Below are 144179 nucleotides of genomic sequence, written 5' to 3'. Positions count from 1 at the left end.
TGCGCCCCCAACAGGTGGGTGTGGGCCAGCTGAAGAACTGTTCCTACGTACTGTCGGGGCAGCAACAATACCTCTCGAAGTTCCCCCTGTTGGCGCGACACCTGATACAAAAGGTTATTCTTAATTTGGAAATGGGGGTATCGCCAGTCACTCACTCCCGGAAGTAGCTGTCCATCCACTGCTATCACTTGGGCTGCGGCAGATTTCAAATTCGGATCCTCCCACTGGGCCGTTCCGAATTGTCCCCTCAGTTGGCCCCCAACCGGGGTCTCGACTGGCCCCTCGATATCGAGAAGGGGGAGGCTGGGCTCCTCCTCCAGTGGTTCCCCAGGGGGTTCAGGTTCCGGCTCCCCCTCCGACTCCGACTCCGGACCGGTGGAGTCAGGTTGGTTAACCGGTGGCATCCTGGCCGCACAGGCGAGGGGTCGTCCCCGCTCTCTTCCTCGGCCGGCTTGTATCTTTTTTTCAACTCGTGCCCCCATAGGGCCGCAAACAGCGGACAATCCCGTCCCACTAGGATAGGTACCGGCAGCTCTGGTACTGCACCCACCATCATCTGGCAGCTCCCTTGTGGTGTCACGATGTTGGTCCATACGGCGGGATACCGCTTTGTGTCACTGTGAACACAGGAAATGGAATCTCCCTACCCTGTTTGGTCTCCTGGTTCAGCAGGCTTGTGGTTACGAGCGTAACCATGCTTCCGGAGTCTAATAGCGCTTCTGTGTCGTGTCCGTCAACCTTCACCGGGACCATGGGTGCAGTTGATTCACGGTGCGCCCAACAGGAGGTGACATAGTTCACGGCGTGACCCACCTGGCCTCCGGTGCTAGCTGATGGCATCGACTCCTCTCGAGCAAGGCAATTCCAGGCAATGTGCCCCCGGTCGCCACACTCAAAACACCTCTGTTGGTCTCCATCTACCTGGGGTCGTCGGTGGAGGGTCGGCCCTTCCCCAGCTGTCTCTCCACGGGTTTGCGGTCCCTTGGCCCTGCCGACTGTCTGTTCAGGGTACACCGCGGTGGGGTTGTCCTTCCGTCCCCTCGTACAGGTCGCCGACTCGTCCCGGCTCCCCCTCAGTAGGGCCTGAGTGTTCTGATGCGTCTCCACGGCTTCCAGGAGGCCCTCCAAGGTCTGGGGCGTGCATAAGTTCGCTGCCCTCTTCATATCATGGGGTAGCACCCGTATGAAGCGATCCAGGACCACTTTGTCGAGGAGGGAGAGGGTGGATACGTCGGTTAGGAGCCATGCCCTGGTGACGCGCAGAAGGTCGCTCATCTGGGCTCGGGAGGATGTGCCGAGTATGAACTTCTAGTCGTGTAACCGTTGAGCCCGATGGGCCAGGCTGTACCCGTAGCGGCTGAGTATCTCCCGTTTGAGTCCGTCGTAGTTAGCCGCCTGTTCGTCGTTCAGATCCCAATACGCCTTTTGGGCATTCCCAGAGAGGAACGGGGCAAGCAGACTTGCCCACTTCGGCCTTGGCCATCCTTCCCGTAGCGCTGTCCATTCAAACTTAGAGAGGTATGTTTCAATGTCATCATCTTCCGTTAGTTTGATTAAAAACTGGTTGGGATGGGATTCAGGAGACGCTCCTCCTTGCAGCTTCCTGACTTCCTCCACGAGGCGGACGTTTTGTAGTCGCTGTTCCTCCAGCGTTCGTTCCTGAACCGCCTGTTGTGCTTGTTGGGCCCGGACAAACTGAGCTATCAACTCGTCCAGGCTGATGCTGTTTAAACGTCAACCCTGATCTGACCACGTTATCAAGATGCCCGTATTCTCCACCACTTGTGGCAGATCAGGGTGTTGGTTCAAGACGTTTACACAGATCAGACACGGACAGAGTATGATTAGCTCGGTTTCAAGGGTGTTTATTAATAAAATAATCAAAAGAAAAGGATTGGTTGCGCCCATGAGACCCTCTCCAGGATACTGTCTCCAACTACTCAGAAGTTTACCTTACTTCCCCCAGTCCTCCCTCGTGTGCTGCCCTTCTGGCAGCTTTATGGGCCTTGCACAGCTGGTGAGCAATCCGCCCTTAATTTGGTTGGTCAGTTAGTGAATGAAGATGGATAACTACTCTCATATGGGGATTTTCTTGATAAATTAAGAATTCCAATAATCCCGAAAGAATATGCAATTGCTTTTGATGCGATTCCAAGGGAGTTTTTATTCTTTTTTTTTATTCCTCTGTGGTTGATGTAAGTACCATAGATTTACATGAAAATATATTAATTGGCAATATTAACATCCTCAAAGATAAACGTAGCAATAAACAGATTAGGAATATTGTTTGTGATACTACATTTCCCTCATCAAGATTATGTTGGTCGAATATCTATGGTGTTGTACAATGGGGGAAAGCATGGAAAATTCCTAACAAATATTGTACTTTAACTAAAATGAAAAACTAAAAGGCAAATCAAACTCTATTAATGAATATGATTTGTTTGTTTAGGATTCCTGGCAATGTAAATAGTTTGTATGTATGCTTGTTTGCATGTGACTATTCCTCTTTTGTTTGTTGATATTTGTTTGTTAATAATAATATAAATAACATGTTTTAAAAAATAAAAATGTAAAGGACAAAAACAAACAAATAAGTAGCTGCATTTGTTTAATCTGTTTTCTAGTGACATTTATTTAGATACATCCATAACGATGAGCTAATGAGGTGCGATTCCGCCTGGCATAGAAAATGTGCTCTCTCGTCAGGACACTGTTGTTCAGAGGAGCTAACCAACAGCACAGGTAACACAATCACTTCAAACTGAAGCTGGAAAGACTGCAAAGTAGCTGCACAAAAAAAGGACAAAAACAAACAAATAAGTAGCTGCATTTGAATTTGTTCTACCTGTTTTCTATTGATAGTTCTTTGTATATATGCATAAACATTATGCTGATTCATGATTTCAACTGGCTGAGAAAAGCCATCCCGACTCCCGACACGTGCATTACTATGGGACAGCTGGACATCGAATTTGAATATTGAAACAATGTTGCAAATATCAGAGAGACAGACAGCAAGGTTTATACAAATCTCCGCTGTTGAAAACTAAATGTTAGTCTAAAATAAATGTGAGATAATGTCTAGATGCTTTTTACAGTGGAGATCAAGTTTATAAATTGCCTGGCTGGGCTGATGAGACAGTGGATTGTGCAGTCAGATGGAACAGAGTAAATAAGCATTTTAACATCATAGATTTATCCAGTGGTAACTTGTGGAATAGACACCAGCTGGAATGTGGTTTTAACCAATCAGCATTCAGGATTAGACCCACCCGTTGTATAAATAATCATGCCACATCAATAGTAATGCCTTGGCTGGCCCGAGAATTTTGCAACAGAATCTGCGTAAGCTTGGACGTGCGAGGTTCGACTTCAAACAAGGAAGCAAAATAGAATCTATCGTTCTATATTGTGGTAGGCGGTTTTGGCAACAGCCGCGCTGGACTGTGGTCGACATGGATGATAGTTCTGATGGTATGGGTGGGGATGATGAAAGTCATGGACCTGGATCGTCTGTGGTGAAAAGGAAAATAAAAAATAATGGGCCTGCTCTAAGCGCTGCTGACAGCAGTGGCCCTTCTAGTGTTGAGAATCTGAAAAACTAAAGTAATGATGTGTCTGAGTGGAACGTTTTAATCGTGTTTGAATGCGACCACGGGGTCTCATCTACACCCTATTCGATTAACTAATGCCGTTAAGAAAGAGATAGCTGAAGTCGTATTAGCCCGGTTCATTGGTAATGGTAAGAAGATTCTTAAAATGAAAACTCTCATGGGGAAGAAAATCACAAGTCATGTCCCTGGAGCTTCGGCTAAGCTGAGGGGGGTCATTTCTGGGGTTCCACTATCTATGTCCATAGATGATATAAAAGCTTCCTGGCTTTCACTGTTAGAGAGTTTGTCCCACCTCCATTAAGGTGTTTTAAATGCCAAAGAATGGGATATGTAGCGGCTCTGTGCAAAGGAAAGAAAAGATGTGCCAAGTGTAGAGGGGAACATGATTATGGTGAATGTGGGAACAATTGAATTAGAGATCAAACCTGATGTGATATGTGTTCAATAAACATGGCTTAGACCACATCTTGATTGTATTATTCCTGGTTATTGTTCAATGAGATCTGATAGATCAATTGGACAGAGTGGTGGTTGTGCTACGTTCATAAGAGAAGGTCTTGTATATCGTAATATAACTGTCCCATCTGAATATGAATGTGTGATGGTGGAAATCTACAGTGCAGGTAGTAATATTAAGTTACACAATTTTTACAACCCTTGTCGTCAACTATCTGTAGCGATGTTTGATTAAATATTAGGAGAATTGGGCTCTAGAGAGATATGGTGCAGCGACTTTAATGCACATAATAGTTTATGGGGAAGCACACATACAGATGCTAATGGTACTATTGTGGAAGATATGATGGAAACAAGAGCATTAGTATGTCTTAACGATGGATGTGGTACAAGAGTTTATGTTGTTAGAGGCGTAACATCCTGTCTGGACCTCACACTGACTTCTAACTCTATTGCATCTATGTGTAAATGGAATGGAATGAATGATTCTACTGTTGGAAGTGCTCATGTCCCGATTTGGTGTACCATGAACTTTGATGTTACTATTCCAAATAGGGTACCATTCAGAAGATTGTGCTTTCATAAAGCAGACTGGGAAAAGTTTGATGATCATTGCTTAAAGTCTGTTGGACAGTTGTCTTTAGAGAGGCCAGTTAATGTATGTGCTGCCTCTGACCTCTCAGATTTTGGGTGCTGCGAATGTAATTTATATGTACCAATGAGTAAAGTGGGTGAGAAAAGGAAGGTGATTCCTTGGTGGACTGAAGAGTGCACTGCGGCTATTCGAGAAAGAAATAGGGCTTACAGAGTGTTGCGTAGGAATATGACTCCTGGGAATCTAGTTGATTTCCAAAGGAAGAGAGCTTTAGTACGTAGGGTCAGTCTGTCAAGAGAAATGCATGGAGACAGTTCTGCTCTACAATAGGCAGGGGCACTGAGCTGAACTTTTAATATGGTCATGTTGAAGAAGATGACTGGAAGAAGCAAGTCCAATCGAATTCCAGTTTTGGTTGTGGGTCAAAAAATGGCCATAACTGATAAAGAAAAAGCTGACTTGTTGGCGAAGACATTTGCTAGGGTACATAGTGAGGTTACTTTGGATGAAGTATACAGTGCTATGAAAAAGTATTTGCCCCCTTTCTAATTTAAAGCAAAGCATCCCCAAACCATCACACCACCACCATCGCCAGGCATAATGGGACCCATCTCGTCCAAAAGGTTGGCTCAAGTTTGCCAAAAAGCACCTGGATGATCATCAAGACTCTTGGAAGAACGTTCTATGGACAGATTATTCAAAAGTATAACTTTTTGGACAACATGGTTCCAGTAATGTCTGGCGAAAACCAAACTCTGCATTCCACAGTAAGAACATCATACCAAAGGTCAAGCATGGTGGTGGTGGTGTGATGGTTTGGGGATGCTTTGCTGCCTCAGGACCTGGACGACTTGCCTTAATAGAAGGAACCATGAATTCTGCTCTGTATCAGAGAATTCTAAGGGAGAATGTCAGACCATCCGTCTGTGAGCTGAATCTGAAGCGCAGCTGGGTCATGCAGCAAGACAATGATCCAAAACACACAATCAAGTCTACATGGAAATTGCTAAAAAGCAACAAATTGGAAGTTTTGGAATGGCCTAGTCAAAGTCCAGACCTAATCCCAATGAAGATGTTGTGGCAGGACTTGAAACGAGCAGTTCATGCTTGAAAACCCACACGTCACTGAGTTAAAGCAGTTCTGCATGGAAGAGTGAGCCAAAATTCCTCCATAGCGACGTGAGAGACTGATCAACAACTACAGGAAGCATTTGGTTGGAGTCATTGCAGCTAAAGGTGGCACAACCAGTTATTGAGTGTAAGGGGGCAATTACTTTTTCACACAGGGGAATTGGGTGTTGCATAACTTTGTTTATGAAATAAATGAAATAAATATGTAATTGTTGTGTTATTTGTTCACTTATGTTCCCTTTATCTAATATTAGGTTTTGGTTGAAGATCTGATAACATTCAGTATCACAAATATGCAAAAGTAGAGAAAATTAGAAAGGGGGCAAATACTTTTTCATAGCACTGTATAAGCAAGACCACATGACCTTCTCCCATTCCTCCTCTGGATCATCCAGATGGTCATTGGCAAACTTCAGATGGGCCTGGACATGCGCTGGCTTGAGCAGGGGGACCTTGCGTTCGCTGCAGGATTTTAATCCATGACGGCGTAGTGTGTTACTAATGGTTTTCTTTGAGACTGTGGTCCCAGCTCTCTTCAGGTCATTGACCAGGTCCTGCCATGTAGTTCTGGGCTGATCCCTCACCTTCCTCATGATCATTGATGCCCCACGAGGTGAGATCTTGCATGGTGCCCCAGACCGAGGGTGATTGACCGTCATCTTGAACTTCTTCCATTTTCTAATAATTGCGGCAACAGTTGTTGCCTTCTCACCAAGCTGCTTGCCTATTGTCCTGTAGCCCATCCCAGCCTTGTGCAGGTCTACAATTTTATCCCTGATGTCCTTACACAGCTCTCTGGTCTTTGCCATTGTGTAGAGGTTGGAGTCTGTTTGATTGAGTGTGTGGACAGGTGTCTTTTATACAGGTAACGAGTTCAAGCAGGTGCAGTTATTACAGGTAATGAGTGGAGAACAGGAGGGCTTCTTAAAGAAAATCTAACAGGTCTGTGAGAGCCGGAATTCTTACTGGTTGGTAGGTGATCAAATACTTATGTCATGCAATAAAATGCAAATGAATTACTTAAAAATCATACAATGTGATTTTCTGGATTTTTGTTTTAGATTCCATCTCTTACAGTTGAAGTGTACCTATGATAAAAATTACAGACCTCTAAATGCTTTGTAAGTAGGAAAACCTGCAAAATCAGCAGTGTATCAAATACTTGTTCTCCCCACTGTAAATATGATCATGAGAACGGTGAGGAATCAGCCCAGAACTACACGGGAGGATCTTGTCAATGATCTCAAGGCAGCTGGGACCATAGTCACCAAGAAGGACTGAAATCCTGCAGCGCCCGCATGTCCCCCTGCTCAAGAAAGCACATATACAGGGCCGTCTGAAGTTTGCCAATGAACATCTGAATGATTCAGAGGAGAACTGGGTGAAAGTGTTGTGGTCAGATGAGACCAAAATCGAGCTCTTTGGCATCAACTCAACTCGCCGTGTTTGGAGGAGGAGGAATGCTGCCTATGACCCCAAGAACACCATACCAACCTTCAAACATGGAGGTGGAAACATTATGTTTTGGGGGTGTTTTTCTGCTAAGGGGACAGGACAACTTCACCGCATCAAAGGGACGATGGACAGGGCCATGTACCGTCAAATCTTGGGTGAGAACCTCCTTCCCTCAGCCAGGGCATTGAACATGGGTTGTGGATGGGTATTCCAGCATGGCAATTACCCAAAACACACGGCCAAGGCAACAGAGGAGTGGCTCAAGAAGAAGCACATTAAAGTCCTGGAGTGGCCTAGCCAGTCTCCAGACCTTAATCCCATAGAAAATCTGTGGAGGGAGCTGAAGGTTCGTGTTGCCAAACGTCAGCCTCGAAACCTTAATGACTTGGAGAAGATCTGCAAAGAGGAGTGGAACAAAATCCCTCCTGAGATGTGTGCAAACCTGGTGGCCAACTACAAGAAACCTCTGACCTCTGTGATTGCCAACAAGAGTTTTGCCACCAAGTACTAAGTCATGTTTTGCAGATCAATTTATAACATTTTTGACATGCGTTTTTCTGGATTATTTTTTTGTTATTCTGTCTCTCACTGTTCAAATAAACCTACCATTAAAATTATAGACTGATCATGTCTTTGTCAGTGGGCAAACGTACAAAATCAGCAGGGGATCAAGTACTTTTTTCACTCAATGTATATCGGGTTTTTAGTCATAACTATTATAGAACATGAGCTTTTAAACATGTGCTTTTAAACCCTCCCCTCAGCTACTCTCAGTCCATCCCACCTATTTCCGTAAACTGCCCTCTTATGATTTCCTTGTGCCATATATTTTTCAACTGTGCTGTGATGTTTCACATAAATTCTGAACCTTTCTAATCGCATAGTATCTACAGATTGTAAGTTAAAGATTCATATTTTTACTAAAAGTATGATTATGTTGTTGATAGATTTACTATTGCTTTCCAAATATCCCAACAGTGCTATTTGTAGGGTTCATTTTAGTTAAATGTTGTGATTTTTCTGCCATTCTGCCATTTTTCTGCCTGACCAGAAACAAGCTACACGGGGGCAATACCAGAATAAGTGATCTAATGATTCTGTCTCTTCGCAGCAAAATCTGCAGAGCTGAGATGGTTGTATGTTCCATAGACATAACATTCTGTTGGTGGCAAGAATTTTGTATATTAATTTAAATTGAAAACCTTTTTAATGAAGCGTTGTTTTTTATATCCGTTTATAAACCATGTGCCATGGAACATTGAAAATCTCTTCTCAACTATTTTGCAACATGTATGGGGCTGCTGTCAACATTTTGGTCCTCAAATGAAACTGGAATATTTTTCTATTCATGACGATTGTTTTGGCCAATTTTGGTCTTTAATAAATAAAGGGCAGTCGCTGTCGTGCTTTCTTCATTACGTTGTCTGTGTGGTTCGACCATTTCAGCTTCTCTGAGATGTGTACGCCGAGGAATTTGAAGTTATTGACCATCTACATGGCGGCCCTGTTGATGGGGATGGGGGAGTGTCCAGCCTGGTTCGTCCTGAAGTCCACAATCAGCTCCTTTGCTTTGCTAACGTTGAGAGAGATGTTGTTTACCTGGCACCACGCTGTCAGAGTACCTACCTCCTCCCTGTAGGCTGTCTCATCGTTGTTGGTGATCAGGCCTATTAGTGTCATGTTGTCAGTGAACTTGATGATGGAGTTGGAACTGTGTGAGGCCACGCAGTCGTGGGTATACAGAGAATACAGGAGGGGACTGAGGACGCACCCTTGTGGGGCCCCCGTGTTGAGGATCAGTGTCGAGGAGGTAATGTTGCCTACCTTCACCACCTGGGGACGGCCCGTCAGGAAGTCCAGGACCCAGTTGCATAGGGAGTTCGGAACCAGGGCTGTGAGCTTTGTAATGAGCTTATAGGGTACTATGGTATTGAAGGCCGAGCTGTAGTCGATGAACAGCATCCTCACATATGCATTCCTTTTGTCCAGGTGGGTAAGGGCAGTGTGCAGTGCAATGGCGATTGCGTCGTCCGTGGATCTGTCAGGGCGGTAGGCGAATTGGAGAGGGTTGAGTGTGTCTGAGAGGGAGGAGGTGATATGGTCTTTGACCAGCCTGTCAAAGCACTTCATGATGACAGAAGTGAGTGCTACTGGTCGGTAGTCATTCAGTTCAGTTACTTTCCCTTTCTTGGGCATAGGGATGATAGTGGACATCTTGAAGTAGGTGGGTATAGAGGCCTCAGCTAGGGAGAGAATACAACAGCCAGCTAGTCAGCACATGCTCTGAGGGCACGGCTAGAGATGCCATCTGGGCTGGCAGCCTTGTGAGTGTTAACACGTTTGAATGACTTACATATGTCCTCAGTGAAGACTGAGTGTGTAGCCCACATTGTCATCGGGGGGCTCTCCTCGGCAGCTCAGGGTCATTGTGCTCCATTTTCAATTAACTGAAAGTGAGAGGTTGTAATCTGGATACAGGGAAAAAGGCCCTTTTTGAGGAAGGGGTGAGATATTCTTACTAATCTACTGGAGAACCAGTTCAGGTTTAAGTATAACTTTTGTATGACTGATGCTTTTAGTCAGAGGTTTAATGCTTTAATATTTAATCATTTTTGCCCCCCAAACTCATATTCATTATATAAATAAGCATGTAAAATGTTGTCTGGCTTGCCGTTCCAAATTAAGTGAAATATGTTTTGCTCATATCATTTCAAAAACAAATAGTTTGGCGTAGGCAGGGCCATAAGTAAATAGGTAAACTGGGATATGACTAAAGAATTAATCTGGGTGATTTTTCCACAAATAGTCAGGCATTTAACTTTCCATGGTAGAAGATCTTATCTATTTTTGCTAACTTTCTTTTTACATTTGTTGTAGTGAGTTCACATGCAGCAGCTACTCTTCCTGGTGTTGAAAGCGTTCCACAGGGATGGAGGGGATGTGAGGGGGGGGGGGGGAAGTTGCATATTGCAACTTTTCAATACAAGAGGGCTAATTTTATTTGTTGATTCATACTTGAATATAGAACCAGTGGTGTAAAGTACTTGTGTAAAAATACTTTAAAGTACTACTTAAGTCGTTTTTTTACTTCACTACATTCCTAAAGAAAATAATGTACTTTTTACTCCATACATTTTCCCTGACACGCAAACGTACTCGTTACATTTTGACAGGAAAATGGTCCAATTCACACACTTATCAAGAGAACATCCCTGCTCATCCCTACTGCCTCTGATCTGGCAGACTCACTAAACACAAATGCTTCATTTGTAAATTATGTGTTGGAGTGTGCCCCTGGCTATCCGTCAATAAAAAATAAAAATAAAAATTGTGTCATCTGGTTTGCTTAATCTATGTTAGTTAAAATGATTTATACTTTTACTTTTACTTTTGATACTTAAGTACATTTTCGTAATTCCATTTCCTTTTGATACTTAAGTATATTTAAAACCAAATACTTTTAGACTTTTACTCAAGTAGTATTTTGTCTACATTACTATTTGCATTGTCCCCCTTACACCGCACCCGGTGTCACAGGAAGGCCAAAAGGGTCATCAAGGACCTCAGCCACCCGAGCCACAGCCTGTTCATCCCGCTACCATCCAGAAGGCAAGGTCAGTACAGGTGCATCAAAGCTGGGACCGAGAGACTGAAAAACAGCTTCTATCTCAAGGCCATCAGACTGTTAAATAGTCACCACTAGCCGGCCTCCGCAAGTTCCCTGCCCTGAACTTTAGTCACTGTCACTATACTATTTTATTGGACAAAAAAATGATTTTCTTTTGAAAACAAGGACATTTCAAAGTGACCCCAAACTTTTGAACGGCAGTGCCTTCGGAAAGTATTCAGACCATTGACTTTTTCCACATTTTGTTACGTTACAGCCTTATTCTAAAATGGATTAAATAAAAACAATTCCTCATCAATCTACACACAATACCCCATAATGACAAAGCGAAAACAAGATTCTCTGGTCTGATGAAACCAAGATTGAACTCTTTGGCCTGAATGCCAAGCATCACGTCTGGAGGAAACCTGGCACCATCCCTACGGTGAAGCATGGTGGTGGCAGCATCATGCTGTGGGGATGTTTTTCAGCGGCAGGGACTGGGAGACTAGTCAGGATCGAGGGAAAGATGAACGGAGCAAAGTACAGAGAGATCCTTGATGAAAACCTGCTCCAGAGCGCTCAGGACCTCAGACTGGGATGAAGGTTCACCTTCCAACAGGACAACGACCCTAACCACACAGCCAAGACAACGCAGGAGTGGCTTCGGGACAAGTCTCTGAATGTCCTTGAGTGACCCAGCCAGAGCCTGGACTTGAACCCGATCGAACATATCTGGAGAGACCTGAAAATAGCTGTGCAGCGATGCTCCCCATCTGACCTGACAGAGCTTGAGAGGATCTGCAGAGAAGAATGGGAGAAACTCCCCAAATACAGGGGTGCCATGCTTGTAGCGTCATACCCAAGAAGACTCGAGGCTGTAATCGATGCCAAAGGTGCTTCAAGAAAGTACTGAGTAAAGGGTCTGAATACTTATGTAAATGTTACATTTCAGTTTATTTATTTTTATAAATGTGCATACATTTCTAAAAACCAGTTTTTGCTTTGTCATTATGGGGTATTGTGTGTAGATTGATGAGGGGGGAAAATCCTTTAATACATTTTTGAATAAGGCTGTAACCTAACAAAATGTGGAAAAAGTCAAGGGGTCTGAATACCTTCTGAATTTACTGTGTATATATACAGTATATTTATACTCTGGACTCCATTCCATTCTTTTACTTTTTTCCATTATTTTACTTTTTTCGTGTGTATTGTTAGATATTATGTCTCTCCTGTCTCTCCTGAGTGGCGCAGTGGTCGAAGGCACTGCATCGCAGTGCTAACTGTGCCACTAGAGATCCTGGTTCGAATCCAGGCTCTGTCGCAGCCGGCCGTGACCGGGAGACTCATGGGCGGTGCACAATTGGCCCAGCGTCGTCCAGGTTAGGGGAGGGAATGGCCGGCAGGGATGTAGCTCAGTTGATAGAGCATGGCGTTTGCAACGCCAGGGTTGTGGGTTCGATTCCCACGGGGGGCCAGTATAAAAAAATAAAAATTTTTTTACAAAAAATCAAAATCAAATATGTATTCACTAACTGTAAGTCGCTCTGGATAAGAGCGTTTGCTAAATGACTAAAATGTAAATGTAATATTACTGCACTGTTGGAGATAGGAACACAAGCATTTCACTACACCCGCAATAACGTCTGCCAAATATGTGTATACGACCAATAAAATTAGATAAGATTTGATTCTTATGTATTATTTTTTGCACTGACTCTCTTGCACAGGCTCGATGTACACTCACTGGACTCTAACCACACACTCACACACACACACACACAGACACTCACACAAAACACACACATGCATATTGATTGACACACACACACAGCTGTGTTTTCATGACATGTCTGGACTTTTTGGAGTGTAGAAATGTTTCACCGTTACAAATCCTATTTTCCTTATTTTGCAATTTTGTCATGTAAAAACTGGCGCACTGGCATTTATTTTCCAACCCTAATGTCAGGTTCTGCAATTTACCTATATGACATTAGCTCGCTTGCGCTGTGGTGGGAGGTGTGGCAATATGTGTCCTTAAAAACAAGCCTGTCACAAGCGTAGTTAGGAGTAGGCAGGAGGCAGTCGCAGGTTTAGAACTACTGAATTTATTTAAGCACCATAGCTTAAACTGTTATGTGGGCAGCTTGTCTCTCCCTTTTCTGTTTCCATTCCTCCTTGTTTTGTCCCCTCTTTGTCTGTTGTATCTGTATGTGTGTTTGTCCCCATTATGTTGGTGCGTCTGCCGGTGTGTGTCTGGAGTGGATCGGGGGGCGTGCTCAGGATCTGCCTCTCCTGTGCAGCTGCGGGTTGTTTCCAGTGATTCCTGCCTACGCAGCTGCATCCTATTCTCTCATCAACCTGCACTACTAATTCCTGGGCATGGCTCTCCACCGGCGCCAGATCGTTGTTCTTACTAGAGCGGTAACTTGGCTCACCAGTAGAGTTAAATTGTCTTTGTCTTCAGCCTGGCTCTTTACTCTCCTTAACCTGTCGTTTGTTTTGTCTTCAGTTCAGACATACCTCCCAACTTGCCTGCCTGCCTGCCTGCCTGCCTGCCTGCCTCAGCCTCTCCTTCCTCCGGAGCCAACTAGCCCACTCTGTTCCTTTTCTTCAGTTGTTTTTGGACTAAGACAAATTGAACTTTTATTAAAATAATTTTTGTTTCTTCCACTCCCTTAGTCGTGTTTTGTTTCTCTGAGTGCTGGGTTTAACCATAGCTTAACAGAACGATCTGGCCATGGACCCAACAGAGAAACAGCACGGGGCAAACAAAGACAGCTTCCAACAAGCTATCCAGGCTCAAGGAACGTTGCTAGGACAGCATGATCAATTGATTCGGACTCTTTTGGAAAATAATCATCAACTGCTGAACCAGGTGACTCAGTTAACAACACAAGTCTCTAAATTGTCTGTTATCAGTTCTCCATCTCTCTCTGACCCCCAGTTTGATGCACCCCAAGTTGTTTCCTCGGACATTATGCAGGCTTCGTTCCATCGGGAACCCCCTGTCACGTCGCCTGACCCGTTCAATGGAGAATTGGACAAGTGCCGGGGATTTTTGCTTCAGTGTGATTTGATTTTTCGGCAGAGACCACTGTCGTTTTCTACTGATTCCTCTAAGGTACATTATGTTCTGGGGCTGTTAAGAGGGAGAGCTCTGGTTTGGGCTGAGGCTGTGTGCTCAAATCAAACTTTGACTGGATTGACTTTTGCTGATTTTCTGCTAGATTGAACACTGTTTTTGACCATCCTGACCATGTGGGTAATTCCTCCAAGAGACTTTTTAATTTGAGGCAGGGTTCTAACAGTGTGGCTGAGTACTCTATTGAGTTCTGGACTTTGGCAGCGGACTCCAAGTGGAACAATGTGGCACTTCAAGGAGCATTTCTAAACGGTTTGAATGAAGCCATTAAGGATGAACTGGCTGCTCGTGACGAGCCACATGATTTACATTCTCTCGTTTCCCTGTCCATTAAGCTAGACAACCGGTTCCGGGAGAGGCGTCGGGAGAGAGGTGGTCGGCCACATCTAGGAGGACGAGTTCCCCAGCCTTCAACCACTCGAGTCTCGCCTCCCCGGAGCCGGCAGCTTCTTGTTCCTGATCCCATCCCGAGCACAGAGGAGGAACCAATGCAAGTGGGTCGAGCTCGACTACCTCCAGCAGAGCGGCAACAGCGCCTCCAGGCGGGTGAGTGCCTGTACTGTGGAGACGCCACACACATTCTGGATACATGCCCTAAGCGACCAAAAGACAAGGCTCGCTCGTAACGGTGGGTCTACTTGCGAGCCCAGAGTTAGATCCTGAACCCATCATTCCCCGATTACAAGTACCTGTAACCTTACGTTTCCAGAGTCATTCCCTGCCACTCTCAGCTCTCATAGACTCAGGTGCAGAAGACAACTTTATTAGCCACCAGTTCGTTACACAAGCTCGTATCCCCGTGGAGCCACTACCTACCCCCATTCGAGTCACAGCCCTTGATGGGCGCCTCCTCGCGGAGATAACTCATCAAACCACCCCCGTTTCCCTAGTGATTTCTGGCAATCATTGTGAAAGCATTCAGTTAAGAGTTATGTCTGGCTCAGCTACCCCCCTAATCCTTGGCTTCCCCTGGTTGGCTCTTCACAACCCACAAATTGATTGGACACGTCACACCATTCTCAGTTGGAGCACTAACTGCCATTCAGAGTGCCTTAGGTCAGCGGTTCCCCCCACTAAGTGTAACCCAACTCATCCCTCAGCTCCTCCCGATCTGTCATCTGTCCCCAAAGAATACCATGACTTAGCTGAGGTTTTCAGTAAGGACAAGGCTCTGTCACTACCACCACATAGGCCTTATGATTGCCCTATTGAACTGCTTCCTGGTGCTCCCTTGCCCTCTAGTCGCTTATACAATCTGTCCCGACCGGAAAGAGAGGCAATGGAACAGTATATTGGTGATTCTCTGGCCTCGGGCATAATCCGTCCCTCGTCGTCTCCTTTGGGTGCAGGTTTCTTTTTCGTTGAAAAGAAAGACAAGTCGTTACGCCCCTGTATCGATTTCAGGGGTTTAAACAACATAACTGTTAAAAACAAGTATCCCCTTCCACTCATCAACTCAGCTTTTGAACCTCTGCATGGCGCCACAGTTTTCTCCAAGCTCGACCTCAGGAACGCTTATCACCTTGTCAGAATCCGAAAGGGAGATGAGTGGAAAACCGCTTTCAACACTCCACTGGGGCATTTTGAGTATTTGGTCATGCCCTTTGGGCTCTCAAACGCCCCTGCTGTATTCCAAGCCATGGTGAACGATGTTCTTAGGGATTTTTTTAACCGTTTTGTCTTTGTATACCTGGATGATATTCTTGTTTTTTCCAAGTCACCCGAGGAGCATGAGTCACATGTCCGTCAAGTCCTTCAACGGCTCTTGGAGAATAAGCTGTACGTCAAAGCAGAAAAGTGTGAGTTCCACAAACAGTCTACATCGTTCCTTGGTTTCATCATTGAGAGCGGGCAGGTGAAGGCGGACCCCGAGAAGATCCGGGCAATGACGGAATGGCCCACACCCACCACCCGTAAGCAACTTCAACGATTTTTGGGCTTTGCTAACTTCTACCGGAGATTCATTAAGGGTTTTAGTAAAGTGGTGGCACCCCTTACTAGACTCACATCCCCAAAAGTCCCTTTTCTGTGGTCCGCTGAGGCGGAGCAGGCGGTAGGGGTTTTGAAGGAACTGTTTTCCACCTCCCGTGTTGATACACCCCAATACCTCTCTGCAGTTTATTGTGGAGGTGGACGCGTCTGACTCAGGTGTGGGAGCAGTCCTCTCCCAGCGCTCCCCCACTGACCAAAAGCTTCACCCCTGTGCTTTTTTCTCCAAGAAATTGTCACCCACAGAACGGAATTACGACGTTGGAAACCGGGAACTGCTGGCGGTCAAGCTAGCACTGGAAGAATGGCGGCACTGGCTGGATGGAGCTGAACTGCCGTTTGTGGTCTGGAAAGACCACAAAAACTTGGCTTACATCCAAGCCACTAAGAGACTCAACTCACGCCAAGCCAGATGGGCCCTGTTTTTTAGTAGGTTTAACTTTATTCTAACATACAGACCGGGGTCAAGAAATGTTAAACCAGATGCTTTGTCCCGCCAGTTTGCTGACCCTTCGGAGACCAGCGAGCCTGAGGCAGTCCTACCTTCCTCATGCGTCGTGGCGGCAGTACAGTGGGAGATCGAGTCTCTTGTGAAGACTGCACTTGCCACGGACCCGGGACCGGGTGATGGACCTCCCAACCTACTCTTTGTTCCCGAGACGGTCCGGTCTCAGGTGTTGCAGTGGATTCACACCTCCCGTTTTGCTGGTCACCCTGGGATGAGACGCACGTTGACGCTGCTTAAGAGACATTTTTGGTGGCCTTCAATGGAAACTGACGTTCGGGCTTTTGTGGCAGCCTGTTCAACCTGTGCTCGGGGCATAGCCTCCCATCAGTCCCCTTCGGGGCTGCTGCTACCCCTCCCAGTTCCCAGCCGTCCCTGGTCCCACATAGCCATGCATTTTGTCACCGGCCTACCCAAGTCTGAAGGTAATGATACAATACTTACCATTGTGGACAGATTCTCTAAATCTGTTCACTATATAGCATTACCAAAATTACCGTCTGCCAGTGAGACAGCGGACCTCCTAGTCCAACATGTATTCCGTCCCCATGGAATACCTGTGGACATCGTATCTGATAGAGGCCCACAGTTTACTTCCCGTGTTTGGAAGGTTTTCTGTTCTGCTTTGGGTGCTTCCGTTAGTCTGTCCTCAGGGTTTCATCCCCAGACCAACGGTCAAACAGAAAGAGCCAATCAAGACCTCGAAGCAACCCTTCGTTGTGTGGCTGCTCAACATCCATCATCCTGGGCCAAACATCTGCCTTGGATAGAGTACGCCCACAACTCCCTCACCACCTCTGCCACCGGCCTTTCACCCTTCGAAGTAACCATGGGTTATCAACCCCCTCTGTTTCCTGCTCAGGAGAAGGAATTGGCTGTTCCTTCGGTTCAGGAGAACCTCCGCCGCTGCCAGAGAGTGTGGAGCGACGCTCGGGAAGCGTTGCTTCGGACCACCGACAGGAACAAGACGACAGCGGATAGGAGCAGGACTCCCGCACCTGTGTTTCATCCTGGTCAAGAAGTTTGGCTGTCATCAAAGAACGTACCTCTTCGTACCAAATCACGCAAGCTGTCTCCTCGGTACCTGGGTCCGTTTGTGGTGGAGTCCATCGTTAACCCCGCTGCGGTTCGTTTGAAGTTGCCTTCAGCAATGAAGATACACCCTACTTTCCACGTCTCCCAACTGAAACCTGTGTCCTCCAGCCTTTTGTGTCCGCCGGCAGATCCACCTCCACCTGTTCGCCTCATTGACGACCATCCGGCCTACACCGTCAGTAGGCTCCAGGACTCTCGGAGGCGGGGTAGGGGTCTCCAATACCTAGTCGATTGGGAAGGTTATGGACCAGAGGAGAGGTCTTGGGTCCCTAAGCGTTTTGTGTTGGATCCTCAGCTGATCACGGACTTCCATCACGACAACCCTGACAGGCCTGGTGGGTCGCCAGGTGGCGACCATTGAGGGAGGGGTACTGTTATGTGGGCAGCTTGTCTCTCCCTTTTCTGTTTCCCTTCCTCCTTGTTTTGTCCCCTCTTTGTCTGTTGTATCTGTATGTGTGTTTGTCCCCATTATGTTGGTGCGTCTGCCGGTGTGTGTCTGGAGTGGATCGGGGGGCGTGCTCAGGATCTGCCTCTTCTGTGCAGCTGCGGGTTGTTTCCAGTGATTCCTGCCTACGCAGCTGCATCCTATTCTCTCATCAACCTGCACTACTAATTCCTGGGCATGGCTCTCCACCGGCGCCAGATCGTTGTTCTTACTAGAGCGGTAACTTGGCTCACCAGTAGAGTTAAATTGTCTTTGTCTTCAGCCTGGCTCTTTACTCTCCTTAACCTGTCGTTTGTTTTGTCTTCAGTTCAGACATACCTCCCAACTTGCCTGCCTGCCTGCCTGCCTGCCTGCCTGCCTCAGCCTCTCCTTCCTCCGGAGCCGACTAGCCCACTCTGTTCCTTTTCTTCAGTTGTTTTTGGACTAAGACAAATTGAACTTTTATTAAAATAATTTTTGTTTCTTCCACTCCCTTAGTCGTGTTTTGTTTCTCTGAGTGCTGGGTTTAACCATAGCTTAACATAAACGGGACGAAACCCACAGTGCAAAATATAAAGTACTCAGGAGAGAGATTCCTCTCAGGAAACAAGCAACATATACAATGACCGACAAAGACAAATGACAGAGGGAGTATATATACAGTGATAGAGTGGGGATTGGAACCAGGTGTGTGTAATGATGATGAGAGACATGTCCAGGGTTGATGAGTGAAGGGTGTTTGACAGCAGCAGGTTCGGCTGCAGCTAGAAGGCCGGCGACGGCGAACGCCTGAGCTGGACAGGAGGGTGAGCCAAAGCGAAGGCTGGTGTGACAGAGCCCATCCTCCTATAGCTCCTTCCACCAGCCTCCTCTGATTCATCCCCATTTTCAAAGAGCGCCCCTCGTCCGATTACCAAAGACATAATCCTCCAAACTATTGTCCTCTTATAATGCCATATTAATGGCCAATTTTTTGAGAATCTGCCTCATACGCAATGATACAATTAATATGAGCCTAGTATTTTGTAAAGATGTGCAAATGTTATGCGTAAAGACATTTAGGCATAAGTGTGCACACAGTGCCATGGAATGAGAGAAGCGATTTATGATATCATGCTTCTGACCTGATCCTATTTAGAAATATTGTTGTTGGTTTAAAAAGCAGATTAATTGTTTTTCGTTTTAAATAGAATAAAAACCAAACTTATTAGAAAGATTCACCGTCCATGGATTTATGGTAAGAACATACAGTCGTGGTCAAAAGTTTTCAGAATGACACAATTATTGGTCTTCACAAAGTTTGCTGCTTCAGTGTTTTCAGATATTTTTGTCAGATGTTACTATGGTATACTGAAGTATAATTACAAGCAAAGGCTTTTATTGACAATTACATTAAGTTTATGCAAAGAGTCAATATTTGCAGTGTTGACCCTTCTTTTTCAAGACCTCTGCAATCCGCCCTGGCATGCTGTCAATTAACTTCTGGGCCACATCCTGACTGATGGCAGCCCATTCTTGCATAATCAATGCTTGGAGTTTGTCAGAATTTGTGGGTTTTTGTTTGTCCACCCGCCTCTTGAGGATTGACCACAAGTTCTCAATGTATTAAGGTCTGGGGAGTTTCCTGGCCATGGACCCAAAATGTCGATGTTTGTTCCCCGAGCCATTTAGTTATCTCTTTTGCCTTATGGCAAGGTGCTCCATCATGCTGGAAAAGGCATTGTTCGTCACCAAACTGTTCTTGGATGGTTGGGAGAAGTTGCTCTCGGAGGATGTGTTGGTACCATTCTTTATTCATGGCTGTGTTCTTAGGCAAAATTGTGAGTGAGCCCACTCCCTTGGCTGAGAAGCAACCCCACACATGAATGGTCTCAGGATGCTTTACTGTTGGCATGACACAGGACTGATGGTAGCGCTCACCTTGTCTTCTCCGGACAAGCTTTTTTCTGGATGCCCCAAACAATCGGAAAGGGGATTCATCAGAGAAAATGACTTTACCCCAGTCCTCAGCAGTCCAATCCCTGTACCTTTTGCAGAATATCAGTCTGTCCCTGATGTTTTTCCTGGAGAGAAGTGGCTTCCTCGCTGCCCTTTTGACACCAGGCCATCCTCCAAAAGTCTTCGCCTCACTGTGTGTGCATATGCACTCACACCTGCCTGCTGCCATTCCTGAGCAAGCTCTGCACTGGTGGTGCCCCGATCCCGCAGCTGAATCAACTTTAGGAGACGGTCCTGGCGCTTGCTGGACTTTCTTGGGTGCCCTGAAGCCTTCTTCAAAACAATTGAACCTCTCTCCTTGAAGTTCTTGATGATCCGATAAATGGTTGATTTAGGCGCAATCTTACTAGCAGCAATATCCTTGCCTGTGAAGCCCTTTTTGTGCAAACCAATGATGATGGCACATGTTTCCTTGCAGGTAACCATGGTTAACAGAGGAAGAACAATGATTTCAAGCACCACCCTCCTTTTAAAGCTTCCAGTCTGTTATTCTAACTCAATCAGCATGACAGAGTGATCTCCAGCCTTGTCCTCGTCAATACTCTCACCTGTGTTAACGAGATAATCACTGACATTATATCAGCTGGTCCTTTTGTGGCAGGGCTGAAATGCAGTGGACATTTTTTTGGGGGATTAAGTTCATTTTCATGGCAAAGAGGGACTTTGCAATTAATTGCAATTAATCTGATCACTCTTCATAACATTCTGGAGTATATGCAAATTGCCATCATAAAAACTGAGGCAGCAGACTTTGTGAAAATTAATATTTGTGTCATTCTCAAAACTTTTGACCACGACTGTACTAAGTACATGGCTTGAATGTAATGCAAATCTATAAGATGGTTCCATGATGTTTATAAAACATTACATTCATGAGCAGTATGAGTTGACAATCCCCCTTTCTCTTTATATTGGATGTTTATCCAGCTCCTGTGAAACGTTTGGATGTGCGTAAAACCCTCCATAGTCTAAGTTGCCTTGTCTGTATTACACATCCACAGGGAGCAATTATGGTGCCTGGAACTGTATTTAGACATAGCCTATTTAAAACAAGTTGTTTCATTTTTATTCTAATTTGATTAGCAATATACACTGTCTTTTTAGGCCTTATCAATAGCCTAGGGAATGTAATCTTTCTTATTGATTACGTTTGGCATGTCCGAGCCCCTATATCAGTGTGAATGCTATAGCCTATGTTTAACAATGTATTTCCGTATTGAAGCAATGCATTTACAACAATGTAGACTGAAAACATGTTCAACATATTTAGCAAATATGGGGCAGGCTATTTAACAAAGTAGGCTATAACGGACTAACATTCCGTAAAGACCGTAAATACACAACTTGAAGCAACCACATATTTAGCCATGGAGCACATTCTGATTGGCCAGTGAGGGGCCAAGCCTCGACACATCAACAACTTGTTTATTCATCAAAACCCAGCCCTTTCGCACCATTGCCAGCTACTGCGTCCATAATTCCGGTTGTGAAAAGAGCAAAGATATTTCTGACACACTCTCGAACCTATAACACTACCACCAGCGCTGAGATTTGACATTGTGTTAGGTTTCTTAAATTAGAGCCCCTAATATGGATGCAAAGTGTTCAGCTGTCTGGCAAACTCTTTGAGATGGGTATTCTGCTGTTTTAAAGTGAAGATCTCTTCTTGTTTTCTGCTCAGTGTGGCATGGCATGTAGCTGTGGAGATTCATAGTCTGTCATTCACAAATAAACCATATGGTTGTTTTAAATGCAAAGAAAGCAATGTCCATATTTGGGCCTTTGTGGTCTGAGCGAGCCTCAGCCACAGAAATACAGAAGTGAGTGAGGCCTGAGAAAACACAGTGGTAGAATCAGCAGAAATGGGAAATCACACAAAATAATGTCTCAACACTCTACTGTCCAAAACGGCAACTGGTGGTTAAAACGTCATATCAATTATTTCTTAACAATGATGTGTGTGAGTTTTGTCACACAGGGGAGGAGAAGGTCATGATGGAGTCATCTCCATGTATTTTAATTTGTCATTTATTTAACCTGGTGATCACATTGAGATTAAATATTATTTTCAAGTGAGACCAGTCACTGTGTGAGGTCAGTCGGTGTTCATAAATATTGGTATGTTCTGTTGTCATGGAGGGGTCAGAGAGGGACTGAGAGGGACTGCACTTTATTAAAGCAGAGGTATCTTACCTGGGTTGTGTTAGCGCACACAAGGGAAAATGTTTCAAAACGTTTGAACTGAGCCTTTTATATTGTAGAAGTCAAGGTAATCCCCCCCTGTTTCAGTCCGTTTTCTCCCATTTGGTGCCTAATGAACATGGCCTTGAAGACCGTTATTATATATTCAGGAAATCAAGGTGTAAATTATACCACACTGCCAGAACACACACAGGCATGTGTACACAGTACACTTAGAAAAAAAGGAGTAAAAACAAAAGAGATTTGTTTACCCTCCGGGTGCATGGCCACTTCTTTTCTGTGGTTTCTAAATGTCAAGTCAAGGAAATTACATCATAATACATGAAGCTAGCTAGGGGGATAGATCCCTTGATAGTCATTAAAGCAATATTGTTTGTTTGTGTCACAGACAGAGAAAGTATTGGGTTACAGCACTAGGCACAGCTGTTCTCGTTCGTTATTGTTTGGAGATGTTCTATTCTATTCTCATAGACATAATGTTTGGGCATCACCAGTGGCATAATTGCAGGATTATTTCAAGGATGTTTACTAGAATCAAACACAAATCTATTACACTTTTGTTTCTGTCTTTTGGAAAACAGAAACAGTAAACAATTACCAAAGGACGACTGTTACATTCCGAGGGAGGGAGCCATGAATATTAGTTTTTTCCTAAAACGTATATTCAACATATATCAACACCAAAGACAGTTTTATTTTATGTTTGGCAACAGTCATCATTGGAAAAGAAATATGCTATTTTGTTTCATGATTTACATTTCATTATACAATCACCACCACCCTCTTATCTTAAGGTCATCCATCTGTCCCATCTATCCACCCATCTTGTCTCAGGGACATCTCTATAACTGAGGTCTCCAATGAGAAGTCAGAGTTCACAGTGGTCAGAAGATGTTCTCCATCTTGATCAGTTCTATTATCAACTGGATGGTCTTCTCATCTACAGTTGAGAGACAAAGATAATCAATAATACCATTAGCCACTACACAGTGAAACAACACACAGCAAAATGTTTTTATATCATGAACACACAAAAACAAAATTACAGAATTTGAAATGATGAGAGATCAAAAGGAGGGGGAAAGACAGAGAAAGGGTAGAATATTTGGGTCCAACCTCACCATGTCACAATAAGATGAGAAAAACATGCACAAGTTTGTGTGAGAGAATATAGTAGAGTAGACCTGCTGTTCGATCGGCCTCTTTCTTACCGTTTCCCCGGGCCGGGTACGGATGTGGTGTTCAATGAGGGTCGTGCGGCCCAGCTTCTCGGAGAACACCGCCGTGTTCCGATCGACAAGCTCCCGGAGCTCTTGCTTCTGGGCCGGGTCGAGGTCCTCACTGCTCGGGACCACCACTGGTACCGTTGGCGTCCTGACCATAACACGGCCAAGGCTGTCCTCTCGTGCCACTTCTTCAACAGGTTCACGTGGTACATCTGTTGAGGTTTCCGTCTCCCTGGTTGCCGTACGCGGTAGTTGACAGGTCCCAGTTTCTCGACCACCTCGTATGGTCCGTGCCATGTTGCCAGGAACTTACTTTCGGCTGTGGGGATCAACACCAACACCCTGTCTCCCACCTGGAATTCTCGGGGCTGGGCTCCCCGATTGTAGACCTGGGCTTGGGCGCGTTGGGCCTTCTCCATATGTTCCCTCACGACTGGCCATATGGCTGTCATCCGCTCCCGCATCGTCTCCAGGTGCTCTACCACGCTGCGTAAGGGGGTCGGTTGGGCTTCCCACACCTCCTTGGCGAGGTCCAGTAGGCCATGTGTCTCCTCCCGTAGAGGAGTTCAAACAGGGAAAACCCAGTGGAGGACTGGGGTACTTCTCGGATTGAGAACATTAGGTGGGGTAGTAGCTGGTCCCAGTTCTTCCCGTCCTGCTCGATGACCTTCCGCAGCATCTGTTTGAGCGTTTGATTAAAGCGGAGGTCCGGATCTGCTTGATCTGCAGGAGGGCACACAACTCTTTCATGAGGCGGGACATAAACTCTGTACCTTGGTCTGTCAGGATCTCATTCGGGATGCCCACCCGGCTAAAGAGGTGGAACAGCTCCCAAGCGATTCCCTTGGATACCTCCGCCCGTAGGGGAATGGCCTCGGGATACCGGGTGGCATAGTCTACTATTACCAAGATGTACCTGTGTCCTCATGCAGTCTTTACCAGGGGTCCCACTATGTCCATGGTGATGCGTTCAAAGGGCACCCCGATGATCGGCAGGGGGACCAGAGGGTTTCGGAAGTGTGCTTTCGGGGTCTTCTCCATTCCCAGGTGCGCCCCCAACAGGTGGGTGTGGGCCAGCTGAAGAACTGTTCCTACGTACTGTCGGGGCAGCAACAATACCTCTCGAAGTTCCCCCTGTTGGCGCGACACCTGATACAAAAGGTTATTCTTAATTTGGAAATGGGGGTATCGCCAGTCACTCACTCCCGGAAGAAGCTGTCCATCCACTGCTATCACTTGGGCTGCGGCAGCTTTCAAATTCGGATCCTCCCACTGGGCCGTTCCAAATTATCCCCTCAGTTGGCCCCCAACCGGGGTCTCGACTGGCCCCTCGATATCGAGAAGGGGGAGGCTGGGCTCCTCCTCCAGTGGTTCCCCAGGGGGTTCAGGTTCCGGCTCCCCCTCCGACTCCGACTCCGGACCGGTGGAGTCAGGTTGGTTAACCGGTGGCATCCTGGCCGCACAGGCGAGGGGTCGTCCCCGCTCTCTTCCTCGGCCGGCTTGTATCTTTTTTTCAACTCGTGCCCCCATAGGGCCGCGAACAGCGGACAATCCCGTCCCACTAGGATAGGTACCGCCATCCTTCCCGTAGCGCTGTCCATTCAAACTTAGAGAGGTATGTTTCAATGTCATCATCTTCCGTTAGTTTGATTAAAAACTGGTTGGGATGGGATTCAGGAGACGCTCCTCCTTGCAGCTTCCTGACTTCCTCCACGAGGCGGACGTTTTGTAGTCGCTGTTCCTCCAGCGTTCGTTCCTGAACCGCCTGTTGTGCTTGTTGGGCCCGGACAAACTGAGCTATCAACTCGTCCAGGCTGATGCTGTGTAAACGTCAACCCTGATCTGACCACGTTATCAAGATGCCCGTATTCTCCACCACTTGTGGCAGATCAGGGTGTTGGTTCAAGACGTTTACACAGATCAGACACGGACAGAGTATGATTAGCTCGGTTTCAAGGGTGTTTATTAATAAAATAATCAAAAGAAAAGGATTGGTTGCGCCCATGAGACCCTCTCCAGGATACTGTCTCCAACTACTCAGAAGTTTACCTTACTTCCCCCAGTCCTCCCTCGTGTGCTGCCCTTCTGGCAGCTTTATGGGCCTTGCACAGCTGGTGAGCAATCCGCCCTTAATTTGGTTGGTCAGTTAGTGAATGAAGATGGATAACTACTCTCATATGGGGATTTTCTTGATAAATTAAGAATTCCAATAATCCCGAAAGAATATGCAATTGCTTTTGATGCGATTCCAAGGGAGTTTTTATTCTTTTTTTTTATTCCTCTGTGGTTGATGTAAGTACCATAGATTTACATGAAAATATATTAATTGGCAATATTAACATCCTCAAAGATAAACGTAGCAATAAACAGATTAGGAATATTGTTTGTGATACTACATTTCCCTCATCAAGATTATGTTGGTCGAATATCTATGGTGTTGTACAATGGGGGAAAGCATGGAAAATTCCTAACAAATATTGTACTTTAACTAAAATGAAAAACTAAAAGGCAAATCAAACTTTATTAATGAATATGATTTGTTTGTTTAGGATTCCTGGCAATGTAAATAGTTTGTATGTATGCTTGTTTGCATGTGACTATTCCTCTTTTGTTTGTTGATATTTGTTTGTTAATAATAATATAAATAACATGTTTTAAAAAATAAAAATGTAAAGGACAAAAACAAACAAATAAGTAGCTGCATTTGTTTAATCTGTTTTCTTGTGACATTTATTTAGATACATCCATAACGATGAGCTAATGAGGTGCGATTCCGCCTGGCATAGAAAATGTGCTCTCTCGTCAGGACACTGTTGTTCAGAGGAGCTAACCAACAGCACAGGTAACACAATCACTTCAAACTGAAGCTGGAAAGACTGCAAAGTAGCTGCACAAAAAAAGGACAAAAACAAACAAATAAGTAGCTGCATTTGAATTTGTTCTACCTGTTTTCTATTGATAGTTCTTTGTATATATGCATAAACATTATGCTGATTCATGATTTCAACTGGCTGAGAAAAGCCATCCCGACTCCCGACACGTGCATTACTATGGGACAGCTGGACATCGAATTTGAATATTGAAACAATGTTGCAAATATCAGAGAGACAGACAGCAAGGTTTATACAAATCTCCGCTGTTGAAAACTAAATGTTAGTCTAAAATAAATGTGAGATAATGTCTAGATGCTTTTTACAGTGGAGATCAAGTTTATAAATTGCCTGGCTGGGCTGATGAGACAGTGGATTGTGCAGTCAGATGGAACAGAGTAAATAAGCATTTTAACATCATAGATTTATCCAGTGGTAACTTGTGGAATAGACACCAGCTGGAATGTGGTTTTAACCAATCAGCATTCAGGATTAGACCCACCCGTTGTATAAATAATCATGCCACATCAATAGTAATGCCTTGGCTGGCCCGAGAATTTTGCAACAGAATCTGCGTAAGCTTGGACGTGCGAGGTTCGACTTCAAACAAGGAAGCAAAATAGAATCTATCGTTCTATATTGTGGTAGGCGGTTTTGGCAACAGCCGCGCTGGACTGTGGTCGACATGGATGATAGTTCTGATGGTATGGGTGGGGATGATGAAAGTCATGGACCTGGATCGTCTGTGGTGAAAAGGAAAATAAAAAATAATGGGCCTGCTCTAAGCGCTGCTGACAGCAGTGGCCCTTCTAGTGTTGAGAATCTGAAAAACTAAAGTAATGATGTGTCTGAGTGGAACGTTTTAATCGTGTTTGAATGCGACCACGGGGTCTCATCTACACCCTATTCGATTAACTAATGCCATTAAGAAAGAGATAGCTGAAGTCGTATTAGCCCGGTTCATTGGTAATGGTAAGAAGATTCTTAAAATGAAAACTCTCATGGGGAAGAAAATCACAAGTCATGTCCCTGGAGCTTCGGCTAAGCTGAGGGGGGTCATTTCTGGGGTTCCACTATCTATGTCCATAGATGATATAAAAGCTTCCTGGCTTTCACTGTTAGAGAGTTTGTCCCACCTCCATTAAGGTGTTTTAAATGCCAAAGAATGGGATATGTAGCGGCTCTGTGCAAAGGAAAGAAAAGATGTGCCAAGTGTAGAGGGGAACATGATTATGGTGAATGTGGGAACAATTGAATTAGAGATCAAACCTGATGTGATATGTGTTCAATAAACATGGCTTAGACCACATCTTGATTGTATTATTCCTGGTTATTGTTCAATGAGATCTGATAGATCAATTGGACAGAGTGGTGGTTGTGCTACGTTCATAAGAGAAGGTCTTGTATATCGTAATATAACTGTCCCATCTGAATATGAATGTGTGATGGTGGAAATCTACAGTGCAGGTAGTAATATTAAGTTACACAATTTTTACAACCCTTGTCGTCAACTATCTGTAGCGATGTTTGATTAAATATTAGGAGAATTGGGCTCTAGAGAGATATGGTGCAGCGACTTTAATGCACATAATAGTTTATGGGGAAGCACATATACAGATGCTAATGGTACTATTGTGGAAGATATGATGGAAACAAGAGCATTAGTATGTCTTAACGATGGATGTGGTACAAGAGTTTATGTTGTTAGAGGCGTAACATCCTGTCTGGACCTCACACTGGCTTCTAACTCTATTGCATCTATGTGTAAATGGAATGGAATGAATGATTCTACTGTTGGAAGTGCTCATGTCCCGATTTGGTGTACCATGAACTTTGATGTTACTATTCCAAATAGGGTACCATTCAGAAGATGGTGCTTTCATAAAGCAGACTGGGAAAAGTTTGATGATCATTGCTTAAAGTCTGTTGGACAGTTGTCTTTAGAGAGGCCAGTTAATGTATGTGCTGCCTCTGACCTCTCAGATTTTGGGTGCTGCGAATGTAATTTATATGTACCAATGAGTGAAGTGAGTGAGAAAAGGAAGGTGATTCCTTGGTGGACTGAAGAGTGCACTGCGGCTATTCGAGAAAGAAATAGGGCTTACAGAGTGTTGCGTAGGAATATGACTCCTGGGAATCTAGTTGATTTCCAAAGGAAGAGAGCTTTAGTACGTAGGGTCAGTCTGTCAAGAGAAATACATGGAGACAGTTCTGCTCTACAATAGGCAGGGGTACTGAGCTGGGGAATGTATGGTCATGTTGAAGAAGATGACTGGAAGAAGCAAGTCCAATCGAATTCCAGTTTTGGTTGTGGGTCAAAAAATGGCCATAACTGATAAAGAAAAAGCTGACTTGTTGGCGAATACATTTTCTAGGGTACATAGTGGGGTTACTTTGGACGAAGTATACAGTGCTATGAAAAAGTATTTGCCCCCTTTCTAATTTAAAGCAACGCATCCCCAAACCATCACACCACCACCACCATGCTTGACCTTTGGTATGATGTTCTTACTGTGGAATGCAGAGTTTGGTTTTCGCCAGGCATAATGGGACCCATCTCGTCCAAAAGGTTGGCTCAAGTTTGCCAAAAAGCACCTGGATGATCATCAAGACTCTTGGAAGAACGTTCTATGGACAGATTATTCAAAAGTTTAACTTTTTGGACAACATGGTTCCAGTAATGCCTGGCGAAAACCAAACTCTGCATTCCACAGTAAGAACATCATACCAAAGGTCAAGCATGGTGGTGGTGGTGTGATGGTTTGGGGATGCTTTGCTGCCTCAGGACCTGGACGACTTGCCTTAATAGAAGGAACCATGAATTCTGCTCTGTATCAGAGAATTCTAAGGGAGAATGTCAGACCATCCGTCTGTGAGCTGAATCTGAAGCGCAGCTGGGTCATGCAGCAAGACAATGATCCAAAACACACAATCAAGTCTACATGGAAATTGCTAAAAAGCAACAAATTGGAAGTTTTGGAATGGCCTAGTCAAAGTCCAGACCTAATCCCAATGAAGATGTTGTGGCAGGACTTGAAACGAGCAGTTCATGCTTGAAAACCCACACGTCACTGAGTTAAAGCAGTTCTGCATGGAAGAGTGAGCCAAAGTTCCTCCATAGCGACGTGAGAGACTGATCAACAACTACAGGAAGCATTTGGTTGGAGTCATTGCAGCTAAAGGTGGCACAACCAGTTATTGAGTATAAGGGGGCAATTACTTTTTCACACAGGGGAATTGGGTGTTGCATAACTTTGTTTATGAAATAAATGAAATATATTTGTAATTGTTGTGTTATTTGTTCACTTATGTTCCCTTTATCTAATATTAGGTTTTGGTTGAAGATCTGATAACATTCAGTATCACAAATATGCAAAAGTAGAGAAAATTAGAAAGGGGGCAAATACTTTTTCTTAGCACTGTATAAGCAACGCAGGTGTGAGATTTTAATTGCTCATGTTAATATGTATAAGAAAAGGGATTCTGTTGACTCTTCTTTGGATGCTGATTTTGCCATATATGAGTTGCGTTCAGCCTTAATATGCTTTGGATATACAGCCCCAGTTCTTGATCAGTTGTGCTATGTAATGTTTAAGCATCTACCTGATGAGGTCATACATGTTCTCTTGGGATTATTTAATACGATTTGGAGTGAGGGGGTTGTACCTTCTGATTGGAAACGTGCAGTAATATTACCTTTTGTAAAGCCTGGTAAGGACCCTTCATGTGCTGATAGTTATAGACCAATAGCACTGACCTCTAACTTGTGTAATCTAATGGAAAAGATGATAGTCAACAGATTGTCATATTTCCTGGAACATAGAGGTTTATTGAGTCAATGTCAAAGTGGATTCCGTAAAGGTAGATCTACTTTGGATGCATTAGTAAAGGTGAGCAATGAAGTTGAAACAAATCTGGTCATGAAAGAAGTAATGGCTACCGTCTTTTTTTTTACATTGAAAATTGTCATGACACTATGTGGAGAGAAGGCCTACTGATTCAGTTGGTAAGACACGGTATTGGTGGGAGATTATATAACTTGGTTTTGGCCTTCTTATTTAATTGCTCTTTTCGAGTTAAAATAGGATCCATTTTATCTGATGCCTATGGAGTTGACAATGGTATTCCTCAAGGTTGTGCAGTCAGTCCTATTTTGTTCAACAATATGATTAATGATGTGTTTTTTCGAATGTAGATAGGGGTATTGGGGCTTCCCAATATGCTAATGATGGAGCTATTTGGAAGAGGGTAAGGAATGTCTCTCGTGATCAAATCTATTCAACAAGCTATAATGGATGTTGAAAGATGGTCGATTGACTTGGGTTTTTAATTGTCAGTGGCGAAGACTTGTATGTTCTTCTCGAAGAAGAAAGTTGCTGATAATATACAGTTGTTTCTGTATGGACAGCCTATGGGGAGGGTTTCTAAGTACAGATATTTGGGTCTATGGTTCAATGAGTGATATACATGGAAAGAGCATGTCATAAATGTTGAAACAAAGTGTAAGAAGGTGGTGAGTCTTATGCGCTCTGTCTCTGGTTCGTAGTGGGGTGCTGACAAACAATTGTTGATGGATATTTATAGAGCTCTGATCAGGATGACAATTGATTACGGGTGTATAGTTTATGGAACAGCGGCGAAGACTTGGCTTCAGAAGCTGGACAGAATCCAGTATATAGCTTTAAGGATATGTATTGGTGCATTTAAATCAACATCGTAAAAAATGGTCATTGGGTTAGGGTGAAAAGCTGTGAGGTTGAGCATCCCATTGCTACTGTTCTAGATGACTGCTGGGAATATACTTGTAGACAAGGCAGTGGTTTTGGTTGGACAGTTGGAAAGCTTGCTGATGAGAGTGGTTTGAGGGAGTTAGAGGTTGGCCCTTCTGTGGTGATAGGGGACGTTCCTCCATGGTTACTCCCAGATCCTGTTGTTGATCTAACCTTGGTAGAGAAAAGGAAAGATTGGTCAGATGTCAGTGATATAGGGAAACTGGTTGACAATTACATTGGTAGATGTTTTATGCTTTTTTTACCGCTTTTCACAGATGGATCCAAGGACCCAGATAGTGGGCGTACAGGAGCAGGCATTTACGTTCCTGAATTTGATGTGCAGATATGTAGAAGACTAACAGATGAACTGTCAGTATACTCAGTTGAACTGTTGGCGATAATAGTTGCCCTCCTGTGGGTGGAGGACGTACAACCTGTTAGAATTATAGTATGCTCATATTCTCTGTCTGTCTTGAATAGTTTATCATCTGGTAAATCTAATAGGAGTGACCTACTATTTGAGGTATTCATGTTATTATGGAGAATTGAGAGAATGGGTGTACTAGTGAGATTCTTCTGGGTCCCAGCACATTCGGGTGTGGAAGGGAATGAAATTGTAGACCAGTTAGCCAAAAGAGCTTTGAAACTAGATATATATTTATATTAATGTTCCACTGGATAGAGGTTAGGCCAAATGTAAGATCAGAGCCATTTTGATAGAAATGTGGCAGAAGAGATGCGACTCTGAGCACAAGGGCTGGCATTTATATGCCCTCCAAAGAAAGGTTGGTGGATCAAGATTCAATGGTCAGATTAGGAAGGAAGAGGTGGTGTTTGCTCAATTGCGCTTAGGACATTGTACATTGAACTCGTCATTACATCTGGTTGGCAAGCATGTGAATGGTGTGTGTCTGGAGTGTATGGTCGATGAAACGGTGGAGCATGTGTTGTTATATTGTTGTAAGTATGTTGAAGAGAGGGAAAGATTGAACTGTAGGGTCATTGAGGTTGGACGGGATTGGAAGGGATTTGGGGGATGGGGGAGGGTCTATTAGAAGTTTGTAGGGCTCATTTTTATTTTCTCAGAAGTGCCTAGTAAGGTAGGAGGATTTAGAAATGTTGTAAACTGTGATTGACCACACACTCCAGCACATTAGGTGGCGGCATGCACCTTTAACGTTGGTTTGCGGACCGCTAATATATCACCAGAGAATTATAAAACCAGAGGCGCAACATCGCAAGACTTCTGGGAACGCTTGCGAAACAGACAAACAGACAAGACCGGGGTTTGGGGTTTGAGAAGTCAATGAGAGTTGTTCATTTTCTCGAAATCTAAAGGCACAACCTAGATTCGAGCCAATGTCTTAAGTAGCTGAACATGTTATTACTCCAATCTTGTGAGAGTGACAAACTGACACGTTTGTATTTTCGTCAAAAACAACTTTATATTGAAGGAGTGCCTTTTATGTGACAGCCTGCACATGCGCAGTTTGGCGCGAGACGCCCGTGACCTACAATTGTGATCGGGGATTTCAGTTTTAGCCTATCGTCATTCTGTACTGTCTTTGATAATACTGTGGCTAGTTTTCCGAATAATAAAACGCGTTTTAAAATATTTTTCGCGTGTTATGAATTGGTTGTTTCCGGATGCCGTACAGGAAGTGACATTGCGGATACTTTTGCATTGTGGGATCTGTTTGCTTTCCTCTTGCAATCATGGCGGATGCCTTTGGTGACGATTTGTTCAGCGTGTTTGATGAAGAACAAACAACTTCAACTAAAAAGAAACCCGCGATACCTGAAAAGGGGTATGTATGTTATGGGTTTTCACTCAGTTAGGAAGATTTTCAGTTCAAGTAGTGACATAGACAACTATCAAATGAGAACACGCGCAGACAGCATCATGTCTTACAGTAGCTAACGTTAGACCGCAATGGTAATGCTACAGTATCTAGCTAGCTAAAGCACATTGCCCACGTTTACACCGGCGTAGTATTTGTTTAATCCCAGACCCTTGGTAGTTAGATTGTTTTGTGTTTACTACCTAGCTAATGAGAATAAACTCTCGCCACATTTTATTTGTTGAAAATGTGAAATATGTTAGTGATATAGGATGCAGTCTAGTGAGTCAACTGTTTATCTTACCTGGTACTCCATACACACACACAAACACAGTTGTCTCAGTCATATGTAGGTATTAGATAGAAGTGGTGGTATTGTCCTGGATTTCATATCTGAGATCATTTTGATTGGAAGGTCTATGTTACTTAGCTCGATGCCATGTAAATTATTTAAATAACAGCCAGATATTGGCGAGGAATAATTCCTACCAACATATGGGGCTGCAGATAATCTACTTGTTTCTTTCTTAAAGTAACAGTACCGTAAAATATTCTCCCCCATTAGGAAAACGACCAGTAAAAATGGCAAAGGAGGAAAGGACGAGTTCTCTGCAGCCAAGAGTAAGCGGGAAGCAGACAACAACGGGACAGACGAGGTGGTGTTTGGAAAGAAGGCTAAACTGGAGACTGTTTCTACAGAAGAGATCAAGTAAGATTATGACTTTGAACAAGGCTAGATTTGTGGGCAAGGTTGGTCTAAACCGCTGCCTCTGGATTAGCCCAATATTGGACTAAAGGAGCCTAACGTTAGACCAAGGACCTCACATGTTCAGTTTAAATGGCGAATTGGCTCTGGAAGCAAAAAAACGGCCGAATACTCCATCTAAACGTGAATCAATTCTCAATTGCGGTATGGTTCTTGAAACATAAATACCTTTAAAATCACATCAAAATAATTTCACAATGCAAAATACACACTTACTGGGTACTGTTTTAACCAGTTTTAACACAGTTGCAGCCGACAGTATTTGTTGGTGACAACACGTTTTGTGGCGTCTGTCTTCTGTTTACACACAGGTGTTCAGGAACACAAATAGCTCATTAACACATGTAGTCCACTTTGTCTTTTGTCTGTTTTCCGTAAAATAGTGCTGTAACATGGCCATGAGGGAACCCTAACCCTCTTCGATATGAAGGATAAGGCCCTTATGCTTCCAAAACCGTACCACAAGCGATGCGTGTTAATGTTCAGACCGAATGTCGGGGCTCTTAACAAAACTCCCCCCTACAGAAGACTCCTTCGTCTGTCCAATTAGATATAGCTACCGCTGCAGCATGGGTTCTAATCCAGCCCACTGCTATTTCTGCACACTCTATCTTTCATCGCTACCGACTGCCACACTCATTAGAAAAAAAGAACAAAGAAAAATATGACGAGGCTAGATTAGTATTATTGTCTGGTGTTAAGTGTTGTGATTCCTTGTTATAGACACAATTCGCTTCATGACTATATGATCTGCAAAGAAATGTGAATTCTTCTCATTGTTGGGTAATGGATTGAATACTAATGAATGTGTAACTCCCATTTTCAGTCTTGCCGACTGCATGCCCAAGGTGAAGGTGGAGCCGGTTGAGACAGTGGAAGGATGCAATCACGAGGTAAGCGTGCTCAGGACTTTTGAAATATGAATTTAATGACTTCATTTTTTGTATTCATTTATGAAACCTAGGTAGGCCTATACCCCAATATTACAACTTGGTTCCCTTTACTGAAAATCTGCTTTCCTTACCTGAACAGGTGGCCCTACCAGCCAATGAGGAGTACACGCAGTTAAAGCCTCGTGTGGGGAAAGCAGCAAAGGTACTGTAACGGTACATCAGTCCACTGATTGGATAGGGATACTTTGAGAGCACAGTCTGAAACTCATGGCCTTCAACATTGCCTTGTCAAGTGACTCCAGTCCAACCATCTATGTTCCTGCTAACATCAAACTGATCTCTTTTGTAGGAGTACCCCTTCGTTCTGGATCCCTTCCAACGTGAGGCCATTCTGTGTATCGATAACAGCCAGTCAGTGCTTGTGTCTGCCCACACCTCTGCAGGAAAGACTGTCTGTGCAGAGTGAGTTTGATACACTGATACCCTTTTAGTTTTAACACTACAGAGTTTGGCCGAACTAAGCCAAGCTGTAATGTACTGTGCAGCACAGTATGTATCGGGTCAGCGAGATGGTGTGAAAAGGGTATGAGTGTGTTCAGATGTTTTGCGTGTTTGGGATGTGACTGGACTGTATACAGCAGTGTTTTTTAAGAAAACATTTTTTCCATCCAAAACTATTTTCAGTGTAAACTTAAACAACTAAAACCAGATATAAAGTATGTATGCCTTTTAAAATAAGATCATCTTTGAGAACTGACAATCACTACATTAAAAGCTAGACACTCAGTGACAATCAAAATGATGCATTCAGGAGTATTTATGTCATGGCCCCCATTTGAATTTGTTCTAATGTTATAGCATAAGCAATTGCAAAATGTCTAGAATTGCAGGAAATTAGCTTTAAAACAGCTAAATTGTCACTGCAGCCAACAGGAGGGCCTCTAAAATGTTCGGTCGGTGACCTCGCCATTGGCCACGCCCCCACCACACACACCACCTAAGACCCATTTTGATTCAGAAAAAAGCCTCTTACTCACTTTCCCTCCCTCCTCCTCCTCATCCAGGTATGCCATAGCTCTAGCTCTGAGGGAGAAGCAGAGGGTCATCTTCACCAGCCCCATCAAAGCCCTGAGTAACCAGAAGTACAGAGAGATGTACGAAGAGTTCCAGGATGTTGGCCTGATGACCGGTGATGTCACCATCAACCCCACCGCCTCCTGCCTCATCATGACTACTGAAGTATGACATTGCAGCGTCCCATTTATAATTACATTATTCTCTCCAACAATCTCTACTGTGTCTTTAGGCTGAGCTAGAATATTACTAAGTTGTACTTACGTTTTTCTCTAGTGATATTAGTATATCTAATTGAATATTATCAAATATATTATGACATATTTCATTTGTTTCTGTGTTTCAGATCCTGAGGAGCATGTTGTACCGAGGGTCAGAGGTCATGAGAGAGGTGGCCTGGGTCATCTTTGATGAGATCCATTACATGAGAGATGCCGAGCGTGGCGTGGTGTGGGAGGAGACCATCATCCTGCTTCCCGACAACGTCCACTATGTCTTCCTGTCCGCCACCATCCCAAACGCCAAGCAGTTCGCTGAATGGATCTGCCACCTCCACAAACAGGTTCATTTTTTTTATTGACTTTTATCAATGTGTATAGGCTACCATGGAGCGACCTTAACCCAACAACTAGAGACCTCGTCAAGGGGTTTGAATCTCTTGGGCTAAGGTGTTGGGTTGACAGTTAAAAGGTCCCAGGTTCATCAAGACCTGGTTGGGACTACCCTACAATGCATTTCCCTTACCCCTGCCCTGTCTAGTGATCAGCTGCCGGTCTCATTCCAATGCCAGATCAACCTCAGTCAGCAGAAGGCAGGGCCACAACATTGGCATCTCCATTTTGAAGGCTGAGAACACACAGCCAAAAATATCCCTTATCTGCTTACATGTGTATCAAGCATCATTTGATTCCATTCAGTTGTTTAACAATCTTCAGGGATTGTGATGAGGTGCTCATACAATTGACTTGTTCTTGTCTCCTATAAGCATATTTTTATTTATTTAACCTGCATAGCCATGCATCAAGCGTAATTGTTTCAATAAAATGGTTTAAAAGAATTTCAGGGATTGTGCTGTTGACTTCCTCCTGTCCCCATGCAGCCCTGTCATGTGGTGTACACAGACTTCCGGCCCACCCCCCTGCAGCACTACATCTTCCCAGCAGGTGGCGACGGACTTCACCTTGTGGTGGATGAGAACGTAAGGAAATTCACACAGCTAGAGGTTTCTTCTGTCTTGACTAGGACGACAATACATTACATTCTACATTTACGACACAGTGAGATAATGCACACCCTGTCACAGTGGGAATATCCTTAATTCGGTTCCTTGTACAATAATTTGATAGATGTATCAGTAAAGATAATCTAGTGCTGTGTTGAGCATTGCTTGCCTCACTGTGTTGACCTAACAGACCAGGGTTTCCCAAAAGCATCGTAGCACTAAGATAATAATTTTGTCAATTTAGTTTCAATGTAGTTTAAATAATCTTAGTGCTACCTTGCTTTTGGGAAACCCAGCTCAGATAGGTTACAGTGCTGGGAACATACAGAATTCCACGCACTTCATTATTTAGGTTTGGTTTACAATGTCGGTCAGTGACTAAACATGGTGTTAGGTACTAGGCTAAGCATACAATTAGTAGTTTAGAGTATGAACCATTCACACCTCTAGGAATGACCGATGTGTTGAGTAATGGGGCCAGGTGCATAACGTCAAAGATTCTGACTGTTACGATTTGTTATTAGACTGCATCCCACATCACTGACATATTTCATATTTTCAACAAATAAAATGTATATAGAGTTTACTCTCATTAGGTACTAAACACACAAGAATCTCACTGCCAAGGGTCTGGGAATAAAAAATGCTGTAAATAAGTTTTATACTTTACCACACAAGACCCACCTGAGTTGTGGTTAGATCTTAGTCGGTTTGTTATAGAATGTGAAATGAGGCCAGTTTGTCTGCCTGGTCTACTGTAGGGTTAGGTTTGGCTATTGATCCTTTGCTTGTCTTGTCTCCTCAAGGGAGAGTTCAGGGAGGACAACTTCAACACGGCCATGCAGGTGCTGAGAGACACTGGCGACTCTGGAGGCAGCAGTGGGGGGGGCAAATGGGACCCCAAGGGACGCAAAGGAGGGACACGAGGTGTGTGTGATTTAAGACCGATAAACCATGATGTGATTTTAGAATACCACAAGTATTTGTGAGTAGTGTTGTCAGGAGATTGTGACATCTAAATTAGGGTTGCAAAAGGGTTGCTTTTTTTCAACGTGGTTGTGTTTCTCCTTAGGGCCATCCAACGTGTTTAAGATTGTTAAGATGATCATGGAGAGGAACTTCCAGCCGGTCATCATCTTTAGCTTCAGTAAGAAGGAGTGTGAGGCCTATGCCCTGCAGGTGTCCAAGCTCGACTTCAACACAGGTATAGTTCTCCCCATAGAAATATACAGTATAATAGCCTAACTCTAACGATACTCCCAGGTGTCCAAGCTCGACTTCTATAGCGGTAGCTACTCCTTCAATGAGTGGGATGGGTAACACTGTGTCCTAATGGGAATTCATTAGGGCACACCGTAGCAAAGTGCTTTTCAATGGAAAAGGGGTGTTTCTTATTGGAGAAGTTCAGTTAGTTTATTTTACTGCTGCTCTTTAGTTATTTGCTTTTATTTTCTTTACTTAACAAAATGTAATGTCTACCTGTTGTATTCGGCACATGTGGCAAATAAAATTTGATTTGATGTACTCCCTCGAAAGGTGGGACATGTCATGAAGTTTGCTACGGGTGTTTTTAATCATCGGCATCACTCAAGTGGCGCAGTGGTCTAAGGCTGTTCCACTAGAGATCCTGGTTCGAATCCGGGCTCTGTCGTAGTCGGCCGCGACCGGTAGACCCATGGGGCGGCGCACAATTGGCCCAGCGTCGTCCAGGGTAGGGGAGGGAATGGCCGGCAGGGATGTAGCTCAGTTGGTAGAGCATGGCGTTTGCAACGCCAGGGTTGTGGGTTCGATTCCCACGGGGGGCCAGTATGATTTGTAATTTTTTTTAAATGTATGCACTCACTTAACTGTACGTCGCTCTGGATAAGAGCGTCTGCTAAATGACTAAAATGTAAATGTAATGAAGTTTGCTAAGCGTGTTTTTAATCATCGGTTTCACTCAAGTCATTCAATGTAATGTTTTCTATTAACTGTACACATAACTCAATGTTCTCTCTCCTCTGCTCTCCTTGGGGGGTGACAGACATTGCTAAGTAAACCCACTGATGTGAACACACAGCATGCCACTCAACACTTGACTACACACTTTCTGTGTGCTGGAAATGCATAGCATCTGTCCCAAATAGCACCCTATTCCGTATATAGTGCCATTTCGGACAGACACTAAAAGTAGTGCATTATATAGGGAATGGGGTGCCATTTCAAATGCAGCCATAGATTTGCCACCCAATACTTGACTACACACTCTCTGCAAATAGGTTATGCAGCCTGTGCTGATTCGTTGCATGATGACCCTGAGCAGCAGGATGAATCTGGGCTGCAGATCTAATTGGTTAGACCTAACTGTGAAAAACACCAGTCCGAGTCCGTCCTGCATAGCTTGCGAATCTTCACACTTTTGTGTGTGATTCGATTTAAGTCAGTTACGTGCAACAACACCAAATGCTCTCTTTCCACTGGGCATTATGTGAACAATCTCTTATCGGGGTGATATGAATATGGGTATTGTGCTTTCTCAGCTGTTTTTAGATGTTCACTGATCCACTTCTAGTGAAAAGATGCATTATGGTGTTACTGCCCAGTCAGTCTCAGAGGGAGGAGAGAAGACAGTGTGTTGATAAATATGGAGCAAATTTCTCTTAGCTAGACTGGAGCCAGGCCCTTGGCAACAGGTTTCTATCTCCCCCAGCCTGACCACAGGCGGATTCTGTTTGTAATGGAATTCACTTCAGCATGTGTTTCAGTTCAGAGCAAATATTTAGACATTGTGCCTTTTCTCTTTCACTTGCAACACACTGACACCGAATCATCTTGTGTAAGATGTTCTATTTACACAAACAATCTGACTAAGCCGTACATATACAATGTGGGATTTATACTGAAGATTTTATGAGAACTCCTCAAGACCATTCTAGACAGTGCTAGTGCTCTCCTCTGCTGTCGTTCCAAAGAGTGACGTGGCTATATTATGGAACGTCAAATACTTTTTGTTTTCCATTTGCTCTTTTCTGAACCATTTTTGAAATAAGCAGCAGCACTGTTGTGGGCTAAGACGTAGTTTCGTATTAGTAGTATTTATAGAAACAGAGCTGCTGGCCTGTTTTCAGGTTTAGGCTAGCTATTACAGTGGGGAAAAAAGTATTTAGTCAGCCACCAATTGTGCAAGTTCTCCCACTTAAAAAGATGAGAGAGGCCTGTAATATTCATCATAAGTACACGTCAACTATGACAGACAAAATGAGAATTTTTTTCTCCAGAAAATCACATTGTAGGATTTGTTATGAATTTATTTGCAAATTATGGTGGAAAATAAGTATTTAGTCAATAACAAAAGTTTCTCAATACTTTGTTATATACCCTTTGTTGGCAATGACACAGGTCAAACATTTTCTGTAAGTCTTCACAAGGTTTTCACACACTGTTGCTGGTATTTTGGCCCATTCCTCCATGCAGATCTCCTCTAGAGCAGTGATGTTTTGGGGCTGTCGCTGGGCAACACAGACTTTCAACTCCCTCCTATGGGGTTGAGATCTGGAGACTGGCTAGGCCACTCCAGGACCTTGAAATGCTTCTTACGAAGCCACTCCTTCGTTGCTTGGGCGGTGTGTTTGGGATCATTGTCATGCTGAAAGACCCAGCCACGTTTCATCTTCAATGCCCTTGCTGATGGAAGGAGGTTTTCACTCAAAATCTCATGATACATGGCCCCATTCATTCTTTCCTTTACACGGATCAGTCGTCCTGGTCCCTTTGCAGAAAAACAGCCCCAAAGCATGATGTTTCCACCCCCATGCTTCACAGTAGGTATGGTGTTCTTTGGATGCAACTCAGCATTCTTTGTCCTCCAAACACGACGAGTTGAGTTTTTACCAAAAAGTTCTATTTTGGTTTCATCTGACCATATGACATTCTCCCAATCCTCTTCTGGATCATCCAAATGCACTCTAGCAAACTTCAGACGGGCCTGGACATGTACTGGCTTAAGCAGGGGGACACGTCTGGCACTGCAGGATTTGAGTCCCTGGCGGCGTAGTGTGTTACTGATGGTAGGCTTTGTTACTTTGGTCCCAGCTCTCTGCAGGTCATTCAGTAGGTCCCACCGTGTGGTTCTGGGATTTTTGCTCACCGTTCTTGTGATCATTTTGACCCCACGGGGTGAGATCTTGCGTGGAGCCCCAGATCGAGGGAGATTATCAGTTGTCTTGTATGTCTTCCATTTCCTAATAATTGCTCCCACAGTTGATTTCTTCAAACCAAGCTGCTTACCTATTGCAGATTCAGTCTTCCCAGCCTGGTGCAGGTCTACAATTTTGTTTCTGGTGTCCTTTGACAGCTCTTTGGTCTTGGCCATAGTGGAGTTTGGAGTGTGACTGTTTGAGGTTGTGGACAGGTGTCTTTTATACTGATAACAAGTTCAAACAGGTGCCATTAATACAGGTAACGAGTGGAGGACAGAGGAGCCTCTTAAAGAAGAAGTTACAGGTCTGTGAGAGCCAGAAATCTTGCTTGTTTGTAGGTGACCAAATACTTATTTTCCACCATAATTTGCAAATAAATTCATAAAAAATCCTACAATGTGATTTTCTGGATTTTTTTTCCTAAATTTGTCTTTCATAGTTGACGTGTACCTATGATGAAAATTACAGGCCTCTCTCATCTTTTTAAGTGGGAGAACTTGCACAATTGGTGGCTGACTAAATACTTTTTTCCCCCACTGTATATAGCGGTGTGACTATCGCTAGTGCTGGTGTGGTCATGCTGACCGCTAGCTCTGTAACACTATACAGGCTCCTCTTGTGCTGATAGTCGCGTAGCAGTTATGTGGTTGTGTGTTTAGAGTTTAACGTGAGTGTTTCTGTTTTGAGGCCTCAGAGCCAAAACAGCCTGCTCTGGCTGTGGTTTGTCTGCTTGCTCTCTTGTTCTGTCATTCTGTCCATGTGTTTTTACTGCTGCCCTGAGACTGTCCTCACTTCTCAGGGAGCTGCGGGCAGTGGCACAGCCTTACTACGGGCACTTACAGCAATACCCTGAGGAACCATTACTCAACTAGAGAGCCAGCCGTGGTTAGGCGTACATCTGTGACAGGCAGTTGGTGGAGGGTGAGGAGAGGCACACTATCTGATGCACATTGGCTTACACCAAACTCATTTCATTGAGGGTAGTGTCTGCTTGTTTTATATCCTTTCAATTTGTGTCCAATTAACACCTAGACAACCAGGTGAGGGGAGTTAATACAAATGAGTGTCCTTGATTGATCAATTAAGTACAAGGGAGGCGTGAACGTGCACACACAGCCCTCCATGGAATGAGTTTGACGCCTGTGGCTTAGTCTTTGTGGTGTGGAATATATGTAAATATTTAAGGGTTATCAGATCTGCGTCAGACCTACAAAGCGTCCACGATTCACACAGAATGGGGCTTAATTACGCATCTCTTTCTCAATCGACTTCTATTACACCGTCGACTTCTATTATATCCAGGCTCTGTCGCAGCCGGCCGCGACTGGGAGACTCATGGGCGGCGCACAATTGGCCCAGCGTCGTCCAGGGTAGGGGAGGGAATGGCCGGCAGGGATGTAGCTCAGTTGATAGAGCATGGCATTTGCAACGCCAGGGTTGCGGGTTCGATTCCCACGGGGGGCCAGTATAAAAAAAGATGTATTCACTAACTGTAAGTCGCTCTGGATAAGAGCGTCTGCTAAATGACTAAAATGTAAATGTAATGGTTGAGACGCCAAGACTTACTCTTATCACATCCAAACTACTTTCTTTATCTTCCAATGACATAGGATCCACCAGTCTATCAAACAGTACATTTCTGTACTTTTACAAAGTATTTAACATTGGCCTCAGACAGAACAAAACACACTCCCTGCTCTGTCAGAAGGATAATGTTTAGCTTTAGTGACTCCACTCCATTGGTCAGGTGGCAGAAGGCACACGATACAAGTCTGATTGTTAAGTAAATGTGTAAATGAATATCTAAATCTGTTCCATTTTTTTCCAGATGAGGAAAAGAAGCTTGTGGAGGAGGTGTTCAACAATGCTGTAGACTGTCTGTCAGACGACGACAAGAAGCTGCCTCAGGTGAGTACTTCTCATAGATTTATTTGAAAATATGCTGAACAAAAATATGAATGCAACATACAATTTCAACGATTTTACTGAGTTAAAGTTCATATAAGGAAATCAGTCAATTGAAATAAATTCATTAGGCCCTAATCTATGGATTTCACATGAATGGGCAGGGGCGCAGCCATGGATGGGCCTGGGAGGGCATAGGCCCACTCACTTGGGAGCCAGGCCCACGCACTGAGGAGCCAGGCCCAGCCTATCAAAATGTGTTTTCCCCCACAAAAAGGCTTTATTACAGACATAAATACTCCTCAGTTTCACCAGCTGTCCTGGTGGCTGGTCTCAGACGATCCCGCAGGTGAAGAAGCCAGATGTGGCGGTCCTGGGCTGGCGTGGTTACATGTGGTCTGCGGTTGTGAGGCCGGTTGGACGTACGGCCAAATTCTCTAAAATGACGTTGGAGGTGGCTTATGGTAGACAAATGAACATTCAATTCTCTGGCAACAGCTCTGGTGGACATTCCTGCAGTCAGCATTCCAACTGCATGTGCCCTCAACTTGAGACATCTGTGGTATTGTGTTGTGTGACACAACTGCACATTTTAGTGGCCTTTTATTGTCCCCAGCACAAGGTGCACCTGTGGAATGATCATGCTGTTTAATCAGCTTCTTGATGTGCCTGTCAGGTGGATGGATTAGCTTGGCAGAGGAGAAATGTTCACTAACAGGGATGTAAACACATTTGTGCACAACAGTTGAGAGAAATAAGCTTTTTATGCATATGTAAAATGTATCTGTGATCTTTTATTTCAGCTCATGAAACATGGGACCAACACTTTGGATGTTGCGTTTATGTTTTTGTTCAGTATACATATAGCCACTTCAGCCAGAGGCAACATATTAAGGATTACCACAGCAAAGCTCAAATAAAATAAAATACAATTTTGTTTGTCACATGCAACAGGTGACACAACCTTACAGTGCAATACTTACTTACAAGCCCTTAACCAACAATGCAGTTTTAAGAAAAATAACTTAAAAATTAAAGAGCAGCAATAAAATAACAGTAGCGAGGGGGTACCGGTACAGAGTCAATGTGCGGGGGCACAGGTTAGTCAATGTAATTGAGGTAATATGTACATGTAGGTAGAGGTAAACGAATTGCAAAAATCTCTGAAGCTGGAGACTTATCTCCCTCACTAACTTTAAGCATCAGTTGTCAGAGCACCTTACCGATCACTGCACCTGTACACAGCCCATCTGAAATTAGCCCAACCAACTACCTCATCCCCATATTGTTATTTATTTTGCTCATTTGCAACCCAGTATCTCTATTTGCACATCATCTCTTGCACATCTATCATTCCAGTGTTAATACTAATTGTAATTATTTTGCACTATGGCCTATTTATTGCCTTACCTCCATAACTTGCTACATTTGCACACACTGTATATATATATTTTCTGTTGTATTTTTGACTTAGTTTTGTTTTACCCCATATGTAACTCTGTTGTTTTTATCGCACTGCTTTGCTTTATCTTGGCCAGGTCGCAGTTGTAAATGAGAACTTGTTCTCAACTGGCTTACCTGGTTAAATAAAGGTGAAATAAAAAGTGACTATGCATAGATAATAAACAGAGTAGCAGCAGCGTCATTTTTGGTGGTCCTCATACTCTGGTTAGTTGAATGTGACGGTACACCTGGGGTCTTATCCCCACATTGACTGTTCACACACACAGAGAGAAAGCAGCCTGATTTGCTTGTTTGGAATAAGGGCTGTTGTCACTTAAATCAGTGATTTGGTAGCCTTCTTCTGGCGCCTTGTAAGCCATTAAAAACGTTCCCCATTTCCTTCAGCGACCTTTTATGGACTAAGCTCTCATCACGCTAAGCTTTTAACTGCTGTGAAGCGTCACTATTTCATACACGCCTCAACCATTTTATACGCACAACGCAATGTCAATAGAGGCACCAGGAATGCGTCTCCCATCGCGTTGAACGCCACTAATAAAGAAGTCTGTGAAAATTGGGTCTCCTTGCTGTTTGTGGTTGTCTGTGAATATCATAACCACACCACTTAAGCCACAGCAAAGAGCAACCTGAATATGAGAGCTTGTTCTGAAATGGCTCCGCTCAGTGACATGGTGAGGTATTTTGGATGTTTTAAGAGGGCGCTGTAAAAGTTTCCACTCTTTGTGGCTCCCGCTGGTGGCACACACACACAGTGTTTTCGTTTCCCTTAATGCCGTATGTTCATGCTGTATTGGATTTGTTCTCCTGTGCAGTTGTTTCTCATAGTGTAGTTTCATTAGACTCAGCGTTGGTGTGTTGTGTAGTACAGGTGCAAGGAGAAGGCTGCTACGCTATGAAAGCCGGCTCAGCAGGCTTGTTAATGGTCACAAGCATGTGTGATCGTGGCTCTGCTAGGGTCAGAGGAGGACAGACACATTATTTATATTGTCCGTGAGATGGATGGCTGGCTCATGCTAGTGTGAGCAGTTTTTGTATACATTTGATCTGACTTGATTGTTGTATAGCTTCACTTTGATTTATATTGTAGTTTGTGCCAGCTTTGGCTTTGTTGTGCTGTCTTTGGCATATCTTTGTGCTATCTTTGACAAGAAATGTGTTATTAATCAAATGTCTGATTATTCTTGCTATGTGTTTCCAGGTGGAGCACGTCCTGCCTCTACTGAAGAGGGGTATAGGTATTCATCATGGAGGACTGCTCCCCATCCTAAAGGAAACCATCGAGATCCTGTTCTCTGAGGGGCTACTCAAGGTAGTCTGGAACTCACCTGGATCTCACTTTGAATTATACCAACTGTTGTCATTCACTAGTTACCCTTTTCACACTATGGCTCTGACCCCAACCATTCTGTGCTGGCTCGGATATTGTCCTTTCCAGCACGGTTCCAGCAACTATTATGGCCAGTACAGCTCTGCTCATCTCAGCTTGGTAGTGTGAAAAGGCTGTAACCCGAAGGCCTTCCTTTGTGTTTCAATAGGAGTGAGTGTGCTAAATGTGACATTATCCTCTCTCCACAGGCCTTGTTCGCCACGGAGACCTTTGCCATGGGCATCAACATGCCCGCCCGCACCGTCCTGTTCACCAGCGCACGCAAGTTTGACGGCAAAGACTTCCGCTGGGTAACACTCCTTTTTAAAAAGTATACTGTTACTTACTTAGCTACTACTTAATCATTAGGGATTTAAAGATTCACAGATATGCATCGGTCCTGGTTATTAGGGTTATGAGTGCATCGGTCCTCGGGATCCCAAACCGTCGGTTAGGAAATCGCTGGTCAAAGCCAGAGAAGAAGAGAAGCTCACTCTGAGTCGGTCAACTTCCAAACGGTCTAAACCATTCGATTATAAGATGGGGTGAAATCCAAACTTGTGCTATATAGTCATTGACTATGTCATAGCACATTTTTAAAGATGCATATTGATACATTACACTTTTAATCTGCAAAAATGACAAATTAATTAGCGGGAGATGTCAGATCAAAAGTGTGTGTGTGGGGGGGGGGCGGGGGGCATCAGCAGCAGATGTATTTTTTATTATTATTATTTTAGCAGATTTGAATTTAGAATGGAAAATGTTAGTGCATCGAATCATATTGAACCGAATCTCATCGATCCTCTAATCAAACCGAATTACACTGAATCGGTTCAAACTAAAACGTATTGTTCCTGTATCGTATCGGAGCCCATGTATGTAGATATGTATCAAATGGTTTTTGAAAGGGAAAGATGCACACCCCTATTAATAATCTTAGTTCATGGAGGAACATAGGACCTGTACATAGTGTACTGTCGTCGTATTCCCCCTCCAGTCAATGAAGTGACCAGTTGATCTTCCAATATTCCCAATCTGTCCTGTTTAACTGGCTAAATCCAGGACTGTGATTGTGCCACGTTAGTAAAGACAGGGTCATATCATTTATGTCAGTGACTGACTGACTCCTCATGGACATTTTATTCATTACACAGTTTCATCTAGGGCTTTATCAACATTTTAAGCTAAACATTATGATCCGTTGTGTCAGCCTCATTACTTAAATGTTTTTTGATGCTAGTGGTTGTATTAATTTGGGATCTATCGCATCCCACAACTGTCACAGACTATGTTTGTAATATTTATTTCTCGCACAGAATAGAATACAATGTGGGATAGTAGATGGACATAGGGTTTTACTGTTCGCTAGGCCTACTCATCTTGTTGGCTGATAAAGTAAATGTGGACAGTTCTTAATTTTTTCTGTATGTGCCTCGCAATTTGATAAGAACGCATGCAGTTGCGTCCCCGTTGTATCCATCTTCACTTGTAGCCTGTGAAAAAGACCCGATCACGTGACGGAGAGCCATGTGAGAGAGATGTGCTCCCAGTGCTCCCGGTGCGCCCAGCCGGGAGAAGGGAATTATGATTATTATATTCAGCCCAAGGGCACAACGGCCACTGGCTGCAAAAGGCATGGATTTTTTTAGGGGGCATTACGGCCACACAAAGGTGATGCTGCAGGGAAATTCGAGGCATTATCAAGTGCTTGTCAAATTGTGAATGAGCGACTGATGAAGTGTGTACAGCCTGCGCAAAAACAAAGCAGAGCTCATGCCTTTCATGCAACTTTTTTCAAATCATCATTAGTCTCATCATGCAGCCTTAGAATGTATTAAAAATCTAAACATATAGCCCAGCATTTGTATCACAGCTAAAGTTACATAAATAACTAAATTAAGTGTATAGGAATACTTGTTTCTTTGTTAAACACTCAACACAAAATAGCCGCATGTGCACACACACTCAAATACTTTGGAGAAAATATCCTTTCTATTTTATTCAGCTATGTTCAATTGTTTTCTTCATACTATAAAATAATGCCACGGAATTCTAAGCAAATCTTGTCTGCTAAATGAACTAGTGTAGCCCACAGCCATATGGCATAGCCAGATCAGGGCCTAACATAAGGCAACCTCAGAGTATCCTATTCTGTTCTTCTGAAATAGACTAGATTTTCTTCATATAATGTTTCTTTAGACCTGTCTAAAATAAATAATGGATTTATTGTGGTGGATTTATTAGACTTTTTTAAATGTAGACGTTCCAATGGTCTGCATCAGTGGCTTGTAGGCTATGCGTGGAAGCCAGGAGATGCAAAATGTGTTTATGTTAATTAGCGGTTGATTACCGTGAGACCGGCAGTTATTTGCTTGACAATCACCGGCTGACAAAATTTCATGACCGCCACAGCCCTAGTTTCATCACTCCCTGGAATGATTAATAGCCATCATTAGGTTTGGATAAACACAATACAGATGTCTCTATCTGAGTAATCCCTGCTATGTTGTAACCAGACTGACGGATGAACCAAGGGTTGATGTAGTGCAGAGTTCTCTCTTTCTGTCTCTGTCTGACTGACTCCTCATCTTGAGGCTTCCTCATCATTTCCGCTGTGTGTGTGATGCCTTTATAAAGCCATGGCGGGAGCCAGTGAGGCTCTGATGTAAGATAAACAGCCACGTATTGTTTATGTGTGGAGCTGGGTGCCACAGGGACAGTCGTGAATCAAGCTGTTTGGAATAAAAGGGCTAGATTATTACCCCTTTGGCTCGGGGATGGGGAGAGAGAGAGAGAGAGGGAGAGAAGAGCGATTTGCTAGATAGAAAGAGGAGCGGAAAGAGAGAGGTGGAGGAAAGAGAGAAGGGAAGCGGCTGTCCAAGAGGCTCGCGAGGAACATCTGGTGTGGGAGAACTGATGCCAGAACACCACGCATGCAGTCAAGGCCTTACCCTCCCTCTCTCGCTCCATCCCTCCCTCCCTCACAAAGCAAAAGGGAGAGATCCAGGGCCCCTTCACGGGGTGACTGCCCCTTCTTAGCTCCTCTCTCGCTCTGTCATGGTGTGTGTGCGTCTCTCAGAGATTTAAGGAGAGAGTACAACCCCGTGCCAGTGTTAAAATCAGGACCAAATGTTGTAGTGCACCAACAATGCCCAAGAGATTAGGCTTGAATCTGCTTGACAAAGGCATGAACGGAACTGTTTGGATTTGCTAGTTCGTGGCAGAGCTTGTAATGTTTATAAGTCAGACACCAAATGGAATCTGGTGATTAATCAGGGCCATGTGTGGCAGGCAGCGTTAGTAAAGCAGAGGGTTTAAAAGCCAAGTGGCCGTTCCAGCTCTTCTCCATGTTGATGTTCTGAAGAGGTGTTGGTGCACGTTGCAACTAGCGCTGGCACAATTACCGTATAGCCTACGGTTATTTTTACTATTTTCTACATTGTGGAATAATAGTGAAGACATCAAAACTATGAAATAACACATATGGAATCATGTAGTAAAAAGTGTTAAACAAATCAAAATATATTTTAGATTCTTCAAAGTAGCCACCCTTTGCCTTGATGACAGCTTTGTACACACACAATCCATGTCTCAGTTCTCTCAAGGCTTAAAAATCCTTCTTTAACATGTCTCCTCCCCTTCATCTACACTAAACAATCTAGCTTTAGGAACAAACCCCAGCTCAATGTTCTGGCTCATATTTGTTTCAGAAGAATGCATTTGACCTCTAAAAGAGAATCGTCATTGTTTGAGTAAATTTATCTGATTCAGTACACATTTCTAATGACGATTAGGCCAAATAGTTTGCCTTCTGTCATTGATACTAGCTAGCTACACACTTCCAAACTACTTCTCCCACACAAAAGATGTCCATGCCTGTGTGAATATTGACGTGGCTGCTATTTGAGTGTGTGTCTGTGAGCGAGCAAGCCTGTGTGTTTGAAAGATGTGACTATTATTAGTGACAATGTTAATGTGTTGTGCTCTGCTCTCTTTCGCGCTCTCTCTCTCTGTTAGATCACGTCTGGCGAGTACATCCAGATGTCAGGTCGAGCTGGCAGGAGAGGGATGGACGAGAGGGGTATCGTCATCTTCATGGTGGATGAAAAGATGAGCCCTGCAGTGGGGAAACAGCTGCTTAAGGTACTGACTAAACACACAATGCACGCTGTGGCTTTAAAAAGCAGCTGTGTGTGTGTGTCATTTTCATACAGATGGATCATCCTCATAACTTGTCTCCCATGTGTGTATGTACAGTATGTCAATAGACACATGAATTATTGGGATGCCTGCAGGGTTTGCATTGATCTGATATATGTTTTTGACGTTTTATGAGTCCTACAAGACCTAGTAGTCCAGTTGTAAGAAGACTTTCAGCACCAGATCATTAACTCTTGAATCTTGCACTAATCCTAACCCCTGCTGGGATGATGTCACAATGGTTCTCGGGCCTAGTGTTTTTAAAAGGACGCAGTCCTCCCCTCCACACACTGTCCGAGTGACATACAGGCTCTATGAATGATTGCACAGAGGGGGGTAGAGAGGGTAAGGGTTTTACAAGCACAACCTGAGCCAAGAACCCTAATATCCTCCTGAGCCACAGTAATGGAGTGAGTCAGTCGTTTTGGGGTTCTCAACTGGGTCACAGAGCTACTTCCTGACCCTCAGGTCATTTACACACACACACACACACATACACACACACACACAGTCTACCGAATCGCATCGTTAAGAGAGCTGTTCATTTGGCTCCCTAATTTGCATACTGCTAGGCGATTATCTGCAGATAAATTATGAAAACATTCAATGAAGATGGTGAATCCTCCTCACTGCAGGAACAATTCATAGGCTAGTGGATCAATAGCCTCACTCTGGTCCAAAATATGATAAAAGAAAACAGATTGAATTGTTTTAAAAGCTAATGTTTCTAATATGGTATTTTCAAAGAATGATATATATCATTGATTTAATGAAAGTGTTGACAATGGGGGTAGTCAACTGCTGCTTTCTGTGTAGCAAAGCCCATGATTAACACCTGCTTCGTTCTTCAATTATACCGGTATTGCAGATAGCTGAGAAAATTATTTCACTAATTTAACTGACGTCGTTCTATCTCTTCTCTGAACATGTATGGACCCAGAACTTAATTGAGCATCTGTTCTGTTTATTTTAGAGACCCATTTTTCCATTAGAAAGTGCCCATCACACAGTTTATTTGAAATGTTACCTTTTTATTTTTTCACAATAGTTTGGGCTATTTACTAAATTGTTCTGTTTTAATAAAATGCATAATTTGAAGAACAAACATAATTGTGGCAATTCATTCCTTGCAGTAAAATACTTTAATTTCAAGCAAAGACTGGTTAAATGTCGTAAAGGCCTAGACGATATCCCAAAAAGTGAACAATACACTGAATTCATACATTTTCAGTATTTGAAATTGTAAACACAATACCACAACAAATTTGTCCAATCTGTGAGGTAAACTCAACAATAAAGTATTCAATAATTTAGCTGTGTATTTCGGATGGAATGAAGGCATTAGAATGTACCAGAGGTCACCAAAATAGAGCTTGTTCGGCAAACAATTCTTAAACCCGCGGGGGGCTGACCCCCTAGGGGGTCCTGGCTGGCTACTCCATGTGCTTGTGGAAAACACATGACAGATTCATTGCAGATAGTGAAATTTGTCTCATTTTAAATGAATTATCTGGCTGCTCTGGAGTAGATCTCATTTATCTTCTTACTGTACTGTTGTAATCGCTTTCTGGAAATCATAACTAAAGGATATGTTTTGATTGCGAAAGAAAGATTCTGCGAAAATCTAACTGCCCTTGGCTTCATAGACAAGTGGTCTCAAACAGTTCCTTGGATAATGCAACTTTTCTGTCGTAATGTGATTTCACAATTTGTTACATTTAGTCCCTCACCATCAGCTTGTGTTGATTTTAATGATTGCCAAACTCCATGTTCATGTTTCAGTCCCTAACTAGAAGATTTGTCAGAATAGGACGTGATGACAATGTTTGACTGATTCATGGTCTTAAGTTTAAACTGTTCCATGAGTTGCTCAGCTGTCCTTAGGACATGCATTGAATCAGGGTTAACCAAACACTCCATTTCAATTCAGTCAATTGATGAAGTAATCTGAAATTCCAATGTTCCTCATTGAAAAGCATGACTTGGGTCATTTGTACCATACGTTCACTGAGTTACTCAGCTTTCCTTATGACATGAGTGTGTCTTTTGAATGACCATCTTCTCCCCTGCTCCACCTGCGCTACAACATCGTGCTCATCCTGCTGATACGTACCTATCGGTCTAAACCTGACCACCTCTCTCCTGTCTTCTCCTTTCTCCCCCCAGGGCTCGGCAGACCCTCTGAACAGTGCCTTCCATCTCACCTACAACATGGTTCTCAACCTGCTGCGAGTGGAGGAGATCAACCCGGAGTACATGCTGGAGAAGTCCTTCTACCAGTTCCAACACTACAGGGCTGTGCCCGGGGTCGTAGAGAGTGAGTCCAGATAAGGCCATCTACTCAAGTCCTATATTTGGCTCTCAACCTCTCCATTGGTTGGGAATTCCCCTGCTAGTGGTGCTTTATGCAAGTGAATAGACCAGATTGATTCAGTAGACTGTTCTGATGATTTGGTTTGGCCAAATATAGTACGAGCAGAGCTTTGTGAAGACTTGTTTGATGTCGCCTAGTTGTTGGTGTATAATTGACCATCTTAACGCTAGGAGAGCCGAGAGCGTTGACTCAAGCCAATGTACTTTTTTAAATTACTCTACAATGTCCCCTGCCCGTTCTTGACTTTTCCTGAATACGTCTATTTAAAACACTGTCATTGTTAGAATCTTAATATCACAAACAGAATGTGTTTATAAGCAGTTTTTAAGAGAACATGTCATTTCTTCCCACTGCCCCTCATTCACAGCAAGTCATTCACTGGCAGTCAGCCTGCGCAGCTGATGGCCCATCGAAACTATATCGAAACTAATTTCACACATATAATAATAGTTAGCCTAAAAACGATTAAATTGACAATCGTCTGATTGGTGAGAATATTATCAATTGTCAAATTGTATTTGAAGAATCTGATTAGCAGTGCACCTTGGAATTGACACAGAGGCAGGTAAACGGAGCGCCAAAAAGTTACTCCTAGTCACTGGCAGGTAAGACGTTTTGATGTCTGTATAGTATCAAAAAGAGCAGATTCTGCAGTTTCCAAATCACCTATCCTTGCCAAACAACGAAAATGACCCTGTGAGCTCTATTTCAAAATATAACTTTTTGGCAGAATCTCCGCAATTCCGTGAACTTGCAACACACAGTAATTTTTGCAATAGCATATATTAAATGTATTTATTAGAATGTTGAAGTTCAAAAGACGCGTCATTGGCCCTAAGGGGGGGTGGGGGTCAATCGAGGTTAGGCTTTTCTAGTGTTAACGCCTCGTTTATATCATGCATCGGTGTGAGCTGCTATTTTTAGCTGCTCGTTCCATACTGTTGACCAGAATTACTAGAACGGGATTCCCCACTCTAGTAATGCGCATTCCCATTCTAGTAATTATATTTCAATGTGTATGACTGACTTTCCTCTGATGTCCACAGAGATGGCGAAGCTGGAAGAGATGTATAACGCCATAGAGATCCCCAACGAGGAGAGTGTGGTGACCTACTATAAGATTCGCCAACAGCTGGCCAAACTGAGCAAGGAGATAGAAGAGTTCATCCACAAACCAAAATACTGCCTTCCCTTCCTCCAGCCTGGCAGACTGGTCAAGGTTAGAGACCAAAATACTCATACCACCAACTCAAATACTTACTATGTAGCACAACCCAAAGACAAAATGTACACCACCATTCTTCATCTTTTTGTCTTTATGTGCTGTTCAAAAGGGCTTACGCAGATAAAATTCATTATGTAAACTTAGTTTTTCTCAGATAAGGAACTATATGAGTGTTTGTTGTACATATAGATGTGCCTATAAATGTTGACCTATTTTTCAGGTCAAAAACGAAGATGCTGACTTTGGATGGGGCGTGGTTGTTAATTTCTCAAAGAAGGCAAATGTGAAGGTACTTTTTATAAGTTGAATGTTATCAGAAAGTATCTGTAGTTACTTTTAATACAAAAGTTATGTTTTCACAATGTAGATAAACCTTGTGTTATAGCTTGTGTTTATATAGCATGTGTTTTGGACTCTGTGTTTATGCATTTGTTGTCCTTCAGGTTAGCACATAATGCTTAGTGTTGCACCCATGTTGAGTATATGTGATGGTTTCCCTCCAGGCCATTATGGGTGATGCAGACCCTCTATATGTGGTAGAGGTGCTGGTCCACTGCAGTAAGGAGAGTGTGAAGAACACAGCTACAGAGGCTGCCAAACCTGCTGCCGCTGGGGAGAAGGGAGAAATGCAGGTGTGTACATGATGGGAGACGACATGGTTCCGTCAGAAATGGCTCCCAAGTGCAGTGGTTCCCCCTCCAAAAAACGTTTTTTTTTTAAGGATCTCAGGCTTTCAACTTACTCTTAAAAGTTGTAATAGTAGAATGCACAAGGTGCAATTTTGAAATTGGGTATTGCATCAGCAGTTTTCCTCTTGTCATGTCAGTCATTGCAGACCTTGGAGAGCTATTTATAACTTGTCAGAAATGTCCAGATCATCTTGCCCATAGTTACTGTTGTAATGTTTGAGTCACTCAGATATCACATGAACACACATAAGACATGGCAAAATGTGTAGAATTGCAGGAAATTGGCTTTAAAATGGGAAATAAATATATCCACCCCAGGGTGAAATGTATAGAATTGCAGGGAGAAAAAATAAGTGGCGTGGGATGTTCCCCAATGATGGAAGGGCCAGTGAAAAAGTTTGGCAACCACTACCCTAGTGCACTACTTTTGACCCTATATGGCCTCACACAGAGTCAAAAGACCTGATGGGTTGCCAATTCAGACATAGCCAATTCATTGCTGTGATAAAATAATACGACTGGACACTGTGTACTCCTGGTTTGGTGGTCTGCCGCAGGATGGAATCCAACATTGAAGTGGTTGGTTCTAGAATGTAGACCACACACAAGTCATTATGTGAGCGGTTACTACACTGTAACTGTCCTTGAGACTGAAGGAAATCAAACATGGCCAAGTCGTTAATGGTCATACTGCTGCTGTGCTGTGTCCTAGAGCTTCCCTTTAACTTAAAGCAACAACCACATAATGAAATGGAACACTATTATATCTCGATGGCAACATCTCTTGTTTTCAAGAGAAATTAGCTCGTATGCTATGTCATTAGAGTTATCTTATACAGTATCTTCATGCTCACATTGAAACACCATAAATGGTGTGGTCGGGATGGATACCCCTCGTTTAAAACATGTATTTATTTTCCTTTGGTTTTGTAACCCTCCATTTAATATAAACACCATTCAAACTTTGAGACTTCTCTCAGTTTAGGTTCATATTCAGTCACATGGGCACACACTTATTTTTTAAATCTTATTTCATCCCTCTCTTTCTCTCCCCTCGCTCTCTCTCCCCCCCTTGCTCTCTCTGTCTCCCCCTCACTATATCGCCTGTCCTCTACCCAAATAGCCACCAGACCTGGGTTCAAATACTGTTTGAATCATTTCAAATACTGTATCTGTGCTTAATTGAGCTTGCCTGTTGTAGATGTGAGAGTTTTCTATTGGTTCCACTGCAACACTCGCCCACCTGGCACTCCAGGCAGGCTAAATCAAACGCTCAAAGAATTTGAAAATTTCAAGTACTATTTGAACCCAAGTTTGCCAAATACCATTCAATTAAACTGCTGCTTCTTTTACTGCCTGTGCAAGTTTCCTCCATTTTGCGCTAGTCCCTTTAGAGTCCGTGTCTTGTTATTTAGTGCAGTCCTCTTGTCCTAAACTCCTCTGTGACCTCTGTCTAGATCAAGATGACTTTAGCTGCCTGCCTGTCTCTCGTCTCGTATTATTCTTCCAAATCTCGGAGGAGCCTTTAAACTCTAGCTGAAACGATGTCTGGCCCTGCTCTCTGGGCTCGCTCCTGCAAAACCGTTACGATGAATCCCTCCACATTCTCTCCCCTCCCCACTCTCTCCCTCATATCTTCCCCTCCACTGTCAAAGTACGGCAAAGTCCCTCTCTCCCCAAGCTCTTCTAGCTCCTCTGTAGCCTGTGCCGTCTGTACCTGGCAGTGTGTGGACTGGAGGGATCTGCAGGCCAATATCCAGTGGCCTTTCTTGCATGAAGAAGTACAGGCTAGGGGATCAAATTTGATTTAAATGAAGAGGTTGATTAGTTGAATCGGGTGTTCTGCAGTTTGTGCCAATGTACAGATCCCTTAGACTTGTAGACATAGCAGCAGTCAGGATTGCATCTTGGTTCTGTATAAAACCCCATTTAGTAAGTGTTCAGGATCTCCTGAGTCAGTCAATGATGATAGCTATGATGACAGCTACAATGTTGGATACAAAGTAAATAGATACAAATATGATTGTATAATAACAGTATACATAAAGTGATATACTAATATACTTCTGTCCATTTGGATTGTTTCTGATCAGGTGGTTCCTGTGATGCTCCGCCTCCTGACCTCCATCAGTTCAGTCCGTCTCTACATTCCCAAAGACCTGCGGCCTTATGACAACAGACAGAGCATGCTCAAATCCATACAGGTGAGAACCAGGGATGCAAACTCGTCACTTTTTGGCAATATTTGCCGTTTTGATCTCAAAATAGGCCATCCACGTGAATCGTGTAGTCTACACGATCTGGGGGGGGTCTGACGAAAAATGAGCAGATGCAGTGCATTACCCATTGAGCTATAAAAGAGAAGTGTGAACAGATCTTCTCCCTGTGTGATCACTAAATAATGGTGTATGTTTCTCATATCGAAATTAATGACTGAGCACAATACATCCCTACGCGTCCTACAAATTGAATATCAGAGTTCAGAGCGTGATGTCAGATATGTCATATCAGAACGAGTGCTTCATCCAATATCACGTGACAGCTGTCACCAGCCAGCCTCATCCCCTACCAGCCATTAGGCAATCAGCTGCTTCTGTCTGTTCTTTCTCCGCATCTCCATCTATTTACAAATGTTATTTAGCCGTGATGGCAAGCTGCGGTGTGCAGTCCCCTGTAGCTCAGTTGGTAGAGCATGGCACTTGCAACGCCAGGGTTGTGGGTTCGTTTCTCACGGGGGGCCAGTATGAAAAATGTATGCACTCACTTAACTGTAAGTCGCTCTGGATAAGAGCGTCTGCTAAATGACTAAAATGTAAATGTAAAATGCAGACAGTGATGGGGTTTCTGTTACATTTGTTTAATAATTGGATTAGATTGCACACGTATCTTTTCATTTCGCCTGTAAGAGCGAGCACGCCTGTCTGGCGAGGCTTCGTTGTCACGCAGCCTCTGAGTGCCATAGAGGAAAAACGGAGCACAATGAGAGTCATGCTTGCGCCTTTACATCACTGAAAAACGTGAGTTTCTAGTCCACAAGTTTTACTGGAGCTTCCTTCTCCCCTTTTTACTGTGAATCAGGGCACATTTGTTATATACTTTTATAAACCATGTAGCGGGCCGCTTTAAACTAATCGCGGGGTGCGGGTTTTGGGTTTGATAACAAACAAGCTTGTTTAGTCATGTTACATGGCTTGCTAGCTAACAACGTGGTACCATGGCTATGCACATTTGGATGGCACAGGTAAAACAGAAAAAGGATAGATGGCCTGCTCAAAGAGATGCTTCAAAGGTAGGATGCATTTACAATGCGTTACAATTTTTATGTAATTCTAAGCTAAATCAGAATGAAAAAATCGTTATCTTTTTCTGGTGTTCCTTAAATTCTGTTTAGTGCCTAACTTTTGGGAGCGTTGTGTGTGTGAAAGTGGTGTGAGAGAGAAAGGATGTGTGTTAGCGAGGGGGGGGGGGGGGTGGTCTGTGTGTAATGTTGACTGAAGAGTATGCTAAAGATGGTTTCATATAGGCCTAGTGTGTTTTCCCTATACTACCACAATGAAAATGCAGATCATTATGCATTTATATTCCTCCTGCCCAATCACAGGTAGGCCTTTGGATATGAGCAAATCAGATATTTTCTGCAGTAGTGTTTTCTATTATACATTTAGTGTGAAGTTAAATTCAATGTGTTGAATTGAGTTGAGATGTGAATATCAGGGACAGGTGTTTGTGCAGCACACATGCAGAACATATAGAAAATGGGAATACTACTCGGTATGGTGATACATGGCCTGGTATCACATCATTAGTAAAATGTTGGTATTGTGGCAACCCCACTTTTTGGGCCCTCACCAGTTTGCATTCCTGGAGAACACACCACAGTGATAAATATTTATCAAAGCTACTCGGAGACGTAGGCTCTATTTCAATCGTTTTTTCTTAAAAATCGGTCCTTCGCTAGTGTAATAAAAGAACCGGCGAGGAGAAGATGGATGTTTTTAGACAATTGAGAAAGAGCCTTGGTGTAATACAGAGGTTGCATGGGACATAGGTGACTGTTTTATATATCATTTAGATATATTTATTATATTTGTCAACGGTTATCAAAGGCTTTCTCATGCTTCATTCTCTGGTCCTGTCCCCACCACACAGGAGGTGCAGAAGAGGTTCCCGGATGGCGTTCCCCTGCTGGACCCCATCGATGACATGAGCATTAAGGACCCGGGCCTGAAGAAGGTCATCCAGAAGGTGGAGGCGTTTGAACACAGGATGTACTCCCACCCCATGCACTCTGACCCCAGCCTGGAGGCCGTCTACTCCCTCTGCGAGAGGAAAGCCCTGGTGAGGATGGGTGGGGTGGTGGTATTTGGAATGGTTGGTTGGTTCATGTCCTGTAGGGCCACACTGCCCAGTGTATGGCTCGGACCATATAATGTTCTGTCAGTAGTGATTGGCATGGCAATGGGGCTATGATGAGGGGTTTGTTTTGTGGATAGGTTGGGGTTCAAGAAACTTTATTGACTTTGAATGATTGTGAACATTGTATTTTTCTGTTGACGTAAATCAAAGCTTGTGTACTATATCCTCCAAGCGCCCACACACCAAGGCTTGTTTTTTTCAGTCACTTACGTAGATCTAGCCTAAATCAGAACCATTGTGTTTTTGGTCCCTTCCTGTCCGTCTGAGCTGGAAACGGTAATGTACTGACAGAAACAGACAGGGTGTGGTGAAGGACAATATGCGATGGAAATGAGAACACTCTCATTCATCTAACTTTGGCAGAACATTCAGCACCAACCGACTGTACCTCTTTTAATTGGCTAGCTCTAAAATGCGAAGGAGGGAGATTTTTATGAAATAAGGAGTAAAGTTAATAGTTGTGTGGCCAAGTACCTGTGAGAGGATGAGTGTTAAAGATGCACTATGCAGAAATTGCTCCGCTATTTCCTGGTTACAAAAATTAAGAGTTCGCCTAATTTCAGTTTGTGTGAAAACAAGCAAGTATTGTGTATAGAATCATTGTACCATCTAAACCGCTGTGAAATATATTTTTCATAACCAGAAATATTGCATCTTTAGCTGTTTGAAGCTGGTGTACAAAACCGAAACTAAAAGACGCAAACACATAACTTAAGAACGGGAATCATAGATATAGCGCACATAGAACAGATCTATTGCTTCTTAGACTTGCTTTCAATGAGAGGGACAGATTTATAACACCTTTCGATGTGAATTTGGTCGGGAAGCCCAAAAAGTTACATATTGCAGCTTTAAAGGAAAAATGTATCCAAAACCACCCATTTCTGTAATTTACAGTATTAAATGACACGATGTGAGAATAATATTTTTTGTGAACAAAGGTTTCATTTTGTCATAACTTTGGTAGCAACGTGAAAATCGTTGTGGAAATCTGTTGCAGTTCAAGTCGACTACAAAACCCACAATGCAATGCTCTCTATGGGCTGGCTAGCAAACATGGCTACATACAATAATACCAAAGACAATATCAGCATGTAAAGTAGCTAGTTAGCTGTAAAATCTCCTAAACAAACTGCACTATCAATTTAGGAGTCTACAATCTCACCAGGTTCAACCTGCAGATAGATGTGCCTCACAGAGTGGAGTCTGATGTTCACAGCGGCAATGCAAAGGCACCATACAATGCACCCTGGACTGAAGAGGCAGACAAATAGGAGAAATGTGCTGGGCCCTCTGTTAAATTACACATTTCTCAAGGTAGTAATATGGCAAAAATATGATCAATGACTCATTCCAGAGAAGACAACCTCCCGCGACATCGTCCAGTATTGCAATTTGATGTCCTATTAACTTCCAGTGTAGTGAGAGCAGCTTTATCACAATGATACGTCATACTGGCTGAATTTCTGGCTGCTTGAATGGCAATAACTCAGATATACATGAAATGACCCTGGAATCGATAGAACATCGCTCAGAGATGCACAAAAACAATATAGCATTCACGTGCGTAGCTTGTTTGTGTATGGGTCCCGGTTATGGGTCCTGTCTGGCTCAGTTTGTAGAGAATGGTGCTTGCAACGCCATGGTTGTGGGTTTGACTCCCATGGGGGACCAGTACATGGGGGGGAGTATGAAAATGTATGCACTCACCACTGTAAGACTGTTTTCACATATATTCCTCTTCATAAGAACTGATCTCAGTCATCTTTAAAGTGAACTCTGGGGTAAAAAAAAAAAAAAAGCAAAATAACTCTGTTCTCTTTGTATACACACTGTCTTTGAATGAGGACTCAACTCTTTTGCCAGTTCACTTCACCTATTTTATGGGCTGAGTCCTCTTTGCATTCACATTGCTATGTTTAGAAGGAACCAAGATTTTTTTCCCAACATTCACTCAATGCACTCTGCTAGATATGCCCACTTACATTTGGAAGCTAATAGATTGCATTTAGTTAAAATATTATACATAATTGTCATCAACAGATAATATTAACATTTAATATGATTGGTAACAGAATAAATAACTGAAGAATAATTGCAGATTAAATAATGCTGTAATTGAAAATTGTACACCCAATGTAGGCTACTGCCCCTAGAATTGATTTTGTACCCTATGTAGTAATTCTCACCAAATATGTTGTCTTCGCACACTATTCAAACCCCACAATCGAATAAACAACTTATGATGCTATCTTAGCCTATAGATCACATATTGCAAACAAATAATCTGAACCAAAAACTTTCTGTGCATCCTTGATAATCAATATCTAGAAACGACAAGTTTTTTCCATGAACCTTCTCCTTTGTGGCACCAATGGCGTTATGGCAGTGGAAATGGTGTTGCAGTAGTTTAGTGTGTGGTGCGGGAATAATGGCAAGCGAACCTGGGGAGCTTTGTGTTCACATTGCCCTAAAAAAGGGTACCGGACCACGGAATTCAAGGGAACCGAACTCAGACCACCTCTCGAGATGGTCTGTTTGGTTCGCTTCGGGGCTCTTTTGAGGGGTCTGAGTTCCTTTAGTGTTCACACTGCACAAAAAAATTTGCGAACCACACTGAGTTCACAAAAATTGTCTGAAAGGGATCAAGTGTGAACACACTGAGTCTCTTTGGAGAAAAGTGTCTGCTAAATGACAAAAATGTAAATGAAAAATCAAAGCTGCAAAGAGGCTCAATGTGTAGCAAGTGGAGTGAGAGTTTTCAAATGCAACGCAAAATGGAACTAAATTACGGGATCAAAAGAGGGAAATGAGAAGGAGTAGGCTGTATCTGAATGGGGTTGGGGAGAAAGCACAGCATGTAGCCTCAATTAGCCTAGCTAGCTAGCTTCTCTAGGCTACTCCAGTCAAGACTATTTATTTATTTATATTTATTATTAAGACAGTCACTGTTATATTGGATAATACATAACATTGTGGCTGCTACAAGTTAGCTAGTCTTGGCTGTTGCCTTGGCTAACCTTACTTCATCTCTCTCTCCCTCCGTCTGCTCGGCTCGCTCCCATCTCTCACACAAGGGCCCCTCTCCAGCTGCAGCATTAGAGCGCCAGCGTTTCCCTCGCGCAGCAATGCTCCGGTTAAAAACGTACATTTAAAAAAACATGTAGGCCTATTTAGAACATCCAGATATTTCAAACCCCATCCTTACCCTACACTTTTACTGTACTGAGTGATAATCACTCAGAGCCCACATCTCGTAACCTGTATACTCCACAACATATGTAAACAAGCTCTGACTCAGTGGGTCAACTAGAGCTGTGGTGACTGAGGTTGCCTACTACTGGTGTTGTTTAGTTGTCCCATGTTGTTAGTCAGACTCTCCCTGCAGCATGATATAATGGTGTTTGGGTGAGCCTGTAATTGGATAATGGTTTTAAGCAGGGACATTTAGGCACGGTGTGTGGCAGAGAGGAAAACACATGCCTGCAACAGACCAAGACTGTTAACCAACACTATCTCCGTCTCGGCTGTCAGTCTCGGCTGGGCTGAGCTCTGATTTGGATTGAATGCCTCGGTTTGCAGCTTCAGTCATGCAAGACAAATCTTCATCTGGACTCTGAAAACATCACTGGACAGAGACTGCACATTTAGTCACAATACGGCCTTATGATATGAATAAAATGGTACATTTTAAATGGATTGTTCAGCTAAATTACAAATGTACATAATTGTTTCCTTGAAAGCAGTCTATGGACAGGGTTGTTTATTTTCTTCATATGGTTCCTTACTAGGGCGCAATGTGTTTAACAGTGTCATGTTATCCTGTCTGTATGTCAGATTGCAGGGGACATTAAAGGAACCAAGCGGGAGCTTAAGAAGGCTCGGACCGTCCTGCAGATGGACGAGCTCAAGTGCAGGAAGCGCGTCCTGAGGCGTCTAGGGTTCGCCACTTCCTCGGATGTCATCGAAATGAAGGGCCGAGTGGCCTGTGAGATCAGCAGGTAAGGAAAACAAAAAACACTGGTATGACTTTACCCGAATATATAAAAAAAATATATAAAATGATACAATTAATAATAACAATTGGTTTTATTTTTGTTTCCTCTTTTTAGTTTTTCCATGTTTTCGCTCTCAATCACTTTTTTTTTATAGAAACAATTCCACAACAATGGTTAAACCACATCAAGAGACTACTTTTGATGTCTGGGAAAAATATAATAATTTTGTGGGTTTGGGTGTAGTAACCCTTTAATACAAGTGTGCCCAGCAAGAGACCATTGTTTGGTTAGCGATGTTTCTGTGATTGCAGAGTTAGCAAAGCAAATGGCCACTCGACTAATGCAAATAATCATGATATCATTCTGCCAGGTAGGCATAGGCTACTTTGTTGTTAACATTTAATTGAGAAGGTTTTTGGGAAAGCCTTTCCGTCTCTACCAGAAGGTTGTTATATTTAGCATAATTGCTAATGGCTACATAGTGTAGACATACACGTGCACCACGCACACAGACCTGGGCGATCCTGTTGTGTGTCAAAAAGTTGCAGGAAAATACGAATCACTGATGCATTTTAAGTGTCTTATAATTAACTTGGGCAAATGTATGAATTTTCTACTAAGTTCAATATTTTTTTGAATATTGTTGAATTACATTTTTATGGTTCCGTGGTTTAGAAATTGCATAGTCCCCCCGATTTTAGGAGACCAAAAATATTGGGACAAATTCACGTATGTGTATTAAAGTAGTAAAAAGTCCCATATTCATAGCACACAATGACTACATCAAGCTTGTGACTCTACAAACTTGTTGGATGCATTTGCTGTTTGTTTTGGTTGTGTTTCAGATTATTTTGAGCCCAATAGAAATTAATGGTAAATAAAGTATTGTTATTTTGGTGTCACTTTTATTGTAAATAAGAATAGAATACAGTGGGGGAAAAAAGTATTTAGTCAGCCACCAATTGTGCAAGTTCTCCCACTTAAAAAGATGAGAGAGGCCTGTAATTTTCATCATAGGTACACGTCAACTATGACAGACAAATTGAGAGAAAAAAATCCAGAAAATCACATTGTAGGATTTTTAATGAATTTATTTGCAAATTATGGTGGAAAATAAGTATTTGGTCACCTACAAACAAGCAAGATTTCTGGCTCTCACAGACCTGTAACTTCTTCTTTTAAGAGGCTTCTCTGACCTCCACTCGTTACCTGTATTAATGGCACCTGTTTGAACTTGTTATCAGTATAAAAGACACCTGTCCACAACCTCAAACAGTCACACTCCAAACTCCACTATGGCCAAGACCAAAGAGCTGTCAAAGGACACCAGAAACAAAATTGTAGACCTGCACCAGGCTGGGAAGACTGAATCTGCAATAGGTAAGCAGCTTGGTTTGAAGAAATCAACTGTGGGAGCAATTATTAGGAAATGGAAGACATACAAGACCACTGATAATCTCCCTCGATCTGGGGCTCCACGCAAGATCTCACCCCGTGGGGTCAAAATGATCACAAGAACGGTGAGGAAAAATCCCAGAACCACACGGGGGGACCTAGTGAATGACCTGCAGAGAGCTGGGACCAAAGAACAAAGCCTACCATCAGTAAAACACTACGCCGCCAGGGACTCAAATCCTGCAGTGCGAGACGTGTCCCCCTGCTTAAGCCAGTACATGTCCAGGCCCGTCTGAAGTTTGCTAGAGTGCATTTGGATGATCCAGAAGAGGATTGGGAGAATGTCATATGGTCAGATGAAACCAAAATATAACTTTTTGGTAAAAACTCAACTCGTCGTGTTTGGAGGACAAAGAATGCTGAGTTGCATCCAAAGAACACCATACCTACTGTGAAGCATGGGGGTGGAAACATCATGCTTTGGGGCTGTTTTTCTGCAAAGGGACCAGGACGACTGATCCGTGTAAAGGAAAGAATGAATGGGGCCATGTATCGTGAGATTTTGAGTGAAAACCTCCTTCCATCAGCAAGGGCATTGAAGATGAAACGTGGCTAGGTCTTTCAGCATGACAATGATCCCAAACACACCGCCCGGGCAACGAAGGAGTGGCTTCGTAAGAAGCATTTCAAGGTCCTGGAGTGGCCTAGCCAGTCTCCAGATCTCAACCCCATAGAAAGTCTTTGGAGGGAGTTGAAAGTCTGTGTTGCCCAGCGACAGCCCCAAAACATCACTGCTCTAGAGGAGATCTGCATGGAGGAATGGGCCAAAATACCAGCAACAGTGTGTGAAAACCCTGTGAAGACTTACAGAAAATGTTAGACCTGTGTCATTGCCAACAAAGGGTATATAACAAAGTATTGAGAAACTTTTGTTATTGACCAAATACTTATTTTCCACCATAATTTGCAAATAAATTCATTAAAAATCCTACAATGTGATTTTCTGGATTTTTTTTTCTCATTTTGTCTGTCATAGTTGACGTGTACCTATGATGAAAATTACAGGCCTCTCATCTTTTTAAGTGGGAGAACTTGCACAATTGGTGGCTGACTAAATACTTTTTTCCCCCACTGTATGTTTCTACTCACTTCTACATTAATGTGGATGCTACCATGATTACGGATAATCCCGAATGAATCGTGAATAATAATGAGTGAGAAAGTTAGATGCACAAATATCATATTGGAGCTCACTGTATTCCCAAATAAATGTATTCTCAAACATGTTATTTTCTCTGTTAAGCTGTGTGCACTGAACTGACATGATTGTTGACACTCCGATGTTCAGATGAAGTGAATGAAATAGTCTATCATGCGCACCACCGCCACGCTCAACTCAGACAGCAGTGTGTAGCCTGCTGTAGCTGCTGGTAAAGTAATTCAAAGCCTCTACTTTATCAATCAGGATGTTACTTTCCAGTGCTACTATCTTTGCCATGTAATGTGATTAAAACAAAATCAGACAACCTCATAGTAGAATAGTTTACCTATTTAGCTAGTCGGCTTGTTGATGTGTGTTCTATGCAAGATAAATATTCCTCTCGAGGCGCTTTCAAATTGCGAGAGCCATAGGGAGGGAAACATTTATTCTGACAAGCAGTTTAACAACAATTCCTAATGCAATCGCGGGAAAACACTTTTGAAAGCAGTTTTGTCCTTTGTTAAAAAGAGGGGGGTCCTAGTTTTCTATTGCTACCACGTTATTTCTTTACTCCTTCAATTGCACGAGTGGCATCATTTTACAAATGGTTACAACTGCAGTTTCAAGCATGGTGGAGCAGCTGCGCAACAGTAGTGATGGGTTGTTCACAAACCATTTTGGGTGAACGTCGGGAACCGAATTGCATATTTTAAAGAGCTGTTCATTTGGCTCCCAGCCCCCTGATTTGCATTCTGTTACTATTGCTGTTTGAATTCCAGACATTGACTATCTGGAGATAAATTATCAAAACATTATCTGAAGATGGTAATTCCTCAGTGCAGGAACAATATGGTGAGGGAGAGCCTCATTCTGGTCCACGCTAATTTTGCAGGCCATCTAATAATTTGGTCAGGTAAAAAAGGATTTGAACTGACATTTCACAATCTGACATAATGGTAAGCAACGTTTTAGACTTTAAATTAATGGTTTTAGGTCAATTTCTAAGCATTACTGAACGAAGAGCCGTTTGGGAGCCAAATGAACGTCACTTTTTAGGTGAATGTAGCCAAATGATTCGGCTCACAGAAAAGACTCGAATGCCCATCACTACGCAAAGGGGACAATGATATCTTAAAAGGGCAATGACATACTTCGTAATAAAAACCAAAAACGTAAGATTTTTCTAGTGAATAATAATTTGTCCATTATTTTTATTTATAATGAAAGAATTATTATTAATAATAACAATCAGGATGTTTCCAATGGGGTAAATGCAGATGCACAAACTCCATGCTTCAGCCTATGTACATTTTATAGCCACTATGCTGCATCAGTTGGGCTACAGGTGATAATGCTTATTGCTAATAGCACATCTGATAATATAGACAATGCATAGGCTATATGCACAGTCCAATATGTAAAAATAAATGTATAAGTTTTACCAATATGTTTTGGGGATAATTTCTGGAAGTGGACATTATATTTTAGACAGTATCTGCATAATTTTATTTTCATTCATTTTGGAGTATAATGTCCTTTTAAAAAGTCACCAGAACTGAGCTTCTCAGTCCTTCTATATAAAATGTATCCCGGGGAGGACCCCGGACCCCGTACGCAAGGGGACTGGAATTGGCCAAACTCGCAGTTTAATACAGGTACAAAATAATAATCTTTCCCTAAAAGCGTGATGGTCATGACTTTCTTACATGAAAGGGTAGGTTAACTTGGCCCAAGACAATCCATCTGAGATCGAATTAAGTTTGTCATGGGATAATTTTTGTTGCTTTAACCCCTGGCTGATGAGCTGCTGATGACTGAGATGGTGTTCAGCTGATCTTAGAACAGTTATCTATATTAACATGTTGTTAAAAAAAACTCTGTCACTGACTGATCTGAGACCTGTGTTTGATCCAGTGCTGATGAGCTGCTACTGACTGAGATGATGTTCAACGGCCTGTTCAACGATCTGACTGCAGAACAGGTTACCGCTCTACTCAGCGTCTTCGTCTTCCAGGAGAATGTAAGACGCACGCACACACTACTTTTCCTACGTAATCAGATAAAACATACTTTTGGCCAGATAGACAACATCCTTCTTTCCCACACTCTTCAACTTCAAACATCGTCACAACATTTCTTACACCGTTCACTAAAAGCACTCTAACCTATTACTTCAAGTCTGATAGTAGCCTAATGTCCCCATATCTTGAATTTTAGTTTTTTTTTGATGAATCAAATCCTCAATACATCAACTTGATGCTTCCTCTCCCAACAAGGAATTCCTGTGTAAAATGTTTGAAAACTTTGTCTTGGCTTCCTAAATGATTGACCTCCCCACTAACAAATTCCACTCTGTAAACTCCATCGTACAGGCAGTTGGTCACTCTGCCAAAAGTAGATCTCTGGGCTGTTTCTCCTCTCTGAGTGTTCATTGTTCACTGTAAGCTCGGCGATACAGCGCCACAGACTCTTCACTGCTGGTCCCAGTATGGCAGCCCTCACGTTAGGATGTGTTCCAACTTAGTGATGGGGTGTGAAATGCCTGGAGTCATGGTCTTGCTACCTCCATGTGTTTGTGTATCATAGTGTAATGACAGTACAGGTGTATTCATCAGCAAAGGTCTAGTGCCGTGTGTGCATCATCAAGTCAAGAATACATTTAAGGGTCTAGCTCTGTGTTTGTGTATTATCATGTCAACTGTCTATACTTTAATTTAGTTTTAGGCTTCTATATGTATCATGTCATATCTACTGCCTGCAAGTATTTCTCTCTCTCTCGTGCCTCTGTTGTCTGTTAGCAGATCAGCTCTGTGACATTCACATGCAGCTGTCGTCCAGTGTCCTGTCGCCCCACTGCCCTGCATAAAGGCTACAGTGTGTTGTATGTTGATATTTATGCAGCTGCTCCCTCTCCTCTGTTGCTTCTACCTAATGCTGCTGCTGGAGAGGATGGTGAGGGCACAGACAGGCAGAGCAGATCTCATGACAGGCTAAAAACACCAGGGCTTAATGGGGCGTCACACAGGGCACTGAGCCAGAGAGAGAATAGGCTTGGGAGTAGGGCACAGAGAGGGGAGAGGGGCCTGAGGCACTACCATAGGAGAGTGGGAAATGGGATCAAGAAAACAGTCACACATATTTATTATTTCCCTCGAACAAGTGGGAAACTTTATAAAGACAAAAAGTGGGGGAACAGTCTTGTATCCCCCCCCTCCGCATCTGCAGGAGGTAGACTTTCACTTCACCACTCTGATCCTTTAAAAGTTCAATGCAGCAGTTTTTAATCTCAATATCAAATCAGTTTTGAGTAACAATTAAGTACCTTACTGTGATTGTTTTCAATTAAAATGGTCAAAAAAACTAAAATCGCTTCTTAGCTAACCGCTATTTCTCAAGCAAGAATTTTGTTAAGACTGTCTGGGAGTGGTTTGAGTGGGGAGGGGAAAACTGAAAATTAGCTGTTATTGGCAGACAGATTTGGAACTTTATTTCTTATTGGTCTATTAAAGGAAAATCCACCCAAAAACTGTATATTGGTTTTTGTTTCATTAGTCCATTGTTGATATAGTCCCAAAATGTTTTGCATGTCAGAAATCAAGTTTTCAAAAAGGTACAGTACCTGTCAAAAGTTTGGACACACCTACTCATTCAAGGGGTTTCCTTTGTTTTTACAATTTTCTACATTGTAGAATAATAGTGAAGACATCAAAACTATGAAATAACACATATGGAATCATGTAGTAACCAAAAAAAGTGTTAAACAAATCAAAATAAATTTGATATTTGAGATTCTTCAAATGGCCACCCTTTGCCTTGATGACAGCTTTGCACACTATTGGCATTCTGTCAACCAGCTTCATGAGGAATGCGTTTCCAACAGTCTTGAATGAGTTCCCACATATGCTGAGCACTTGTTGGCTGCTTTTCCTTCACTCTGCGGTCCAACTCAAATTTCAAACCATCTCAATTGGGTTGAGGTTGGGGGATTGGGGAAGCCAGGTCATCTGATGCAGCACTCCATCACTCTACTTCTTGGGCAAATAGCCCTTACACAGCCTGGAGGTGTGTTGGGTCATTGTCCTGTTGAAAAACTAATTATAGTCCCACTAAGCGCAAACCAGATGGGATGGCGTATCGCTGCAGAATGCTGTGGTAGCCATGTTGGTTAAGTGTGCCTTGAATTCTAAATAAATCACAGACAGTGTCACCAGCAAAGCACCATCTCACCACCTCCTCCATGCTTCACGGTGGGAACCACACATGCGGAGATCATCCGTTCACCTACTCTGCGTCTCACAAAGACACGGCGGTTGGAACCAAAAATCTCCAATTTGGACTCCAGACCAAAGGACACATTTCCACCGGTCTAATGTCCATTGATTGTGTTTCTTGGCCCAAGCAAGTCTCTTCTTCTTATTGGTGTCCTTTAGTAGTTGTTTCTTTGCAGCAATTCGACCATGAAGGCCTGATTCACGCAGTCTCTGAACAGTTGATGTTGAGACGGGTCTGTTACTTGAACTGTGTGAAGCATTTATTTGGGCTGCAATCTGCGGTGCAGTTAACTCTAATGAACTTATCCTCTGCAGCAGAGGTAACTCTGGGTCTTCCTTTCCTGTGGCGGTCCTCATGAGAGCCAGTTTCATTATAGCACTTGATGTTTTTTGCGACTGCACTTGAAGAAACTTTCAAAGTTCTTAATTTTCCATATTGACTGACCTTAATGTCTTAAAGTAATGATGGACTGTCTTTTCTCTTTGATTATTTGAGCTGTTCTTGCCATAATATGGACTTGGTCTTTTACCAAATAGGGCTATCTTCTGTATACAACCCCTACCTTGTCACAACACAACTGATTGGCTCAAACGCATTAAGAAGGAAAGAAATTCCACAATTTAACTTTTAACATGGCACACCTGTTAATTGAAATGCATTCCAGGTGACTACCTCATGAAGCTGGTTGAGAGAATGCCAAGAGTGTGCAAAGCTGTCTTCAAGGCAAAGGGTGGCTACTTTGAAGAATCTCAAATATAAAATATATTTTGATTTCTTTAACACTTTTTTTGGTTACTACATGATTACATATGTGTTATTTCATAGTTTTGATATCTTCGCTATTATTCTACAATGTATAAAATAGTAAAAATAAAGAAAAACCCTTCAATGAGTGTCCAAACTTTTGACTGGTACTCTAGTTTTTGGGTGGAGTTTTCCTTTAACTAATTTAACTTTCTTATTGGTCTAACTAATTTACCACATGGTGATGTCACCAGGCAGGTCAAAACTCCATCCAACCAAAACAGGCTGAAATTTCAGGCAGTCTTTTCAAACAGCCCTTACACTAAAAGGACATTATCATACGTTTCACAGTTTTATTCCAACCTCATAGTGTGGAGAATATATATATATATATATATACACACACACACACACACACACACAGTGGGGAGAACAAGTATTTGATACACTGCCGATTTTGCAGGTTTTCCTACTTACAAAGCATGTAGAGGTCTGTAATTTTTATCTTAGGTACACTTCAACTGTGAGAAAAATCACATTGTATGATTTTTAAATAATTAATTTGCATTTTATTGCATGACATAAGTATTTGATACATCAGAAAAGCAGAACTTAATATTTGGTACAGAAACCTTTGTTTGCAATTACAGAGATCATACGTTTCCTGTGGGTCTTGACCAGGTTTGCACACACTGCAGCAGGGATTTTGGCCCACTCCTCCATACAGACCTTCTCCAGATCCTTCAGGTTTCGGGGCTGTCGCTGGGCAATACGGACTTTCAGCTCCCTCCAAAGATTTTCTATTGGGTTCAGGTCTGGAGACTGGCTAGGCCACTCCAGGACCTTGAGATGCTTCTTACGGAGCCACTCCTTAGTTGCCCTGGCTGTGTGTTTTGGGTCGTTGTCATGCTGGAAGACCCAGCCACGACCCATCTTCAATGCTCTTACTGAGGGAAGGAGGTTGTTGGCCAAGATCTCGCGATACATGGCCCCATCCATCCTCCCCTCAATACGGTGCAGTCGTCCTGTCCCCTTTGCAGAAAAGCATCCACAAAGAATTATCTTTCCACCTCCATGCTTCACGGTTGGGATGGTGTTCTTGGGGTTGTACTCATCCTTCTTCTTCCTCCAAACACGGCGAGTGGAGTTTAGACCAGAAAGCTATATTTTTGTCTCATCAGACCACATGACCTTCTCCCATTCCTCCTCTGGATCATCCAGATGGTCATTGGCAAACTTCAGACGGGCCTGGACATGCGCTGGCTTGAGCAGGGGGACCTTGTGTGCGCTGCAGGATTTTAATCCATGACGGCGTAGTGTGTTACCAATGGTTTTCTTTGAGACTGTGGTCCCAGCTCTCTTCAGGTCATTGACCAGGTCCTGCCGTGTAGTTCTGGGCTGATCCCTCACCTTCCTCATGATCATTGATGCCCCACGAGGTGAGCTCTTGCATGGAGCCCCAGACCGAGGGTGATTGACCGTCATCTTGAACTTCTTCCATTTTCTAATAATTGCGCCAACAGTTGTTGCCTTCTCACCAAGCTGCTTGTCTATTGTCCTGTAGCCCATCCCAGCCTTGTGCAGGTCTACAATTTTATCCCTGATGTCCTTACACAGCTCTCTGGTCTTGGCCATTGTGGAGAGGTTGGAGTCTGTTTGATTGAGTGTGTGGACAGGTGTCTTTTATACAGGTAATGAGTTCAAACAGGTGCAGTTAATACAGGTAATAAGTGGAGAACAGGAGGGCTTCTTAAAGAAAAACTAACAGGTCTGTGAGAGCTGGAATTCTTACTGGTTGGTAGGTGATCAAATACTTATGTCATGCAATAAAATGCAAATTAATTACTTAAAAATCATACAATGTGATTTTCTGGATTTTTGTTTTAGATTCCGTCTCTCACAGTTGAAGTGTACCTATGATAAAAATTACAGACCTCTACATGCTTTGTAAGTAGGAAAACCTGCAAAATCGGCAGTGTATCAAATACTTGTTCTCCCCACTGTATGTATGTATGTGTATGTGTATGTATGTATGTGTATATGTGTGTATATATATATATATATACATACTACCGTTCAAAAGTTTTGGGTCACATAGAAATGTCCTCGAAAGTTTTCGAAAGAAAAGTAGTTGTTTTGTCCATTAAAATAACATCAAATTGATCAGAAATACAGTGTAGACATTCCCCTCAGGAGACTGGAAAGATTTGGCATGGGTCTCCAGATCCTCCAAAAATTCTACAGCTGCACCATCGAGAGCATCCTGACTGGTTGCATCACCGCCTGGTATGGCAACTGCTCGGCATCCGACCACAAGGCACTACAGAGGATAGTGCGTACGGCCCAGTACATCACTGGGGCCAAGCTTCCTGCCATCCAGGACCTGTATACCAGGCGGTGTCAGAGGAAGACCCAAAAAATTGTCAAAGACTCCAGCCACCCTAGTCATAGACTGTTCTCTCTGCTACCGCACGGCAAGCGGTACCGGACCGCCAAGTCTAGGTCTAAAAGGCTTCTTAACAACTTCTACCCCCAAGCCATAAGACTCCTGAACAGCTAATCAAATGGCTACCCGGACTACTTGCATTGTTCCCCCCACCACCACCTCTTTTACGCTGCTGCTACTCTGTTGTTTATTGTCTATGCATAGTCACTTTAACTCTACCTACACTACCGTTCAAACGTTTGGGGTCACTTAGAAATGTCCTTGTTTTCTATGAAAACATACATGAAATGAGTTTAAATAGGAAATATAGCAAAATGAATAGGAAATGTAGTCATTGACAAGGTTAGAAATAATGATTTTTAATTGAAATAATAATTGTCCTTCAAACTATGCTTTCATCAAAGAATCCTCCATTTGCAGCAATTACAGCCTTGCAGACCTTTGGCATTCTAGTTGTCAATTTGTTGAGGTAATCTGAAGAGTTTTCACCCCATGCTTCCTGAAGCACCTCCCACAAGTTGGATTGGCTTGATGGGCACTTCTTACGTACCATACGGTCAAGCTGCTCCCACAACAGCTCAATAGGTTTGAGATCTGGTGGGTGGTGGGGGGTGGGGGGGGGGGGGGTGTGGGAATAGGCTTTGTCGTGCCCTCTTCATGACTGTCTTGGTGTGTTTGGACCATGATAGTTTGTTGGTGATGTGGACACCAAGGAACTTGAAGCTCTCAACCTGCTCCACTACAGCCCCGTCGATGAGAATGGGGGCGTGCTCGGTCCTCTTTTTCCTGTAGTCCACAATCTCCTTTGTCTTGATCACGTTGAGGGAGAGGTTGTTATCCTGGCACCACACAGCCAGGTCTCTGACCTCCTCCCTATAGGCTGTCTCATCGTTGTCGGTGATCAGGCCTACCACTGTTGTGTCGTCGGCAAACTTAATGATTGTGTTGGAGTCGTGCCTGCCCATGCAATCATGGGTGAACAGGGAGTACAGGAGGGGACTGAGCACACATCCCTGAGGGGCCACCGTGTTGAGGATCAGCGTGGCAGATGTTGTTACCTACCCTTACCACCTGGTGGTGGCCCGTCAGGATGTCCAGGATCCAGTTGCAGAGGGAGGTGTTTAGTCCCAGGGTCCTTAGCTTAGTGATGAGCTTTGAGGGCACTATGGTGTTGAACGCTGAGCTGTAGTCAATGAATAGCATTCTCACGTAGGTGTGCCTTTTGTCCAGGTGGGAAAGGGCAGTGTGGAGTGCAATAGAGATTGCATTATCTGTGGATATGTTGGGGCGGAATGCAAATTGGAGTGGGTCTGGGGTTTCTGGGATAATGGTGTAGATGTGAGCCATGACCTGCCTTTCAATCACAATCTCGGAGATCTATGGACAGTTCCTTGGACTTCATGGTATAGTTTCTGCTCTGACATGCGCTGTCAACTATGGGACCTTATAGACAGTTGTTTCTTTCTAAATCATGTCCAATCAATTGAATTGGCCACAGGTGGACTCCAATCAAGTTGTAGTGACATCTCAAGGATGATCAAAGGAAATTGGATGCACCGGAGCTCAATTTGGAGTGTCATAGCGAAGGGGTATGAATACTTATGTACATGAGATTTCTTTATTCCATTTTCAATACATTTGTTAATATTTCTAAAAACATGTTTTCACTTTGTTATTATGGGGTATTATAGTGTAGAAGGGTGAGGAAAAAATATATCAATTTAATCCATTTTGAATTCAGGCTGACACAACAAAATGTGGAATAAGTCGAGGGGTATGAATACTTTCTGAAGGCACTGTAGCCTTCACAGTAGAAATGATGAGGTAAAGAAACAGAAGACTGCTCCCTCCCATTACTGATGTAGCTCACTCTGCATGTTTCTTCTTAAATCAATCACCTAGTAATGTTTTGACACTTTTCTTATTAGGAGTACTAAGGGCGGAGACAGACCAATACTCCTGCTACCAAGTGCCTCTTACCACAGTATCAGCCAACATTTTTTGTTTTTCAAATTATTCTAGATGTTGAATTGGTAAAAACACGTTCGCTCCTTGACACCCAGCAGGTGGTCGCGGTGTGTCCAAAGCTTTAGACTAACGTCATCATGTTGTGTTTCTGTTCTCTTCCTTCTCTCAGGCTAGCGAGATGCCCAAGCTGACAGAGCAGCTGGCTGGACCACTGAGACAGATGCAGGTAAACATTATTCACTACACAGCAGAATAAGCTCTGTCCTGGGGGTTAGCATACGTTACAAAGCATGATCAATATGTGTGACTGGTCAAAAGTAGTGCTCTGCATACAGTAGGGAATACAGTGCCATTTGGGATACAGCCAATGAGTGTAGCAGCTCGCTTTTCTAAATATGATTTAAATAACTTCATAATTCTGCTTTGTGATACACCCCTCAGACCTGGTTTAGTCTGCTTTTCTGATGTGTGGTTTCTAACACTAAGCTCAGGCTGTTTGTGAACCAAAGCATACACCGGCATGTGACTTGGCATCCAACCAGTCTACCTAGTCTGACTTACTGCTGTTTCTGTCTGCTGAAACCTGTCAGCACTGCCAAGCCAGCTAGAGTCTAGGCGGACAGTCTACAACCTAGATGTTTGGTGAAAGATAAAAGATTGGGTCTCCCTGTCTGAGTGTTTGCCTTCATGTGAATGGATGTTTGCTGAAATAGCATCATCAAAGAGTAAGATGGGCTATGTACTTTTAATTCGTACTTGTTTTCCCTTTTAAATTGTTTTATTGTTTCTTTTTTATGTTAGCCTATACCCTATAGCTATGTATGTCGGTAAATGGTTGTATCCCAAATGTAGTGCTCTACTTTTGACCAGTATACATAGGGCTCAGGTCAAAATTAGTGCACTATAAAAGTAATAGGGTGCCATTGTGCATGCAGCATTTGACTGTCATATGGATGTAATAAAATCTTGAATTTATGTCTGGTTGTTAGGAGTGTGCCAAGCGCATTGCCAAGGTGTCTGCGGAGGCTAAGCTGGAGGTGGATGAGGAGACCTACCTGGACAAGTTCAGGCCTCACCTAATGGACGTGGTCTACACCTGGGCTAACGGATCCACCTTCGCACAGATCTGCAAGATGACCGACGTCTTTGAAGGTAACTCACCTGGCTAACCTCTGACGCTCTAATATATGTCCAGTGCCTATGAAATGGACAGCGCTCTCCAAACGTTCACTGCCGGTCAAAAGAACACCTACTCATTCAAGGGTTTTATTTAAACTATTTTCTACATTGTAGAATAATAGTGAAGACATCAAAAGTATGAAATAACACATGGAATCATGTAGTAACCAAAAAAGTGCCTTGATGACAGCTTTGCACACGCTTGGCATTCTCTTCATGAGGTAGTCACCTGGAATGCATTTCAATTAACAGGTGTGCCTTCTTAAAAGTTAATTTGTGGATTTTATTTCCCTCTTAATGCGTTTTAGCCAATCAGTTGTGTTGTGACAGCCCTATTTGGTAAAAGACCAAGTCCATATTATGGTAAGAACAGCTCAAATAAGCAAAGAGAAACGACAGTCCATCATTACTTTAAAACATGGTCAGTCAATACGGAACATTTCAAGAACTTTTAAAGTTTCTTCAAGTGCTGTTGCAAAAACCATCAAGCGCTATGATGAAACTGGCTCATGAGGACCGCCACAGGAATGGAAGACCCAGAGTTACCTCTGCTGCAGAGGATAAGTTCATTAGAGTTACCAGCCTCAGAAATTGCAGCCCAAATAAATGCTTCACAGAGTTCAAGTAACATACACATCTCAACATCAACTGTTCAGAGGAGACTGTGTGAATCAGGCCTTCATGGTTGGATTGCTGCAAAGAAACCACTACTAAAGGACACCAATAAGAAGAAGAGACTTGCTTGGGCCAAGAAACACGATCAATGGACATTAGACCGGTGGAAATTTGTCCTTTGGTCTGGAGTCTAAATTGGAGATTTTTGGTTCCAACAGCTGTGTCTTTGTGAAACGCGGTATGGGTGAACGGATGATCTCTGCATGTGTAGTTCCCACCATAGAGCATGGAGGAGGTGTTGTTGCTTTGCTGGTGACACTGTTATTTATTTAGAATTCAAGGCACACTTAACCAGCATGGCTACCACAGTGTTCTGCAGTGATACGCCATCCCATCTGGTTTGGGCTTAGTGGGACTGTCATTTGTTTTTCAACAGGACAATGACTCAACACACCTCCAGGTTGTGTAAGGGCTATTTTACCAAGAAGGAGAGCGAGGGAGTGCTGCATCAGATGACCTGGCCTCCACAATCCCCCGACCTCAACTAAATTGAGATGGTTTGGAATGAGTCGGACCGCAGAGTGAAGGAAAAGCAGCCAACAAGTGCTCAGCATATGCGGGAACTCCTTCAAGACTGTTGGAAAAGCATTCCAGGTGGAGCTGGTTAAGAGAATGCCAAGAGTGTGCAAAGCTGTCATCAAGGCAAAGGGTGGCTATTTGAAAAATCTCAAATATATTTTGATTTGTAAAACAATTTTCGGTTACTACATGATTCCATATGTTATTTCATAATTTTGATGTCTTTCATTATTCTACAATGTAGAAAATAGTCAAAATAAAGAAAAACCGTTGAATGAGTAGGTGTTCTAAAACTTTTGAATGGTAGTGTAGTTTTTCTGTTTCCGTGTGGGGTATTTTTATTTATTTTATTTAACCTTTATTTAACCAGGTAAGACAGTTGAGAACAAGTTCTCATTTACAACTGCGACCTGGCCAAGATAAAGCAAAGCAGTGCGATTAAAAACAACAACACAGAGTTACATATGGGGTAAAACAAAACAAAGTAAAAAAAATACAACAGAAAATATATATACAGTGTGTGCAAATGTAGCAAGTTATGGAGGTAAGGCAATAAATAGGCCATAGTGCAAAATAATTTACTATTAGTATTAACACTGGAATGATAGATGTGCAAGAGATTATGTGCAAACAGAGATACTGGGGTGCAAATGAGCAAAATAAGTAATATGGGGATGAGGTAGTTGGGTGGGCTAATTTCAGATGGGCTGTGTACAGGTGCAGTGATCGGTAAGGTGCTCTGACAACTGATGCTTAAAGTTAGTGAGGGAGATAAGAGTCTCCAGCGCCAGAGATTTTTGCAATTCGTTCCAGTCATTGGCAGCAGAGAACTGGAAGGAATGGCGGCCAAAGGAGGTGTTGGCTTTGGGGATGACCAGTGAGAGATACCTGCTAGAGCGCATACTACGGGTTGGTATTGCTATGGTGACCAATGAGCTAAGCTAAGGCAGGGATTTGCCAACAGTGATTTATAGATGGCCTGGAGCCAGTGGGTTTGGCGACGAATATGTAGTGAGGACCAGCCAACAAAAGCGTACAGGTCACAGTGGTGGGTAGTATATGGTGCTTTGGTGACAAAACGGATGGCACTGTGATAGACTACATCCAATTTGCTGAGTAGAGTGTTGGAGGCTATTTTGTAAATGACATCGCCGAAGTCAAGGATCGGTAGGATAGTCAGTTTTACGAGGGCATGTTTGGCAGCATGAGTGAAGGAGGCTTTGTTGCGAAATAGGAAGCCGATTCTAGATTTAACTTTGGATTGGAGATGCTTAATGTGAGTCTGGAAGGAGAGTTTACAGTCTAACCAGACACCTAGGTATTTGTAGTTGTCCACATACTCTAGGTCAGACCCGTCGAGAGTAGTGATTCTAGTCGGGTGGGCGGGTGCCAGCAGCGTTCGATTGAAGAGCATGCATTTAGTTTTTAAGAGCAGTTGGAGGCTACTGAATGTAAATGTACTGAAGGAGTGTTGTATGGCATTGAAGCTCGTTTGGAGGTTTGTTAACACAGTGTCCAATGAAGGGCCAGATGTATACAAAATGGTGTCGTCTGCGTAGAGGTGGATCTGAGAGTCACCAGCAGCAAGAGCGACATCATTGATATACACAGAGAAAAGAGTCGGCCCAAGAATTGAACCCTGTGGCACCCCCATAGAGACTGCCATAGGTCCAGACAACAGGCCCTCCGATTTGACACATTGAACTATCTGAGAAGTAGTTGGTGAACCAGGCGAGGCAGTCATTTGAGAAACCAAGGCTATTTAGTCTGCCAATAAGAATGCGGTGGTTGACAGTCGAAAGCCTTGGCCAGGTCGATGAAGACTGCTGCACAGTACTGTCTATTATCGATCGCGGTTATAATATCATTTAGGACCTTGAGCGTGGCTGAGGTGCACCCATGACCAGCTCGGAAACCGGATTGCATAGCGGAGAAGGTACGGTGGGATTCGAAATGGTCGGTGATCTGTTTGTTAACTTGGCTTTCAAAAACTTTCGAAAGGCAGGGCAGGATGGATATAGGTCTGTAACAGTTTGGATCTAGAGTGTCACCCCCTTTGAAGAGGGGGATGACCGCGGCAGCTTTCCAATCTCTGGGGATCTCAGACGTTACGAAAGAGAGGTTGAACAGGCTAGTAATTGGGGTTTCGACAATTTCAGCGGCTAGTTTTAGAAAGAAAGGGTCCAGATTGTCTAGCCCAGATGATTTGTAGGGGTCCAGATTTTGTAGCTCTTTCAGAACATCAGCTGTCTGAATTTGTGTGAAGGGGGGGGGAGTTGCAGAGCTGGTGGCTGGGGTAGTGGTAGCCAGGTGGAAAGCATGGCCAGCCGTAGCAAAATGCTTGTTGAAATTCTCCATTATTGTAGATTTATCGGTGGTGATAGTGTTTCCCAGCTGGGAGGAGGTACTCTTATTCTCCATGGACTTTAGTGTCCCAAAACTTTTTGGAGTTAGTGCTACAGGATGCACATTTCTGTTTGAAAAAGCTAGCCTTTGCTTTCCTAACTGCTTGTGTATATTGGTTCCTAACTTCCCTGAAAACTTGCATATCGCGGGGGATATTCGATGCTAATGCAGTACGCCACAGGATGTTTTTGTGCTGGTCAAGGGCAGTCAAGTCTGAGGAGAACCAGGGGCTATATCTGTTCTTAGTTCTGTATTTTTTGAATGGGCATGTTTATTTAAGATTGAGAGGAAATTACTTTTAAAGAACAACCAGGCATCCTCTACTGACGGAATGAGATCGATATCCATCCAGGATACCTGGGCCAGGTCAATTAGGAAGGCCTGCTCGCTAAAGTGTTTTAGTGAGCGTTTGACAGTGATGAGGGGTGGTCATTTGACCGCGGACCCGTTACGGACGCAGGCAATAAGGCAGTGATCGCTGAGATCCTGGTTGAAGACAGCGGAGGTGTATTTAGAGGGTAAGTTAGTCAGGATGATATCTATGAGGGTGCCCATGTTTACAGATTTAGGGTTGTACCTGGTAGGTTCGTTGATAATTTGTATGAGATTGAGGGCATATAGTTTGGATTGTAGGATGGCCGGGGTGTTAAGCATATCCCAATTTAGGTCACCAAGCAGTACGAATTCTGAGGATAAATGGGGGGCAATCAATTCACATATGGTGTCCAGGGCACAGCTGGGGGCTGAGGGGGGTCTGTAGCAAGCGGCAACAGTGAGAGACTTATTTCTGGAAAGGTGGATTTTTTGAAGTAGAAGCTCAAACTGTTTGGGCACAGACCTGGATAGTATGATAGATCTCTACAGTAGATTGCAACTCAACCCCCTTTGGCAGTTCTATCTAGACGGAAAATGTTGTAGTTGGGGGTGGAAATTTCAGAATTGTTGGTGGCCTTCCTAAGCCAGGATTCAGACACTGCTAGAACATCAGGGTTGGCAGAGTGTGCTAACGCAGTGAATAACTCAAACTTAGGGAGGAGGCTTCTGATGTTTAACGTGCAGAAAACCAAGGCTTTTACGGTTACAGAAGTCAACAAATGATCGTTCCTGGGGAGTAGGAGTGATACTGGGGGCTGCAGGGCCTGGGTTAGCCTCTACATCACCAGAGGAACAGAGGAGGACTAGAATAAGGATATGGCTAAAGGCTTTAAGAACTGGTCTTCTAGTGCGTTGGGTACAGAGAATAAAGGGGGCAGATTTCCGGCCATTGTAGAATAGATTCAGGGCATTATGACAGACAAGTATATGGAAGGATATGAGTACAGCCTAAGCGTTGGGTAACAATGAAAGAGAGAGCATCACTGGAGGCACCGATTGAGCCGTTCTCGGCGTGTATGGGGGGTGGAACAAAGGAACTATTTGAGGCAGTTTGAGAGGGACTTGGGGTTCTACAGTGAAATTGTATAATAAGAACTAACTGGAACAGCAATAGGCAAGGCATATTGACATGGGAGAGAGGCATAAGCAATCACAGGTGTTATTAGAGAGAGCTAAGACAACAACTGGTAATGGCGATAAAGTTTGGGCTGAGGCTAAACAGATAAACAGGACAGGGTACCGTGTAAAGGAACAGTCCAGCAGGCATCAGCTGTGCAGCTGAGTGATCAGCAATATGTGAGTCCGAGAGCAGTTCGAATTGGTGCTACGGAACAGCGAGCAGGAAGCACGGCTGTTGTTTGCGTGTGCTAGCGGGCCGGGGCTAGCAGATGGATCTTCGTGGTCTTCGCAATGGGAAGCCTGTTGAAACCACAGACCAGTCGTGATGGATCGGCGGGGCTCCGTGTCGACTCTAGGAGGTCCCGTCCGGTTGACAGAGAGGTAGATAGCCGGGAGATGTGCCTGACTCAAGGCTAGCTCAAGGCTGATTAGCCAACAACAACGTTCATTTGGTTGCAGCTAGCTAGTTGTGATTATCCAGTGTTAAAGGTCCAGTGATTCAGTGATAACGCGCTGTGCAGACAGTGCAGACTGGCCGATAATAGTCCAGGCTAGAGCTGGCTGGTAGGTAGTGCAGGCCACGGACAATGGTGAAAAACCGCTAACGGTGGCTGGTTAGCTGGCTACTTTTGTCCGGTAGACAGAGAGGTAGATAGCCGGGATATGGGCCTGCTCGAGGCTAACTGGTGCTTGCTTCGGGGGCAGTGGTGATTTAGCCTACAGCAACATCCATTCGACATCCATTCGGTTGCGGCTAGCTAGTTGCGATCCGCTGTTAAGGTCCAGTGATTCAGTTATTCCGGGTTAAAACCGCTAACAGTGGCTAATAGCAAGTAGCTAGTTAGCTTGCTGGCTAGTTTCAACTGGAGATTCTTGATAAAGGTGAGTAAATATTTAATCCGTTCCACATTGAGTAAGGCGGGTTGCAGGAAAGTATATTTAGTAGAAGGATGAAAAGTGTGATAGGGAAATATATACGGAAAAAACTGGCTATTTACAGGACACACAAGAGAACACGACCGCACTGCTACGCCATCTTGGGTATCCCCATGCATTTGGTAAACCTATCCAGTGCAAGGTAACTCTCCTAACACAAGTTCAGTGCCAATCTAATGGACAGCTCTCTCCAATTGTTGTTTTTCTGTTTCCATGTGGGGTCGTCCGTTGGCCGATGTCTCTATGACTAGCAGTTAATAACTTTTATTTGTTTTGCAAACTGGCATGTTGTAGTACATGGAAGGAGAGCCAGAAGACCGGGTGAAGAACTCTCATGTTGAAACACATGGTTTTCTCTTCATTCAGAATTGGCTGTAGGCCTAGTCCCTTATGGCTGGAATGGTTTCTGTCTTTCTGAGGTATACTTCAGGGAAGAATAGCTTTTTACCTCATGTATGAACTGCAATGGGCATGGGCTGCAATCAATTAAATGTATTTATAAAGCCCTTTTTACATCAGCAGATGTATAGCTTCAAAATATGTTTACCACTATCATGTGTATATCATGGACTGTCAGTCCTTGCATCTAGAGGCGCCGTCTATGAATTTGAGAGGGGTTACGTTTCCCCAGTCCCATCCCTCTAGAGTGACAGGGCTGCTGTTTCGCTGAAAAACAAATCCCAGATTGTAGCTTTAAGGCACCATGAGTGTAGAGGATTTAAAATGAGAAATAGCTGAAACCGATCTCCCCCTAATGCTCTCATTCTCTCTCCAAAGTAGCTCTAGCGATAAGACTGGTATTTGGTTCTGTATATCACCCTGACATGAGCAGGAAAATATGCATCTCCCTTTTTAATTGCGACACGCAAGATTATCAGAGTTCAGTTATCAGATCCTTCTGAGATTTTGGCTCTAGATTCCATGTGAAGCTAAGGTGTAAACTATGTGGTTGTATTTTTATAAGGGGAGTTGGAGTGAGTAGGGGAAGGGTTGTTCTTCTCGCTTGGTGAGTGGGGGTTCTGGTCACAGTGGCAGGCGAGCCTTGGTGTGGTTGGTACTCATGGTACCATGTTGTTGTATAGTTCAGCTGGAGCGGTCTTCCAATATTGTTTAGGTTAACCATTTAATGGCCTTGGGCCGAATCTTAACTGAAGACTCAAACTTTTAGGCAACTCCCCCATTGACTACAATGGATAATCTCCCCTGATTTTCCCAAGTTATACACACATCCTCCTTTATTTGAATGACTCCAGTGCTGTTATTTTGACTGCGGGCTATCACTCTATAGGTATTGCTCTGGTCAAACTGACCCATATCTCAAGAGACTCCTGTCTGAGTACGGATCCCTGTCTCCCTGATCTGTGCATAGTTGACAGTTTTCATACTGATCCCTGTTTGTCTATCCATAGGGAGTATCATCCCATCTCTCTGCTCTGTCTGTGGTATAACTGTCTCCCTGTGCTGGCTGACCTTCTCTCTCCTTTGTCTGTAGGGAGTATCATCCGCTGCATGCGTCGCCTGGAGGAGCTGCTCCGTCAGATGTGTCAAGCTGCCAAGGCCATCGGTAACACCGAGCTGGAGAACAAGTTTGCAGAGGGTAAGATCTGTTCACTGCCCTATATCTACTGGTTTCAGCCTGACAGAATGCTCATGTGTAGTCTGTAAGCTCAAGCCAATAGTAGGAGAACAAGTCTGCGGAGGGTGATCTGTTCTAGTCTACATTGAACAATATCAACGCCAAGTATACTCATGTATTTCTTTTGTGTTTTTCATTATAGGTATTACAAAAATCAAGAGGGATATTGTGTTTGCTGCCAGTCTATATCTGTGATTTGTTGTATTTTGTGACATCTTTGTAAGAATATGATCACCTTTGTTGGTTTAAGTATCTTCCATCATGACATTTTTATTTGTGTTCATGTTAATAAGCATAAAATGGCTTCTTTTCCTTCCAAGAAGCGCAACATTTGTACATATTTGAAAAATTTTTAATAAAGTCTGTATAGTGATTTCTTTTAACATACAGATGGATTAAACATTGTATTGTTTATTTTTTTTTGTTGCTTCAGTTGAAGATACATATTGGTCTGGATAATAATAATACACAGGAAGCTGTAATAGCAGCAGTAGCAGTCCAGCCAAGGCAATATGGGTGGGACTCAGAGTACAATAGGGAGCTCAGACAGCTTGGCTCCAGGTCATAGGTCAGGAAAGCACAAAGCAGGGTTACATTCACATGTCTTTCTGCTTCCCAAATGGCACCCTATTCCCTACATAGTACACTAGTTTTGGTAATAGCCCTATGGGTCCTGGTCAAAACTAGTGCACTATTTAGGGAGTAGGGTGCCATTTGGGACGTAGCATTTATTTCCACCCCAGTGGTCCGACCCTTAGTGGGATATGATGTGCATGCAGTAAACGCTTCCCACCGGATACGCGGGTGCATGGTTCCTTTTCTCTATAGCTTAGTTGGGGCTGCTGTCGTAATGGTTTCCGTTAGTGGGTGTCTCTTGCAGGCTGGTATGGGGAATCTCCACCTCCTGAGGTTCCACCCTCTTCTTGAAGAAGTCTGACACGAAAAATACCTGCAGGGGAAAGACAAGTGTTCATGATTTTATTGAAGAGATTGGCTATATGGCTACTTAGGTAGAAAGTAAAGAAGTAAGGCTTTAAAGTGGGACATGTATAGGTCTATATAGTATCTCAGGTCAGGAGACACCTTTTGACTACAAATCATGGGGTCTGGGTGAAATACCCCTCTAACCTCAGGGTAATAGTAGCTAAGAGTAGGAGACCAATTTTCATTGTGACAAATAAAGCTGAATTGCCTTAACCAAATGTAGCAGTGTGGTGGTAACTCACCACCAGTATGGCCATGAGTGCCCCCTGAATAAGGCCAGCCAGGACGTCGCTCCAGTGGTGTTTGTAGTCGGACACACGTGACAGGCCAGTGTACACGGATGCAGCGATCGCGAAGAACTGGAGTGTTGGTCTCAGGAGTCTAGCCCACTCTGCCTGCAGTCTGGCCTGGATGTACAGCTGGGAGACAGATGGAAATGAGTTTAAAGAGTTGCCTAGTTAAATAAAGGTGTAAAAAAAAAAGTCCTTGTGGTTTTTACTACTAAACTTGTTCGGCAAGTTAAAATGGAAATGAGTTACTCTAAATGGATTTAATACTAATTTGACCTGTTAGACTACAATTATACTTTATTGTTAATTTTACAACAAATTGGTTTGCTGTCACAATACCCAACCTTGCACACAACACAAGGGTGGGTGGAGCACAGCATCTGCTGCATAGCAACGTTGCCAGAGCAATTGTAGGTTGAAACCAGTAGTTGCCATGGTTTAATCCTCTTTTGTTTTCTTCTTGAGGTTCGTGTTGACTACTGTTTGAAAGTCTGGTTTTCTGCTCCTCCATTGATGTTTATGAGCTGGTTTTGCCACTGTGTGTTCTGGTTATTGTTTGTGTGTATGCAAACATCATTCTGGTTTTGATGCTGTTTTCTTAAACCAACTCTGACTCCGCACTCTAACTGCTCTACATGGCAGCTTCTCAAGTCCTGGATATAAACCTACTGCACAGTTAAAACTTCCAAAGTAGTATTTAACCAACCAATCAGCCTTCTGCCCATTTTACTAGGCCTATAAATTGATAAAGTTAAGGCCTTGAAATGTCAAATTCCATATACAGTAGAGATAAGTGAGTGAAATAGATCAACATATCAAAACAAGTGTAATCTAATAATCTACTGTTCAATTTAGAGCCATTTCCAACTCCAAAGTTGACTGCTTATCATAGTGTAATACATTTTCCAAATCAGTGTACATGGTTATGGCCTGTCTGTACCCTTGGATCATTTTGTTCAATGGGACAAAAATCTGCTCGACTCAGTAGTTCTGAATGTGTTTGTACAATGACGAGTGTGTCTGGTCTATTCATTTTAAAAGGAAAACAAACCAGTGACGCTTCTTAAAATAGACTATGAACTTCTCATTCGCATTGTGATTTTACTGGTATGCAGAGATAGACTGGACACACCTCTCTCTGTTCTTGGACTTTAAAACTGCTGTTTGAAGGTCTTAACTGCCTTTGTGACACAGTTCCATTTGCTGCAGTAATTGTCTGCACTCGGTACAGTGCCAGGACTTTGTCCCCCACGACCTTTGATCTGTTTCTGTCGACGTATAGGGGTAATGGTTGTTATGCTCATCAGTCTTACTCATAACTGAAGTTTGGTTCCTGGAGGGAGCAAAATAGCACAGGCTACCTCTGTCAATGTGCTGTTTTGTTGGCTTTAACAAACATACTATAGAAAGATATGCCACCTTACCCAAGGTTACTGTAGGTAATGAAAGGGTGTATTAGTGTGTAAAGCATTGCTGTACACCTGAGTCCTGCATCACCTGAAGAAGGACATCCTGTTTCTAAGATAACAGAACTAGGGTCCATTTAGCGTGTTATAGTCAGAGACCCAGCTCACAAAATACACGACTTTGTTGACCATCCACAGCTGTCTAAGCCAACATAACTGTCTACACCCCAGTAAAGATCAACGTAGTGCACTGATATGTTTTGCTGCATTTTGAGTATCAGTATTCGATGTATGCAATGGGCCTTTATATTTATCATCCCATGTCTCTGCACTGTAGTGAACTTGAGGTAAAATCAGTTCTCTAATATGAATCTGAACCATGTACTGTATGTCAACAAGTATATTGAACAAAAATATAAACGCAACATGTGAAGTGTTGGTCCCATGTTTCATGAACTGAAATAAAAGATCCCAGAAATGTTCTATACCCACAAAAAGCTTGTCTTATTTTGTGCACAAATTTGATTACATCCCTGTTAGTGAGCATTTCAACTTTGCCAAGCTAATTAATCCACCTGACAGGTGTGGCATATCAAGAAGCTGATTAAACAGCATGAACATTACACAGGTGCACCTTGTGCTGGGGCCAAAAGGCCACTCAAATGTGCAGTTTTGTCACAACACAATGCCGCAGATGTCTCAAGCTGAGGGAGAGTGCAATTGGCATGCTGACTGCAGAAATGTCCGACAGAGCTATTGCCAGAGAAGTAAATGTTCATTTCTCTACCATAAGCCACCTCCAATGTCATTTGAGAGAATTTGGCAGTACGTCTAACCAGCCTCAACTGCAGACCACGTGTAACCATGCCAGCCCAGGACCTCCACATCCGGCTTCTTCACCTAGGGGATCGTCTGAGACCAGCCACCCGGACAGCTAATGAAACTGAGGAGTATTTCTGTCTGTAATAAAGCCCTTTTGTGGGGTAAAACTCAATGTGATTTGGTAGGCCTGGCTCCCAAGTGGGTAGGCCTATGCCCTCCCAGGCCCACACATGGCTGCGCCCCTGCCCAGTCATGTGAAATCCATAGATTAGGGCCTAATTTATTTATTTCAATTGACTGATTTCCTTACATTAAATATAACTCAGTAAAATCGTTAATTGTTCCATTTACATTTACATTTTAGTCATTTAGCAGACGCTCTTATCCAGAGCGACTTACAGTTAGTGAATACATTTTTTTTTTGTATATATATATATATATATTTTTTTTTTCATACTGGTCCCCCGTGGGAATCGAACCCACAACCCTGGCGTTGCAAACGCCATGCTCTATCAACTGAGCTACATCCCTGCCGGCCATTCCCTCCCCTACCCTGGACAACGCTAGGCCAATTGTGCGCTGCCCATGAGTCTCCCGGTCACGGCCGGCTGCGACAGAGCCTGGATTCGAACCAGGATCTCTAGTGGCACAGCTAGCACTGCAATGCCTTAGACCACTGCGCCACTCAGTTACGTTTATATTTTTGTTCAGTATATACTGTACGTCTCTGCGCTGCAGTAAACTCAGTTGGTCTAACAAATCTGATTTACTTGCCGACGACGTACACTACCGTTCAAAAGTTTGGGGTCACTTAGCACATTTTTTGTCCATTAAAATAACATCAAATTGATCAGAAATACAGTGTAGATATTGTTAATGTTGTAAATTCTATTGTAGCTGGAAACGGCTGATTTTTAATGGAATATCTACATAGGCCCATTATCAGCAACCATCAGTCCTGTGTTCCAATGGCACGTTGTGTTTGCTAATCCAAGTTTATCATTTTAAAAGGCTAATTGATCATTAGAAAACCCTTTTGCAATTGTTAGCACAGCTGAAAACTGTTGTGCTGATTAAAGAAGCAATAAAACTGGCCTTCTTGAGACTAGTTTAGTATCTGGAGCATCAGCAATTATGGGTTCAATTACAGGCTCAAAATGGCCAGAAACAAATAACTTTCTTCTGAAACTCATCAGTCCATTCTTGTTCTGAGAAATGAAGTCTATTCCATGAGAGCAATTGCCAATAAACTGAAGATCTCGTACAACGCTTTGTACTACTCCCTTCACAGAACAGCGCAAACTGGCTCTAACCAGAATAGAAAGAGGAGTGGGAGTCCCCGGTGCACAACTGCGCAAGAGGACAAATACATTAGTCTCAACGTCAACAGTGAAGAGGTGACTCCGGGATGCTGACCTAGGCAGAGTTGCAAAGAAAAAGTCCAGTGTCTGTGTTCTTTTGCCCATCTTAATCTTTTATTGGCCAGTCTGAGATATTGCTTTTTCTTTGCAACTCTGCCTAGAAGGTCAGCATCCCGGAGTCGCCTCTTCACTTTTGACGTTGAGACTGGTGTTTTGCGGGTACTATTTAATGAAGCTGCCAGTTGAGGACCTGTGAGGCATCTGTTTCTCAAACTAGACACTAATGTATTTGTCCTCTTGCTCAGTTGTGCACCGGGGCCTCCCACTCCTCTTTCTATTCTGGTTAGAGACTGTTCTGTGAAGGGAGTAGTACACAGCGTTGTACGAGATCTTCAGTTTCTTGGCAATTGCTCGCATGGAATAGCCTTCATTTCTCACAACAAGAATAGACTGACAAGTTTCAGAAGAAAGTTATTTGTTTCTGGCCATTTTGAGCCTGTAATCGAACCCACAATTGCTGATACTTCAGACACTCAACTAGTCTCAAGAAGGACCGTTTTATTGCTTCTTTAATCAGCACAACAGTTTTCAGCTGTGCTAACATAATTGCAAAAGGGTTTTCTAATGATCAATTAGCCTTTTAAAATGATAAACTTGGATTAGCAAACACAACGTGCCATTGGAACACAGGACTGAGGGTTGCTGATAATGGGCCTATGTAGATATTCAAAAAAAAATAATGTATCAGCCGTTTCCAGCTACAATAGCCATTTACAACATTAACAATGTCTACACTGTATTTCTGATCAATTTGATGCTATTTTAATGGACAAACAAATTGCTTTTCTTTCAAAAACAAGGACATTTCTAAGTGACCCCAAACTTTGGAACAGTAGTGTATATCAGATTCATGGTATTTTTGCTGCATTTGGAGTATTAAATATTCATATAGAATTATTAACACATCCAATGACCCTCTATAAATGTCCACTGTGTCTCTGCACTGTAAACTGATAATGGATATGATACTTTCTAATATGAATCTGATACATTAGAGCTGGGACGATAAACCGAAAATGATCGACACCAACCAAACAGACCACTTATCTTGAACATTTTGCTGATATCGTTCATTATGATAAATAACCTATAGGGCCCTACTAGAGAAATGTGAAGTTTGAAATGAAATACATTTTCTAATATGGGTGACTGTTGATGGAACAATTTTTGGCTACATTTCAAGTGGTAGTTAAAGGTAAAATAAAAAAATAAAAAAAACTGGTGCCCATTGATTTCAATTTATCGTTGTAATTCAATACATTTATCATGATATGGATTTTTGTCCATATCGCCCAGCTCTATGATACATGCCCTATTAGTGAGTGCACATATTTGCCCTTTGAGGAAACCCCATAGAGCATACTTACTGCCAGGAACAGCATGCAGTACATGGAGAAGGAGGAGTGGCCGGAGTAGAAGGACAGCCTGCAACACAACACACAATGGCATCATGGGATTGCTGTGGTGGCTGTGTGCACTGGGAAAAAGACACTGAAATAATTCACCCACCCACTTCAAATTTCACCCACCCACTTCAAATCGGCTCTGTGTTGGTGATAGATACCTATTGTTCTCCTGAATAACATAGAAACACATACACAGTGGCTAAACTGTGACACACCTTTTCTGGGTAATAGGGTTGTGCTGGAGAGCGGGGATGGATGTCCGCTGAAGTCTGTTATGGAGCACTGACTGTTGAGGGGGGGTTGGGATATTGAGACAGCGTCAGTCGGCCTGGCCGGGCGGTTAGAGGGCCGCTACCCTAGCCCACTTATCCGGCCAGCTTTAGTGTCTTCCTGTTTACTTAAGCAGTGCTGCGCTGCCCAGCGGAGGCATCCGCCCGTCCAACAAATGACCGATAACCAGCCGCTGATATAAAGTGGGGATAGCTGCAGGCCCACAGACACAACACTCTAGTCTGCCCTGGTACCGAAGTGGACACTAGTTAGTGTTGAGAGAAATCCCTATATCTGAGTGGGCAGTAGTTAGTGTTGGGAGAAAGCCCATGGTTACACACACTGCTCCAGTACTGAAGTGGACACTATTTGGTGTTGGGAGAAAACCTGACCATGCGGACTGAAAAGTCCACAGTACTGTAACATAATCCACCAGCCTAATGTCATAACAATCGAGACCTGCATACAGCTTCTCTAGTGGTAATGGCTGAAAACAGCGGTTAAGCCAGATATCACACAGAGAGAGCCAAGAGGGCTCTAACTCAACTCCCTTAATTCAATTATCTTTATTAACTGTGTGAGGACAGTACTGCAGTGAGGGAAGACTGATAGATTTAACCCACAGGACCCAAACCCCCCTGTAAACCATTATAGAGGAATACCGCTGATTCACTGAGGGAGGTTTCCAAGTGTAAGGCACTTGGGACACACACACACAAGCCAAGGCTCTGAGGGAAATGCTCACATTGCAGAAAGAGGATTCAAGGGGTTGATCTGACCTGCTCTCATCACTCGATCCACCAGGCAGTTATTTGTTCTATTAATGACTACCATACCAAAGAAAACACCCAGAACTGGGCCCTCGACCGGGAAAGGGCTGCCAAGGGAGACCAGAGCAACACCCAGGTAAATATGACCTTCTGGGGCCACAAGAGACTGGGAGAGCCCACCCAGGGATCAGGGTAGAGATTGGAGTAGTCTCTATGGGGTATACTCAGGTTTCTAGGGTAACACGGGAGAGGCTTACCACATGAGGTAATGATAGTCTACAGATAGACAGACCGAAAGACAGCTGTCTACAGCTGTCTCACACCACAGCCAATGTGTATAGTCTGTATAGAGACAGCCAGCTAGTGAACTAACTATCGCCCACCACTGCCAATAACACTTTGGTATGACTGAGGATGGGACAGACCGGCAGGCACTTGACAACTAGCTCTCTATTTATGTTTGTTGTTGGTCTATAAATGACAAGTCCTAGATGTTGATTTCAAAATCAAAATAAGGACAGACTTCCTGTCCTTCGTCTGTTTTCGAGTAGATGAAAAAGGAGGATGTTCCAAGTTTGTCAGATTGAAATTTAGAGTGACTGTTTTACAGAATTGGGTTAGTGCCTCATCTGATACTGGTAATTAACCTTGGTCTCCATGGTGATAACGAGTATGCTTGGAGACCAGCTTTCAGTGAAAGCTCAGAGAATCAGAATTCGTAAGGAACGTCTAAGCTCAGACCCACGTCTGGCTCTGAAGCAGGCTTGCAAAGCTGGGTCTCCTGACCTGGAAAGACCCATTTACCCAAAGGCAAATCAAGGTAAAACCATGGTTCCTAGTCCATTGTATTTAGGGCTTAAAGCAACCCCAGGCATCCCAGTACAATGTAGGAGCTATGAGACAGGCAATTTGACCGACTTCTGTTTATTCCAGTTTGGCCTGGACTCCAACAGTTATTTGTGGAATTGCAAAACATTGTAAAGATTAAAGTACAGAGAGACCTCTAGCTGAAGTCATTTCCCCCTGATAAGCAGCCAGCCTAGCTGTCAGTGTCAGACACATCCCCTCAGTGAGTCTTTATTGAAGATTTCCAGCTGAGCAGTTGTTCAACTTGGCACGGCCAGCGTCCAAAATGTCACCCTATTCCCTATATAGTGCACTACTTTTGCTATGGGCTCTGGTGAAAAGGTGTGCACTAAATAGGGAGCCATTTTGGGCATAATATAAACTTCAAAGTGTGGGCTTGCCTTACTCAACAATGATCTCATGGTCAGCACTCAGCATATCAGAACCATACCTATTGGATTCTATTTCTATGAACAGAACATTATCAGCAGTAAAGCAGGAGATATTATATTTCAGTGATATCATAATTGAGTCAGACGATTTGTAACAAGCATCCCAGCCTTTCCCAAATCGTTCCTTACCCCTTCCTTTGATGTTTGCAGAGCTGTAAAAGTCAATTTATGCTTGATCCAACAATGCTGTACGGAGGGTGTGACACAATTGCGGAGCCTCCAGAGGCTTGCGGAGGCCAAATCGAGCTCTGTACCACATCGCTGTGCGCCTCCCAAATTTTGTAACAATGCAGAGAGCTCCGTATTGACATGATTGGTTGACGGTAGGTGGGGGCGGTACATCCTGTATAAACACAAACTAACTTCCTTGACAACAAACATGGAGAAATTTGACAAAAGGCTATCAAACAAGTTCACAAATAAAACACATTTTATGATACCTCGTGTAGGAATTTCTAAGACACTAAAATGAATTTGAACTCCTGGAAAGAGATCAGGGAGGTAATGGGGGTAGATGCGGTAAAGAGGTCAATGGAATGCAGACCGTGGGGGATAGGAGGACGCTGGATTGGCGCACTTTCAACAAATCTTATCTAACAAAGTGGATTTTTGTCAAATCCGTCATGGTTGATGTATTGTAACAGGCCCACAATGTGGTTACTAAAATTCGATTTGGATATATTTGGCTGTTTTCGCTGCATAACATTTAGAAGTTGTCCCTTTTCAGGTTTAGAAAAAGTGACTGCTAAACGCTAACACCCATTCGTATAAGCTGGTAGCATAGCTAGCATACAGAAATCGGTGGTGGTAGTCAAAGTCGTTTTTAACTGTAATGCAGTTGATTGACGATGACATGAACATATATTGGGGCTGACATGCATGTAAGCATTATACTCCGATTTTTACCTCAACATAGTGTGTAATGAACAGCCTAAATGTAGGCACATTTTGGGGCGATTCGGGATGGAGATGCAGGTGGGAAAACAGTGCAGTCTTTTTACTTCATGCTACCTTGGCTGATCTATGTCAAGCACCGGGAAACAGACTCCAACATCTCAGAAGAGTTAAGGTCTTGTCTTTTCATTTAGCCAGTTGCTTGTAATTAGCTGGATGGCTATAGAGATTAGCCCTGAATCACTACGAGTGGTGCGGTGCAGAAGTATGAATGCTCCGACTTCTACGGAGGCTGCATCACAGTAAATGCTGTACGGCCACTGCAGACTTCGGATTGACCGTGCAAAACCTTTTAGGCATAAGATGGAAGCTTCACCACTTCACTGCCTATACCTTTCCAGACTCATCAGATATGCCTTATACCCACCCGATCTGTAAATACTGAAGGGTTAGAAGGGCCCAACTGTCAGTTTCCCCTCAACAACACCCACCTGGCCTCGTTGACCATGTGCGTATCCCCGGTGCAGGTGAAGTCCTCGATGTAGGCACCTGCCGTGCAGTTGATCAGCTTCCAGTCTGGCTTGCACACGTCCAGGAAGTGAGGTCGCAGCCGACCAATCGAATACTTGGCGATGTCAGTGAGCGATTGGCTCATGGCAGCCCCGAACACGAAGGTGCCGATGGCTTTGTAAACACTGGCCACATACATGTTGCTGAAAGAGGACTTTGATTTGATGTGCTTTAGATAGACTGAAATGCACTCTCCAAAGACCATCTGTGAGGAAGGGAGGAGAGGAAGTAGACGGGTAGAGGTTAGATCACTTACTGGTCCCTCACAGCTTAAAGTTACAGTATTTGCACATTAGTATTGTAATTTATGTCAAAGTCATTACAATTACATGTATTTTTTGAGGAATGTCCATCTGAGTTAATATATTATAAAGGCCTAACAAGGATGTCCACTGAGAAACATGTCTAAAGTAAAATGAGTAAAGACCTTTTTAAAAGGGGAAATATCACAATGAGCGGCTAAACTTAACATGTTCCCTTATAAGATTTCACTATGTGGTAAAATGTGTGTCAACGGTAGAAACGATTGAGACCATGTTGAGTGCAACAAACACGCGTCATTTAAACATTGTGGACGGTTGGGGAAGTGGGTCTTTTTAATGTCATGTTCTTCTAAAATAGTGTGGACTACTTTCTGACTCACACCTCTCTACCACACTGTGTGACAATGGACCTGAAAGCATAAGCAGTTATCTGGGAGTGTATTGACATTCCCCTATCTGGAAATAGGCCTATAACTACAATATTAACATACGCTTACTACTGTACTCTACACTCTCAAGAGGTGGGTGTTGCCCTGATAACGGTTGACTGTTCAACTGTTTAAATGTCAAGGGTAATTACCACCATGACACAGATGCAATCAAGTCATAACCTGAAAGCCTTTGTGTGTGAAGGAATGGTCGAGGAACTGTCTTGATGATAGAGGAGGGAGTCCCCAACTTTCATTCATGACCTGTAAATGAGTTACATCCTGTGTGAGGGTTTCTACTTGCAGAGTACAATTGCACTGACTGACTGGAAATGTATGTGGACCATGGGATGTGAAACATTGTCTTTTACCATTTTTCTGTTTTATGTACATTTAATGGAACTAAAAAGCTTTTTGATTTTGCAAAACCAGGACTTGATAAGTAAGACTTGATAACAGCTGCAAAAAGGCTCCTATAGTGCCTCATTTAGGCATTTTTACTGGTATCTATCTGGCCCATATTCACAAAGTCTCAGAGTAGGAGTGCTGATAGGATCAGTTGTCTTTTTGACCTGGGGTTCCCAAACCTTTTCACTCGGGAGCCTCCCTTTCAGCATTGGGGAACATCCAGCACCCACCCTGTGTGTCACGTCACGTCTATTTCTATGGGCACAAGCACTGTTCATGACACAAACTGTTCACACCCCTCTTGTTGGTGGAGAGAAATTTCACAGGTTTAAAGCTTATTTCCTGCAATTCTACACATTTTGTCATGGGTGCAAAGAAAATGTTGCAGTTTTAAAACTAATTTTCTTGCAATTCTATACATTTTGCCATGTCTAATGTGTAGATATTTGAGTGACAAAAAAATTACAACAATATCTATGGGCTAAACCCCCCCACCCCACAGAAAACATTAGCTGACATGGGCTAGTTGATCTGGACATTTCTGACAAGTTATAAATAGCTCTAAGGTAAGCAATGACTAACATGACAAGACGAACTGATGATGCACTACCCAATTTCAAACATGCACCTTATGCATTCTACTATTACAACTTTCAAGAGTACGTTTAAAGCCGGATTGAGTTCCTAAAATAAAAAAAAGTAATATATATATATATACATACATACATACATACATACATACACACGTTCAAACGTTTTAGAACACCTACTCATTCAAGGGTTTTTCATTATTTTTACTATTTTCTACATTGTAGAATAATAGAGAAGACATCAAAACTATGAAATAACACATATGGAATCATGTAGTAACCAAAAAAGTGTTAAACAAATCAAAATATATTTTATATTTGAGATTCTTCAAATAGCCACCCTTTACCTTGATGACAGCTTTGCACACTCTTGGCATTCTCTCAACCAGCTTCATGAGGTAGTCACCTGGAATGCATTTCAATTAACAGGTGTGCCATGTTAAAAGTTAATTTGTGGAATTTCTTTCCTTCTTAATGTGTTTGAGCCAATCAGTTGTGTTGTGACAAGGTAGGGGTTGTATACAGAAGATAGTCCTATTTGGTAAAAGACCAAGTCCATATTATGGCAAGAACAGCTCAAATAAGCAAAGAGAAACGACAGTCCATCATTACTTTAAGACATGAAGGTCAGTCAATCTGCAACATTTCAAGAACTTTGAAAGTTTCTTCAAGTGCAGTCGCAAAAACCATCAAGCGCTATGATGAAACTGTCTCTCATGAGAACCGCCACAGGAATGGAAGACCAAGAGTTACCTCTGCTGCAGAGGATAAGTTAATTGGTTACCAGCCTCAGAAATTGCAGCCCAAATAAATGCTTCAGAGTTCAAGTAACAGACACATCTCAACATCAACTGTTCAGAGGAGACTGTGTGAATCAGGCCTTCTTGGTCGAATTGCTGCAAAGAAACCACTACTAAAGGACACCAATAAGAAGAAGAGACTTGCTTAGGCCAAGAAAACCGAGCAATGGACATTAGACCAGTGGAAATCTGTGCTTTGGTCTGGAGTCCAAATTTGAGATTTTTGGTTCCAACTGCTGTTTCTTTGTGAGACGCGGTGTGGGTGAACGGATGATCTCTGCATGTGTAGTTCCCACCGTAAAGCATGGAGGAGGTGTTGTTATGGTGTGGGGGTGCTTTGCTGGTCACACTGTCAGTGATTCATTTAGAATTCAAAGCACACTTAACCAGCATGGCTACCACAGCATTCTGCAGCGATATGCCATCCCATCTGGTTTGGGCTTAGTGGGACTATCATTTGTTTTTCAACAGGTTCAATGACCCATCACACCTCCAGGATGTGTAAGGGCTATTTTACCACGAAGGAGAGTAAGGGAGTGCTGCATCAGATGACCTGGCTTCCACAATCCCCCGACCTCAACCAAATTGAGATGGTTTGGGATGAGTCGGAAAGCAGAGTGAAGGAAAAGCAGCCAACAAGTGCTCAGCATATTTGGGAACTCCTTCAAGACTGTTGGAAAAGCATTCCAGGTGAAGCTGGTTGAGAGAATGCCAAGAGTGTGCAAAGCTGTCATCAAGGCAAAGGGTGGCTATTTGAAGAATCTCAAATCTCAAATTTATTTTTTTGGTTACTACATGATTCCATATGTGTATTTTCATAGTTTTGACATCTTCACTATTATTCTACAATGTAGAATATAGTAAAAATAAAGAAAAACCCTGGAATGAGTAGGTGTTCTAAAACTTTTGACCGGTAGTGAGTGAGTGAATATACACTGCTCAAAAAAATTAAGGGAACACTTAAACAACACATCCTAGATCTGAATGAATGAAATAATCTTATTAAATACTTTTTTTCTTTACATAGTTGAATGTGCTGACAACAAAATCACAAAAATTATCAATGGAAATCAAATTTAGCAACCCATGGAGGTCTGGATTTGGAGTTACCCTCAAAATTAAAGTGGAAAACCACACTACAGGCTGATCCAACTTTGATGTAATGTCCTTAAAACAAGTCAAAATGAGGCTCAGTAGTGTGTGTGGCCTCCACGTGCCTGTATGACCTCCCTACAACGCCTGGGCATGCTCCTGATGAGGTGGTAGATGGTCTCCTGAGGGATCTCCTCCCAGACCTGGACTAAAGCATCCCCCAACTCCTGGACAGTCTGTGGTGCAACGTGGCGTTGGTGGATGGAGCGAGACATGATGTCCCAGATGTGCTCAATTGGATTCAGGTCTGGGGAACGGGCGGGCCAGTCCATATCATCAATGCCTTCCTCTTGCAGGAACTGCTGACACACTCCAGCCACATGAGGTCTAGCATTGTCTTGCATTAGGAGGAACCCAGGGCCAACCGCACCAGCATATGGTCTCACAAGGGGTCTGAGGATCTCATCTCGGTACCTAATGGCAGTCAGGATACCTCTGGCGAGCACATGGAGGGCTGTGCGGCCCCCCAAAGAAATACCACCCCACACCATGACTGACCCACCACCAAACTGGTCATGTTGGAGGATGTTGCAGGCAGCAGAACGTTCTCCACGGTGTCTCCAGACTGTCACGTCTGTCACATGTGCTCAGTGTGAACCTGCTTTCATATGTGAAGAGCACAGGGCGCCAGTGGCGAATTTGCCAATCTTGGTGTTCTCTGGCAAATGCCAAACGTCCTGCACGGTGTTGGGCTGTAAGCACAACCCCGACCTGTGGACGTCGGGCCCTCATACCACCCTCATGGAGTCTGTTTCTGACCGTTTGAGCAGACACATGCACATTTGTGGCATGCTGGAGGTCATTTTGCAGGGCTCTGGCAGTGCTCCTCCTACTCCTCCTTGCACAAAGGCGGAGGTAGCGGTCCTGCTGCTGGGTTGTTGCCCTCCTACGGCCTCCTCCACGTCTCCTGATGTACTGGCCTGTCTCCTGGTAGCGCCTCCATGCTCTGGACACTACGCTGACAGACAGCAAACCTTCTTGCCACAGCTCGCATTGATGTGCCATCCTGGATGAGCTGCACTACCTGAGCCACTTGTGTGGGTTGTAGACTCCGTCTCATGCTACCACTAGAGTGAAAGCACCGCCAGCATTCAAAAGTGACCAAAACATCAGCCAGGAAGCATAGGAACTGAGAAGTGGTCTGTGGTCACCACTTGCAGAACCATTCCTTTATTGGGGGTGTCTTGCTAATTGCCTACAATTTCCACCTGTTGTCTATTCCATTTGCACAACAGCATGTGACATTTATTGTCAATCAGTGTTGCTTCCTAAGTGGACAGTTTGATTTCACAGAAGTGTGATTGACTTGGAGTTACATTGTGTTGTTTAAGTGTTCCCTTAATTTTTTTGAGCAGTATATATATATATATATATATATAAATAAAATGCACATACATACATACATACATCCATCTGCATTCGGAAAGTATTCAGACCCCTTGACTTTTTCCACTTTGTTACGTTACAGCCTTATTCTAAAATTGATTAAACTGTTTTTCCCCCCTCATCAATCCACACACAATACCCCATTATGACAAAGCAAAAACAGGTTTATAGAAGCAAATATTTACATAAGTATACAGACCCTTCACTCTTTGTTGAAGCACCGTTGGCAGCGATTACAGCCTCAAGTCTTCTTTGGTATGACGCTACAAGCTTGGCACACCTATATTTGGGAAGCTTCTCCCATTCTTCTCTGCAGATCCTCTCAAGCTCTTTCAGGTTGCAAAGCTATTTTCAGGTCTCTCCAGAGATGTTTGATCGGGTTCAAGTCCGGGCCACTCAAGGACATTCAGAGACTTGTCCTGAAGCCACTCCTGCGTTGTCTTGGCTGTGTGCTTAGGGTCATTGTCCTGTTGGAAGGTGAACCTTCATCCCAGTCTGAGGTCCTGAGCGCTCTGGAGCAGGTTTTCATCGAGGATCTCTCTGTACTTTGCTCCGTTCATCTGTCCCTTTATCCTGACTAGTCTCTCAGTCCCTGCCGCTGAAAAACATACCCACAGCATGATGCTACCACCACCATGCTTCACCGTAGGGATGGTGCCAGGTTTCCTCCAGACGTGACGCTTGGCATTCAGGCCAAAGAGTTCAATCTTGGTTTCATCAGACCAGAGAATCTTGTTTCTCATGGTCTGAGTCTTTAGGTGCCTTTTGGCAAACTCCAAGCGGGCTGTCATGTGCCTTTTACTGAGGAGTGGCTTCTGTCTGGCCACTCTACCATAAAGGCCTGATTGGTGGAGTGCTGCAGAGATGGTTGTCCTTCTGGAAGGTTCTCCCATCTCCACAGAGAAACTCTGGAGCTCTTTTATAGTGACCACCGGGTTCTTGGTCACCTCGCTGACCAAGGCCCTTCTCCCCCGATTGCTCAGTTTGGCCGGGAGGCCAGGTCTAGGAAGAGTCTTGGTGGTTCCAAACTTCTTCCATTTAAGAATGATGAAGGCCACTGTGTTCTTGGGGACATTCAATGCTGCAGAAATGTTTTGGTACCCTTCCCCAGATTTGTGCCTCGACACAATCCTGTCTCGGAGCTCTACAGACAAATCCTTCGACCTCATGTCTTGGTCTTTATTCTGACATTCACTGTCAACTGTGGGACCTTTATATAGACAGGTGTGTGCCTTTCCTAATCATGTCCAATTAAGTTAGAGAAACATCAAGGATGATCAATGGAAACAGGATGCACCTGAGCTCAATTTCGAGTCTCATAGCAAAGGGTCTGAATACTTAGTGGGGAAAAAAGTATTTAGTCAGCCACCAATTGTGCAAGTTCTCCCACTTAAAAAGATGAGAGAGGCCTGTAATTTTCATCATAGGTACACGTCAACTAGGACAGACAAATTGAGAGAAAAAAATCCAGAAAATCACACTGTAGGATTTTTTATGAATTTATTTGCAAATTATGGTGGAAAATAAGTATTTGGTAATCTACAAACAAGCAAGATTTCTGGCTCTCACAGATCTGTAACGTCTTCTTTAAGAGGCTCCTCTGTCCTCCACTCGTTACCTGTATTAATGGCACCTGTTTGAACTTGTTATCAGTATAAAAGACACCTGTCCACAACCTCAAACAGTCACACTCCAAACTCCACTATGGCCAAGACCAAAGAGCTGTCAAAGGACACCAGAAACAAAATTGTAGACCTGCACCAGGCTGGGAAGACTGATTCTGCAACAGGTAAGCAGCTTGGTTTAAAGAAATCAACTGTGGGAGCAATTATTAGGAAATGGAAGACATACAAGACCACTGATAATCTCCCTCGATCTGGGGCTCCACGCAAGATCTCACCCCGTGGGGTCAAAATGATCACAAGAACGGTGAGCAAAAATCCCAGAACCACACGGGGGTACCTAGTGAATGACCTGCAGAGAGCTGGGACCAAAGTAACAAAGCCTACAATCAGTAACACACTACGCCGCCAGGGACTAAAATCCTGCAGTGCCAGACGTGTCCCCCTGCTTAAGCCAGTACATGTCCAGGCCCGTCTGAAGTTTGCTAGAGTGCATTTGTATGATCCAGAAGAGGATTGGGAGAATGTCATATGGTCAGATGAAACCAAAATATAACTTTTTGGTAAAAACTCAACTCGTCGTGTTTGGAGGACAAAGAATGCTGAGTTGCATCCAAAGAACACCATACCTACTGTGAAGCATGGGGGTGGAAACATCATGCTTTGGGGCTGTTTTTCTGCAAAGGAACCAGGATGACTGATCCGTGTAAAGGAAAGAATGAATGGGGCCATGTATCATGAGATTTTGAGTAAAAACCTCCTTCCATCAGCAAGGGCATTGAAGATGAAACGTGGCTGGGTCTTTCAGCATGACAATGATCCCAAACACACCGCCCGGGCAACGAAGGAGTGGCTTCGTAAGAAGCATTTCAAGGTCCTGGAGTGGCCTAGCCAGTCTCCAGATCTCAACCCCATAGAAAATCTTTGGAGGGAGATGAAAGTCTGTGTTGCCCAGCGACAGCCCCAAAACATCACTGCTCTAGAGGAGATCTGCATGGAGGAAAGGGCCAAAATACCAGCAACAGTGTGTGAAAACCTTGTGAAGACTTACAGAAAACGTTTGACCTGTGTCATTGCCAACAAAGGGTATATAACAAAGTATTGAGAAACGTTTGTTATTGACCAAATACTTATTTTCCACCATAATTTGCAAATATATTCATAAAAAATTCTACAATGTGATTTTCTGGATTTTTTTTCCTCATTTTGTCTGTCATAGTTGACGTGTACCTATGATGAAAATTACAGGCCTCTCTCATCTTTTTAAGTGGGAGAACTTGCACAATTGGTGACTGACTAAATACTTTTTTCCCCCACTGTATGTAAATATGGTTTCTGTTTTTAAGGTTTAATACATTTGCAAAAATTTCTAAAAACCTGTTTTCGCTTTGTCATTATAGGGTATTGTGTGTAGATTGATGAGGATTTTTTTTTTTTAATCCATTTTAGAATAAGGCTGTAACGTCACAAAATGTGGAAAAAGTCAAGGGTCTGATTACTTTCCGAAGGCACTATATATATATATATATATACATACATACATACATACATACATACATACACACACACACACTACCGTTCAAAAGTTTGGGGTCACTTTGAAATTTCCTTGTTTTCAAAAGAAAATAAAAAACATTTGTCCATTAAAATAACATAATATTGATCAGAAATAAAGTGTAGACATTGTTAATGTTGTAAATGGCTGATTTTCTATAAAATATCTAAAGTCGTGGTCAAAAGTTTTGAGAATGACACAAATACTAATTTTCACAAAGTCTGCTGCCTCAGTTTTGATGATGGCAATTTGCATATACTCCAGAATGTCATGAAGAGTGATCAGATGAATTGCAATTAATTGCAAAGTCCCTCTTTGCCATGAAAATGAACTTAATCCCCAAAAAACATTTCCACTGCATTTCAGCCTGCCACAAAAGGACCAGCTGCCATCATGTCAGTGATTCTCTCGTTAACACAGGTGAGAGTGTTGACGAGGACAAGGCTGGAGATCACTCTGTCATGCTAATTGAGTTAGAATAACAGACTGGAAGCTTTAAAAGGAGGGTGGTGCTTGAAATCATTGTTCTTCCTCTGTTAACCATGGTTACCTGCAAGGAAACACGTGCCGTCATCATTGCTTTGCACAAAAAGGGCTTCACAGGCAAACATATTGCTGCTAGTAAGATTGCACCTAAATCAACCATTTATCGGATCATCAGGAACATCAAGGAGAAAGGTTCAATTGTTGTGAAGAAGGCGTCAGGGTGCCCAAGAAAGTCCAGCAAGCGCCAGGACTGTCTCCTAAAGTTGATTCAGCTGCGGGATCGGGGCACCACCAGTGCAGAGCTTGCTCAGGAATGGCAGCAGGCAGGTGTAAGTGCATCTGCGCGCACAGTGAGGCAAATACTTTTGGAGGATGGCCTGGTGTCAAGAAGGGCAGCAAAGAAGCCACTTCTCTCCAGGAAAAACATCAGGGACAGCCTGATATTCTGCAAAAGGTACAGGGATTGGACTGCTGAGGACTGGGGTAAAGTCATTTTCTCTGATGAATCCCCTTTCCGATTGTTTGGGGCATCCAGAAAACACCTTGTCCGGAGAAGACAAGGTGAGCGCTACCATCAGTCCTGTGTCATGCCAACAGTAAAGCATCCTGAGACCATTCATGTGTGGGGTTGCTTCTCAGCCAAGAGAGTGGACTCACTCACAATTTTACCTAAGAACACAGCCATGAATAAAGAATGGTACCAACACATCCTACGAGAGCAACTTCTCCCAACCATCCAAGAACAGTTTGGTGATGACCAATGCCTTTTCCAGCATGATGGAGCACCTTGCCATGAGGCAAAAATGATAACTAAGTGGCTCGGGGAACAAAACATCAACATTTTGGGTCCATGGCCAGGAAACTCCCTAGACCTTAATCTCATTGAGAACTTGTAGTCGATCCTCAAGAGGCGGGTGGACAAACAAAAACCCACAAACTCCAAGCATTGATTATGCAAGAATGGGCTGCCATCAGTCAGGATGTGGCACAGAAGTTACTTGACAGCATGCCAGGGCGGATTGCAGAGGTCTTGAAAAAGAAGGGTCAACACTGCAAATATTGACTCTTTGCATAAACTAAATGTAATTGTCAATAAAAGCCTTTGACACTTATGGAATTACATTAACATTTTAGTCATTTAGCAGACACTCTTCATGCTTGTAATTATACTTCAGTATACCATAGTAACATCTGACAAAAATATCTCATAACACTGAAGCAGTGAACTTTGTGAAGACCAATACTTGTCATTCTCAAAACCTTTGACCACGACTGTACATAGGCATACAGAGGCACATTATCAATAACCATCAGTCCTGTGGTCCAATGGCACGTTGTGTTTGCTAATCCAAGTTTATCATTTTAAAAGGCTAACTGATCATTAGAAACCCCTTTTGCAATTATGTTAGCACAGCTGAAAACGGTTGTGCTGATTAAAGATGCAATAAAACTGGCCTTCTTGAGACTAGTTGAGTATCTGGAGCATCAGCAATTGTGGGTTCGATTACAGGCTCAAAATGGCCAGAAACAAATAAATTTATTCTGAAACTCGTCAGTCTATTCTTGTTCTGAGAAATTGTTTTTATTTTTATTTTTTTATTATTTATTTTATTAAATGAAGGCTATTCAATGCAAGAAATTGCCAAGAAACTGAAGATCTCGTACAACGCTGTGTACTACTCCCTTCACAGAACAGCGCAATCTGGCTCTAACCAGAATAGAAAGAGGAGAGGGAGGCCCCAGTGCACAACTGAGCAAGAGGACAAATACATAAGTGTCTAGTTTGAGAAACAGACGCCTCACAGGTCCTCAACTGGCAGCTTAATTAAATAGTACCCACAAAACACCAGTCTCAACCTCAACAGTGAAGAGGCGGCTCCGGGATGCTGACCTAGGCAGAGTTGCAAAGAAAAAGCCGTATCTCAGACTGGCCAATAAATATTAAAGATTAAGATGGGCAAAAGAACACAGACACTGGACTTTTTCTTTGCAACTCTGCCTAGGTCAGCATCCCGGAGTCGCCTCTTCACTATACAACTCTTCAATATACTAACATGCTGACTAGACCGGGCGCGATTTTAATTAGGGAAATAAGTATTTGACCCCTCTGCAAAACATGACTTAGTACTTGGTGGCAAAACCCTTGTTGGCAATCACAGAGGTCAGACATTTCTTGTTGTTGGCCACCAGGTTTGCACACATCTCAGGAAGGATTTTGTCCCACTCCTCTTTGCTGATCTTCTCCAAGTCATTAAGGTTTCGAGGCTGACATTTGGCAACTCGAACCTTCAGCTCCCTCCACAGATTTTCTATGGGATTAAGGTCTGGAGACTGGCTAGGCCACTCCAGGACCTTAATGTGCTTCTTCTTGAGCAACTCCTTTGTTGCCTTGGCCATGTGTTTTGGGTCATTGTCATGCTGGAATACCCATCCACGACCCATTTTCAATGCCCTGGCTGAGGGAAGGAGGTTCTCACCCAAGATTTGACGGTACATGGCCCCGTCCATCGTCCCTTTGATGCGGTGAAGTTGTCCTGTCCCCTTAGCAGAAAAATACCCCCAAAGCATAATGTTTCCACCTCCATGTTTGACGGTGGGGATGGTGATCTTGGGGTCATAGGCAGCATTCCTCCTCCTCCAAACACGGCGAGTTGAGTTGATGGCAAAGAGCTCGATTTTGGTCTCATCTGACCACAACACTTTCACCCAGTTCTCCTCTGAATCATTCAGATGTTCACTGGCAAACTTCAGATGGGTCTGTATATGTGCTTTCTTAAGCAGGGTGACCTTGCGGGCGCTGCAGGATTTCAGTCCTTCACGGTGTAGTGTGTTACCAATTGTTTTCTTGGTGACTATGGTCCCAGCTGCCTTGAGATCATTTACAAGATCCTCCTGTGTAGTTCTGGGCTGATTCCTCACCATTCTCATAATCATTGCAACTCCACGAGGTGAGATCTTGCATGGAGCCCCAGGCTGAGGGAGATTGACAGGTCTTTTGTGTTTCTTCCATTTGCGAAAAATCGCACCAACTGTTGTCACCTTCTCACCAAGCTGCTTGGAAATGGTCTTGTAGCCCATTACAGCCTTGTGTAGGTCTACAATCTTGTCCCTGACATCCTTGGAGAGCTCTTTGGTCTTGGCCATGGTGGAGAGTTTTGAATCTGATTGATTGATTGCTTCTGTCGACAGGTCTCTTTTATACAGGTAACAAAATGAGATTAGGAGCATTCCCTTCAAGAGTGTGCTCCTAATCTCAGCTCGTTACCTGTATAAAAGACACCTGGGAGCCAGAAATCTTTCTGATTGAGAGGGGGTCAAATACTTATTTCCCTCATTAAAATGCAAATCAATTTATAACATTTTTTACATGCGTTTTTCTGTATTTTTTGTTGCTATTCTGTCTCTCACTGTTCAAATAAACCTACCATTAAAATTATAGACTGATCATGTCTTTGTCAGTGGGCAAACGTACAAAATCATCAGGGGATCAAATACTTCTTTCCCTCACTGTATATTCATTTTGGGACAGGTCGAAACACATGAAACATTCATGGATATTTAGCTAGCTAGCTTGCTGTTGCTAGCTAATTTGTCCTGGAATATAAACATTGGGTTGTTATTTTACCTGAAATGCCTTTTTTTCTGGATCTTTGTAGAATTTTGACCCATTTTGAGTCACACAAAATCGTGTGTTCTCTACTCCAACAATTAATCCACAGATAAAAAGGGGAAGCCTTGTTAGTTTCTAGTTATTTCTCCTCCAGTCTTCTTCTGTGGACTTTACATGGCGGTTTTCAACCAACTTTGACTGGATTGTGGACCTCAGTTCATCTTTCAATTACCCACCTGGTTATATGCTCCTATAAACCAATGAGGAGATGGGAGAGGAGGGACTTGCAGCGCGTCAAGCATCAAAAATAGAACCAAGTTCTATTTTAGCACCTGGCTACGCATACACTCGCGAGCAGTTTGGATGAAATGATTGAATAACATGTATGTGTAAATGTATTTTGCAATGCTCGCGCGGGCGGTGGTCAGCATCGCTCTGGATAAGCGCGTCTGCTAAATGACTAAAATGTAAATGTAATGTTAGATGGTCAGTCAGTAGAATACTGGCCCAGAGTCATGAGAAATCTCGGAGGGCAGAGGGAGGGACAGTTTGGCTATTCCTATTGTACTGTTCAGATAGAGACTGAGTAGACTTATGGAGAGGCCTTTATTACTGGGACTTTAACGGTCAACTGCCATGGTCTGATACATTTGTGATTATGAGTACATGGAGAAGCAACTAGCAAGAGTTGGGGATTTGTTTGCTTTTTCAGTTCTCAAGTAATACTTTGAGCATCTCTAAAATATGCAGTTCAAATTACAAATCAGTTTGTTTGCGTTGCTTTTGCAAGGAGGAGTATGATGCGCCATTTATTTATTTTCACACAGAAAGTGATAGACAATGTGATTAATGAAGCCAAGCAGTTCAACGATATACATATCATTGCTACAATGATGTATGTATAGCATAAATTAATGACAAGCACTAAGACTGGGAAAGGAAGAGACAGATAAGTTACAGTGGGGGAAAAAAGTATTTAGTCAGCCACCAATTGTGCAAGTTCTCCCACTTAAAAAGATGAGAGAGGCCTGTAATTTTCATCATAGGTACACGTCAACTATGACAGACAAATTGAGAATTTTTTCCCCAGAAAATCACATTGTAGGATTTTTAATGAATTTATTTGCAAATTATGGTGGAAAATAAGTATTTGGTCAATAACAAAAGTTTCTCAATACTTTGTTATATACCCTTTGTTGGCAATGACACAGGTCAAACGTTTTCTGTAAGTCTTCACAAGGTTTTCACATACTGTTGCTGGTATTTTGGCCCATTCCTCCATGCAGATCTCCTCTAGAGCAGTGATGTTTTGGGGCTGTCGCTGGGCAACACGGACTTTCAACTCCCTCCCAAGATTTTCTATGGGGTTGAGATCTGGAGACTGGCTAGGCCACTCCAGGACCTTGAAATGTTTCTTACGAAGCCACTCCTTTGTTGCCCGGGCGGTGTGTTTGGGATCATTGTCATGCTGAAAGACCCAGCCACGTTTCATCTTCAATGCCCTTGCTGATGGAAGGAGGTTTTCACTCAAAATCTCACGATACATGGCCCCATTCATTCTTTCCTTTACACAGATCAGTCGTCCTGGTCCCTTTGCAGAAAAACAGCCCCAAAGCATGATGTTTCCACCCCCATGCTTCACAGTAGGTATGGTGTTCTTTGGATGCAACTCAGCATTCTTTGTCCTCCAAACACGACGAGTTGAGTTTTTATCAAAAAGTTCTATTTTGGTTTCATCTGACCATATGACATTCTCCCAATCCTCTTCTGGATCATCCAAATGCACTCTAGCAAACTTCAGACGGGCCAGGACTTGTACTGGCTTAAGCAGGGGGACACGTCTGGCACTGCAGGATTTGAGTCCCTGGCGGCGTAGTGTGTTACTGATGGTAGGCTTTGTTACTTTGGTCCCAGCTCTCTGCAGCTCATTCACTAGGTCCCCCCCGTCTGGTTCTGGGATTTTTGCTCACCGTTCTTGTGATAATTTTGACCCCACGGGGTGAGATCTTGCGTGGAGCCCCAGATCGAGGGAGATTATCAGTGGTCTTGTATGTCTTCCATTTCCTAATAATTGCTCCCACAGTTGATTTCTTCAAACCAAGCTGCTTACCTATTGCAGATTCAGTCTTCCCAGCCTGGTGCAGGTCTACAATTTTGTTTCTGGTGTCCTTTGACAGCTCTTTGGTCTTGGCCATAGTGGAGTTTGGAGTGTGACTGTTTGAGGTTGTGGACAGGTGTCTTTTATACTGATAACAAGTTCAAACAGGTGCCATTAATACAGGTAACGAGTGGAGGACAGAGGAGCCTCTTAAAGAAGTTGTTACAGGTCTGTGAAAGCCAGAAATCTTGCTTGTTTGTAGGTGACCAAATACTTATTTTCAACCATAATTAGCAAATACATTCATTAAAAATCCTACAATGTGATTTTCAGGATTTTTTTTCCTCAATTTGTCTGTCATAGTTCACGTGTACCTATGATGAAAATTACAGGCCTCTCATCTTTTTAAGTGGGAGAACTTGCACAATTGGTGGCTGACTAAATACTTTTTTCCCCCACTGTATCTAGTGAACATAAAACAGGTGCACTTACAGTGAGTACTGTGACGGGTATCATAACTCCACCTAACAACTGATAGGATATGGTGTCTTCTTTAAGAGGGTACTTGATTGAATCATCGTTACAGAAAAATCCCCGTTTGAAGGGATTGTGTAGCGGTGTGAGTATTGCGAATGGGAGTCCAGCTAGCAAAAAGCAAAATGAGAGAAAACAGAACAAGAGAAATTGGTTAGGAGCAGGCTCTAAACATCCTCTTTAAACCGCACCCATATAAAGTGCACACCTGTCTAAAGGCATCCGCATGCTTCCCAGCCAAAACAGTTCGGTAGAGTTTGTGCATATACAGTGCATTCGGAAAATATTCAGACGCCTTGACTTTTTCCACATTTTGTTACGTTACAGCCTTATTCTAAAATTGATTAAATCGTTTTTTTCCCCCCTCATCAATCTCCACACAATACCCCATAATGACAAAGCAAAAACAGGTTTTTAGAAATGTTTGCAAATGTATTAAATTATAACATTTACATAGGTATTCAGACCCTTTACTCAGTACTTTGTTGAAGCACCTTTTGCAGCGATTACAGCCTTGAGTCTTCTTTGGTATGACGCTACAAGCTTGGCACACCTGTATTTGGGGAGTTTCACCCATTCCTCTCTGCAGATCCTCTCAAGCTCTGTCAGGTTGGATGGGAAGCGTCGCTGCACAGCTATTTTCAGGTCTCTCCAGAGATGTTTGATCGGATTCAAGTCCGGGCTCTGACTTTTCCCGAAGCCACTCCTGCGTTGTCTTGGCTGTGTGCTTAGTGTCGCTGTCCTGTTGGAAAGCGAACCGTTGCCCCAGTCTGAGGTCCTGAGCGCTCTGGAGCAGGTTTTCATCAAGGATCTCTTTGTACTTTAATCTGTTAATCTTTGCCTCGATCCTGACAAGTCTCCCAGTCTCTGCCGCTGAAAAACATCCCCACAGCATGATGCTGCCACCACCATGCTTCACCGTAGGGATGGTGCCAGGTTAACTCCAGACGTGACGCTTGGCATTCAGGCCAAAGAGTTCAATCTTGGTTTCATCAGACCAGAGAATCTTGTTTCTCATGGTCTGAGACGCTTTAGATGCCTTTTGGCAAACTCCAAGTGGGCCGTCATGTGCCTTTTACTGAGGAGTGGCTTCCGTCTGGCCACTCTACCATAAAGGCCTGATTTGTGGAGTGCTGCAGAGATGGTTGTCCTTCTGGAAGGTTCTCCCATCTCCACAGAGGAACACTAGAGCTATGTCAGTGACCATCGGGTTCTTGGTCACCTCCCCGACCAAGGCACATCCCCCCGATTGCTCAGTTTGGCCGGGCAGCCAGTTCTAGGAAGAGTTTTGGTGGTTCCAAACTTCTTCCATTTAAGAATGATGGAGGCCACCGTGTTCTTGGGGATCTTCAAATGGTGCAGAAATGTTTTGGTACCCTTCCCCAGATCTGTGCCTTTACACAATCCTGTCTCGGAGCTCTACGGACAATTCCTTCAACCTCATGGCTTGGTTTTTGCTCTGACGTGCACTGTCAAATGTGGGATCTTATATAGACAGCTGTGTGCCTTTCCAAATCATGTCCAATCAATTGAATTTACCACAGGTGGACGCCAATCAAATTGTAGAAACATCTCAAGGATGATCAATGGAAAACAGGATGCACCTGAGCTCAATTTCGAGTCTCATAGCAAAGGGTCTGAATACTTATGTAAATAAGGTATCTGTTTTTTATTTTGTATACATTTGCAAACAATTCTAAAAACCTGTTTTCGCTTTGTCATTATGGGGTATTGTGTGTAGAATCCTGAGGGAAAAATATTTAATACATTTTAGAATAAGGCTGTAATGTAACAAAATGTGGAAAAAGTCAAGGGGTCTGAATACTTTCCGAAGGCGTTGTATTATGACAACATTTAGTGACATTTCTGTTCGTTTTGGACTTCGGTGAGTGTTTTTTCGGCTTTTTTCTGGAGGCAAGCCAAAGTCTGGAGCCGAAATATATGCCCCTTCAGTGATTGGCCAACAGTAGGGATTCTTCAAGAAATTATTTGTCGTCATTCAATGAGAAATTACTTGTTTTCATGCAAATTTTTTCATTGACAATACTGCACCAAACATCTTGGTTAGAGGGGTCCCGTGTGGCTCAGTTGGTAGAGCATGGCACTTGCAACACCAGGGTTGTGGGTTTGATTCCCACAGGGGACCAGTATGGGAAAATGTATGCACTCACTACTGTAAGTTGCTCTGGATAAGATCGTCTGCTAAATGATGTAAAATTGGGCAACTAATATCGCTTTGAAAGATTTCTTGAGTTATCTTAGATTAATTCTGACTATTTTGAGGAAGTGTCTACTGGCTACGGCGTCTCAAAACGGACAAACAGTACTATTGCCGCTTTTGTCTCGTTTTTCAAGCGAAGGTCTTTTAAGGGAGTATGCGAGCACACTCGTTCGGCTAGGCGCCAGCCGAATCTGAAGCATGCGGACACCTTAAGACTGACAGGAATAGAACATTCAGAGAGGAACGTCAAGACATATCTAAGTAGATATTTAAATACCGCAGGCTGTCAGGAACATAAGGAATGAAAAGTTAATAACATTGTGGTTAGAGATTTGTTATGGCAACAGCCACTACTCACTCCCCTGGTGAAGAGAAGGTGTTAATGGAAGAACAAACCACGCCCAAATGATTCCCCTGCACTGCTTCACACCCTTAATTAACTTTCACAGCTGCTTTGTGCTTGAGTGCACAGTGCAGTGGACTGGACATGCAATCTGACAAGTAGTTGTCCATTCCACAACAACTCCCAATAGTGCTTGTTCTCTCTTGATCTCCCTCTCTGGGTTCCTTTAAGGGCACAGCAGGTCATCCTGTTGGAAGTGGGCGATTCCACGGCAACAAAAAATATTTTTGGCATCTCAGATTGTTCTGGCAATTCTCACATAGAAACGTCATTAGGAGGAAGGATGTTGGACCTGCCTTTTTACATTTATCACAAACCATTTTTGAGAAAATCATAAAATCATCAATTTTAGGCCCTTTTTAGACCTATACATGCCTCCTGTAAGACCTTATGATCCGTGAACCGTACATGATACAGACAATATCTTCGCGTCATTACACTCTTTATAGTGTACTCTATGGAGTATTTCTAGATTATGAAATACACATTTATCTTTCAACATAAAATAATATTAATATCTCAAAATTACTCAACCAATTACTTTGGTTTTGTTCATTTTAAGACATTGTTTGGAACATTATACTCTACAAGTACATCACATTTCCAGAGGGGGCTCTCTGCTAATTCTGAAGTTCTGATACATTTTATGAGCACCACCAACACGGATTAAACGGGAACTCCCTCTGCTTGTGATTTGCTGAATGTGCAATCCTAAAGGAGGGCTGTGATTGGTTAATGACCTATAACGTCAATTTCTATGTATAAAAAATGGGTCATATCATTAAAAGTACCAGAGAGCCCACTCCGGAAATGTGATGTGTTTGAAGAGTATATTGTTTCAAACAATGTCTAAACATTAGCAAAATCAAAAAGGGCATTTTAGATATTCATATAAATGTTTTAATGTTGAATAGATTAACGTTAAAATTGGTATTTCAGAATATTGACATACTCCATATGTTAACGCACACTATAAGATGTACAATGACACCAAGATGTTGTCTGTACCATGTACGGTTCACAGCTCATAGGGTCTTACAGGAGGCATGTATAGGTCTAAAAGGGCCTAAAATGGCCACTTTCATCATGATGATATAAATGTTTAAAAAGCATGTCAAACATCCTTCCTCCCAATGAAGTTCCTATGTGAGAATTGCCAGAAAGATCGGAGATACCAAAAACATTTTCCGCTCCCGCTGGCCCTGAATCGCCCAAGTAACTCGGAGGAATGCTGTAACTCCTCTGAGGAAGATTCACCTGGTTTCAATGTTAGTTACATGAGAAACTTCACAATAGAGTTTCACACTACATACAGTACGGAAACTGTATTTGCTTCTAACGTGCTGTGGAAGCATGTTTTTATTTCACCTTTAATTTATACAGGTACGTCAATTAAGAAAATGTTTTAGTAGTTAGTAATAAACACAAAAACGTAACATCCCACACTGATAGCTCTACAACACACATTGAACCAAAGAACGTAGAAACTGGACATGTAGAAAGCCCCCCAAAAGAGTTGAAGTTAGTTAACATTAGTATGCAAATACTCTCCATGACTGATCTAAGGGGGTTGTATTTCTGGACGTTATCATGGTCAGATCATGCTGCTGTCATCACAAAGGACCCCAGAACAGTCTGGCTATCAAGGACTGAGAGGAGAAACTGGTCCAACACAGAGTCACGTGACAGATTCACTCTCGCTTTACAGACCCACTGTTCCTCAGAGCGAAAGCTGCATTGTGAAGCACCCCAGTTTGAAATGTTGATGTATAATATAAATAAATCAGTATAAACCATAAATAGTGTAGTCCAGGGGACTGGAGTGGAAATAGTAAACAGAAACAGTGAAACTTGTGTATGGGACTCCAGTAGATTATGACGGCATAAGCATTGGTAATGGAAAACAAAAGTCTAGAGTGTGTGTACACGTTTTACTATAATCTGTATCAACATAGTCAAATCTGAGCGTTCCAGGAAAGTATTCCAGTTGGACAGAGAAAGTAGCCGGTGTTTGTTCCAAAGCCTATCAACAGGACCCTCAAGTTTCAATAACATCTCTACATCCAAAGCTCAATTACAAACATGTTGAATTTCTTCTAAATCTAATTTCTGTGTTAGCAGATAAACCTTAGGATCAATTATGTTTGCTATTGCCAAAGTTGGCAAAAGTGGTTAAGGGCAATTCCACAATAACGGAATTGCGCTGACTCAGATTATTCACTTTAAATGTATGCCAAACCAAAAAACATTTATTTCAAAGTTTAACAAACCATAACACTCTATGCACAAATACTACTTTTAACAATTTATACTGAACATTTTACAAAAACACATTTACTGGAAGAACTGTGCAAATGCAAAGTTTGGTAACAGAATTTTGGTAAAATCTCCAACGTTTCCAAAAACTCTTAAATGCTGTATCTGCTCCGAATTAATATTTAACGATGTCTGCAGAAAGAATGGTGTGTCTGCTATGATATGACACATTGACTTTGAATTTTTTTTTATTTTGGTTATTGAACTACAGTAAGTGAACTGGATTTATACCCGGTAACGGAATGTCATCGTGGGTCCCTGATCTGTAGTACACAGAAATGTATAATTATGGATATGAAAGTGATTCTCTTCATGTATCCTGAATAAGTACACAAAAAGGTAGAAATATGCAATATCCTCACTACTACTACTACTACTACTACTACTACCCCCCAAACAAGACAAAATTGTGTAGGTCCGAATCTGAACAAATCATTGATATCTATATTTCACAAGTAGGGGACATCAAAGTACAGAACAGTAGAGTACAGTACGAGTTCAGTACAGTAGACTAAATTACAGTACAGTTCAGTACAGTACTCAACTCTAGTGTGCTGTACTGTAACGAACTCTACTGTACTAAACTTTTATTTACTGTACTGAACTCTACTGTACAGTACTGAGCTATACTTTACTGTGCTGTCCAAACTTGTGAATCCAACTGTGGTTTGTGACTACTATGATTTGTCATTGTAGCCAATCAAATTGCAGAAATTATGTTACGGATTCTTCTGAAATTCCGTTACCGATTTGATATATACAAAAAAAAGTTTTAATCACTTAATAATTTATAAAACAAAATAGATATTAGTAAAAACACTATAAACTAGTTGATAGGTCTACTTTTACTTGTTAATTCTGTGAGCTTAAATGATCCTCCCTCCTGAGGGAGAGATATTAGAAAATATATGTAGTTTTTTTGGTAACGGAAATTCAAGGCACATAAGGCAATGTTTCTTAAACTTACAGAAGGCAAAGAATTTTATCCAAAACTAAAAATAAGTGTTGATATTAGTTGGTAGGGGTCTTCAACATTGTGTTTTGATGTATTTCTAATACCTTTTAAGATTTTTCTGGTAGATGTTCTCTAAGACACCTTTTCCATCTGTTTGACCAGAACTCAAAGCCTTTGCTTATTCAAAATTTGTACAATGGAAAATGGTTGTAAAATGTATATACAGTACCTTGTGAAAGTATTCAGACCCCTTGACTTTTTCCACATATTGTTACGTTACAGCCTTATTCTAAAATTGATTAAATAAAACAATTTCCTCAGCAATCTACACAAAAAAAATAACATAATGACGAAGCGAAAACAGGTTTTTAGAAATGTTTGCAAATGTATTCAAATCAAAAAACAGAAATACCTTATTTACATAAGTATTCAGACTCTTTGATATGAAGGCCCTTTGCTATTGAGCTCAGGTGCATCCTGTTTCCATTAATCATCCTTGATTGGAGTCCACCTGTGGTCATTTCAATTACATGGACATGATTTGGAAAGTCACACACCTGTCTATATAAGGTCCCAAAGTTGACAGTGCATGTCAGAGCAAAAACCAAGCCATGAGGTCGAAGGAATTGTCCGTAGAGCTCCGAGACAGGATTGTGTCGAGGCACAGATCTGGGGAAGGGTACCAAAAAATGTCTGCAGCATTAAAGGTCCCCAAGAACACAGTGGCCTCCATCATTCTTAAATGGAAGAAGTTTGGAACCACCAAGACTCTTCCTAGAGCTGGCCGCCTGGCCAAACTGAGCAATCGGGGGAGAAGGGCCTTGGTCAGAGAGGTGACCAAGAACCCAATGGTCACTCTGATAGAGCTCAAGAGTTCTTCTGTGGAGATGGGAGAACCTTCCAGAAGGACAACCATCTCTGCAGCACTCCACCAATCAGGCCTTTATGGTAGAGTGGCCAGACTGAAGCCACTCTTCAGTAAAAAGGCACATGACAGTCCGCTTGGAGTTTGCCAAAAGGCAACTAAAGACTCTCAGACCATGAGAAACAAGATTCTCTGGTCTGATGAAACCAAGATTGAACTCTTTGGCTTGACTGCCAAGCGTCATGTCTGGAGGAAACCTGGCACCATCCCTACGGTGAAGCATGGTGGTGGCAGCATCAAGCTGTGGGGATGTTTTTCAGGGGCAGGGACTGGGAGACTAGTCAGGATCGAGGCAAAGATGAACAGAGCAAAGTACAGAGCGATCCTTGATGAAAACCTGCTCCAGAGTGCTCAGGATCTCAGACTGGGGCGAAGGTTCACCTTCCAACAGGACAACGACCCTAAGCACACAGCCAAGACAATGCAGGAGTGGCTTTGGGACAAGCCTCTGAATGTCTTTGAGTGGCCCAGCCAGAGCCCAGACTTGAACCTGATGGAACATCTCTGGAGAGACCTGAAAATAGCTGTGCAGCAACGCTCCCCATCCAACCTGACAGAGTTTGTGAGGATCTGCCGAGAAGAATGGGAGAAACTCCCCAAATACAGGTGTGCCAAGCTTGTAGCGTCATACACCCAAGAAGACTCGAGGCTGTAATCGCTGCCAAAGGTGCTTCATCAAAGTACTGCATAAAGGGTCTGAATACTTACATAAATGTGATATTTCAGTGTTTAAAAAACCCCACTAACATTTATAAACAGTTTTTGCTTTGTCATTATGGGGTTTTGTGTGTAGATTGATGAAAACAATTTAATCAATTTTAGAATAAGGCTGTAACCTAACAAAAGTCAAGGGGTGGAACAGGGCTGAAACCGTCCAAACACTAGCTACCCCACCTGCACTCCCCTTCGCCATCTACACTGCCTCATTTATTACTGTTGTTGTCACGTTCTCTTGCATAATTCAACAAGTGTGTCAATAGCAGGATACCCTCAGATTAAAAATCCACACGCTTGGCTCTAGATTACACCCATCTAAACATACTTGACGTTGTTTGCGAGATCAGACATATCACTATAATCTGAGTGTTCATTTTCTGAAGTTTTTCATTTCAGCGCATCTAATTTTTAAACATTTCAACTGTAAATTATAACTTTTTTCAATTGCACGAAAAAGGAACACCCATCAAAATAAAGTAATTGTTCTTCTCTTTCTTGTGATGCAAGTGTCGAGACGGTGCGTTAAATCCCAGACTAAGCTTTGGCGTATTCCATTAAGACCATTTCAGCCATTAACGGGGTGTGTTTGACAGGTCATTACAAACATTTCCGCGGTCGTAAAGTTAACGGGAAAAATTGACAGGCACAACAAAAGTATGAAAGCGTCGCAGGAGTAAAATCAATCTAGTGAGATTTAAGTGACAAGTGGATTTTGCCTAGTTAACAAGGTAACAAAATAAACCGTTTGAGCACAGGGAGTTGCTGGTTTCTCTCAAGTCCTCTAATCTCTTTTTACATTTGAGTCATTTAGCAGATGTCTTATCCAGAGTGACTTACAGTGAGTGCATTCATCTTAAGTGCTCTTAAATGCTCTGTGATATTCAACCCCAGAACACCCATCCTGTGAGTCGCCTGCAAACACCAGGACTTTCTCGCTGAACCGTTGGACTCTAAAGGCCTACTGTTGATGAAAACTTCAGAGAAGCTTTTATAACACAAGCTACAGAAGTGACTGAAATTACATGTGGAAATCAGGATATGTGAAATGAAACGGGGATATGTGAAGGGGAATGGGAACTCTTTCTTGACTGGACATCATCTTTTGAGTTAACCCTTACACAGTTGGCAAAGCTGGTTGAATTAACATGATTACAACCAGTTCATAGGGTTGTAATGGCATCATATCAACTCGTTTTGCTTACTGGGTATGACCTTGTTGAACTTAACCCTTCGGTTCGGACACCTAAGCTCAGTGGACATCCTCCCTAATGTTGAGGCCTTACAGATACTATATGCATCATGACCAAGGCCCCAGATTCATAAAACCTTAAGAAGAAATTTCTTCTTAACTGCCATTTTTTCCTTAACTATAGATTTAAGACGTTAAGCAAAGTTGCTATTACTCAAAAAGGTTATTGGAAATGTTATTGCGCAATTTCTTATGTTTCTCCTTAGCAAAAAGTTAAGAAATTAGATTCTTGAAAATAAAGTTATTGGAAATGTTCTTAATTTCAAGATAGCTAAACCGTTATCTTAAACTCAGGCCATTGAAATATGCTAACATTTCTTAAGTTTTTGCGTAACAAGTGTTTTGTGCATCTGGGCCCAAGGGTTTAACATAAGAACTAAATGTAACATCTTTATGTGATATGTATGTTATATGTGTATTATATTGTATCAATGCATTTAACTTTCACTGAGAGAACAACTGCCTGTTTGTTAGTCATTGTGTAGTAGTAACAGTAACCGCGATGCATTGGTAATTATGCTGCTGTTCAATATTTGGTCAGTTAAAATCTAAGAAATATCTTGTATTGTCAATTCTACTATTGTTACTTACACAGCAAATGGGCAGAGCGAAGCCCACCGTGTAGAGCACAGTGGAGGTGACTGTGCTCTGGTGGAAGGGGTAGCTGATGCTGTCATCGTTACAGAAAAAGCCCCTCTGATAAGGCTTGATTTTGCCCAAGTTAAAGGCTGCCAGGGGCAGTCCCCCTGTGGATGGAGAGAGGTGGTTAAGGGGTTAACTTTGTAATAAAAAAATATAAAATTGAAGTGATACAAGGAATAAACACAGTGAATAATGAATAACAATAACAAGTAAAAATTATATTTATATATAGGGATTACCAGTACCGAGTCGATGTGCAGATGTAAGAGGTAATTGAGGTAGCTATGTACAGTCGTGGTCAAAAGTTGAGAATGACACAAGTATTGGTCTTTACAAAGTTCGCTTCTTCAGTGTTATGAGATAATTTGTCAGATGTTACTATGGTAAACTGAAGTATAATTACAAGCATTAAGAGCGTCTGCTAAATGACTAAAATGTTAATGTAATTCCATAAGTGTCAAAGGCTTTTATTGACAATTACATTTAGTTTATGCAAAGAGTCAATATTTGCAGTGTTGACCCTTCTTTTTCAAGACCTCTGCAATCCGCCCTGGCATGCTGTCAATTAACTTCTGGGCCACATCCTGACTGATGGCAGCCCATTTTTGTTTGTCCACCCGCCTCTTGAGGATCAACCACAAGTTCTCAATGGGATTAAGGTCTGGGGAGTTTCCTGGCCATGGACCCAAAATGTTGATGTTTTGTTCCCCGAGCCACTTAGTTATCACTTTTGCCTTATGGCAAGGTGCTCCATCATGCTGGAAAAGGCATTGGTCGTCAACAAACTGTTCTTGGATGGTTGGGAGAAGTTGCTCTCGGAGGATGTGTTGGTACCATTCTTTATTCATGGCTGTGTTCTTAGGCAAAATTGTGAGTGAGCCCAGTCCCTTGGCTGAGAAGCAACCCCACACATGAATGGTCTCAGGATGCTTTACTGTTGGCATGACACTGATGGTAGCGCTCACCTTGTCTTCTTCGGACAAGGTGTTTTCTGGATGCCCCAAACAATCGGAAAGGGGATTCATCATAGAAAATGACTTTACCCCAGTCCTCAGCAGTCCAATCCCTGTACCTTTTGCAGAATATCAGGCTGTCCCTGATGTTTTTCCTGGAGAGAAGTGGCTTCCTCGCTGCCCTTCTTGACACCAGGCCATCCTCCAAAAGTCTTCGCCTCACTGTGCGCGCAGATGCACTCACATCTGCCTACTGCCATTCCTGAGCAAGCTCTGCACTGGTGGTGCCCCGATCCCGCAGCTGAATCAACTTTAGGAGACGGTCCTGGCGCTTGCTGGACTTTCTTGGGCGCCCTGACGCCTTCTTCACAACAATTGAACCTCTCTCCTTGAAGTTCTTGATGATCCGATAAATGGTTGATTTAGGTGCAATCTTACTAGCAGCAATATCTTTGCCTGTGAAGCCCTTTTTGTGCAAAGCAATGATGACGGCACGTGTTTCCTTGCAGGTAACCATGGTTAACAGAGGAAGAACAATGATTTCAAGCACCACCCTCCTTTTAAAGCTTCCAGTCTGTTATTCTAACTCAATCAGCATGACAGAGTGATCTCCAGCCTTGTCCTCGTCAACACTCTCACCTGTGTTAACGAGAGAATCACTGACATGATGGCAGCTGGTCCTTTTGTGGCAGGCTGAAATGCAGTGGAAATATTTTCTGGGGGATTAAGTTCATTTTCATGGCAAAGAGGGACATGATCACTCTTCATGACATTCTGGAGTATATGCAAATTGCCATCATCAAAACTGAGGCAGCAGACTTTGTGAAAATTTGTATTTGTGTCATTCTCAAAACTTTTGACCACGACTGTACATATAGGTAGTGGTTAAGTGACTTGGCAACAGGATAAATAATAGACTGAGCTGTAGCAGCAGCGTATGTGGAGCAGTAGCAGGAGTGTGTGTGTGAGTATGTGGTGTCAGTATGCATGTGTGCGCATGTTATGAGTGTGTGTATGTAGCGCGTATGTGTGTGTTGGGATGTCAGTGTAAAGGCGTCAGCAGGCTTTAGTTCAGCTGTATAACCTTTTGAGGATCTGAAGGCCCATGCCAAATCTTTTTAGCCTCCTGAAGGGGAAGAGGTGCTGTTGTGCCCTCTTCACAACAGTGTGTGAGTGTGGACCATGTTAATTCCTTAGTGATGTGGACAGCGAGGGACTTGCAGCCCCATCGATGTGGTTGGGGGCGTGCTCGCCCCTCCGTTTCCTGTAGTCCACGATCAGCTCTTTTGTCTTGCTGACATTGAGGGAGAGGTTGTTGTTCTGGCACCACACTGCCAGGTCTCTGACCTCCTCCGTATAGGCTGCCTCATTGTCGTCGGTGATCAGTCCTACCACCGTCATGTCGTCAGCCAACTTGATGATGGTGTTAAGAGTTGTGCGCGGCCACGCAGTCATGGGTGAACAGGGACTACAGGAGGGGACTAAGCACACACCCATGAGGACCCCCCCGTGTTGATGGTCAGCGTAGCTGATGTGTTGTTGCCTACCCTCACCGACTGGGGGTGGCCTGTCAGGAAGTCCATGATCCAGTTGCAGAGGGAGGTGTTCAGTCCCAGGGTCCTGAGCTTGGTGATGAGCTTGGAGAGGACTATGATGCTTAATGGTTAGCTGTAGTCAATGAACAGCATTCTTACATCGGTATTCCTTTTGTCCAGGTGGGTGAGGGCAGTGTGGAGTGCAATAGAGATTTTGTCATCTGTGGATCTGTTGTGGCGTAATTTGAATTGGAGTGGGTCCAGGGTGTCTGGGATGATGGTGTTGATGTGAGCCATGGTTATAGATGCGAGTGCTACGGGGCAATAGTAATTTAGGCAGGTTACCTTGGCGTTCTTGGGCACGGGACTATGGTAGTCTGCTTGAAACAAGTTGGTATTACACACCGGGGCAGGGATAGGTTGAAAATGTCAGTGAAAACACTTGCCAGCTGGTCAGCGCATGCTCCGAGTACACGTCCAACAGGGTTGGGGTCAATTCAGTTTTCTATTCAGTCAATTAGGAGGCCTCCTCTAGCTCAGTTGGTAGAGCATGGCGCTTGCAACGCCAGGGTTTTGGGTTCGTTTCCCACGTGGGGCCAGTATGTAAAATGTATGCACTCACTAACTGTAAGTCGCTCTGGATAAGAGCGTCTGCTAAAATGACTAAAATGTAAAATGTAAAATTAGTAAGTGAATTTACATTGTTTTGAGGAGTTTTGGGCATCGACTTCGACTTGAATTGAAATGGAATTGACCCAAACCCTGCTACCTATAGCCTACTAGCCAGCCACAACCAAACCTTCCAAGCTGCTCTCTCTTTTCTGTCTGGTATCTAAATCTGGGGTGTTCATTTCTCATTGTCAGCTGTGCCACCCCGTTAAGTTGAGTGGCAGTGACAGCTGAGAGCGCCTGTGGGTCTGTAAAACACAGCAGGCCACAACAAAATCCCAGGACTCCCTTTCCTCTCTCTCTCGTAATCTTATCCTGTGTTGGCCTCCTCTCTTCAAAGAGGACAGGGGAGGACACTGGTCATGGTTAAGCTTCAGTGTAAATAGCCCAGAGAAATATCCATACACCAATACACTCAATTAATACTAGGCTAGGCGGCTTCTGGGTCTAGGGAAAGAGTGTGGTTAGAGTGTGGTCAAATTGAAAAGTCAAGTCAAACATTCAAATGGGCTGTTACACTCCTTCATATGTTTAGGTTACTTTGTTGTCTGCGAAACTGCAGAGATAAAAGCACCACCAACATGCTGTCATGAGCAGAGTAACTTAAAACCAACCATATGGGTTTAGTTATGTGAGCAAGCCTGACAAACACACACACACCCCTAGTAATTACCTATAGACCACAATTTCAAGAGACAGCTATGAAGTTATCGGTAGTCACCTCCTGTAGACAAATCTAGACATCAGTGATTGAGGGGCCATACAGTGGCTTGCGAAAGTATTCACCCCCCATGGCATTTTTCCTATTTTGTTGCCTTACAACCTGGAATTAAAATTGATTTTTGGGGGGGTTGTATCATTTGATTTACACAACATGCCTACCACTTTGAAGACGCAAAATATTTTTTATTGTGAAACAAACAAGAAATAAGACAAAAAAACTGAAAACCTGAGCGTGCATAACTATTCACCCCCACCAAAGTCAATACTTTGTAGAGCCACCTTTTGAAGCAATTACAGCTGCAAGTCTCTTGGGGTAGGTCTCTATAAGCTTGGCACATCAGCTTGGCGAACACCAAATGTTATTGCTTATTTTTTTCTTTAAGCAATGGCTTTTTTCTGGCCACTCTTCCATAAAGCCCAGGTCTGTGGAGTGTACGGCTTAAAGTGGTACTATGGACAGATACTCCAATCTCCGCTGTGGAGCTTTGCAGCTCCTTCAGGGTTATCTTTGGTCTCTTTGTTGCCTCTCTGATTAATGCCCTCCTTGCCTGGTCCGTGAGTTTTGGTGGGTGGCCCTCTCTTGGCAGGTTTGTTGTGGTGCCACATTTAAAAACAAAAATTATAATGGATTTAATGGTGCTCCTTGGGATGTTCAACGTTTCGGATATTTTCTTATAACCCAACCCTGATCTGTACTTCTCCACAACTTTGTCCCTGACCTGTTTGGAGAGCTCCTTGGTCTTCATGGTGTCGCTTGCTTGGTGGTGCCCCTTGCTTACTGGTGTTGCAGACTCTGGGGCCTTTCAGAACAGGTGTATATATATATATATATATACACTGAGATCATGTGACACTTAGATTGCACACAGGTGGACTTTATTTAACTAATTATGTGACTTCTGAAGGTAATTGGTTGCACCAGATCTTATTTAGGGGCTTCATAGCAAAGGGGGTGAATACATGTGCACGCACCACTTTTCCATTATTTACTTTTTAGAATTCTTTGAAACAAGTTATTTTTTTCATTTCACTTCACCAATTTGGACTATTTAAAAATCCACTTAAATTACAGGTTGTAATGCAACAAAATAGGACAAATACCAAGGGGGATGAATACTTTTGCAAGGCACTGTACTTGCAAATATTCGAAACAGTTTGAACTGTTTCGTCTCAAACTCCTCATCAGCCAAATAAAATCGTTTACGTAGTTGCACGTGATAGAACTAGCTTTTCCCCATCAGATAGCAATAGCATAGGGCCAAGTATGCCAGGTTAACAACACCAACTGGACGTGATTATTTCCATTGACAAATGCTAGATCAGCCAATTACAAATGTTGACGTAGTTGGACGAGGGTCCTTAACAGAAGTCACACGGCACCATCTGCTAATCAAAGTTATTAAAACACGCATTGTAGACACTATTTCACATTTCTTGTTTATGTGCGCATCTGTTTGTTTGGCTGGCTCTGCTGAGTCTACCTCTTTCACAATTTGCAGCAAGTTCAAATCCAGGTGAGTTATATTTTTTTCCTTGGAAATGTATAATTACATTAATTGTGACAGTGTGTTGTGAAGGTTGCAGCCAAAACCTTATAAATTAAGGTTACAAATATATTTAACGAGGAGCTTCTTGGAGACCCTCTTGCAGACAGACACATAGGCTACTGCTATACAGAGCTGTAGATCTTCCAGAGCGCACCGGAGCCACGCTTCGCCACTTCTCAGAATGGTGCTTGTTTAATAAAAGTTTAGATCAAAGCTGAATCAATGTCTCACAATATCACTTAAGCCTTGTTCCCATTGGCATTTTGAAGTGACTCAAATCCAAATTTTTGGCATATCCGATTTGAATCTTATTTTTCCGGCAGTCTGAACAGCAAAAAAGCACATGGAATCTGATATTTCAAGCCATATTTCAAACCAACTTCGTAGGTGGTTTGAAGTCAGATACAAATCTGATTCCTGGCCATGCGACTTGTCTGAACGGTCAAATCAGATTTATTTGCCCTCAAGTGGTTTTTAGACTTATTTGGCATATATTTTTGCTTCATAGCTACTCTGTAGACAGTTTAACAAGAACATGTGGTAACTAACTAGCTTGTTAATAGTTTACAAACAAATGAGTGAATGTGCTAAAAAGCAGCTACCTTGCTAGCTAGTTGACTGCTGTGGCTAGCCAAAAAGGACTTGTTTTGAAAGTTGGATCATCGTATCCTTTGAGCCTTTAAAAAAAGTGTTCAAACACTATGATTTTGAACATTCAAAGCAACTGGCAGATGTCCATGGCAGGCTTTGTTGTCAACCTAGCTTGCTACATAACTTCTGAGTGATGGGAAGCACGAGCACCACCACCTATCAGCCTACACCACTGCGCACACACCCGTTGTTACTATGACAACTAGCGTAGCCATGTCAGCAAATGACTGCTGTTTGAACACACACACACAAATCCGATTTGGTAACTTGTAACTTACAGTAACAAAACTGATTGAGCAAAGGCCTGCAGTGTGAACAAGGCTTTAATGATTAATTAGTATTCTACATAGGCCTAAAATACCGACTATAATAGCATAGTTTAATGTTACTGTTAGACCAAAAACACCCCTTCATTTCTTATGTAGGCTACACTTACATGTACAAAGTTATATATGTATTATTATAATCATCCACTTGGTCACATATACAGTTGAAGTCAAAAGTTTACATACACCTTAGCCAAATACATTTAAACTCTGTTTTTCACAATTCCTGACATTTAATCCTAGTAAAAATTCCCTGTTTTAGGATTGAGGTCAGGGCTTTGTGATGGCCACTCCAATACCTTGACTTTGTTGTCCTTAAGCCATTTTGCCACAACTTTGGAAGTATGCTTGGGGTCATTGTCCATTTGGAAGACCCATTTGCGACCAAGCTTTAACTTCCTGACTGACGTCTTGAGATGTTGCTTCAATATATCCACATCATTTTCCTTCCTCATGATGCCAACTATTTTGTGAAGTGCACCAGTCTCTCCTGCAGCAAAGCACCCCCACAGCATGATGCTGCCACCCCCGTGCCTTACGGCTGGGATGGTGTTCTTCGGCTTGCAAGCAGCCCCCCTTTTTCCTCCAAACATAACGATGGTCATTATGGCCAAACTGTTCTATTTCTGTTTCATCAGACCAGAGGACATTTCTCCAAAAAGTACGATCTGTCCCCATGTGCAGTTGCAAACCGTAGTCTGGCTTTTTTATGGCGGTTTTGGAGCAGTGGCTTCTTCCTTGCTGAGCGGCCTTTCAGGTTATGTCGATATAGGACTCATTTTACTGTGGATATAGATACTTTTGTACCTGTTTCCTCCAGCATCTTCACAAGGTCCTTTGCTGTTGTTCTGGGATTGATTTGCACTTTTCGCACTAAAGTACGTTCATCTCTAGGAGACAGAATGTGTCTCCTTCCTGAGTGGTATGATGGCTGCGTGGTCCCATGGTGTTTATACTTGCGTACTATTGTTTGTACAGATGAACGTGGTACCTTCAGGCATTTGGAAATTGCTCCCAAGGATGAACCAGACTTGTGGAGGTCTACAATTTCTTTTCTGAGGTCTTGGCTGATTTCTTTTGATTTTCCAATTATGTCAAGCAACGAGGCACTGAGTTTGAAGGTAGGCCTTGAAATACATCCACAGGTACACCTCCAATTGACTCAAATTATGTCAATTAGCCTATCAGAAGCTTCTAAAGCCATGACATCATTTTCTGGAATTTTCCAAGCAGTTTAAAAGGCACAGTCAACTTAGTGTATGTAAACTTCTGACCCACTGGAATTGTGATACAGTGAATTATAAGTGAAATAATCTGTCTGTAAACAATTGTTGGAAAAATTACTTGTGTCATGCACAAAGTAGATGTCCTAACCGACTTGCCAAAGATATAGTTTGTTAACAAAAATTTGTGGAGTGGTTGAAAAACGAGTTTTAATGACTCCAACCTAAGTGTATGTAAACTTCCGACTTCAACTGTACGTCTTGAATCGAGCACCATTGACCGGCAGTGAAGATATGTTTTTGTTGTTGCCGCAATGGGGTTCGAACCCATGATTAAAGTGCTGTAATGATTTTGAGTCAACCACTTTAGCAGTGTGTGCCACCAAGAAGCAATGGTAACAACTGTACACGACTGCTATTTGACAAGTCCATAAGACTAATCGTTTTTACGATGTACGTTAAACTGACATGTTTTAAGGACCTAATTTATCTTTTTTCCTTAAAAGCACATGGATGTGTGTGAAACAGATAAGCAAAAACGTAAACATTTTGTCTAACGTTAGTACTAGTAGCCTAGTCAAGGATGCATTTTCTTACAGACCAACAGAACAAAAGTAAACCTTGGTGGCTAAGGTTGACCTATTTTAACAAACGCCATTGGTTGGTGGATATAAAGTCTAAGATCTTTGATATGTTGATGCAGAATTTGTTACAGGAAATAATCACTGTGAGGTTAGCATAGGGCTAACATGTGCCAGGTTATCTCATGGACTCAGCTACAATGTAGCATTCTATCACGTGCAAGTAATTCAACGATTTTAATTGGCTGATGCACATTGAGACCGAGAAACAATTTTAAGTTATGGCCCCGAAGGGTTTGCGTTTTGAATGCCATCATTACACCAAACCACAAACCAAATAATTTATGTGTGTCATGACTGAGGAAGCTAAGGACCACGGGACTGAACACCTCCCTCTGCAACTGGATCATGGACTTCCTGTCGGGCTGCCCACAGGTGGTGAGGGTAGGCAACAACACATCCGCTACGCTGACACTCAACACGGGGGCCCCTCAAGGGTGTGTGCTTAGTCCCCTCCTGTACTCCTTCACCCAAGACTGCGTGGCCGCGCACGACTCCAACGCCATCATTAAGTTTGCCGACGACAATACGGTGGTAGGCCTGATCACCAACGACGATGAGACAACCTATAGGGAGGATGTCAGAGACCTGTCAGTATGGTGCCAGGACAACAACCTCTCCCTCAATGCCATCAAGACAAAGGAGCTGATCGTGGACTACAGGAAACGGAGGGCTGAGCACACCACCCATTCACATCGACAGGGCTGTAGTGGAGCAGGTCGAATGCTTCAAGTTCCTCAGTGTCAACATCACTAAGGACCTCATGGATCAAACACACCAACACAATCGTGAAGAGGGCAAGACAATGCCACTTCTCCCTCAGGAGGCTGAAAAGATTTGGCATGGGCCCTCAGATCCTCACAGTTCTACACTGCACCATTGAGAGCATCTTGACTGGCTGCATCACCGCTTAGTATGGCAACAGCTTGGCATCTGACCGTTAGGCGCTACAGAGGGTAGTGTGAACGGCCCAGTAAATCACTGTGGCCGAGCTCCCTGCCATCCAGGACCTCTATACCAGGTGGTGTCAGAGGAAGGTCCTAAAAATGTCAAAGACTCGAGTCACCTAAGTCATAGACTGTTCTCTCTGCTACTGCATGGCAAGCGGTAGCAGAGCACCAAGTCTGGGACCAAAAGGATCCTGAAAGGCTTCTACCCCCAAGCCATAAGACTGTTGAACAGTTAATCAAATGGCTACCCTGACTATTTGCATTGACACCCTTTTTATTTGCATTGACTCCCTTGCCCCGGTTCTATGCACACTCACTGGCCTCTACCCACACACTCACATATAATACACGGACACTCCAACACAGACATTGTACATACTCGCACACACACACACACTGACGCCACACACAAATGCATATTGACTCTACACACGCAATCACACTTCACATACGCTGCTACTCTGTTTATTATCTATCCTGATTGCCTAGCCACTTTTACCTTGATTACCTCATATACCTGCACATTGACTCGGTACTGGTACTCCTTGTATATAGTTTCGTTATTGTTATTTTATTGTGTTAATATTTCAGTTTTCTTACTTTTTAACTCTGCATTGTTGGGAAAGGGCTCGTAAGTAGGGATTTCACAGCTACACCTGTTGTATTCGGTGCATGTGACAAATAAACTTTGATTTGATTTTGCCTGTTAGAGTAAATGGAAAGAGGGTAGGTGGTGGTGTCATGGTAGGTGTCAGTAAGAGCCGGGAGAGGTGACATTAACTAGAGAGCGAGAGAGAGCGGCAGAGAGGGAGGGAGAGGTTGTCCAGACTGTTTTCACAGTCTTGCTTTGACCACCAGACGACAGAAAGAGAGAGAAAAAAAAGTTATGAGCTGAACATAACAGTATGCCAGTGGAAGGAAGGACAGTAGCAGGTGACCCAACTGTGGTTTGTGACTACTATGAGTTCCCATTGTAATTCTGTTACTGATTTGGTGAAAGAATTACAAGTTTTAATCACTTAATAATTGATAAACAAACTTGATATCAGTAAAAACACCAACTAATTAGTACGTCTACCTTTATGTGTTACTTCTGTGAACGTTCATTATCCTTCCTCGTCATGAGGGAGAGAAATTTGAAAATATCTTTACGATATGTGGGTTTTTGGTAACAGAATTACAAGGCACAAGGCAACCTTTCTTAAACTGACAGAAGGCAAATAATTTATCTAAAACAAAATATACGTTTTGATATTAGTTGGCAGTGGTCTTTACTTAAACATTGTGTTTTTATGTATTTCGAATACCATTTAAGACTTTTTCTGGTAGATGTTGTCTAAGGCACCTTTTCTATCTGTTTGACCAGAAATCAAAGCCTTTGCTTATTAGAAATTTTTAGGATGGAAAATTGTAAAAAAAAAGATATGCCTTAATTTCTCCCCACCCAAAATAGACTAAGCTTTGATTTGACACCCAATTTGACATGGTCAAATATTAACTTCATGTTGGGGCTCATGGGTCCTTTTAGAGATGGACATGCCCCTAATGTTCAGCACACAGGGAAATTAAATTAGAGCACTGCACTTTGGGATACATTATCTATGACTCATCAAGGACTTCCATAATTCAGAATGAGATTAAACCCCTACACAAATCCGTTGAGACATGAGTCATAATCTGAAAAAGAGATGATCAGAACTTTACATGATATATTATTTAGGCCTAGTATCGCATAAGCCAGGCATTGTTATAAGTAGCCTAAGTTACAAAATGCACCAGTGCAGACTGACAACTTGACCAGGTAATGATTTTAGAATTCCTAAGTATATAATGAGACAGGTTGGGTTATCCATAATGGGTTTTCTATAAAGCGATTAAGAGAATCCCTAACACAATAAGGCCATGTTTCCAGGTAAAAATGAAAAAATCATCACAAATTAATGGTAATTCAATATTGCCTGAAATAGAAGACAGTCCCCTGATAGCGTTGAATAGATAATGTGTAGACGCATGATAGAGGTGTTGGCTGGAACTTGATGCAATCTAAACAACACCAAGGCTCATGCCATGGTTCTACAGGTTGTCAGGAGTTACATTGTAACAATCATTCTAGAAAGCAAGTGTTACATTTGTTACCATTCTCTATTACATTGTAACCACATCAACCTCACATGCACCATGAACTGATCAACATCAATCAACTGAGTGACCCAGCAGCAGCAGTCAATAAAATATTTGTTCTGCTGTTTATTATTTATAATCAAACTATTAACTTATTCAAGAAAGATGCACCCTCTTGTTTGACAAATAGGCAACAAATAACCACTCCCTTCGTCTTCCACTGTGGTTTGAGATTCGGTATTTGCCAGACATTCAGACCTTCAAACTTCAATAGCTTGCAAATGATTTGAGCAACATACTTCAGGTTCTTTATCAAGGAAAAATGGTTAACAACATTGCACAGGTTTTATTTCCCCACTTCAGACATGAGTTTCATAAATCACATAGCAATGTTTAGGCAGCCTGGCGCGCCTACAATGTAACTAGTTAGGGACTGTCAACAAAGTGCATGATCACAATATTTACGTTTCAATAGCTCCTCAACCATGTGACTTAGCAACCTCATTTCAATTGTCTATTATTCCTTACATAGAGAGGAATGTTGCACAGCCTTTAGTTCTCACAAAATTATTACAACACTTAAAATGATATATACACTACCGTTCAAAAGTTTGGGGTCACTAAGAAATGTCCTTGTTTTCGAAAGAAAAGCAAATTTTTTGTCCATTAAAATAACATCAAATTGATCAGAAATACAGTGTAGATATTGTTAATGTTGTAAATGGCTATTGTAGCTGAAAACTGCTGATTTTTTATATCTACATAGGCGTACCGAGACCCATTATCAGCAACCTTCAGTCCTATGTTCCAATGGCACATTGTGTTTGCTAATCCAAGTTTATCATTTTAAAAGGCTAACTGATCATTAGAAAACCCTTTTGCAATTATGTTAGCAGAGCTGAAAACTGTTGTGCTGATTAAAGAAGCAATAAAACTGGCCTTCTTGAGACTAGTTGAGTATCTGGAGCATCAGCAATTGTCGGTTCGATTACAGGATCAAAATGGCCAGAAATAAAGAACTTTCTTCTGAAACTCGTCAGTCTATTCTTGTTCTGAGAAATGAAGGCTATTCCATGCAAGAAATTGCCAAGAAACTGAAGATCTCATACAACGCTGTGTACTACTCCCTTCACAGAACAGCGCAAACTGGCTCTAACCAGAATAGAAAGAGGAGTGGGAGGCCCCGGTGCACAACTGAGCAAGAGGACAAACACAAACGCCTCACAGGTCCTCAACTAGCAGCTTCATTAAAATAGTACCCACAACACACCAGTCTCAACGTCAACAGTGAAGAGGCGACTCCGGGATGCTGACCTTCTAGGCAGAATTGCAAAGACAAAGCCATACCTCAGACTGGCCAATAAAAAGTAAAGATTAAGATGGGCAAAAGAACACAGACAGTGGACAGATTGGAAAAAAGTTACGGACAGACAAATCGAAGTTTGAGGTGTTCGGATCACAAAGAAGAACATTTGTGAGACGCAGACCAAATGAAAAGATGCTGGAGGAGTGCCCCGTGTAGCTCAGTTGATAGAGCATGGGTTGTGGGTTGGATTCCCACGGGGGGCCAGTATGAAAAAGTATGCACTCACTAACTGTAAGTCGCTCTGGATAAGAGCGTCTGCTAAATTACTAAAATGTAAAAGAAAATGCTTAATGCCATCTGTCAAGCATGGTGGAGGCAATGTGATGGTCTGGGGGTGCTTTAATGATGGTAAAGTGGGAGATTTGTACAGGGTAAAAGGGATATTGAAGAAGGAAGGCTATCACTCATACAATTTCCTCCTACAAAAAGGACAATGACCCAAAGCACAGCTCCAAACTATGCAATAACTATTTACATTTTAGTCATTTAGCAGACGCTCTTATCCAGAGCGACTTACAGGAGCAATTAGGGTTAAGTGCCTTGCTCAAGGGCACATTAACGTCATTTAGCAGACGCTCTTAGCCAGAGCGACTCACAAATTGGTGCGTTCACCCTGTAGCCAGTGGGATAACCACTTTACAATTGGGGGGGGGGGGGGGGGTAGAAGGATTCCTTTATCCTATCCCAGGTATTCCTTAAAGAGGTGGGGTTTCAAATGTCTCCGGAAGGTGGTGAGTGACTCCGCTGTCCTGGCGTCGTGAGGGAGCTTGTTCCACCATTGGGGTGCCAGAGCAGCGAACAGTTTTGACTGGGCTGAGCGGGAACTATGCTTCCGCAGAGGAAGGGGAGCCAGCAGGCCAGAGGTGGATGAGCGCAATGCCCTCGTTTGGGTGTAGGGACTGATCAGAGCCTGAAGGTACAGAGGTGCCGTTCCCCTCACTGCTCCATAGGCAAGCAAAGAAGGGAAGAAGCAGTCAGCTGGTATTCTGTCTATAATGGAGTGGCCAGCACAGTCACCGGATCTCAACCCTATGGTACGTAAGAAGTGCCCATCAAGCCAATCCAACTTGTGGGAGGTGCTTCAGGAAGCATGGGGCGAAAACTCTTCAGATTACCTCAACAAATTGAGAACTAGAATGCCAAAGGTCTGCAAGGCTGTAAATGCTGCAAATGGAGGATTCTTTGACAAAAGCTAAGTTTGAAGGACACAATTATTATTTCTATTAAAAATCATTATTTCTAACCTTGTCAATGACTACATTTCCTATGCATTTTGCTATATTTCCTATTCAAACTCATTTCATGTATGTTTTCATGGAAAACAAGGACATTTCTAAGTGACCCCAAACTTTTGAACGGTAGTATATATATACATACACACAGCTCAAAAGAATAAAGGGAACACTTAAACAACACAATGTAACTCCAAGTCAATCACACTTATGTGAAATCAAACTGTCCACTTAGGAAGCAACACTGTTTGACAATACATTTCACATGCTGTTGTGCAAATGGAATAGACAACAGGTGGAAATTATAGGCAATTAGCAAGACACCCCCAATAAAGGACTGGTTTTGCAGGTGGTGACCACAGACCACTTCTCAGTTCCTATGCTTCCTGGCTGATGTTTTGGTCACTTTTGAATGCTGGCGGTGCTTTCACTCTAGTGGTAGCATGAGACGGAGTCTACAACCCACACAAGTGGCTCAGGTAGTGCAGCTCATCCAGGATGGCACATCAATGCGAGCTGTGCCAAGAAGGTTTGCTGTGTCTGTCAACGTAGTGTCCAGAGCATGGAGGCGCTACCAGGAGACAGGCCAGTACATCAGGAGACGTGGAGGAGGCCGTAGGAGGGTAACAACCCAGCAGCAGGACTGCTACCTCCGCCTTTGTGCAAGGAGGAGCAGGAGGAGCACTGCCAGAGCCCTGCAAAATGACCTCCAGCAGGCCACAAATGTGCATGTGTCTGCTCAAACGGTCAGAAACAGACTCCATGAGGGTGGTATGAGGGCCCGACGTCCACAGGTGGGGGTTGTGCTTACAGCCCAACACTGTGCAGGATGTTTGGCATTTGTCAGAGAACACCAAGATTGGCAAATTCGCCACTGGCGCCCTGTGCTCTTCACAGATGAAAGCAGGTTCACACTGAGCACATGTGACAGAGTCTGGAGACGCCGTGGAGAACGTTCTGCTGCCTGCAACATCCTCCAGCATGACCGGTTTGGCGGTGGGTCAGTCATGGTGTGGGGTGGCATTTCTTTGGGGGGCCTCCATGTGCTCGCCAGAGGTAGCCTGACTGCCATTAGGTACCGAGATGAGATCCTCAGACCCCTTGTGAGACCATATGCTGGTGCGGTTGGCCCTGGGTTCCTCCTAATGCAAGACAATGCTAGACCTCATGTGGCTGGAGTGTGTCAGCAGTTCCTGCAAAAGGAAGGCATTGATGCTATGGACCACCCGTTCCCCAGACCTGAATCCAATTGAGCACATCTGGGACATCATGTCTCGCTCCATCCACCAACGCCACGTTGCACCACAGACTGTCCAGGAGTTGGCGGATGCTTTAGTCCAGGTCTGGGAGGAGATCCCTCAGGAGACCATCCGCCACCTCATCAGGAGCATGCCCAGGCATTGTAGAGAGGTCATACAGGCACGCGGAGGCCACACACACTACTGAGCCTCATTTTGACTTGTTTTAAGGACATTCCATCAAAGTTGGATCAGCCTGTAGTGTGGTTTTCCACTTTAATTTTGAGGGTGACCAAAAATCCAAACCTCCATGGGTTGATAAATTTGATTTCCATTGATAATTTTTGTGTGATTTTGTTGTCAGCACATTCAACTATGTAAAGAAAAAAGTATTTAATAAGATTATTTCATTCATTCAGATCTAGGATGTGTTATTTTAGTGTTCCCTTTATTTTTTTTAGCAGTATATATATATATATATATATATATATATATATATATATATACACACATATACATGCACACACACACACTACCTGTCAAAAGTTTGGACACACCTACTAATACCAGGGTTTTTCTTTATTTTTACATTGTAGAATAATAGTGAAGACATCAAAACTATCAAATTACACATATGAAATCATGTAGTAACCAAAAAAGTATTAAACAAATCAAAATATATTTTATATTTTTGAATCGTCAAATAGCCACACTTTGCCTTGATGACAGCTTTGCACACTCTTGGCATTCCCTCAACCAGCTTCACCTGGAATGCTTTCCAACTGTCTTGAAGGAGTTCCCACATACGCTGAGCACTTGTTGGCTGCTTTTCCTTCACTCTGCGGTTCGACTCATCCCAAACCATCTCAATTGGGTTGAGGTCGGGGGCTTGTGGAGGCCAGGTCATCTGATGCAGCACTCCATCACTTTCCTTCATGGTAAAATAGCCCTTATACAGCCTGGAGGTGTGTTGGGTCATTGTCCTTTTGAAAAACAAATGATAGTCCCACTAAGCCCAAACCAGACCTGAAGCACCTCCCACAGCTCAGCTGCAGTCCTCTGAAACTCCTGGAACATCAATCACGCATCTTGCTAAGCGCAAGAATTATAAAAGCCCTGACGTCTGCGGAGGCTGCATTGCAGTAAATGCTGTACGGCCACTTCAGACATCGGTTTGACCATGCAGAGTCTTTTAGCCAAGAGAGACTAGTATGCATAGTATTGATATTACCCTCTGCTTACAATGAAGGCTAAATGTGCCTCTCTGTTGTGGGCTTGCTGCAAAGGGTGTGCGATGTTTGTACCTACCCTGTGAACATTCCATAGTTGGTTTGAGGTGTCTAGGTTAAGGAGCTATTGAATTTTAAGGGATATATATATATAGATATATATATATATATATATATATATATATATATATATATATATATATATATATATATATATATATACACACACACACACACACACACACACACACACACACATACACACAAACATTTGATAATTTTATGAGAAAACCAAAGGCTGTGCAACACACCTCTCTATGTAAGGAATACTGGACAGTTGAAATGAGATTGCTAAATCACATAGGTGAACAGCTATTGGAATTCTAAAGTTTCAAATATTTATATAAAATCGTATAAGTGCTTTTTCGGAAAACCAAAGAGTGTGCAATGTGTCCGCCTCCCTTTTGAGTAATACAAAGTTGGTTTGAAGTGCTTAGGTCTTGTGATGAAGGAACAATTTAATTGTAAGAATTGTTTTAATAAATATATTCAAAAATAAAATGAATCACTTTATGATAAAACCAAAGGGTGTGCAACATGCCTCTCTTTGTAAGGAATAATGGACAATTTAAATTAGGTTGCTAAATCATGTGGTCCAAGAGTTATTGAAATGTCAATATTGTGATTATGCACTTTGTTGACGGTCCCTAACTAGTTGCATTGACGTTGCGCCAGGCTGCCTACCCCATTGCCATTTGATTATAAAAAAATAAGACCAGTGCAATGTTGTACACATTTTTTCCTTCGTAAAGAGCTTAACTTGAGGTATGTAGCTCAAATTGTTCGCGAGCTATTTAAGTTTGAAGGTCCGAATGTCTGGCTAATATCGAATCTCAAACCCACTGTCTCACGTATACACGTGACAGCGATTGTCAAAAATATCATTATGGAAATAAGGTTAACTCTTTACAATGTAACAACATTATAATAAGCAAGTCATGTCAAGCAGATACATACCGAGAATTAAACAGGCTATGTCAAGCAGAATAAAAGGAATCCCTCTCGTCTCGAACATGATTGTGGCTTCTCCTTCTCAACTCGTGTATACAGATAAAAACAGTTGCTCGAGTTAATTGCTCCTTGGACGTGTTGTTGTCCTATCCTTGAAAGCGCAGTAGCCAAGCCTATCAGTAAACCGCAGATCTCATTAGACTAAAACTACACTACACTTCTACCTAAAAAGATTATTAAAAACCGTCTATTGAGCAGCCTACCATTTGAAGGCTACCCTAATGGCGACAGATAGCCTAATCGCCGTAATTTGACACGGAATCTTCCACTTGGAATTGTCGAATTATCGCGTGCATCGAAATTCTAATCAAAGGCGCCAACGGTGTCCCGGTAAATTAGACGATCCCTGCCGTCTAATTAAAAATCACTTGTCCGACGGCGTAAGATATTCGGAAGAGGTCTGTACGGGACTGCGCACGGAGCCATGCGCACAGTGGAGTTTCATGATAGCAGCTGACGAGGATCAACAGAAGAGCCTATCGCCTGCTTGCCAGCACACTATGACAACACCCGTCACGTCCCCTTTCCGTACATCCTCTAATAATCCGTCCCATTGCTGTGTTACTTTTCTCAATTACAGTAGCAATGTTATTATGGTTCTTTAATAACTAATTGAGGAAAAGGCACACAGATATCAGGAAGAAGATAATCTACACAGGCTGCTTGATAGGTTAAATACAAAGCATGGTTTGCAAACCTGCAACACAAAGCTTTATTGGTTTTATAGATAAACATTGCCAAGACATCTCATCAATACTGTATGTCTTGAACTTTTAACTCAGATGGAAATATATAATTTATCCTGAACATTTGATTGAGGTTTAGGAATCATAACATGGAGTCGGGGCCGGTTCCAGGCCATATTCCAAGCATAAACGACATAAGCGGTCGCTTTTTTACCCTGACTAAGTTTTTTTTGGGTAACTCAGGCGGGTCTAAACTTATTATTCAGAGTAATTATAGTAGAATACACCAGGTGCAAGTTCTAAATTTGGTTGTGCATCAGCAGGTTTTCTCTTGTTATGTCAGTCACTGACAGTCACTCAATTAGCCACGTCAGCTAACAATTTTTAGATTGGTAGTTAGTCTAGCCAGCTATCTAAACTTGTAGTAATCATGGCTGAATACCAACCAGCTGTGGCGACCCCTCATTCAGGGCAGGTGGGCCCCATCTGTTTAGCAATTATACTTTTTTTAGTGTTTTGCATGTTATTTTGTCATTAATACGTGTCACATATCAGTTTGCAAACTATGTAAAAAATAAAATACTCAAACATGGTCTCTTTTTTGCTTTCTTGAGTAAGGCAGCTCCAAAATGCAGGTGTTTCAGCCTAGCTCAGTGCTTTCTGTGGTGGGGCAGCCAGCGGAAAATACGGCATGTAGGGGTTGGTAATGTTCTCTAGTTGCGCAGTGATTGGCTCAGTGGTCTGTCACTCATGGGGGCACTACGGCACCGCAAAATCTATGGGGAGAGCTCGAAAATTCCAGCCCCTTGGGTCCTGCCATAGAGTTACATTGGAAGTGCCTATCCAAGAAGGCTCAAGGTCATTGGCCACAGATAAAATGACGTCAAATCACGTTATATGGACCGTAGCTTTGATTGGACTGATCATGTCAACATCATACTTTCAAAATCTTAGCTAGCAAGCTAGCAGTCATCATCATGAATCAAGTCGACAATCTACTGGCAACTCCTTTTCAATCCTTGTCATATGAAGAGAAATAATGAAGAGAAATTATAGACCAAAACATATCGGTGCTCATCTGCGATTGGACATAACAAGTTGGAAATCGCAAATTCAACAATGAGTGGTTTGGAAAGAATCAGTGGCTAACTGCAAGCATTGCAAAGCAATCACTAGCCTGCTATTCAGTGGAGTGGGTGTGTGGTCCAAGTCTGGGGTTAAGGGTATATTTTCCAAGCTTAAAAGTCGCTCTGGATAAGAGCATCTGCTAAATGATGTAAATGTAAATGTTAAAAGGATAAACATTCAACATTGGCCATGCTGTCAATCCAGCATGACTTCTGCCGCATTCGAAACAACTGAAAACTCGGAACTGGGAAATCTCAGTTTTCAGTGAGTTCAAGACAACTGGGAACTCTGAAGAAAATGAGCTCCGACTGGGAAAATACGTTTTGAATGGTCATCCAACTCAGAATTCCAAGTCGGAACTCAGACCTCTTTCTAGATCACTGACGTCATGATTCAACCTTGTTTTTTTCTGAGTTCCCAGTTGTCTTGAAAGCACCATCAATCCAGAGAACGCCAGACTTTGATGATGAAGTTTCACAAAATTTGCCACAAAGGACCGCCGCTCCACCTTCCTGTTCAAGTGAGCACCACAAGGTGAGTCAAAAATGTATTGTATGCTGCTGCATAAATGATGTAATATGCCAGGGAGATATGAATACTGTAGCTAAGAGTAATACTAAGTGTATGTTGTGTAGTAAGCTGTTAGTAGCCCATGTGCCTCATCCTAATAATTTGCTCCCTTTTCCCCTAGTAACATAGCCTACTGTTCTGACTTGGTGGTGCACATTTAGCCTATAGCCTGTTTTTGAGAAATGTCATCATCGAATATTGTAAGAGCTTTCGTTGTCTGCTTATATGCCCCCTTTATTTATCCTACGGTTCTGACTTGGTGTACAGGGAGAATACTGTAAGAACTGCCCATGTTCTGAATTCTGTCACTATATATTTCAAAAGTGCTGAACAATTAGTTATATTGACTACGTCCGTCCTAGCTCGCTCATTAATGTCTTAATCGAAATTACGGATTGCCTCTTATCCGCTCGTTGTCCCCTTATGCCATAATTTGTACATCTCAATTGTCAGTAAAAAACACATTTATTTAAGCAAGTCAACCATATCAGCTACAGTGGGGAGAACAAGTATTTGATACACTGCCGATTTTGCAGGTTTTCCTACTTAAAAGCATGTAGAGGTCTGTAATTTTTATCATATGTACACTTCAACTGTGAGAGATGGAATCTAAAACAAAAATCCAGAAAATCACATTGTATGATTTTTAAGTAATTAATTTGCATTTTATTGCATGACATAAGTATTTGATACATCAGAAAAGCAGAACTTAATATTTGGTACAGAAACCTTTGTTTGCAATTACAGAGATCATACGTTTCCGGTAGGTCTTGACCAGGTTTGCACACACTGCAGCAGGGATTTTGGCCCACTCCTCCATACAGACCTTCTCCAGATCCTTCAGGTTTCGGGGCTGTCGCTGGGCAATACGAACTTTCAGCTCCCTCCAAAGATTTTCTATTGGGTTCAGGTCTGGAGACTGGCTAGGCCACTCCAGGACCTTGAGATGCTTCTTACGGAGCCACTCCTTAGTTGCCCTGGCTGTGTGTTTCGGGTCGTTGTCATGCTGGAAGACCCAGCCACGACCCATCTTCAATGCTCCTACTGAGGGAAGGAGGTTGTTGGCCAAGATCTCGCGAAACATGGCCCCATCCATCCTCCCCTCAATACGATGCAGTCGTCCTGTCCCCTTTGCAGAAAAGCATCCCCAAATAATGATGTTTCCACCTCCATGCTTCACGGTTGGGATGGTGTTCTTGGGGTTGTACTCATCCTTCTTCTTCCTCCAAACACGGCGAGTGGAGTTTAGACCAAAAAGGCTATATTTTTGTCTCATCAGACCACATGACCTTCTCCCATTCCTTCTCTGGATCATCCAGATGGTCATTGGCAAACTTCAGACGGGCCTGGACATGCGCTGGCTTGAGCAGGGGGACCTTGCGTGCGCTGCAGGATTTTAATCCATGACAGCGTAATGTGTTACTAATGGTTTTCTTTGAGACTGTGGTTCCAGCTCTCTTCAGGTCATTGACCAGGTCCTGCCGTGTAGTTCTGGGCTGATCCCTCACCTTCCTCATGATCATTGATGCCCCACGAGGTGAGATCTTGCATGGAGCCCCAGACCGAGGGTGATTGACCGTCATCTTGAACTTCTTCCATTTTCTAATAATTGCGCCAACAGTTGTTGCCTTCTCACCAAGCTGCTTGCCTATTGTCCTGTAGCCCATCCCAGCCTTGTGCAGGTGTACAATTTTATCCCTGATGTCCTTCCACAGCTCTCTGGTCTTGGCCATTGTGGAGAGGTTGGATTCTGTTTGATTGAGTGTGTGGACAGGTGTCTTTTATACAGGTAACAAGTTCAAACAGGTGCAGTTAATACAGGTAATGAGTGGAGAACAGGAGGGCTTCTTAAAGAGAAACTAACAGGTCTGTGAGAGCCGGAATTCTTACTAGTTGGTAGGTGATCAAACACTTATGTCATGCAATAAAATGCAAATTAATTACTTAAAAATCATACAATGTGATTTTCTGGATTTTTGTTTTAGATTCCATCTCTCACAGTTGAAGTGTACATATGATAAAAATTACAGACCTCTACATGCTTTGTAAGTAGGAAAACCTGTAAAATCGGCAGTGTATCAAATACTTGTTCTCCCCACTGTATGTATTTTTAGAAGGCAGTAAATGAGGCTGAATGAACTGTTTCACTGTCAGACAAGGCTCTGCTGATAGCCAGGTGTTGCAGTGGTAAGGTGTTGGGACTCTGCTGTTGGGACAGCTTTATGTAGGACCTAACAGTTTGTGGGCACCGTTTGTCACCGTTATAATGCAATTAATCTATTGTTTAGTGTTGTGTAGTGGCTTTGCTGGCATGCATCTAAAAACATGTTGCTGTTTTTGGCCCCACCAAGATTTACATGCTAAAATCACCACTGCCAACCTGGCATTCAGGGCATGTGCCCAGGGCCCTCACCTCCAGGGGGCCCCCATTGATTTTGTTAGTCATTCTCACATGGCATGGGTTGTTCCACCAATTTGGTGCCTTTTGAGAAGTGTAACTTAGTAATTATTTTTCATAAACATTTGATTTCACCTAATTTTAACATTCTGTCATAAAAAGAGCACATGCTCAACTTAATAAAAAACATATTTTCCCATCTCAAGAGGTAAAAATGACTATCATATAGCCTATTCAGTACCAAATAAAGTAAGAGGGTTGAACGTAACAGGGTTGATGATTTCTTCTTAAATCAGCCATGAATCTCCTGGTGACAGGGTGAATCGAAGCTGGTTGTGTGCAAAAGGGATTGGTAAGCTTCACAAAAAGAATGAAATTATTAAATAATTTTCAGTCGTTCTATCTATCAGGCTTGACGTGTTATGCTCGACCCGCTCAGTAGAACCAGCTCACCTGCTTTTATTCTATGATTTGACTATTAGATGTTTGAAAAAATATTTTAAAAGGGATAGTTTCACCATGTTAAAATGAGAGTTCAGTTCACGTAACAGGGTTTACTTTAAAATGAGGGACAGACGTAAATTAATCACTAATCATCACATTAAATACAGTGCATTCGAAAAGTATTCAGACCCCTTCACTTTTTCAGAAATACCTTATTTACATAAGTATTCAGACCCTTTGCTCTGAGACTCAAAATTGAGCTCAGGTGCATCCTGTTTCCATTGATTATCCTTGAGATGTTTTTACAACTTGATTGGAGTCCGCCTGTGGTAAATTCAATTGATAAGACATGACTTGGAAAGGCACACCTGTCTATATAAGGTCCCACAGTTGACAGTGCATATCAGAGCAACAACCAAGCTTTGAGGTCGAAGGAATTGTCCGTAGGGCTCCAAGACAGGATTGTGTCGAGGCACAGATCTAGGGAAGGGTACCAAAACAATTCTGCAGCATTGAAGGTCCCCAAGAACACAGTGGCCTCCATCATTCTTAACTGAAAAAAGTTTCGAACCACCAAGACTCTTCCTAGAGCTGGCCGCCCGTCCAAACTGAGCAATCGGGGAGAAGGGCCTTGGTCAGGGAGGTGACCAAGAACCCGATGGTCACTCTGACAGAGCTCCAGAGTTCCTCTGTGGAGATGGGAGAACCTTCCAGAAGGACAACCATCTCTGCAGCACTCCACCAATCAGGCCTTTATGGTAGAGTGGACAGACAGAAGCCACTCCTCAGTAAAAGGCACATGACAGCCCGCTTGGAATTTGCCAAACGGCACCTAAAGGACTCTCAGACCATGAGAAACACAATTCTCTGGTCTGATGAAACCAAGATTGAACTCTTTGGCCTGAATGCCAAGCGTGACATCTGGAGGAAACCTGGCACCATCCCTACGGTGAAGCATGGTGGTGGCAGCATCATGCTGTGGGGATGTTTTTCAGCGGCAGGAACTGGGAGACTAGTCAGGATCGAGGGAAAGATGAACGGAGCAAAGTATAGAGAGATCCTTGATGAAATTCTGCTCCAGAGCGCTCAGGACCTCAGACTGGGACGAAGGTTCACCTTCCAACAGGACAACGATCCTAACCACACAGCCAAGACAACGCAGGAGTGGCTTCAGGACAAGTCTCAGAATGTCCTTGAGTGGCCCAGCGAGAGCCTGGACTTGAACCCGATCGAACATCTCTGGAGAGACCTGAAAATAGCTGTGCAGCGACGCTCCCCATCCAACCTGAGAGCTTGAGAGGATCTGCAGAGAGGAATGGGAGAAACTCCCCAAATACAGGTGTGCCAAGCTTGTAGCGTCATACCCAAGAAGACTCAAGGCTGTAATCGCTGCCAAAGGTCCTTCAACAAGGTACTGAGTAAAGGGTCTGAATACTTATGTGCTTCTGCTGTTTGGGGTTTTAGGCTGGGTTTCTGTAGATGCACTCTGTGACATCTGCTGATGCAAAAAGGGCTTTATAAATACATTTGATTTATTGATTGATTGATTATGTAAATGTAATATTTCAGTTTTTTACTTTTTCATAAATTTGCTAAAATGTCTTAAACACAGTTTTTGCTTTGACATTTATGGGGTATTGTGTGTAGATTGATGAGGGGGAAAAAAGCAATTTAATCAATTTTAGAATAAGGCTTTAACGTAGCAAAATGTGGAAAAAGTGAAGGGGAATGAATACTTTCCGAATGTACTGTAAATAATAATCTTCAGAAATGACTTTGTCAAAGCAACAAAATAAGTAGGGATTTACAATGATGGTGAAACTTAAGTGGGCTAAAATCTTCCTAGAAGTGACACAGAGTTGACAGAGGGACATGTCAAAATGCAGAATCTTGGCCCTTTAGCAAGCCTTTATTCATGTGGTCTATATGAAATATTTCTACTTAAAATATCAAAGGGACGCAAAGGCACTCATTTTGTGGAACGATCGCATAAGTCATTGAAAAATGTGTAGAATTGCTGTAAATTGGCTTTACAACTGCAAATAATTATCTCCACCCCATGGTAAAATGGGTAGAATTGCAGGAAAATTGCTGTAAAACTGCAGATTTTTTCTCTCTGCCCCAAGGCAGAATTAGTAGAATAGCATTACATTTGTTATCAAATTGCAACGTTTTCTCTCTGCCCCATGGCAAAATGTGTAGAATTGCAGGAAACTTGCTTTAAAACTGCAACATTTTCTATACGCCCCATGGCAAAATGTGTAGAATTGCACACAAAAAACATGCTACGAGGTGGGAGCCTACCCAACTAAATCTCACTTAGGGCCCCCAAAGGCCCTGCCTGTAGTGGCCACTCAAAGTTGGCCCCTCAACCTTGATTATGATGAGTGTAGTGAGTGAGTGAGAGGTTTTGCGTTTATATTACCGCAATATTTTATTAAGATCTGGGATATACACAGAGTATACAAAACATTAAGAACACCTTCTCTTTCCATGATATAGACTAACAAGGTGAATCCAGGTAAAAGCTATGATCCCTTATTGATGTCACTTGTTAAATCCACTTCAATCAGTGTAGATGAAGGGGAGGAGACAGGTGAAATAAGGATTTTTAAGCCTTGAGACAATTGAGACATGGATTGTGTATGTGTGCCATTCAGAGGGTGATATTAGGAAGGTGTTCCTAATGTTTGGTATATTCAGTGTATGCAGTGGTGGTACTGTATCTGTGAGTAGTTGTGTTTGTGACTGCTGGATCACTTGTACAAAGGACCTGTAGGCCATTGGTACTGATTCGGCTGTTACTCTTCTCAGGCATATTTTTTTTCTTCAAGTCCCAACATTTATTAAGAAGAAGATGTTGAGCATTCATAGAATTGCTTTACATTGTTACATTAGTTTAAATCCTCAGCGGTAGTTAGAGAATATGACCAAAAGTATGTGGACACCTGCTCATCAAACCTCTCATTCCAAAATCATGGGCATTGAAATGGAGTTGGTCCCCCCTTTGCGGCTATAACAGCTAGATGTTGGAACATTGCTGCAGGGACTTGCTTCCATTCAGCCACAAGAGAATAAGTGAGGTCGGGCAATGATGTTGGGCGATTAGGCCTGGCTCGCAGTCGGCGTTCCAATTCATCACAGTGTTCGATGGGGTTGTGGTCAGGGCTCTGTGCAGGCCAGTCAAGTTCTTCCACACCGATCTCGACAAACCATTTCTGTATGGACCTTGCTTTGTGCATGGGGACATTGTCGTGCTGAAACAGGAAAGGGCCTTCCACAAACTGTTGCCACAAAGTTGGAAGCACAGAACCGTCTAGAATGTCATTGTATGCTGTAGCGTTAAGATTTCCCTTCACTGTAACTAAGGAGCCCTAACCATGAAAAACAGCCCTAGACCATTATTCCTCCT

At 42.9% G+C, this 144179-nt stretch overlaps 2 protein-coding genes across 5 annotated transcripts; one reads left to right on the top strand and one right to left on the bottom strand.

Annotated features, from left to right (window-relative positions):
• The first annotated feature begins 32338 nt into the window (after positions 1-32338).
• LOC311127846 (exosome RNA helicase MTR4) lies at positions 32339-83980 on the top strand. Its single transcript, XM_084159733.1, has 26 exons — positions 32339-32898; positions 33497-33640; positions 34524-34590; positions 34730-34792; positions 34940-35052; positions 35655-35829; positions 36011-36226; positions 36764-36862; positions 37693-37813; positions 37959-38090; positions 42893-42972; positions 45632-45742; positions 46009-46110; positions 49820-49945; positions 52169-52319; positions 53423-53595; positions 53822-53890; positions 54105-54233; positions 56384-56494; positions 58440-58628; positions 62544-62707; positions 67215-67320; positions 74900-74956; positions 75720-75882; positions 83432-83536; positions 83718-83980. The coding sequence occupies exons 1-26, from the start codon at positions 32807-32809 to the stop codon at positions 83768-83770; spliced, it is 3111 nt and encodes a 1036-aa protein (XP_084015859.1). The 5' UTR covers positions 32339-32806; the 3' UTR covers positions 83771-83980.
• On the bottom strand, positions 83826-135973 carry LOC311127847 (phospholipid phosphatase 1-like). Of its 4 annotated transcripts, none has more exons than XR_014613150.1 (7): positions 135488-135973; positions 108597-108748; positions 93628-93911; positions 89866-89923; positions 84802-84978; positions 84302-84524; positions 83826-84202 (listed from the first exon to the last, which is right to left on the bottom strand). XR_014613150.1 is itself a non-coding variant. In XM_084159734.1 (6 exons), exons 1-6 carry the CDS (start codon positions 135543-135545, stop codon positions 84405-84407), a joined length of 852 nt encoding a protein of 283 aa, XP_084015860.1. In that variant the 5' UTR covers positions 135546-135971; the 3' UTR covers positions 83826-84404. The 4 variants fall into 4 exon arrangements, 2 of the variants coding, with proteins under 2 accessions (XP_084015860.1, XP_084015861.1); XR_014613151.1 differs by lacking the exon at positions 108597-108748 and adding an exon at positions 118016-118170 and having other exon boundaries at positions 135488-135971; XM_084159734.1 differs by lacking the exon at positions 108597-108748 and adding an exon at positions 118016-118170 and having other exon boundaries at positions 83826-84524; positions 135488-135971.
• Positions 135974-144179: the final 8206 nt, after the last annotated feature.

The sequence above is a fragment of the Coregonus lavaretus genome (genome assembly GCF_964263955.1).
Source record: "Coregonus lavaretus genome assembly, chromosome: 4".
In the NCBI taxonomy this organism is placed as follows: Eukaryota; Metazoa; Chordata; class Actinopteri; order Salmoniformes; family Salmonidae; genus Coregonus; species Coregonus lavaretus.
This window is presented reverse-complemented; position numbering and strand designations above follow the sequence as displayed.

Excerpts from the sequence above, each read along its gene's own strand:
- LOC311127846 (XM_084159733.1), top strand. The coding sequence starts at position 32,807 with ATGGCGGATGCCTTTGGTGACGATTTGTTCAGCGTGTTTGATGAAGAA. Across the intron at positions 34,793-34,939 it reads GTGTGGGGAAAGCAGCAAAG|GAGTACCCCTTCGTTCTGGA; the intron begins GTACTGTAACGG and ends TCTCTTTTGTAG. Across the intron at positions 38,091-42,892 it reads CAAGCTCGACTTCAACACAG|ATGAGGAAAAGAAGCTTGTG; the intron begins GTATAGTTCTCC and ends ATTTTTTTCCAG.
- LOC311127847 (XM_084159734.1), bottom strand. The coding sequence starts at position 135,545 with ATGTTCGAGACGAGAGGGATTCCTTTTATTCTGCTTGACATAGCCTGT. Across the intron at positions 118,171-135,487 it reads CATAGCCTGTTTAATTCTCG|GGGGACTGCCCCTGGCAGCC; the intron begins GTATGTATCTGC and ends CTCCATCCACAG. Across the intron at positions 93,912-118,015 it reads TCGCTCTGCCCATTTGCTGT|ATGGTCTTTGGAGAGTGCAT; the intron begins GTAAGTAACAAT and ends CCTTCCTCACAG.